The sequence below is a fragment of the Anguilla anguilla genome, chromosome 17 (assembly GCF_013347855.1).
Source record: "Anguilla anguilla isolate fAngAng1 chromosome 17, fAngAng1.pri, whole genome shotgun sequence".
Classification (NCBI taxonomy): Eukaryota; Metazoa; Chordata; class Actinopteri; order Anguilliformes; family Anguillidae; genus Anguilla; species Anguilla anguilla.
Genome location: NC_049217.1, coordinates 17,045,301 through 17,171,004, shown reverse-complemented (window position 1 = coordinate 17,171,004; position 125,704 = coordinate 17,045,301). Strand labels below are relative to the sequence as shown.

The 125,704-nt window shown below is 44.9% G+C and overlaps 2 protein-coding genes across 8 annotated transcripts in view; one reads left to right on the top strand and one right to left on the bottom strand.

Moving 5' to 3' along the window:
• The first annotated feature begins 4,262 nt into the window (after nt 1-4,262).
• LOC118216967 (rootletin-like) lies at nt 4,263-65,903 on the top strand. 6 transcript variants are annotated; one of them, XM_035398652.1, is made up of 25 exons: nt 4,263-4,975; nt 10,454-10,531; nt 12,138-12,203; nt 35,552-35,703; nt 38,489-38,555; nt 41,726-41,951; nt 42,974-43,124; nt 47,273-47,438; nt 48,705-48,821; nt 49,683-49,739; nt 50,292-50,360; nt 50,500-50,589; nt 51,492-51,601; nt 52,591-53,254; nt 54,040-54,156; nt 55,344-59,111; nt 60,170-60,317; nt 60,455-60,560; nt 61,382-61,541; nt 61,976-62,080; nt 62,226-62,312; nt 62,434-62,599; nt 63,376-63,461; nt 63,864-63,943; nt 64,248-65,903. In XM_035398652.1, the coding sequence occupies exons 1-24, from the start codon at nt 4,853-4,855 to the stop codon at nt 63,897-63,899; spliced, it is 6,915 nt and encodes a 2,304-aa protein (XP_035254543.1). In that variant the 5' UTR covers nt 4,263-4,852; the 3' UTR covers nt 63,900-63,943; nt 64,248-65,903. The 6 variants fall into 6 exon arrangements, with proteins under 6 accessions (XP_035254543.1, XP_035254538.1, XP_035254539.1 ...); XM_035398647.1 differs by having other exon boundaries at nt 42,974-43,529; XM_035398648.1 differs by having other exon boundaries at nt 42,974-43,529; nt 64,221-65,903.
• Nucleotides 65,904-110,619: 44,716 nt separating this feature from the next.
• The window catches only part of LOC118216154 (ATP-sensitive inward rectifier potassium channel 12-like), a 64,672-nt gene continuing 49,587 nt past the window's right edge, over nt 110,620-125,704 (bottom strand). For both annotated transcript variants that reach the window (XM_035397192.1, XM_035397191.1), the window contains exon 2: nt 110,620-113,280. In XM_035397192.1, coding sequence (XP_035253083.1) covers nt 111,784-113,070 — 1,287 coding nt within the window. In that variant the 5' untranslated portion in view covers nt 113,071-113,280 and the 3' untranslated portion in view covers nt 110,620-111,783. The remainder of the gene's footprint in view (nt 113,281-125,704) is intronic.

Here is a 125,704-nt window from a genome sequence, read left to right as displayed (position 1 = left end):
CATTGAAAGCGTTAGCCGGCTGCATTTTTTTCCGGTCGGCGGCTTAAAGTCAGGGTTGGAAATATTCGTGTAAAATCGCGCGGGGTGGTAGCGCCCGAAAGCATAGGCTCTGCTTCTCGGGGCCGCTGTCTGTGAACACTCTAGCAGTGGTTTGATGGTCCTAGGCCCTATTGTCTGGGAGCTATTGAACTTTGAAAGCGTTAGCCGGCTGCATTTTTTTCCGGTCGGCGGCTTAAAGTCAGGGTTGGAAATATTCGTGTAAAATCGCGCGGGGTGGTAGCGCCCGAAGCATAGGCTCTGCTTCTCGGGGCCGCTGTCTGTGAACACTCTAGCAGTGGTTTGATGGTCCTAGGCCCTATTGTCTGGGAGCTATTGAACATTGAAAGCGTTAGCCGGCTGCATTTTTTTCCGGTCGGCGGCTTAAAGTCAGGGTTGGAAATATTCGTGTAAAATCGCGCGGGGTGGTAGCGCCCGAAGCATAGGCTCTGCTTATCGGGGCCGCTGTCTGTGAACACTCTAGCAGTGGTTTGATGGTCCTAGGCCCTATTGTCTGGGAGCTATTGAACATTGAAAGCGTTAGCCGGCTGCATTTTTTCCCGTCGGCGGCTCAAAGTCAGGGTTGGAAATATTCGTGTAAAATCGCGCGGGGTGGTAGCGCCCGAAACATAGGCTCTGCTTCTCGGGGCCGCTGTCTGTGAACACTCTAGCAGTGCTTTGATGGTCCTAGGCCCTATTATCTGGTCGCTATTGAACTTTGAAAGCGTTTAGCCGGCTGCATTTTTTTCCGATCTGTGGCTAAAAGTCAGGTTTGAAATATTCGTGTAAAATCGCACGGGATCGTAGCGCCCGAAACATAGGCTCTGCTTCTCGGGGCCGCTGTCTGTGAACACTCTAGCAGTGGTTTGATGGTCCTAGGCCCTATTGTCTGGGAGCTATTGAACATTGAAAGCGTTAGCCGGGCTGCATTTTTTCCGGTCGGGCGGCTTAAAGTCAGGGTGGGAAATATTCGTGTAAAATCGCGCGGCGTGGTAGCGCCCGAAGCATAGGCTCTGCTTAACGGGGCCGCTGTCTGTGAACACTCTAGCAGTGGTTTGATGGTCCTAGGCCCTATTGTCTGGGAGCTAATGAACATTGAAAGCGTTAGCCGGCTGCATTTTGTTCCAGTCGGCAGCTTAAAGTCACGGTTTGGAAATATTCGTGTAAAATCGCGCGGGGTGGTAGCGCCCGAAGCATAGGCTCTGCTTCTCGGGGCCGCTGTCTGTGAACACTCTAGCAGTGGTTTGATGGTCCTAGGCCCTATTGTCTGGGAGCTATTGATCCTTGAAAGTGTTAGCCGGCTGCATTTCTTTCCGATCCGCGGCTTAAATTCACGGTTAAAAATATTCGTGTAAAATCGCGCGGGGTGGTAGCGCCCGAAACATAGGCTCTGCTTCTCGGGGCCGCTGTCTGTGAACACTCTAGCAGTGGTTTGATGGTCATAGGCCCTATTGTCTGGGAGCTATTGGACCTTGAAAGCGTTAGCCGGCTGCCTTATTTTACGATCCGCGGCATAAAGTCACGGTTGGAAATATTCGTGTAATATTGCGCGAGGTGGTAGCGCCCGAAGCATAGGCTCTGCTTGTCGGGGCCGCTGTCTGTGAACACTCTAGCAGTGGTTTGATGGTCCTAGGCCCTATTGTCTGGGAGCTATTGAACGTTGAAAGCGTTAGCCAGCCTCATTTTTTTCCGATCGGCGGCTTAAAATCAGAGATGGAAATATTCGTGTAAAATCGCGCGGGGTGGTAGCGCCCGAAGCATAGGCTCTGCTTCTCCGGGCCGCTGTCTGTGAACACTCTAGCAGTGGTTTGATGGTCCTAGGCCCTATTGTCTGGGAGCTATTGAACCTTGAAAGCGTTTGCCGGCTGCATTTTTTTCCGATCGGCGGCTTAAAGTCACGGTTGGAAATATTAGTGTAAAATCGCGCGGGGTGGTAGCGCCCGCACCATAGGCTCTGCTTCTCGGGGCCGCTGTCTGTGAACACTCTAGCAGTGGTTTGATGGTCCTAGCCCCTATTGTCTGGGAGCTATTGAACTTTGAAAGCGTTAGCCGGCTGCATTTTTTTCCCGTCGGCGGCTCAAAGTCAGGGTTGGAAATATTCGTGTAAAATCGCGCGGGTGGTAGCGCCCGAAACATAGGCTCTGCTTCTCGGGGCCGCTGTCTGTGAACACTCTAGCAGTGCTTTGATGGTCCTAGGCCCTATTATCTGGTCGCTATTGAACTTTGAAAGCGTTAGCCGGCTGCATTTTTTTCCGATCGGCGGCTTAAAGTCAGGTTTGGAAATATTCGTGTAAAATCGCACGGGATCGTAGCGCCCGAAACATAGCTCTGCTTCTCGGGGCCGCTGTCTGTGAACACTCTAGCAGTGGTTTGATGGTCCTAGGCCTATTGTCTGGGAGCTATTGAACATTGAAAGCGTTAGCCGGCTGCATTTTTTTCCGGTCGGCGGCTTAAAGTCAGGGTGGGAAATATTCGTGTAAAATCGCGCGGCGTGGTAGCGCCCGAAGCATAGGCTCTGCTTAACGGGGCCGCTGTCTGTGAACACTCTAGCAGTGGTTTGATGGTCCTAGGCCCTATTGTCTGGGAGCTAATGAACATTGAAAGCGTTAGCCGGCTGCATTTTGTTCCAGTCGGCAGCTTAAAGTCACGGTTGGAAATATTCGTGTAAAATCGCGCGGGGTGGTAGCGCCCGAAGCATAGGCTCTGCTTCTCGGGGGCCGCTGTCTGTGAACACTCTAGCAGTGGTTTGATGGTCCTAGGCCCTATTGTCTGGGAGCTATTGATCCTTGAAAGTGTTAGCCGGCTGCATTTCTTTCCGATCCGCGGCTTAAATTCACGGTTAAAAATATTCGTGTAAAATCGCGCGGGGTGGTAGCGCCCGAAACATAGACTCTGCTTCTCGGGGCCGCTGTCTGTGAACACTCTAGCAGTGGTTTGATGGTCATAGGCCCTATTGTCTGGGAGCTATTGGACCTTGAAAGCGTTAGCCGGCTGCCTTATTTTACGATCCGCGGCATAAAGTCACGGTTGGAAATATTCGTGTAATATTGCGCGAGGTGGTAGCGCCCGAAGCATAGGCTCTGCTTATCGGGGCCGCTGTCTGTGACACTCTAGCAGTGGTTTGATGGTCCTAGGCCCTATTGTCTGGGAGCTATTGAACGTTGAAAGCGTTAGCCAGCCTCATTTTTTTCCGATCGGCGGCTTAAAATCAGAGATGGAAATATTCGTGTAAAATCGCGCGGGGTGGTAGCGCCCGAGCATAGGCTCTGCTTCTCCGGGCCGCTGTCTGTGAACACTCTAGCAGTGGTTTGATGGTCCTAGGCCCTATTGTCTGGGAGCTATTGAACCTTGAAAGCGTTTGCCGGCTGCATTTTTTTCCGATCGGCGGCTTAAAGTCACGGTTGGAAATATTAGTGTAAAATCGCGCGGGGTGGTAGCGCCCGCACCATAGGCTCTGCTTCTCGGGGCCGCTGTCTGTGAACACTCTAGCAGTGGTTTTATGGTCCTACGCCCTATTGTCTGGGAGCTATTGAACTTTGAAAGCGTTAGCCGGCTGCATTTTTTTTCCGATCGGCGGCTAAAGTCACGGTTGGAAATATTTGTGTAAAATCGCGCAGGGTGGTAGCGCCCGAAGCATAGGCTCTGCTTCTCGGGGCCCCTGTCTGTGAACACTCTAGCAGTGGTTTGATGGTCCTAGGCCCTATTGTCTGGGAGCTATTGAACCTTGAATGCTTTAGCCGGCTGCATTACTTTACGATCCGCGGCATAAAGTCACGGTTGGAAATATTCGTCTAAAATCGCGCGAGGTGGTAGCGCCCGATGCATAGGCTCTGCTTCTCCGGGCCGCTGTCTGTGAACACTCTAGCAGTGGTTTGATGGTCATAGGCCCTATTGTCTGGGAGCTATTGAACTTTGAAGCGTTAGAACGGCTGATTTTTTCCGATCGGCGGCTTAAAGTCAGGGTTGGAAATATTCGTGTAAAATCGTGCTGGGTGGTAGCACCCGAAGCATAGGCTCTGCTTCTCGGGGCCGCTGTCTGTGAACACTCTAGCAGTGGTTTGATGGTCCTAGGCGCTATTGTCTGGGGGCTATTGAACTTTGAAAGCGTTAGCCGGCTGCATTTTTTTCCGAATGGCGGCTTAAAGTCACGGTTGGAAATATTCGTGTAAAATCGCACGGGGTGGTAGCGCCCGAAGCATAGGCTCTGTTTATCGGGGCCGCTGTCTGTGAACACTCTAGCAGTGGTTTGATGGCGCTGTACGTATCTCCAGTGAAGGACGCTCACAGGACGTTTCGGTCGGGGATGAAAGCGTCACCTGTGCATTTCACGTGTTGTACTTCGCCTCAGTGAATACGGCGAGAGGAAAGTTTTGTCACGACATAATTTACAAAAAAAAAAAAAAAAAAAACACTTGCCAGGGAAAGGAGATTAAGTAAACAACTCAGTTTACGCGTTCGTTCATGGAGCTATGGGTGCAAGCAGAACGAATTCGGGCACGGTTATGGGCTACAATTGGACGAATTTTTAAATGGCATTGTTCGCTCCTTAATAGAAAGTCGCTCCCTTTTCTATCATGGACGGTCTCCGGAATGTGTAATACGTTCGTGTTATTTCCGTGCCAGCAGAATCCGCGCACCTGGGAACACGCATTGTAATATCCTTTCTAAACACATGGTTACATGACTGCAAGCTCCAAAATTTCACGTCACTGGAAGCATCTTAGCTGTTTGGAAACTACTTTTGTTAACTTTATTAACTATCTGAGAGAGATATCAACGGTCAAAATCGACGGGGTGGAATCACCAGAAAAGAGCAATGATGTCCTCCAAAGATAATGCTTGTCGGAAGTTTCAAGCGAATATTTTTAACAAAAGTAAATGTCAGAATTGTTTTAAACCCAGAGAGTCGCATTTATTGAACGCCGAAGATTTAAGCCAGGTAAGTGTTTTGTTTGTTCAAGTTTGTTTGTTTGCCAGTACGTATTATAAACATGAAGGAAGGGCAATCCCGGTCAAACGTACGTATCTTCTAAAGCGTTAAATGGACAGTGGCTAATGTTCTGTGCCTCGTTTACCGCTCGCGTAGTAGGCAAGCATGTGTTACAAATGACCTTTTGCTTGTTTCTCTCTGTGTGAATGAGTTGGTAATTCTGTCGCGTGGGAGCTGGCATGATTTTATTCATTGTTTCTTTATTGCATTGCGAACCTGCATTTTAATTAAAATGGATATTGTTGCAATGTAAACGAGTGAAACTAGTTGTGTAATTTAGTAGTTTTTGAGAGCAAGCTCAACAAACTACGCGTTACTCAGGTTAGGAGTTAATGCGATTGCGAGGAGTCGTGGTATTTTTGCGACTATGTTCTAGATTTTGAAACATTATGTATGTAGACTACAATGATACTGGTTAAACTCGTGGATGCAAAATGGAATATTTCCTTATACGGAATTAATGAATGTGTACGTTATACCAATTGTGATTGTTTTACTGAACGCGCACACGCTGTGTATGATTCTAGCTGGATATGTATGCCTTGCAGATAAAGCGCCTAAGCCATAATGTTAAACAAGCTCTCGACCTCACAGATTTTCACTTTTACCACTTTTGCAGAAATAGTTATTATTTATAATGAGCGTGTATCGTGCTGTTTTAACATTTTGTATAAAGAAGGCTTTATACTTGTAACTTCATGAAAACATCACGGGGTGGGGGGGGGGGGTTCGAAAGGTGTTAAGGATGCCAACAGTCTCAGCTGACTAGGTTCCTTTTTTGACTTGGTTCAAAGAAACCCCCCCCCCCCCCCCCCCCCCCTCCGAGTTTGCTTTTACCGCTCTGTTGATGATTATTTTCCGACATTGTTTTCCACATTTGATTTGTTGTAAATGAGATGAGGAATTTGGCAACCATGTCTTTAACTTGTGTCAGTGAAACGGTAATGCAGATTACGGCGATTTAACCTGTATTGAATGGACTGGATACATAATCAGACTCATGGCCTGGAGGATGACCAGGCAAATGGTTATCTCCAGTTTGCTTTGTTGACAAAGAATTAAAATTTGACAGTGTATTTGGGAAAAGTAAAGGTCTATGTCAGGGGTGTAGCCTACAAGTTTGGTCCTGGATGACTGGTTTGCGTAGTGATTTTGATTCCAGCCAATTACCTTAATTTTCTTTTTCTGACAGCTCTGTATTCTATGGTGGTTTACTCCTGTGATTAAAGTAAAATCTTTAGGACGCACTTGCAGTCTATAGGTCTAGCTGCGCTTAAAAAGAGGACAGATATGTATGGTTGAGCTGATGAAATAATTAAGAGCAGAAGTTTGCACAAAATCCTGAAACAAATTAGCTTTTTCTTCTTCCTAGTTTGGCTTGGCATGAGTTAGGTCAGAATGGTGTTCACTGTGTGAACTGAACTGTGTTCTTGGCTAGGAACAGCTGTACGAAATGAGTATCGTACCTTATTGAACCTGTGTTTTGTAGTTGTCCAATGACCATGATATACACTTTTGTATGTCGCTTTGGATAAAAGTGTCTGCTAAATAAATGTAATGTAATGTAATGCACCCGTGGTCTAAGTTAACCGTGTTTGTGGCAGCACTGTTTTTCCTCCATGTTGTTCACCATTGCAGCGAGCTGACCGGTCAGAAGCAGAACGATGAGTGGTTCGCACACGTGTGATAGGGTTGTAAAAATGACTTTCTTTAACTTGTGCTCACATTTCCAAAACCAAACTGGCCTGGAATGGTTATTTTATGATATCCGTTATGGGTGTGCCGCTCCTACCCAAGAACTGTGCAGCTAATGTAATTTTTGCAGGCTTTCATTGAGTTTAACGGAGGCAAATTAACGGATTCCTGTCAAGAATGGAAATTGGTCAAGGGTGGAATATGCCACTGGAACTGGGCACCTGTTCTGAAGGGGGAAAAAATTTGGTGGCAACATGTACAGTACAGATGACCCCATTGACTACAATGTGGAAGTCAATGTTGGATCGTTTATGTGGTGGGGTCTCATAATTTCAGATGAAGCCTGTTGGTAATTGGCCTCTTCCCTTTTTAATGTTCACGTGTTTGTTGTATTATGGAAAAAATAGTTTGAGTATACATTCTGGGCCCTGTTTCGCAAAGCAGGATTACTGAGTTAGCGTGAGTGAGCAGGTTTACAGGATCTCAGGGTTAGAGTGAGCAGGTTTACAGGAGCTCAGGGTTAGAGTGAGCAGGTTTTCTACAGGAGCTCAGGATTAGAGTGAGCAGGTTTTCTACAGGAGCTCAGGATTAGAGTGAGCAGGTTTACAGGAGCTCAGGGTTAGAGTGAGCAGGTTTTCTACAGGAGCTCAGGTTTAGAGTGAGCAGGTTTACAGGAGCTCAGGATTAGAGTGAGCAGGTTTACAGGAGCTCAGGGTTAGAGTGAGCAGGTTTACAGGAGCTCAGGGTCAGAGTGAGCAGGTTTACTACAGGAGCTCAGGGTTAGAGTGAGCAGGTTTACAGGAGCTCAGGGTCAGAGTGAGCAGGTTTACTACAGGAGCTCAGGGTTAGAGTGAGCAGGTTTACTACAGGAGCTCAGGATTAGAGTGAGCAGGTTTACTACAGGAGCTCAGGGTCAGAGTGAGCAGGTTTACAGGAGCTCAGGGTTAGAGTGAGCAGGTTTACAGGAGCTCACAGGAATTCTTGCCACTGGAACTGAAGGCTGATTTTGGGTGTCATTAGAAGCTCACGCACCTCAGGAGAGCTGCAGACAGTGTGCTGTGCTAGATCAGAAAGGCTTCCTGGAAGGGAAGGCTTCCTTGTGCTGCTGGGAAGCACTGTGTCCTCTTGCACAACGTTTCGCTTGTGAACTGGCGGGCAGTCGGGCGCGTGGTGACATCAGCTTTGGCGTTCGCTTGACCTTTGCGAGAGAGGCCCTCTCTCGCCTCCTCCCGTTTCCATGGCGAGCCTCGCCAGCTGCCATCAGACTGTGCAGCTCTCTGCATTCACAGACTGGGACTGTGGAGCTAACTGCATTCACAGACTGGGAATGCGCAGCTCTCTGCATTCACAGACTGGGACTGTGCAGCTCTCTGCATTCACAGACTGGGACTGTGCAGCTCTTTGTATTCACAGACTGGGACTGTGCAGCTCTCTGCATTCACAGACTGGGACTGTGCAGCTCTCTACATTCACAGACTGGGACTGTGCAGCTCTTTGTATTCACAGACTGGGACTGTGCAGCTCTCTGCATTCACAGACTGGGAATGTGCAGCTCTTTGTATTCACAGACTGGGAATGTGCAGCTCTTTGTATTCACAGACTGGGAATGTGCATCTCTCTGCATTCACAGACTGGGAATGTGCAGCTCTCTGCATTCACAGACTGGGACTGTGCAGCTCTCTGCATTCACAGACTGGGACTGTGCAGCTCTGTGCATTCACAGACTGGGACTGTGCAGCTCTGTGCATTCACAGACTGGGACTGTGCAGCTCTGTGCATTCACAGACTGGGACTGTGCAGCTCTGTGCATTCACAGACTGGGATTGTGCAGATCCCTGTATTCACAGACTGGGACTGTGCAGCTCTGTGCATTCACAGACTGGGACTGTGCGGCTCTGTGCATTCACAGACTGGGACTGTGCAGCTCTGTGCATTCACAGACTGGGACTGTGCAGCTCTGTGCATTCACAGACTGGGATTGTGCAGATCCCTGTATTCACAGACTGGGACTGTGCAGCTCTGTGCATTCACAGACAGGGACTGTGCAGCTCTCTGCATTCACAGACTGGGTCTGTGCAGCTCTCTGCATTCACAGACTGGGACTGTGCAGCTCTGTGCATTCACAGACTGGGACTGTGCAGCTCTGTGCATTCACAGACTGGGACTGTGCAGCTCTGTGCATTCACAGACTGGGATTGTGCAGATCGCTGTATTCACAGACTGGGACTGTGCAGCTCTGTGCATTCACAGACAGGGACTGTGCAGCTATATGCATTCACAGACTCTACAGCAGAGGTCTGTGACCTGTAGGGCAGTTCAATGACCACTCCACAAGAGTGGCATATACAGTTGGGTGTGTGTGTGTGTGTCGGTTTATATGTGTTTGTTGTTCTTGCATGTGTGTTTGTGTGTGTGCGTGCCTGTGTGTGCAAGCGAGCTTGCACGTGTATGTGTACGTGTGCGTGTTCCTGTTTGTGTGGATTTGCACGTGCGTGGTTGTGTGTGTCTGCGTTGTGCATGTTTGTGTGCGCGTGCATGTCTGTATGGAGGCTGGGTTATCGGCTTTTCAGTGCGATATTCTAATTCATCAGAAGTGTTTTATGGAGGTTTGCAGTTTCAGAATAGTGGACAGCAGGTCAGATTTCTTTTTTGTACCCTAATAAAAATAAAATTGGACGCTCCTTTTCTGATGATGTTTTCCACGGTCGGTGCTGAGCTTCTCAGTGCAAACTGTTCAAACTGAAATGGCCGTGGGGATATTATCATGTAAACTCTTTGACCGTGCGACGTTCCTTCCCCTGTATATCTTTCCACTTTTGCTCCAGACCTGACTGAAAGGATTGATGGAGGAGAACGTTTCCTCACAGCACTCTTGTTCTTGCTGTCAAATTGCTATGGTCTCATGCAGCCAGGTTTCACTTTCCAGTGACTTGCTTGGTTTAATGGACAAACTTGTGTGGATACATCAAGCAAATTTTTAGCAAGAAGCATCATGGAGGCACTGCAGCCATAGTGTTTTATGAGCTGGTCTTTTTATTGTAAATTTGAATGTACGGTTAAGAAAGATGCCTAACTTGAATTGCTTAAGTTAATTTGTGCGGCTGTGTTAAATGGTAGCGTTTAAGCCCCTCCTCCAAATCTATGTGGAATTTAGCGATTGGGTTGAAGGGTGGGGCTTATGAGATAAACATGCGCACAGACTGCTTTACCCGCAGAAGGCGAAAATCTGACCCAAATGTATCTAACCCAGCCCACACCCCCCCCCCCCCCAAAAGGATGGGGTCATGTAGACAAAAAGAGTGAATTTTTAAGAGCAGCAGGGCCGGATGACCGTCACCGTTGTCCCGGATTATCAGACGTAGTCCACAATGTCCCTGTATCTTTTTATAATCGGGTCGCAAACAAACATCCTGCCATGTTATTGCGACATAGTTCAGATGGCATCCTACAGTAAGTGTCTTGGTGTCTGAACGGGTTGCGTAAAAGATAAAAAGGTGTTAACCCCACATGTCTGGGCCAAATTCCCCAAAATCTACATCTGGCCTACCCCATAATCTCCCTATGCATGATTCTCTACCTGGTCTTTTTTTGAATTTCCACCTGCTTTTATTGATTGAGTTCTCTGTTAAATAAAGGTATAGAGATTATAGTCACTGGTAGAGTTACAAGTAATGATGCACAGAAAATAAAATTATCTTGATGTGGCTCATTCTCTCCTGCCATTACCCGTAGGCTAAACCCATATATGGAGGCTGGCTGCTTCTGGCTCCAGAGGGAACCAACTTTGACAATCCAGGACACAGATCTCGGGTGAGTTGAGTATCTTGCAGTCTGTTTCCACCGACAGCTAGCTTGGCACTGTAACAGTGATGACGTTCAGATTCACACTGGACTGATAGTTTGTGCTTCAACACAGGGAAGGGATGATGACATTGTGTTTCTTTAGGGGGTGGGAAAGATTCCAGGCCTTTCATCTGACCTGGTTTCTTAAGGGTTTATTCCATAGAGGCCTGGGATTAGTCTTTTAAGGAATTCCCCTTCTCAGTGCTCCTGTGTGTTAGTGTCTGATTTGAAAAAAACAATTCACATGATCACGAGCCGTACGACCTTGCTCCTGATTGGCTGTCTTCTCAACACCCAATAGATATCAGTGATGATATCTTTTTCCCGTAAGCACTTCACATGGCCTTTGATATTTGGTAGATCACTACTGCATCAGGTATGATTTAAAGATAAAAAGACTAAAGATTGCCTATAAGGGCATCCTTATATATTGTGATTCATGCCCTATGGGGGCGGGCTTCCTTATATATTGTAATTCGATATTTGGTTCAGCCCTAGTTGGGTGGTCTTCACACCGGATGAGAACATGGTGATTCAGGTGCATCCTGGGTCCACTCTATCGCCCCCCCGCCCCTCTATTTATTTAAACTGGAACCTGGATACGGCCGACAAAACTCCTTTTTTCTTCTCCACCCCTCTAAGTTCAGTTATAATTGTCCTCTAATCCAGCCGCTGGGAACGCGCTCTAAATGTTTAATGGGCCTCCAGTTAGAGTAGATAGAGTTTCCCTGGGCCTAGTGGAGGAGCCTCCATTCAGGCTCCTCTGGTGCCTGCTGGAGCACAAAGCACACATCCTCATATATTATTGAAGGCCTCCCCGGGTAACTGGGGTTAGAAACGTAACACCGCCACGCATCGCTGCATTAAACTGGGAAAGGATGCTAACGGAGCACTGAACAAGGAGAGGGAAGGAAAATCTGTGTCGTGCGGAATCGTACGAATAGCCTCCACAGTTTTGAAATGAAAACACACATTTGCGATCCAGGTCCTTTTCTGGTGCTGCATGTACATAGTGGCAGCTCTGAGATTCCTTGTTCAGTTGTGAGTGGTGTAATGCTCAGGCTTGAACTGTTCTGTACTCAGTAGTACTGTTCTGTACACAGTACTGTTCTGCTCACAGTGTAACAATTGTGTACACAGTAGTACCTTTCTGTTCCCAGTAGTACTGTACAGATATTGGACTGTGGATTCTGGAATAGACGCTCAGGAACTCCCATTGGCCTTTGAGGGGCCACCAGGTTATTTAATAAATAAATAAAAAGAAATCAAACTTAAACAGTGTTTTATTAGAATATGATGTATGTTTATGATTTCCACTCTATGGAAATTGTGTGGTGCGTGTGCAACCCAGCCACAGCATTAGTCGGTGTCCTGTCCTTGAGTTGTGAGGGAGATTGCAGATTTCAGTGACCTTGTTGATCGGATTGATAAACAAGGGGATCTGATTGGCCTTGTTGTTGAGATGTGAAGGGGATCTGATTGGCCTTGTTCTTGAGATGTAAAGGGGATCTATTGGCCTTGTTGTTGAGATGTAAATGGGTATTCATTGGTCTTGTTTTTGTTTCCCATGCAGAAGTGGCAGAGACGGTTCTTCATCCTGTATGAGCATGGGTTACTGCGCTATGCCCTGGACGAGATGGTGAGTGCCCATTTCATGCTGAAACCTGTTTATTGCAGCCGTCTTTTGAGAGAGAGAGAGAGAGAGAGAGAGAGAGAGAGAGAGGGAGAGGGAGAGAGGGAGAGAGGGAGAGAGGGAGAGAGGGAGGGAGAGAGGGAGAGAGGGAGAGAGGGAGGGAGAGAGGGAGAGAGGGAGAGAGGGAGAGAGGGAGAGAGGGAGGGAGGGAGGGAGGGAGGGAGGGAGGGAGGTTCCTTGCTCTGATCTGGAGGAGGTTTGCCCCTGCTTTGGGGGTGGGGGTAAACTCCTGCTTTTGCGGGGTTGGGGGGTGGGGTGGTAGGGGCAGACTCCTGTTGGGGGTGGGGCCAGACTCCTGTTTTGGTGTTTAGAGGGTAGGGGCTGTCTCCTGCTTTAGGGGTAGGAGGGGGGCAGACTCCTGTTTTTGGGGTGGGGGCAGTCTCCTGTATTTGGGCGGGGAAGGGGGGGGGGGGGGGGCAGAGACTCTTGTTTAGGGGTAGGGCAGACTCCTGTACTTCAGGCTGGGCAATTAAGCCAAACAAAGCGCTCCTGTGAAAGAGAAAGGGGAAAATCTGCAGGAAATTAACGGAAAGCAAAACGTTAGCGGTTAAAGGCGCCGATAAGCTCCTGCTGCACTCTTTCAGGCTCCGGTCTTGGCCGCGATTCTGTTCACTTCCGTTGTAAAAGGTGCTCGTTATGGCTTTTCGTTTCCCTGTAATTTACGGAAACATTTCAGACATCTACGCGGGTTTGCGGGGCTTGATGCCGATGATCGACACAGACATGAACGCGTAGCCTGAGCGGGGAAACGGGGTCCCCCGAGTTTCGTTTGAAGTCCTCTTACACTTAAACCGCGTCTTTCCAATGTAAGCAGATAACAGAATGTGTTGCAAAGCCACACACACAAATTTAGCGGTCGTATGTGCAGAAGAGGTCTCCTGTCTGTCTGCTTCTGACTGAGGAACGCTGGAAAGCCCTTGCTACTGCATGTGCGAGTAAACAGGAGGTGCCCCGCTACCGTGTGCGTTGATGGTTCTTCCATCACACCCTGCTGTTTACACACCTGACTCTGACCGTGAAAGCATGCGCGTAATGTCCCTGGAGACGGCAAACCTGGCAACCTCCCGTCTGAGAGGGGAACATAAATTAAAACACAACTGCAGGCCTCTCTGTGGTGCGTTGTTTTTTTCCCTCTCTGTGGTGCGTTGTTTTTCCCTCTCTCTGTGGTGTGTTGTTTTTTTCCCTCTCTCTGGTTTCCCAATGCATTTTGCATTCCATATCAACAGTAAATTGAAATGGTGCAGACTTTGGAGGAGATTACTGTACAAGTTCTCTTCTTACCATGCTTGGCGTGTGCACGGTGCGTGCATGGTTTCTGCATGGTGTGTGCAGTGTTGTGTGCATGGCGTGTGCATTGTTGTGTGCATCTTGTGTGCATGGTATCTGCATGGTGTGTGCACGGTGTCTGCATGGTTTCTGCATGGTGTGTGCAGTGTTGTGTGCATGGGGTGTATGCATGGCTTGTGCATTGTTGTGTGCACCTTGTGTGCACGGTGTCTGCATGGTGTGTGCACGGTGTGTGCATGGGGTGTGCATAGCGTATGCGTTAAGTTATTGCGTAAGAGGGACAGTAAGAGGGTGCTGTTACAGACAACATGAACGTACTGTGAAACAAGGGTATGAAAGGTGTCTGTGTGTGTGTGGGAAACCGTGTATGTGTGTCTGTGTGTGTGGGCAACTGTGTGTGTGTGTCTGTGTGTTGGGCAACTGTGTGTCTGTGTGTGTGTGTGGGCAACCATGTGTGTGTGCCTGTGGGTGTACGTGTGTGAGTGACGTGTCGGCACACCAATTTTACAAAAATGTCGACAGCCATTTTGTCCCCTGAGCCTGTTCTCTTTGTCATAATGCCCTTGTGTAATACTAAAACATCAATCAGTTGCGGCGTTTTCAGTCGCGCTGTCTTTGTTTATAAAGGACATTGCGTCAACACTAGAGACGGTGGCAGAATGTAAATCTGTAAATTTGTGTGTAGAATCATTGGTCCCCTGAGCACTTCTGCAACCATGCTGCCATCCTGCGTGTTGCATTCTGGGTATTTTGAGGCGAAGAGAATCCTATTGGAATCCCTTGACTCCGTAATGCCTCAAATCAAAGCTTCGACCCACATTTGCTGTCGCTTTGGGAAACCAGATTAATGAGTTACCGGGTTATTATCAACGGTTTTCCTCATGGAATCCTGTCACTTGAGGTTTTTCCTTCTTCTTTTTTTTTTTTTTTTACAGTATGAAACAGAATGCTGGCTTCTCACAAATAGTGCATAAATTTATACAGAAGTCTTAGTATGAGCTGTTATCGCATCAGTAAGAACTGTTCCGGTGAGGTTCTATACCTGAGTGTGATATCTTTATGAGGGGAGGTGTTGAGTTGGAGATGGCGTAGTTACTCGATTGTAAGTGGCAAATCTAGCCTAGTTACCACAGTGGCAATAATGTGTTGAGTTTGCGGTGTGTTGGACTCCAGAGTGAAGTTTTAGTTGCAGCCGAAGAGAAAATGTTAAATTACGCATTGTGTTGTTTTGCGTGAAGTGTCGGGCAGAAGTGTTGACATTTATGAGAGGTGGAGAGTAAACGATGCGTTTGAGGAGTATAATCCTCAGAACTGTCTGCCACTTTAAACACTACGTTCGTAATGTCCCTACTGCGCCTACTATGGCACTTAAAGTTCCTAATGGACCGTTCATGATGAACCTGTGTGCTGATGCCCTAGATCTGGGGTGTCAAACTGAGTCCCAAAGGGGGCTGTGGTTTCTGTGGTTTCCCTTCAATCAGCTGCCAATGAAGGCCTTCAGAACAAGACCCTCCCCCCGTCTGCAATTTGTCCATCAAAATATCACATTGTTGGTCGAACGGTCGGGGTCAGAGTTCAACTCCACTTTCCATTTCATCTAATCACTGCGCTGTCCTGTGGTAGCAGGCCGTGTCGGGGTGGGATACAGGAGAATTCTGAAATGGTGTCCATTACTAGTTTCCCCTTTCATTCATCTTTCTGTCCAAACGATTTAGCCTTAGTTTGCCTAACAAATTTGGTCAAACTTTGCTTGATTGAATGAAATTGAATTTCATTCTTGTATCATGGCAAACCTATTGGGATAGGGCTCCACGTACTGAAATCTTGTGTATTCCATCTGGACACGACTGTCATCATGGTCGTGACTGGAGTGCTTTTGAGAAACTTTTCAACTTTTGAACGGAAGAGTTTCTGGAAGGATATCATCGTCTTTATAATTGATCATGCGCAGATTTTAAAGGCCAATGAAATGTGCTCATATTCCTGGTACAGAATTTCCGTGAAGTTGGGTGTCAGTGAGCTCAAGTTGTGCAAAGCAATTAGTAAAACTCGTTTGTACGCCCCCCAGTGGCGTGGAGTGGCATAAAACAAAGAGCAAGGAGCTTGTATTGAGTATACAACCTACGGGAGACCATTGGCGCTGACAAGGGTGTTCGGTGTCATGCTCTCCATGTTCTTTTTTCAAAACGTCTGTATGTTGTAAGGAAAATACGGCCTTCTTAACTGTATGTGTGTGTGCGTGTGCGTTTGTGTGTGTGTGTCTGTGTGTGTGTGTGTATTTGTGTGTGCGTGTTTGTGTGTGTGTGTGCATGTGTGTGTGTTACAGGAGTAATCCTTGTTCTCTTGGTAAGTGCACATCTCTGTAGGGTTAACAGCGCTCTGAAGGACATAGACTGCAACGTGCTTTAGCTCAGTCCGTCGGGGCCGTCTGCCCTGATGATGCCAATGTAGGCCTGCCGTTCCTTTCGGAATTGCTGACACAAGTTAATAGCCTTACTGAAAATAGAGAGGGCTCTCTGATTAACTCGTGTGTCCGTGGGGACATTTTAGAGTCGAGTATAAAGATTGCCATAATTCATTGGAAAGGCTGTTGGCTGAAACCACTGAATCTAAACGGCACAGATTTTCAGTAATTTTCTCACTGTGTGCAGTAATTCTAACACTGTGTGGAGTAATTATCACACTGTGTGCCGTTATTCTAACACTGTGTGGGGTTTCTGCCTCCTGAAGGAGGAGCACTGAGGTCAGGGCAGGGGGGTCGTTGAGGGTCAGAGTCAGTGGAACCTTGCGGCTGGACAGGGAGTGGAGTCGGTACCTGAGTCGCTACTGAGCATTGGACTTCTCGTATGACAAAGCACCCTTCCCTACCCGAGTGACCCCTGGCCTAGGGACCCCCAGCCCTGGGACCCCCACCCTAGCTACCCCCGGCCTAGCAACCCCTGTCCGAGGTACCCCCAGCGTAGGTAACTCCGGCCCCAGACCTGCAGAGCCACAGGGTCTGCTGCTTTTCACTGCTTCCCAGCGACTCACTGATAAGTTTAACATTTTTCATACACATCAGTTCGCCTCACCTGGTTTACTGGGGCTGAAATTGGTTATCGATTTTTAAAGTGAAAAAAGGGTGGGGGAACGCTACACTAGACTGTATTGTGATGTTCATTTAAAAATTAAAATGAAAATATTTTCAGCTTTATTGGACACGACAGTGTAGAACAGGGAAGAGAGAGGGAGAGACGTGCGACAAAGGATCACGCGGTCGGACTCGAACCGCCGACGTCGCGGCTCGTAACGAGCGTGTGGACAGTGCTCTACAGGCTACGCCAGGAGACGCCCCTCATTTTCAGTTTTTGACTTGTTGGTGCCGTGGCCCTCCTGCTCCGGGTGAACGAGGGAGGACTGAAGCCACTGGAAAAATGGGTTTCGATTGCGTCGTTAATGATTGGCAGCTCGTGGAGCCAGAGGTCGATGCGGTCCTGCGACAGACGGGTTCCACACCCTCCTCCGCGTGCTCCGTGTTTCACAGACGGGGATTTTCATTGGACGGTAACTGTGGAATCTTCTGCAGCCTTTGACCTTTGAACTGAACACCGGCTCGCCATCGTTCTCCCGGTGATTACGTCCCGTCTAAGCGCATCCACATCCTCATTTTCACTGCTTTGTTTGGCAACTCTTTCATGACGTGTTTAGCTCGTCACGCTGGAACCGTTTTCTTTGCGTGAATACGTGTCCTTTGTTTATAAGTGTCCCGCTTTATTTATTAATCTGCTTTTGATTGGTTAAGAGGAAACTAAAGAAGGATTTTTAAAGGTTGCCTATTTAGCTATTTCATTTTCACAGGCTACCAAACATGTTGATGAGGCTTTTTAAGCCTGTGCCCCCTGCTGTGTGTGTGGAAGGGGCACTGCTCTATGTCTGAGGACCCCGGTGCCCCCCTGCTGTGTGTGTGGAAGGGGCACTGCTCTATGTCTGAGGACCCCGGTGCCCCCCTGCTGTGTGTGTGGAAGGGGCACTGCTCTATGTCTGAGGACCCCGGTGCCCCCCTGCTGTGTGTGTGGAAGGGGCAGTGCCCTATGTCTGAGGACCCCGGTGCCCCCAGTGCCAGTCTCAGAGTTAACCCCTCTGGCTTGGTCACTCTACTCTTCATTCTGCTTTTGTATTTTTTTTTTGTGTGTGTGTGCTGGGTTTGTGTGAAGGTGAAAGAGTTGGATGGAAGTGGGAAAATCTGAAAATGGTATTTGTTAAGTGGGAATGAGAGTGGGGTGTGGGTGTGGGATGTGTGTTGTGGATGTGGGCTGTGGGCTATGGGGTGTGGGTGTGGGCTGTGGGCTATGGGGTGTGGGTGTGGGCATGGGCGTGGGATGTGGTCTGGATGTGGGTGTGGGATATGGTGTGTGTGGTTTGGGTGGGGGGGTGTGGGATATGGTGTGTGTGGTGTGGGTGTGGGTCTGGATGTGGTTGTGGGGTGTGGGCGTTGGGCCACAGTGCACTACCATGGCCCAGATTCAGGCACTTTTAAGTCTGATCTTTCCTGTCAAGTCCATAAGGTCCTGAGTATTAAATCCATCAGCAGCAGCTGTGCCTAGAGCCTCCTGCTGGAAGCTAAAGAGAGACAGACGGAGCACTGAGCTGACTGACTCTCAGACAGTGGCGGTCAGTGTGTGGGATTAAAGGATGTGTTGATGACTGCTGATTCTGCTTTGGTAGCCCCAGACTTGCACACTGTTACTGAGAGTCATTGTCCCTGAATACTCAACACTGACCTGTTCTGAAGACCTGCACACAGTGGGGAACAGAGCGGTCATGGGAATTGGGCCTAATCCAGTCAACGCATTAGCCTGACACACTGTACTGTAAGACATGGTGGGCTGTTGAATCTGAATGCTGCCAGACCCCTGCAGCGGGTTCTTCTGCTTTACAGGATGTGATGTAAGCACGTGTGACAGGCAAGGACTACGATACCCAGAGCCACTCTGTCTGTGTGTGTGACAGGCAAGGACTACTATACCCAGACCCACTCTGTCTGTGTGTGTGACAGGCAAGGACTACTATACCCAGAGCCACTCTGTCTGTGTGTGTGACAGGCAAGGACAACTATACCCAGAGCCACTCTGTCTGTGTGTGTGACAGGCAAGGACTACTATACCCAGAGCCTCTCTGTCTGTGTGTGTGACAGGCAAGGACTACTGTACCCAGAGCCACTCTGTCTGTGTGTGCGACAGGCAAGGACTACTGTACCCAGAGCCACTCTGTCTGTGTGTGTGACAGGCAAGGACTACTGTACCCAGAGCCACTCTGTCTGTGTGTGTGACAGGCAAGGACTACTGTACCCAGAGCCACTCTGTCTGTGTGTGTGACAGGCAAGGACTACTGTACCCAGAGCCACTCTGTCTGTGTGTGTGACAGGCAAGGACTACTGTACCCAGAGCCTCTCTGCCTGTGTGTGTGGGTGACTGACGAACAGACAGACTGACTGTCTGTCTGTGTCTGTTTGTATGGCTTTGTCTGCTTGTCTCTGTCTGTATGTCTGTATGTTTGTCTGTCTGTCTGTATACTTTTGTCTGTTTGTCTCTGTCTGTCTGTATGTCTGTATGCCTTATTCTGTTTGTCTCTGTATGTCTGTGTGTTTGTCTGTCTGTCGCTCTCTGTCTGTTAGCTGCTTGCTGTTGGTGTGGGGTTGGCAAATGACCGTGTCTCAGTATGGACGCTGAAAGCAGTGATAAACGATCAGTGCTGTTTGGTAGAGGAGTAGGCTGCCCAGATCCTTGTTGGCTGCCCACTGTCTGTTTGCTTATCCTTAAGGAAGTAGTCTTGACCACGGGCTGCGACGTGTCACAAGATGAGGTTTTATGTGACTGACGCCCTTCTCTTAAATCCCATCTGGAGGTTTTATTTTTTTTGTGTTTTTATGAAGGGGACAAAGCTCCGCCCCTCTGCCTGCCACTCAGACTGTTCCATACAAGGATTAGTAAGGTACAACTTGGTCACAGTACTGGCAAACCTTTACAGGGTGTGTGTGTGTGTGTGTGTGTGTGTGTGTCTGTATGCACATACTGTGTATGGGTGTGGGTGTGTGTGTGTGTGTACGCTTATCCATATCAGTTCACTGATATTCTAAAAGCAGCCATTGGCACAGTAATAAGACACTACAGCGCCAAGCGAGTGTGAATGTGTTCCCTGCTTTACAAATCTCTGCATTCTGCGGTATCTACCCAGAGTACAGAGACATCCTGATTATTTTTATCCCAGAGAGGTGCTCATTCTGCCGAAAGAGGTGGGCGCTCATCCTGGAAGTTAGCGTAGCGCCGCACAGGTACCGCTCTTACCGGTTAGTGTGCCGTTTACACCTGGGGCCAGGTGTAGTCTGCTGCAGTTCCGATAGCCGCCTCCTCACTCCGTGGAGGTGCTGCACTTTGGAATGTAAACAGCAGCTGATTACGGCTGACCACCCACCCCCCCCCCCACCCCCATTCCTGTTCCAGTTCTGAAACAGCTCAGCACCCCCCCCCCCACTCACTCAGTTCTGAAGCAGTTCTGTCCACATTCACTGGATTTTGACACTGCACTCTGATTGCCGCCCTCTACTCCAACATGCAGAGTTCTGCATTGCTTTCTCTGTGTCTCACTGTGCGGAACAGACACCACGTTCAGCAAGTTGTGCGACAGAGGCGCGTCCAAAACCGAACGCCACACTCATAAATGCAAATGCGATGCATTACAGTACAGATATTATTTTCTTCCAAAGATTAACCAATCATGTTCAAAAATGCGATCAGTGGCAAAAGCGAGCATCGAAGGGGGAACGAAGCCACAGTCGTTTGTCCAACGGTCCAACTGTATGGCGGTTTATTTAAGGAAGCAGCGCAACCACGAATGTCCTGCCTGTCTTACTAGCCTGGTTCCCGAGCCCTATTCGCTCCCTGGGTGTGTTTCACAGGCCACGGCAGCGTAGCACAGTGGGTAAGGAGCTGGTCTCGTAACCTGAAGGTCACAGGTTCGATTCCCAGGTAGGACACTGCTGTTGTACCCTTGAGCAAGGTACTTAACCTGCATTGCTTCAGTAAATATCCAGCTGTGTAAATGGATGCAATTTAAGTGCTGTGTAAAAAAAAAAAAAACATTATGTTAGTTGCTCTGGATAAGAGCGGCTGCTGTAATGTAATGTAGGTTATCAGCCCCAAACCGTCAGCTCAGCAAAACCGTGCTGGCAGACACGACTGTACCATTCTGTTGCCGTGACATCATCAGAGGCGGAGCAAGCGTGTGCCTGATTGATACGGTTTACCCTGTGATCTTTGCGCCACGGTCCTATCAATCGTGCCATCCCCAGTGTGTGTGTGTGTGTGTGTGTGTGTGTGTGTGTGAGACAGTGACAGTGACACAGTTCTTGTTGTTTTGGCTCTGTACTCCAACACATACAGGGGAACCGTGTGTAAACAGGACAGCAGTTCCTACACGATTCACTCGATATGGACGTGAATACCCGCAGATCAAAGCTGGCGGTCTGTGCTCTAGCTTCATTTAAAATCCAACGTCCTGGAGTACGGGGCCAGAACAACGAGAGCTGTGTCACTGTCCAAACACCGCAACACTCAGCGTGTCTGTTTACTCAGTATATCAGGAAACAGCAGTGAGGTCTCTCTCTCCTTTTAAAAAGATGAATGAAGGAAAAATGTTGTTTCTTTTTCCCTAGAGAGCAGCACTGATAATCACACCTCTGCACTGATGTAAGGGCCCTCCTGTCCTCTACAGAGGGTGAGGAGGTGCTGTTAGCTGCCTGTCTGGGCTTCTACAGAGGCTGAGGAGGTGCTGTTAGCTGCCTGCCTGGGCTTCTACAGAGGCTGAGGACGTGCTGTTAGCTGCCTGTCTGGGCTTCTACAGAGGGTGAGGAGGTGCTGTTAGCCGCCTGTCTGGGGCTGTAAGGAGCTCTGATACGCTGCCCAGCTTTGCTCGAAAGAGCGCGCCGCTATCAGAACCGCTGGAAGAAACTGGGCGTCCCCGATTCAAGCTGGTTTATAGCTGTCCATTGGCTGCGGACGCGAGAATAAATTTAGAGCAAAAAAAAAAATTGAGAAATGTTCCGTTTCATTACCGGGAAGCGACTTTTCCCCATTACGTTGGACGTGTTTTAGACGGGACTGAACTGCACCTGCGTTTTCAGCAAAGCCCCGCAGGTTCATCGGTCTCGTTTAATGGCTGCTGCCGCGCTGACTCGGTCGGCTTAGCGCTTAGGGCGCCGCCTGAGAGGGTTCCGTAAATCTTTTGGCTTTGGTCTGGTCACCGCCCTCCCTACACGTGCTGATAGCGGTGTGGACTCGGGGACCGAACGTAAAGGAATTATAACGCTCTTATTTTGAAAGCTGCGCGGTTCTGTGACCTTCGACCTATAGCTGTGGTCTTCCCACCAATGAAACATGTTTCCTTTGGCTTGAAAATGGCTGCTGTCTGGAGCTATTTAAATAAAGCCTCGCGCTGTGTTAAAAATGGGCTTTTTTTTTTTTTTACTGAGGCCTTGTGTCAACATGACTGTCGGCTGCGCTGAAGTCTTAGTATTTCCTGTCACGTTTGACAAGATCTTTGTATTTTTGGTTTAAAAAGGCAAAACTTTAACCCCCCTCTGTCATCACATCTATTATGGCGGAATGGAGACATTTTGAGGTTCTCTTTTGCATGCACCGCATCAGTGTCTGGTGGGATGCTGTTTATGAGGTGAACTTAAAGAAGTGAGTTCCTTCCTTGCTCAGTGAAAATAAAGACTGCAAGCGGTTCTGTTGTACCGTACCACATGCTTCTCTGGGCCTTTCTCTTTTTCTGTGTTTCTGGGGTCTCTCTCTCTCTTTGTCTGACCGGCTGTCTGTCTCTCGCTCTCGCACATAAACAATGTGTTGTGAACCAATCAGCAATGAGACTGACCTCGTCAATGTTTAGTTGATATTTGTATATGGTGCTGTCAGAAAGGTCTAAATATCCAGAAAACCAAATGTCCAGTAGGGCTCCGAATCAGTGGGCACCAAATCAAACCGTATTAAGTCTGGGTTGAAGTGTAGCCATATTCAACAGTTTACATGCATAAAAATGTTTCGCTAACATTTAACTAATATTTAGCTATCGCAAACTATCAAGTAGATGGCTAACTTTAAGACTGGTGAACTTGGCAAAACCGTCAATTCATCAGCTGCGGAACTCGGTAATTAAGTGGAGGATGGTTTATTGTGTTATCGGTAAGCTCTGTAACAATGAGAAGGATTTAGTTGTTTTACCTGGACTTTTGGAGCTAACGTTTTTGGTGTAGCTATGCTAGCCTGCAATCCTTGAATTCTGCTTGCCGAGGAGTCATAGCTGGAAATGTTGTGACGCGCCGTTCAAGACTTTGGAGAACCGGGGTTGGTGGTGGTGTGTCCCTTTCTCCGTGAGTGGGGCTGACGGTGTTACGCTTTTCAAAATGGTTTCTCAATATTGTGACCATTGAGACAGTTGTATACTGCAGATTTAAGGGGTTTACCTACATATATATATATATATATATATTTCCTGATAATTCTTCAAATAATTCTATTTCATATGATTCTTGGCTGGAGCTGTTTCCTGTGATGCGTGCAACCTAAGACCACTGTGTTCAAGGAAAAAAGCCCCATCAAAATTTAAATACCGATATTTCTGTTTTAATTGTGAACAAACCCTACGAAATGAATCTGTTCATGTGTACAACCTCTGAAGGCATACCATTGCTTTACCGGCTGTTTTGGAGTCACCTTGAAGTGTATTTTCTTGCTTTGGAACTGAAACCATCCGTTGTCTGATATAAGTGGTCATGTTTCACTTTTCTGAGCCTCTAAGGATATCTGCGGATCAAGGGATCAGTTTTATTAAAGCAATATGGGACTCAAACCCACGCCATATGAATATCCGGACAGGTTGAGGCCTAGCAGCACTTCACTCAACATTCCTAATAACGCCGTTGCTACTCGCCCCTATTTGCTGGATATTATACAGGCTCTTGTTCAAAGTTGCTTAAATTTGAAAAATATTGAAACCAATATTGTCATATAACAAGTTATTCAGATAGTTGACTAGTTTCTGCCTTGTGCTGTGGGTTTTGAGAAGTGTAAGGAATTTTGGTTGATTCAGTCTACCTCAGCATGCCTGGGTGTTGACTGTAACTGGGGTGGACTTGCTGAAGATGATGATACGATCAAAGGAGTGCGGTTGATGGCCTACCTAAACCAAATGGGAGGGGTACCCGGTATGCTTCATACTGTAAAGAAGACTGTTTTTGCTTCGATAATAAATAGTTGTTGACCTAAACTTTGGAACTAGGACCAGATTCCTACAGAAGGCAGTGGTTGAGTTGAACTTTTATTGCACCAGAAAATCTCTGGGGCAGGGCTGAGACATACTTGGCCAGCACTGAGGGAGATTCAGCAAAAATACAGACTACTGGACTGTTTATACCAAAGTAATAATGTCAGTGTTTCTATGAGGGAGTATAGGGAGTCATTGGTTTTTAATTTTTACTTTTAAGAAATTGTTTGCTTGTTTCTCCAGTGGTCAGATGTCTTTTCCTGACGGCGCTATTATTTTTATTTTATTATTTATTTTATTAACAGCTCTTACCTGAGTGACTTACAAGGCTTATATTTATAGACACTGTCCATTTATACACCTGGATATTAACTGAAGCATTTTAATGCACTTTGCTCTGGGGACCTACGGCAGTGCCCCACCTGGGAATGAAACCCGCAGCCCTTGAGTTACAAACCCAGCCCCGTAACGGTTACGCACCGCTGCATCCCAGCAGCGCAGTAACTGTCCTGGGCAGTGTGGCACAGCGGGGGGAGATGCGGCTGTTCGCAGCAGGAGGGCTGAGCGGTACCCTGAACGGGGAGGAGCTGTGAGGGAGGTGAGGGGAGGGGAGGGGAGAGCAGGGAAGGGGAGGTGAACGGAGGGTAGGGTAGAGCGGGACAGGTGACACTAGCCAGCTTCAGCTCACGGGTCCTTACGCGCAGCATGGTGCAGATCAGCCTCTGTTCCGGAAACGTCTGCCTGCCTGTCGCCACGGCGACGGAGCCAGGTGCGGCTCGGTCCCTCGGCTGGTGTCAGCGCAGAGGAGGATCTGCTGTGGGCGGGACGAGGACGCGGAGTCCCGCCAATCACAGGCCACTCGCTCGCCACTCGCACCACAATTCCCGCCGCTCCGTTTCCACTCCCGACCTTTGGCTTCTGACCTCCTGACCTGTCACTCAAACTCCTGCACCTTCTGAACAGAGGGTCTACTGCCTTTAAGAGGATTCCTACTCTCCTCGGGCTCCCCTGCGATGCTACTGTACTCTCTCTCTACCTGTGCTGCAGCTGGTCTTTCTCTTTCATTTTACCTGTGAGACAGTGCGTGGATTTGGATACAAAGTTCCATCAATGTGTCAGATTTTCCTGTGTGGCAGTGTGTGGTGGGAGTGGCCTGTGGCATGTCTCAGGGCTGCTGCAGGCTGCAGGCTGGACTCCCAGAGTTCCCTCATGGGGGCGTTACGGGGACTTTGTTCCTGACAAGGAGAGGTCACTGACTGGGAGGCCAGCACTGTCTGTCTTATTTACTGTCTACAAATACACACACACGCACGGACACACACACACACACACTTACCCACCCACACACACGTGTTCCTTGTGTACACACACATGCACATACACAGACATGCATTCACCCACCTTCAAACATTTTCATGCAACGGCACACGCACGCACGCTCGCGCGCACACACACACACACACACACACACACACACACAGATCCACACCTAAACTACTTACCACCATTTGTAAAGTGGCATTTAGTAGTTCCGCTCTGCCACTATTCCTAATTGTCCGGTCTTTGGCTGCCTGGTCTGAATGCTCACTACAGAGCCAGTGGCACCAGATCATTCTTGTAGGCGTGGCAGTTCCCTGAGCAGTGAGAGAGTGCTGCAGGAAGAGCATGAGCGCTGTGTCCAGATGGTAAAGGCTGCTGTTTTCCCACTTAGCAAACACACCAGATCTGACTGTCTGATCTTACCTTTCTCTTCATTGCCAGCTTGGCTAAGTAACCATGTTTTTTTTTGTTTTTTGTTTTGCTTTAAATTGCTAGTGTCCGTTTTCTCGCAATGGTTTTGGGTTCTGGGGACGGTCTGGCCGAGGTCCGCTTTGGCCTGGTTCTGCTGGACGCCGGAGCCGCATGCGAGGCGGTGCCAGCGTACCGGGCGCTGGTGGGCGTGGCAGACTCCCCGTCACGTGACACAGACGCTGGCGTGACACAGACGCTGGCGTCACTCTGCTTTTCAACATTTCTCTTCAGCTGGATTCAAACACTTCCACATTTCAGAGCGTTGGAACTCAGACATCCAAGGCGTCCAAACTGGTTCCAGAACCTTTGTTATGGAATGCCTTTTTATTTTGAAGTACTGTAAGCCTGTTGTACACATTAGTCGCAGCTCTGCCCGCTCATGCTCACGAGAGTAGTACCAGTGGCCCTGTCAGCTTGGCTTAAAGGTCCAGGAAACTGGATTCAATTTGTGGTTATATTCCCCAGAAGTGACAATTTATCGCCTTCTTAATATAAAAAGTTTTTGACCCAATTGTAACAATGAAATTGTAATAAACGCTATTAGATTGTCGTGACCTGGTCAGCAGATAAGGACATGGTGGGCATGTATCCTGTGTCATAAATGTCGGATTGAGACATTTATAAAAACAATTAGTTGATCTAAAATGGGGGAATTAGGAAGGAAAGTGAACAAGTCTTTGAGCCAGCAGTCGTCACTCCTGGACATGGAGAGCCACAGGGTCACTCCTGGTCCTGGAGAGCCACAGAGCCACTCCTGGTCCTGGAGAACCACAGAGTCACTCCTGGTCCTGGAGAACCACAGAGTCACTCCTGGTCCTGGAGAACCACAGAGTCACTCCTGGTCCTGGAGAACCACAGGGTCACTCCTGGTCCTGGAGAGCCACAGAGCCACTCCTGGTCCTGGAGAGCCACGGGGTCTGCTTGATTTTGTTGTTACTCAGCACTGGAGCAGCACAGCAATGGATCAGTTGAAGCAGTTATGTACAAGTCTAACTCAGGTCGCCTGGTTTCTTGGCTCCAGTCTCATCTGAAAAAGGGCCGGTTTGGCTGCAGGTTTTTAGTTTTAGCCCAGCACCCAGACACCTGATACTTAAAGTCTTGTGAAGTTTAGTTAGATTAGTTTAATCATTAATTAATCATTTTTTATTTAGTGGGTAGAAATAGAAAGTAAAAGTCCTCTGCAGTGTTTTGTTCCAGTCGCCTGGATTTGTTAATTAGCCAGGAGGTGTAACTGATTAGTGAAATCAGCTGGATGTTCAAGGGTGAATGTAGTACATACTGTAGTAGGACTTTTACTTTTTGAACCCTGTACTCTCCAGCTCTGTTTAATAGGCCTGTGTAAAGAAAGGTTCAAGGTTTTTCTGCAATGCTGCGACCGTTCACACACTGCTAGCAGCGAAATGGGACTTGGTGAAAAGATGAACCCCTGCCCTCTCTCCCTAATCGGACCCGCTCTCCTCTTTGATTGCGTTTTAGGCGGGTCGTTTGTGCTCGCTGAAGCTCAGTTACGGCCAATCCGCTACAAGCTCAGAATAGCCCCTCCCCTAAGGGTAATGTGATGCTAAACCATGGAAATTCCAGGCCTTAAACAAGGAAACGGTACCATCCTAAAAGTCAAGAAGGGGGATTTGTAGTGACTGTGTGCGTTTGTCTTGTGGATCTCACTGTCTCATTTCAGAGCAACGTGTAATCAGGAGAGTCTCTTGAATTGCAGTGTTTCTTTAGCCAAGGAGGCGTCTCATTGAGTTCTCCCTGTAGTGTATGAAACACGGGAATAGGCACACCCTGGCCTAAGCGATGTCCTTTCTCTTTGAAAAACGTGCTTTATAAACCTCATCACCCTTATCCAGAGCAATTTACATAAGTGCTTACTGGAAGGTTTAGGCAGCATAGGGCTGGTGCAAAAGTCACTAGGGTCACAACTGACAATGCGTGTTAATATATAACCTGTTTACAACTGGTACATGCACAACCCTGCGACATAATTTCAAACGCCATAATAAATGGTAGGAGTGTTTACACTGTGCTATATGCACTCAGTGGCCATTTTATTAGGTACACCTACTCATTAACGCAGGTAGCCTTTTTGTCCTCAGTGAATCACGTGGCAGCAACTCTATATATAAAGCATGCAGAAATGGTTATGAGGTTTATTTTTTTTGTTCGACCAAACATTAGAATGGGCAAGAGGCCTAATCTAAGAGACTTTGACTGGGGTGTGATATCTGGTGCCGGATTGAATCGTGCTGGAAAAATCTACGGGAACTGCACGATGCTATCGAGTCAGCATGGACAAATACCCTTAAGGAATGTTTCCAGAACCTTGTTGACTCCATGTTGAGAAGAATTCATCAGGCTGCTCTGGAGGCAAAAGGGGGTCCTACATGTACTAGGTACATTAGATACATGTACCTAATAAAGTGGTCACTGAGTGTATACTGTGTGCATAAATGTAATCTAACGCTATGCCCTTAGCTGAATTTCATCCTCTTCCTCCCTCTTGTTGGATGCTGTAGATATTTCTCTCGGATCCTCCCTCTCTACCTCACGTAGAGGATAGGCATGACCCTTGGACGAATAGCCTGACCTAGCTACTACGCATTCGTATGGTTTTATATTCATCGAGTGTGTGTAGTCTCTTCCATGCCCATAGTTGGTGACAGGGCTTTTCAGACCTGGACCTAGGGACCTGCTGTGCATGCTGGTTTTCATTCCGACCGTCATCAAAACCTCAGAATCGTAACAATCTGTTTATTGTTTTTGATTATACATGCTGGAAAGAATGTTGAGGGATGTTTTGCCCTCTTGGAGGATTTAGTGTTTGTATTTGATTAGCCCAGACATATATTTGTGACGGTTTTCTGAAGGCTATTTTAGATATTTCGTTTTTTTTTTTCTACCTGAGAGCTTTGAAATGGCTGATATAGAGTCACTCAAGGGTTTTTGGTCTAAAGCAAGAAAATACACTTTAAGTAACTCCAAAGCAGCTCTGTTCAGCTCCAGCAAGGCCTCACCATATGGCTGTCCAGTTTTTACTCCTCTGCACTGTCTCTCTATTTGTAAAATGCATTTACACAGTCAAATTCGGTGTGCTTAACCGCAGCGTGGACAGTAGAAATATTCAGGATTACGAGGTCTAGGTTTGCTTTTGTAGTTGCCTACACAAAGGACAGCCACTTGCATGAGCCTTTCCACTGACCCCGGCTCCCGGCTGTAGCTCTGTGTTTGGCTGACGGTGTGGGGAGAGGGTGTGGTGAGGATAGGCAGGTGGATGGACGGAGAACATTCCTGTACTTGGCTGTTACTGTACGGCAGGAAGTCGCCGCGCTATCGGACGGGTCCACGTCCAACATCGGCGGGAGTTCCGCTTGAGGTCAGGGAATACGGTCTCCCCACTTTTACCGCATTTTAGACACAGACAGACAGACAGACAGACAGACAGACAGACAGTTTCATAATGCGTGCATATTTTTAAGTGGAGAGACAGACAGGCTCCTAATAATTGTGTGATTTTAAATGTAAAGACAGACGGGCTCCTAATGCATGTGTGTTTTTAAATGGAAAGACAGACAAGCTTGTAATAATGTGTGTTTCTAAGTGGAGAGACAGACAGGCTCCTAATGCATGTGTGTTTTTAAGTGGAAAAACAGACAGGCTCATAAATGCAAGTGTCTGTGCAGGTGATATGACGAACAGGTATGTGTGTGGGTATTTGAAACAAATGTCTGTGTCTGTGCATGCCTATATGTTTGTGTATGTCCATATTTTGTGTGTGTGTGTCTTTCTGTCCATAACTGTGTGCACCATCAACACTGGACCAAAGAGATTGAAAAACAGCAGATGCACATCTTTTTAAACCAACAGATCATAGTTGCCACTGTAAATTGTCACTGAGCTTAGACATGTGGAATCAAAGACTTTCTTTGTTTGGGTGTAATGACCAGATTTTGAGACTGCTATAGAGTCTAATGTTAGTGTACAGTAGATCAGTGTTACAATATTACTACACATTTAATGATTTTCAGCTTTAACTATACGAAGGTAAAGCCAAGTTTATGTTGCTTGTGTTCGTTTTGTCTGGTAGTGTAAGGTTACTGCATGGGACAATTTGCTCTAACCTAGCTAGCAATGAAGAATGGTTTGCATATGACACGTCTTACAGATATGAATGTTAATGAGCGCAGGATACACACACGATTGTGTTTTAAAAACTTGAAATAAATACAAAGAAGACTATCCATTGTCACTTCTGGGGGATATAAACACAATTTGAATCCAGTTTCCTGGAACTTTAAACAAATTATTAGAAGTCTATCCAGTCACTTTGCAAATGGAGGATGGGAGGGAGGTGGAGGGGTAGTTAAATTGACCAAATCCTATCTTTTTTTTAAACCACAGGTAGCCTAATACCATTGGCCAGTAGTATAAATCAAATAGGCACTAAATCTGCAAAAAGTATTGCAGGGAAGGTATGATGTGTGGAGCCAAGAAAACATACTGTGGCAAGGTTATTACCAGTGAGAAATTCCATAAAAAAGCTTAAGATTCCCAGGCGCAGTGTTCAGTACAAACACAGAAGGGACTGGCTGATGAACAGTAATGTTAACAGAAGAACAGGAAGACCAAGACTAACGGTCAATAAATATTTTAAGATGATTCTTGCAATATGTATATATATATATATATATATATATACATATTGCAAGAATCATCTTAAAATATTTCTTGACCGTTAGTGAATGGGAAACGGCACATCAGCAAAGAATGAACTGATTTAAGTTTCCTGGGCCTTTATTTGTAATTAATGCCAAAGGAGGCCATTTTGTGCATGTGTGCATGTGTGTATATTTTTCTAAGTATGTTTTTGTGTTTGCTTGTGTGTGCTTGTTAGAGTTTGTGTGTATGTGTGTGTGTGTGTTTGTCTCCTGATGAGAGTGTGGTTTGTACTGATCTCCTTACTTCTGCTCCTCTGTCCTGTCTGTCTGTTGTGATCAGGGAGTCGTTCTTCTGAACACAAATAAGAGGGAACAGGGACTGTTTCTGTCCATGTCTCTTATTATCTTGCTGCTGATAAACTCTGACTCTCGTAGCCAAGTGAAAACAACCTGCTCCCAGTGCCAATGGGAAAACTGGATTATGAATGTACAACTGCCTCACAGATCATTGAGTAAACTGCTCTGTGAGCTTCTGTGTCACAGTAGCTGCCATTGTTTGGCTTGTGCGGTTTCTTCGTTTGAACTCTTCTTTTGAAATTTCTTTTCATTTTAGGCGATGTCGCAGGTGCTCATTCTGGCTAACAAAATGCAGTTGCCTTGACAGAAATACTCTAACATATTGATTTTGAAGGGGAATGCTTTTATGAATGGTGTATATCTTTATTGTTGGCATTTTCATATTTTTTAAACGGCGTCCAGATCGAAGCCTTGTTGTTGAGGTGTCAGTCAATGACAGACTGCTGAGTGTAAATACATTTATATTGACATCTAAAAAGTGGGTGACATTCCTGTGTGATGTTCTGGGGGGCGTGGTATACTGTCGAGAGCCTGGCCAATGGCGAGCCGGTACAGGCCCGCCGCCCGAGTCGCGGTCTCGGGAATATCGTTTGCGTGTTCGTCCCTGGACATGAGAAATCATCCTCTCGCAGGGGAACCAAGCCCAACCCGCCGTCTGCTCTGTACTGCAGCCACAAATAAGATCACCGTCCACAATAAAATCAGAAGATTAACGGTGCAGGTATTGCGTAAGAGGAGAAAAAACAGCAGGAATGTCAGTTTAATCCCGTTCTCTCTGACAAATTCTGTTTCAGTGTGTTGGTTTCTCTTGTGGAAGACTTCCACGGTCACATAAGAAACAGTGGAGCCTTTTGTATTTGAGAAGCTTTACTTCCAGGGATGATTACTGTTTTGTGCCGCTAAAAATGCCTTTTTTCGGAAAGGCCTCTTTAAGCCATTACAGGTAGTGTTGTGTTTCCTTGTGGAGGACTGTTCTAATCGACAGCACAGAAAGGAGTGTAGTTCTTTGCATTCCGAAGAAGCGGCTACTTCAAATACCTGCATCTGGTTGCATTTAAAGGCTAACTGACACCAGAGTTTCCCTCACCTGTCTCTCCCCCCTCCCCCAGCCACCTGCTAGGGAAATGGGACAGAACCTGTGATTAAATATTTAAAGCTTCTGAATTATTGCTGCTTGTGTTTGTGTAGTGTGCGTTCCTGACCAGAGGGGGGCGACAGGTGAGCCAGACTGTGTGGAAAACCTGCAGGGAAGTTGGGGAGTAGAATTGAGTGGAATACAATGGGTGCGGAGCACGCTCATATGTCTGTGTGTGTGTGTGCGTGTGTGTGTGTGTGTGTGTGTGTGTGTGTGTGTGCATGCACGTGCAGGATGCACATCATTTCTCTATGGTTTACAGTCTGACCAGGAAGCATGAATTTTATCTTTAGAGCTTTTCTTGCATGGTACACAGGAGAGTTTACACAGTAAAGATACAGATACAGCACATAGGTAAACAGAGTAAGGACGGAACTCCAAATAATGGGCCTGTTTAAAAGAAGAAAGGAATCATTGGGCAAAGCTGAGATTATCCAATCAAATCAGAGCCTTTGACGAGACCGCCTCATTCGCTCTTATGACTGGGGCTGAGAGGCGGGGTACCGTGGAGATCTGAGGAACCCTGGTGGGGTTTCTGCTTTTAAGAGATCCGCAATGTGCTCCACAGCTAAATTACTACAGTCTGAAGCTTCGGCTTGGATTCAATCAACAGTTACCCTCAACTTTGATTTACAATTAAATGCAGGTTTTGGTTTTTTCTTTTCTTCGCAAACGCAGTTTAGCAAGTTTGTGTTTGTTTGCTGTGTGTGTGAAGAAGGAAAAGAGCACACAGTTTTAATTGCAAGTAAAAGTTGAGGGCGAATATTGATTGAGTCCGGGGATGGTTTGCTGCGTTTCTGATGATGATGATAATGATGCAGTGAGTTTTAGATGATGTACAGCGAATGTGATACAGAGTCTCTGTGAATGGCCTGTTTCCCTCCTTTAGGAAAGGAAATTCTCTCATGAGTGTTGTGTAAATGACAAAGCGACACAACTGCTGTGTGTTACTCTCTATGGTGGTGCTTGTGTTATTCTCTGTGGTGGTGCTTGTGTTATTCTCTATGGTGGTGATTGTATTATCCTCTGTCTTGGTGCTTGTGTTATTCTCTATGGTGGTGCTTGTGTTATTCTCTATGGTGGTGCTTGTGTTATTCTCTGTGGTGGTGATTGTATTATCCTCTATCTTGGTGCTTGTGTTATTCTCTGGTGGTGATTGTGTTATTCTTTATGGTGGTGATTGTGTTATTCTCTATGGTGGTGCTTGTGTTATTCTCTATGGTGGTGCTTGTGTTATTCTCTGTGGTGGTGATTATATTATCCTCTATCTTGGTGCTTGTGTTATTCTCTATGGTGGTGATTGTGTTATTCTTTATGGTGGTGATTGTGTTATTCTCTATGGTGGTGATTGTGTTATTCTTTATGGTGGTGATTGTGTTATTTTCTATGGTGGTGATTGTGTTATTCTCTGTGGTGGTGATTGTGTTATTCTCTATGGTGGTGATTGTGTTATTCTCTATGGTAGTGATTGTGTTATTCTTTATGGTGGTGCTTGTGTTATTCTCTATGGTGGTGCTTGTGTTATTCTCTATGGTGGTGCTTGTGTTATTCTCTATGGTGGTGATTGTATTTGTATCTGCTTGAACTAATGCACAGTAACGGCCTGTACCACATGGCTGAACACTAAGTGCTGAGCACCAGCTGGCAGTGTAATGAGGTTCCCACACTATAGACACAATTCAGTTACATTTTTAACCCCTTTATAGCAGCAGGCCCTGGCTTTAATCTGACCCTCTACACACCTCACCACTGAGGACTATTGGCCCCCCCCCCCCAGTCCCCAACCCCCAAGCCTCTGACAAACTGATCTAAACCAAACCCAGCCCAGATCAGCGAGCAGCACAATGCTGATCTGAACCCAACCCAACCCAGATCAGCGAGCAGCACGGCTGATCTGAACCCATCCTAGCCCAGATCAGCGAGCAGCACGGCTGATCTGAACCAAGCCCAGCCCAATCTACATGCACAATACTGAAGGGTGATTGGTTGAACCTGACCCAAGTGTGATACATGGCACATCGGTAGTGCCAGTGGGATGTATGTTAGATAAGAATATATAAATATATATTACAGAAGTTTGGGAGGTCAGTGTTTAGGAGTGAAAACATGCCACATTACCTTTACTAAGGATTCGCTTTGATTTGTTTAACTCCTTTCTTTGTCAAAAAATGTTGAATGATGGAAGGATATATGGAGAGAGAGCGGGATGGAAAGAGCACAAGAGCGATAGAGAGAGATAATCGAACAGAAGTGCCAAGGCCAGTGTTTGCCTAGAGATGATGGACGGTAATTATATCTCTTGGTCTTTGTCTCATACTCTTGTCTGTTAGTGAAACAGCAGGATAACCTTTTTTTTTTCACTACAAATCTGGAAAGTAAATGATGTTGTTCTCACACAGAGACAGTAAGAGGACCAGTTGGGTCTGTGTGGGCGGACGTATGTCCAGAATGATATTAAGGGGTTTGCTGGTTTTATCCCAGAGACTAACCCATCAGTGTTGTGGGGAGTCGCTGGCTCAGTTTGCCCCAGACCCTACAGACGGCTGTGCTTCTCTACAAGGGCTTTCACTGTGTGTGTTCACTGAAGAGTGCTGGCGGCCATTTTGTTAAACCCACTGCAGACAGGACCAGCTTCACCCCGTGAGATTGTCCGCCCAGAAATTCCCGCCTGTTTGACATGGATGTGAATACTATGAGCAGCATGCTCATTTCAAAGACAATCGGATGTCAAAATGGAGACCGGTGTAGATCATTTTACTGATCGTGTTTTAAAGCAGCAGTTCGACGCACAAATATTTTGGACCAGGTCACTGGGCAAAACTTTGTCCTTCACAGTAGTACCATAGAGATCCTGGACTCGAGCGTACAGTTTTTGAAATGTTGGCAGGAGAAGATTTGTGTCCAGACCAGCTGCAGCCCACATATATTTTATAGATTAATCTCATCTGCAAATTGTTTAAAAAAGGAATGCATGAAGGGAGAAAAAAAAATCAAAGCTGTCAAACATGACTGTGGTCAGTAAGCATCTCACTGTGGGTACAGTTTGTGGGAGTTATGCGCTTATAATAGCCTAGCGGTTGAGAGTTCTGCTGTGAAAAGTTGTTATAGTGTGTGCGTGCGTGTGTGTGTGTGTGTTCATGCACATCAGAGTGAGGGAGTGTGTCTGACTGAGTGTCTGTGTATTCGTTCAATGAGCGGCAGTGTGTGCATGTGGGTCTATGTGTCTGTGTGCGTGTGAATTCATGCCCGGCAGTGTGTGTGCGTGCGTGTATGTGTATTGATGTGCAGAAGTGTGTGTGTGTGTATTGATACGCAGTAGTGTGTGTGTGTGTGTGTGTGTGTGTGTGTGTGGTGGGGCTTTTCTGCTGTGGTTCTGCATCTGGAGCTCACAGCTGTGCACAAAAAGATCATAGCACAGTCATAGCATAGTCATAGTACAGTCATAGCGCACAGTCATAGTGCGTAGAGCATAGTTCTAGCTGTTTTTCAGTCAGCTCAAAGCTGACCTTTTTCCCCATGGCTCATTACTAGTGTGTTTGCTTTTCTGTGTAAAAGTAATGCATGTTTTTCTCTTTTTTTCTCTTTATTTTATATATGCGTTTTGTGTAACGCGTCTTGGATTTCTGTGTGTATGAAATGTGTAATATAAATAAACCTAATCTTGAACGTGATTACGATTGCAGAGCTGCCCCTGATGCCCCTGATGCCCCTGTTGCCCCTGTTGCCCCTGTTGCCCCTGTTGCCCCTGATGCCCCTCTGTCTCCCGGCAGCCCAGCACTCTGCCCCAGGGCACCATCAACATGAGCCGCTGCTCGGCCGTGCTGGACGCCGAGCCTCAGACCGGCCACAGCCACGCCCTGTGCATCCGCACCCCCGACACACAGCACTTCATTCGCGCAGAGAGCAAGGAGGCCATCCACGGGTGAGTGTGTGTGCGTGTGATTGTGTGTGTGTGTGTGTGAGAGAGAGTGTGTATGTGTGCGTGTGTATGTGTGAGTGTGCATGTGTGGCTGTGTGTGTGTGATTGTATGTGTGTGTGTGTGCATGTTTGTATATGTATATACAGATACTGATTTATTGAATCATTTTGGAGGTACTCTTTTTGCCCTAATGTTCAATACCACACTGGCTTAAAAGCTGCAGTGTAATGTGACCGTAGAGCGCAGGCTGAGTTCAGGTGGAAGACGTTCTTTCACCTGTTCCTGTTTTGCATTTCAGTGCTTCAAAAGCTCATCTTGGACCAATTACAGCTTAAATCCAGGAAGTTGAAATGACGTTGCTCTCCCTTGTCCCGTGTGCCTGAGTTTATCTCTAAGCTCCCGCCGTCTCCCCAGGACTTGTCTCCTTGCTCCAGTCCCCCCTCTTTAACACCTCTTTAACCCCCTGCCTTACCCCCGTGCCCATGCGCAATATGCCTAATACTGTACGGACCTGGGCCAAAACTGTCTGCGCACCGCTTTGAGACATCAGTCCATTCTGAAAAGCACTTTGCATGCAACACGAGCTGAACTGGATTCAGTATTGCAGGAAGCATCCAGCTTTCTGTACTGGCTCTGTGTGAATGAGTTCCACACAGTGAGCAGGGTTAGGCTGCCGGATGGTTAAAATACAGGCAGAGAGAAAGGAAATCAGAGAGAAAAATGGGGGAGACTTTCCCAGTCCAATCATGAATCACCCTGTCCCATCACGGCTTGGCCTGTCCAATCATGGTTCACCCTGTCCAATCACAGCTCGCCATGTCCAATCACGGATCACCCTGTCCAATCACGGCTCGCCCAGTCTAATCATGGACCACGCTGTCCCATCACGGCTTGGCCTGTCCAATCACGGATCATGCTGTCCAATCACGGCTCGCCCTGTCCAATCACGGATCACGCTGTCCCATCACGGCTCGCCCTGTCCCAGAAACTCCACACATGTTTCCCTGTTGAAGCGGGTCCATGGTGGCGCTACCCCATGCAGAGAGGTCCCGCCCCCTTCCCTGCCTCGCCGTCCTGGCAGCCCGCCAAACCGACGACATGCCGGCTCCCCCAAGATAATACCTTCAGACCAAACCGCACCGGCACAGAAGGTTTAACCAGAACGGATCAGTCTGTTACATCACACCGGAGGGGGTGGGGCCCTCTGTCAGCACACCCAGAAATATCCACAAAACCTCCAAAAACCTCCTCCCCTCCCCCCCAGGTCACATGCTCCTGGTTCCCGTCTCCCTTTGGGGATTGTAGTTCTCCCTCTGAGATCATGGGGAGCATCCTCAATATCCTCTACTACAGTTAGACATTGAACACTCACAGGATGTCTTTGAACACTCACAGAATGTCTTTCCCAACTCTGCTGAACTGGAGGTCCATCAGTGCGACTCCTAAACTCCTCCGCCTTTTAAATGGAGATCGGGACCGCACCCTAGGGTGGAACTCCTTAACCTGAACGAACTCCCAGAGTTCGTCATCTCCCTGGAGATAAGCGAGCTCTTGACATCCCCTTTTAACGATGTGCTCTCCGACCCTTGTTCCTGTTCCCGTCTTCTTGGATAAATATGTGTCGTGTAGCACTGCTTTTTGAAGACACATGTTCAGCAAATATCGAATGTTTTCCTTTCAGGAGTGTAACGCAAGTGTAGGAGTGGTAGTGATGTGCATTCCCGTCTGGATATGGTCTGGTCTGATAACGTGACCTTGTGACACTGCACCTTGCAGGTGCAGCGGCTTTTAACCGGAAGGTTCCAGGATAAATTCTGCTACCGCAGACTGGGCTACCTCTTTCGAGCCTCCTGTGCTAATCTCAGCATTACCTGCTATGATCCAGGCAAATTATCTAGGCTATGATCACAGCAAAACTGATCCTATATCAGTATTCAGTACTTATTTGTGAATATGGGCCCAGTTCCTTATTTTTCTGTTCAGCTGAAAAGTCCTGTTTTGTCATCATTATCTCTACATTATAGTGTATAGCTGCCTGTTCTGAAATATCTGTTCACTTCTATGGTACATTACTTCATGGCTATGTTGCTCCATTGGCGCAAACTCATTACCCGCCCTGGTTTTCTCTGACAGATATGGGCAAGGGTGTTCCCTGCAACTGATGGTAGGTAATATGTATAACAGTCATAACTGCAGAGGGAAACTGGAAATCTGTACTGCAATAATGCATCTGTGGAGAAACTTGAAGCATTTAAAAATGTATATGTTTATGTTTCTACAATATTTTACACATGGAAAGAATTCAAATACAACTTATTTTATACAGTCGTTTTTTTAAGTTATTCAACTTGAAATGATGAAAGATTTTATTCAAGATACTCCACTTGCAGCTGGTAATTGCCTCCAGCTTCTGCTTTGGCCAGTGTGTTTTACACTAGAAGAGTTTGAGTCAGTGACTCATCCCTCTTCCTGTACAGTGTAATAAACCTCTCCTATAGAGGCAGCTTTGATCTTATCTGGTAAGACTTTAACTCAATCTCCCTTCAGAAGAGGGCAAAGCCCTGTCACATCAACAGCCCTGCATGTCTACTGTCATTAGTGGGACAGAAGGCATGTCTGTGTGTGTGTGTCTGTGTGTGTGTGTGTGCGTGTGAGCACATATGCACATGTGTGTTTGTGTGTGTGTGTGTGTGTAGGCGCACGCCTGTGTCCGCCTTGCGTGTGTAAATGTGTCCGTCCAGGTGAAATATGTGGGTTTAGTGAGAGTGTGACTCCCCCTACCTGCAGGTGGCAGGAGAGTCTGGAGGGGTTCATCAGGACCAACAAGCACAACCAGAAGAAGAAGAAACGCAAGGTACATCAGCACATAACTATCTCGCACTGCACACACCTGAGACACACCTCAATCACACCCAACAGGCACACCTCAGATACACATTGCAATCACACACCGCAGACTCACACCTCAAACACACACACCTCAAACACACACCTCAATCACACCCAACAGGCACACCCCTCATTCACTCACGTTCAGTCGCTTTAACAGAGAGGGACAAAAAAAAAAGAAAAAGAAATAAGCGGGTGAATGTAATTCGCTCGACTGAGAGGATCATTTTGAGCGTGCCTTGCTCGTTGTGTGATGGACAGCTGGCGGTCCAGCCGGTCTCATCGTCCTGGGGGGGGATTACTGCGGCATGTCTGAGGGGCCACCGTGCCGCTGCCAGATATGCAGGAGATACTACAAGCATGGCTTCTCCTGAATATTTTTCCCATTGAGTTCAACAGGAAAATGAATCAGGAGAAACCATGCTTGTAGTGTCTACTGCATATCTGGCAGCAGCGTGGTGGTTTGAGGCTCATTTGATACCTGGGACCCTTGATGACTTAAAGCCATTTAGCCAACAAATGTGTTCCATACTGTATCAGCATAATTTACAGCTGAATCTAGTCCCACCCCCCAATTCCCATATCCATTGAGATCCATTCAAATGCAAAGAGTTTTTTGTATTGCTTGTACAGTAGGACAACCTGACAATAAGATATCCAGACTTGGATGGTGTTGATAGGTCACAGACATCAGGAAGTCTTGGCATGCAAAGGATATGCAACCAAATACAAAACATAACTCTTTTATTTGACATTGTTAATTTGTCTAAAACACTGAAATGGGGGACTACGTATAAAAAGTGCTGTAATTGCTACATGGTGAAACCAAAATGTATAAGAATACCCTTTAATAAAAGCTCTGAGTCTGCGCTTTGACCACGTGTGAATTGTTTGATTACAAACAGAGAAAATAAAATATTAAATCAGAAAAATGCAGGTGGTTTAAATGTTATAGCCCTGACTGCCTGCACCTGGCTGGCTGACAGACACCGACAGAGGCTCGCAGGTATGAAAAAACAACAAAGAGCTCAATCAAAGAAGTGAATGTGAGAGGAATGATGGAGAATACTACAAAAATTAGACCCAGGTTGAAATAAAAACAGAATTATCCTTCAAAATGTACCAATCCCCCCCTGCACCAACCCCCACCCCCCCATGTACCAATCCCTTCCATGTACCAATCTGTATCATTCTGCTATGTTTGAATTTCTGCTACGGCACTTTCTGTACTGTGATTCCATCTTGATCTGTGATGGGCATATAATACTGATAATGAACAGTTTTGACTTTTCGCGGTATTAAAACGCGTCCCAATGGAGCCGGAAAGCTCACCTCAGTCACCAGCAACGTGCAGCTCCCACCTGGAGAACAGGTGAACGGATGAATGAATGAATGAACGGATGAATGAATGGATGGCGGTTGGGCTATTAACCGATAGCGTCTGTTTTCCCAGTCTGATCTCTAACAGCACAGATGTCATTGTGGACAGACCAAAGAGCCCTTTGTGTTGGCTGGTCTGGCACCTGGCTCCCCAACCCCCACCCCCCCCCCCCCCCCCCCCCCCCACTTACCACCACCCTGCCCCTAATCTGTCCGCGCTGCCTAGAGGCAGAGGCCTCGCTGCAGAACGCAGGCGTCTCTCTCTCCTCGCTAACGGGCTGTTTGTCTGGGTGAATCCATGGCTGCTTTGCTGAGGACAGGACAAAACGGTGGTGGCGAGGCGGAGATTAACTCCGAAAAACGCTGTAGGCCAGGCGGGAGAACTTTAGTTTCCACAGCAGTGATTTGTCACCCCTTCCTGTCAGCTTGTTAATCCCAAGGTCTTTACTCTATTAGCTTCCTGTTTCTCAGTTCCTGTCTCTACTCCCTAGCGCTGAAGCTGAAGGATGGGGTCACGCTCGGCAAGGTTTACGGCTGTTTTTAATGGGAGCCTTATCTGGTGGGGTGTGATAGCAGATCTTTGTACGGTACTGATGGTGAATTTGCCAGCTGTGTGAGCGTAAGCTTGTTTCACAGGTTGGCTGCTGAAAGATCAACACCACCATTGTTCAACACGAGGTCAAAGCAAATAAAGTCTAGTCAGGACATTTCCCATAATCCTGTGTTTTTCAAATACTGGTGTGACATTTAGTTTTAATACAGTCATTAGCACTGACCCTCACTGCTTGATATGACTGGTACTCCCGTCCTGGTTTCTCATGTGGACTGTTTGTTAAAAAAATATATATATCTGACTGGAAAGATGACATCATTGAGCGAAGGGTGCTTCCTCTACCCCCTCCCTGAAAGTGCCCTGTTGCATGTGGATGAGCTCCTGGCAGTGACAGGCTATTTATGTTTGCAGCAAAAAGAACTTCATTACATAAAGAGGTGATCTGCCCATGCTGCTAACTGGAAAACAGGAATGACCAATACAAATATGCCCCCTTTAATTCTACAAATGCTGATGAGTTACGTGTGGCGATATGTGAAGATGGATTTATGAGCTAGTTGAGTGATTTGTGTTAATGGATTAGAGACCACTCTTTATTTAACCGTTAATTTATTTAATGTGAGATTAATGTGAGACAAATCTCTGAATTATGAAGAGGTCTGGTGAAATTTGATTAAGCACATATCTGATGGCATATTACTGGAATTTGAAGCAGCAGTGAAATTAAGGGGCCAGCCCCAGAGGATCATGGGTGTGGGAATGACAGGGAATGTGATGGGGCCATTTGTGTGACCGTGTCCTCAGAAATGGGCTGTTCATTTTCGGGTAGCTGCCAGTGACTCTGCTCTGACTCCCATCTCCTGGCTGTGACTCTGCTCTGACTCCAGCCTCCTGGCTGTGACTCTGCTCTGACTCCAGCCTCCTGGCTGTGACTCTGCTCTGACTCCAGTCTCCTGGCTGTGACTCTGCTCTGACTCCAGTCTCCTGGGTATGACTCTGCTCTGACTCCAGTCTCCTGGGTATGACTCTGCTCTGACTCCAGTCTCCTGGCTGTGACTCTGCTCTGATTCCAGTCTCCTGGGTGTGACTCTGCTCTGACTCCAGTCTCCTGGGTGTGACTCTGCTCTGACTCCAGTCTCCTGGGTGTGACTCTACTGTGATTCGGTCTCCTGGGTGTGACTCTACTGTGATTCGGTCTCCAGGACGTCCCGCAGGAGACCGGTCGGGCCAAAGGGACGGTGATGATCAGTAACGGCGGTGAGGCCGGCGGAACCCAGCCCAGAGACGCCCCCTGCAGTCGCCCGGCGGGATGGCAGGAGCAGCGCGGCCGGACAGCTGTCCCCTGCAGCCACAGCGCCCCCTCTCTGCACCAGCCAGAGTGCGGCCCGCTGCTCCAAAGCTCCTCCTCTTCAGGGTCACTCAGAGACCGTAAGAGCAGGCCTGTGTGTGTGTGTGTGTGTGTGTGTGTGTGTGTGTGTTCTAGTACAGATCTAGTACACATTCTTCATTGAGGATGTCTGTCACACTGAGCACATTGTATTGACTGATTACAGTTATGTTATCAGGTCAGGCTGATTATACATTACTGGCCCTGGAAAGTAATGATTCTGGCCAAAGCACTAATTTGATATTGATTTATCAATACTCTGGTACTGAGACTCACATATGACAGTGTGGTTGAACAGCTCTGATTGCATCTGTTTACTGATACTGTGTCACTTGGGATTATTGTCCTTTTAGCACGATCTGCTGTGTCTATTCAAAGATGTATAGAGAGCGTGTGGTCTGTGTATGAGCAACTTGGCTTTTTATGTTGAAAACTTTTTTGTTGAGACACCATAAAATGGTTGATGCTGTGCAATGCCATTGGTTTAAAGGAGACTTTAGAAGGGATTATTATGCTGACTAGCGCTAAACCACCACCTGCAGTGGACCAGTAGGTGGCAGTGAAGACCATAGAGGGTGTGTGGGGTTCTATGAGGATGCTCCCCTGTGTCAGGGGAGTGTTCTCACCTGGTCTCCAGCCCCCAGCTCCCATCCCTATGATGTGTGATTATGATGATATTATATTATTACATACTGTAATTTATATTTTGCCCATAAATGATAATCATAGGGAGTGTATACTCAGTGGTGTGGTTATGGGATGTGGAACAGCAGACCTGTACACTCTCTCTCAGGAGTGAGACTGGGCGTCTGGGGCAGTGAGACTGGGGGTCTAGGGTAGTGTGACTGGGGGTCTGGGGCAGTGAGTCTGGGGCAACGGGACTGGGAGTCTGGGGCAGTGCAGGTGTTTCTCAGGTACCCGGCCTGTGGCGATGTGAAAGCTTTAGGATTTCACTTGCCCACGGTGCCCTCTGCAGGTAGGAATGGGTATTGCTCAGGGTCAGGTCAGAGGAGGAGTGTTGTTGAGTAAGTGTGTTTATGTGCGCTGTCCTTCTCTCCCGTAGACTCTAAACAGGGCTCCCTGAATGGAAGCAGAAAGGAGCGTGCTGAAAGCGGGTACTTCTCCCTGGAGAAGCCCAAACCGGACTCTCAACCTCCCCAGCGCCCCCGCCACCTACCCCTGTCCTCCCCCAGCGGCCCCGAGGGGCCCCACAGGTACCCCTCCTCTGACCCGGACCCCCTCACTTCCCCTCTCCCCCCGGACTCCCTCCGCTCCAACGGCACCTCCACCTTCAGCGCCTCCCTCACCTCCCTGGACTCCGACCTCAGCCCCGCCACGCCCAAAAGCCCGACCGCGCCCACCATCGTGACCACGCCCCCCAGCTGCGAAGACGAGGAGGAGGAGGACGAGGGCAGGGTCTGGGGCGGCGGCTGCGGCGGGGAGCGGGCGGGGCGGGGCGGCCGCCGCCCCCCCGTGAGCTACGCCTCGCTGGCGGACGTGCCCAAAGCCAAGCGCCTGACCCAGCGGCTGGCACTCAGCGCCCACAGGAAGAGGCTGGAGCAGCGGGCACGCAGCCCGGGCAGGGAGGAGGTGGCACGTCTGTTCGGCCTGGAGCGCAGGTACGCACGCACACACACACGCACACACACACACACACACACACACACACACGCGCAGGCACACACACACACACGCACGCGCAGGCACACACACACACACGCACGCACACACACACACACACACGCAGGCACACACACACACAGGCACACACACACGAAAAGCACACATAATATGAATACAAATACACATAATATGAAGATAAAGTACGTGTTAAATATTCCTTAACTGGAAAAGATTTATTCACAAAATAATCTGCAAGCCAGCCCACGCACACACGCAGTGAAAGCTCACAATAATCTCAGCCAGATAAACTATTACAGATGTAGTTTTTAAAATATGCAATTTTATGTAAACTTTTTTATTTGGTATGCTAAGGTAAGAACTTAACGAGACCGGATCATACTGGGTCAATGCTGAGGTGAACCGGTTAAACTCGGTTCGTGCTACGAGTGGTACAGACTGTGTTTGCTGTCATGCACTTGTTGTACGTCGCTCTGGATAAGAGCGTCTGCTAAATGCCTATAATGTAATGTAATGTAATGTCAGCTGCAGCAGTGCCCCCTGCTCAGGGTGAGTGCTGATTGGCCCTGCTCAGGGTGAGTGCTGATTGGTCCTGCTCAGGGTGAGTGCTGATTGGCCCTGCTCAGGGTGACTGCTGATTGGCCCTGGAGGAGTTTGTGTTCTTATCAGAGCAAATATCACTCTCTTCTCCACTGTCCTGCTGGATGTGAATGATTCACCAGCTACCTGGCCTTACACACAGCAAGGTCTCCAACACTGTACTGCTCACTGAAGGATACGTGTTGAATCCCCTCAAGAAAGTAATAATAATAATTTAATCGCACCTTTCTTACATTGTACACAAAGCCCAAAGTAACTGTGGTTATTGGATACATTATTTTATCATTTTTAAATATTATTTACATTCAGTAGTATTTTTTCTGTATGAAATACTATTGCAAAATTTTGGTTTATTTTGTCTTTTGGTCTATCAGTGAATTAATACGACGTAATAAAAATCAAATCAAATTTAAAAAGAAACATGTTTCCACAGCACATGAAAGAAAATGAACGCTTTACTAACTGTTGGTCTGTCTGATTCAGAGACATTGTACTGTAAGCTCATTTGCTAATTGCTAATGTAACTGTGGAAGTAAGAAGGTGGATTTCCGTAGTGCATCGTTCACTGTCATGCAGGTCTCGGCTGTTAGATTGATGCAGTTACAGTGCAGAAAGTAGGATTCCTGTCAGAGATGCACAAGCTTGGACCTCAGTCCAGCTCTCTGTACATCTATTTACCGATACTTTGTCAGTGGAGAAGCCAGACTTGTCCCTTTAGCGCCATCTACTGTTTATTTTATTCCTTTTCACAGGTGGACGATTTGGTTTATAATCTAGCTGTCTGTGTATATGGCTGTTCTGCCTGTGAGTGAGATATAAATCCAGTAATGACCTCTGTCACTGTATTTGTTTTTGTCTGTCTCTGCAGAAGTTTTACTTTAGCTGTTATGGTAATGGTGGCACCCGGGACAGCGTAGAAGATGGAACGTTTTAGGGATAGTTTTGCTCTTCAGCAAAAGCAGGCAATTGTATTTAAAGCCATTTTCAGAAAGGGCAATTTAATTGGAAATGGACGGTGAGCTAGACCAGGGGTTCCTCATCCGGGTCCTAGAGTAATTTCTTGTATGCCAGTTATCATTCCGGTCTTGATTTTTTATGTTTGTTGAAAACTTGTAGTTGTTTTGGCTCATCGTGATTTGCTTTGCTTATTGAAATTTTCATTTCCATAAATTGAAATAAAGTTTTATTTCAATGGTCCGGTTTCCACACTTTCAGAATTTAGGACTTCACCGATTTTGGCTGTAGGTCTGTCAGTTAACCGATACGAAACAACCATTTTCAAATGGAATTTCTAACCTGTTGCCATAGCACATGACAGAAAATTAAAGCACTCATTGGCTGACAGTTTGTCCGACTGATTAAGACATTCAAAGCGTCTGAAAGCAAAGAGCAGCTCTTCGTACTTCAGGAATGGCATTTCAGGTTTGATTTAAAACCAGCATAGACAGGGATACTCCAAGACCTGGGCTGGGAGCCATTGAGCTAATCCATCTGCTGGGGGTATGCTTCTTACTGCTGTGTGGTGGTACTCAGAGTGGTTATTTTAGGGTGTTACATGCTTAAAACTGAAGTCAATGAGAACTCTACATGGAATGTTATCATAACTGTACTTGAAACATATTATCATAACTACATGAAAACACATTTTTATAACTCTATGTGAAATATACTGCATTATCAGAATACATCGAACACTTTGGTTTTAAACCACCAAGAACACCTCAGTGCTCTTGAAAGGCATTTTTTGTTGTATTCCTTTGTTTCCACTTAGAAGTTTTATTTGAAAAAAAAACCTATGCAAATCACATCATTTTATGTAATGTTTCTTTTTCTGGTTGATACTTTTTTAGTTCTGTTCTTTGTTGTCACCTCAGACCTTCCTCAGTTTGCTCTTTTGTTTTTCTGTTTATCTTTTTTCTTTTAGGAGTCTTGGGAATCCCCCCGCCCCCCAAAGCTTCTGCTCCTTCTGCTGTGCTGCCCCGCCCTGCTGACCTATCCCATTCCACCTCCAGCTCTGAGCAAGGAACACTCTCTCTCTCTTTCTCTATCTCTCTCTCTCACTTTCTCTCTCTCACTCTCTCTATCTATCTCTCTGACTTTCTCGCTCTGTTTCTCTCAAATTGTTTTTTTCAAATTCAAATGGCTTTATTGGCATGACGTAACAGTGTACATATTGCCAAAGCAAGCGTTTAAACATGGAAGAGCTAAACATTAATTTCTAGAGATAATTAATCTCTCTCTCGCTCTCTCTCTCTCTCTCTCTCTCTCTCTCTCTCTCTCTCTTTCTCTTTCTCTGTCTTTCTCACTCTCTCTGTCTCTCATGCTCTCGCTCTGACTCTGTCTCTCTCACCCTTGCTCTAACTCTCTGTCTTTCAGTCTCTGCCTCAGGCACACACACACACACACACACACACGCTTGCGTGCGGACGGGCACACACACACGCACACACATGCTTGTGTGCGGACGGGCACACATGTACACACACACACATGCTTGTGTGCGGACGGGCACACACACGCACGCACACACATGCTTGTGTGCGGACGGGCACACACACGCACGCACACACACACACACACTCACATGCATGTACAAGCACACAGACGCACAGAGCACTGCAGGTTTGGCGCATTGCTGCTCTTCAGAGCCTCATCACAGGGGTTGATGTGGGGGTCTGAGAGTCTTCTCCAGGGATCTCTTGGGACCGTAACACACACCTCTCCAGACCGCAGTGTCCCAGCACCCTCTTTCCCCCAGCATGCTTTGCAGCTTCCTTTTCCTGTTTCTCTGTGTATCCCACTGGAACTGATAGCCTTTTTTTCCCCCACCATCGTGAATGGTCGGCTCACGTAGCATGGGCTTGTGTCATTGGTGCGTTTCTGCACCTAGAAGAGCACGGCTGCTCACTCTCACAGGCGGTGTTGCACTTTCAGCAGTGGACACACATGAGTTGAAGCACTGGACCGGTTCACTCTGTATACATGGGAGACGTTTGGGCCTGGCCCATTGCTCCTCTGTGTTTTAAGGTTCAGGGGAAGTACACAGTCCCTCTCTGTATACCAGCTGCTTGCTGTGGTGTGAGTGTGTCATGCTGCCGGTGTGTTGGTTCCCCTTTGTCAGGAGGCCCCAGGTGATAGAGAAGTTTGAGATGCTGGAGGGAGACGGCGTGGAGCACGTGGAGACCAGCTGCGCCTCCTCCTCCTCAGGACCTCCCTCCTCCTCCTGCTCCTCCAACAGCGCCTCCCGCCAGGGCCGGATCGAGAGACGCCACGTCGCCAAGAACCAGGTGCGGTACCTCCACCCAAAACCAGCACTGTTACACTGAATTCTGTCTGTACTCTACTGTGCCTCCACCCAAAACCAGCACTGTTACTCTGAATTCTGTCTGTACTCTACTGTACCTTCACCCAAAACCAGCACTGTTACTCTGAATTCTGTCTGTACTCTACTGTGCCTCCACCCAAAACCAGCACTGTTATTCTGAATTCTGTCTGTACTCTACTGTACCTCCACCCAAAACCAGCACTGTTACTCTGAATTCTGTCTGTACTCCACTGTACCTCCACCCAAAACCAGCACTGTTACTCTGAATTCTGTGTACTCTACTGTACCTCCACCCAAAACCAGCACTGTTACTCTGAATACTGTCTGTACTCTACTGTGCCTCCACCCAAATTCAGCACTGTTACTCTGAATTCTGTCTGTACTCTACTGTGCCTCCACCCAAAACCAGCACTGTTACTCTGAATTCTGTCTGTACTCTACTGTACCTCCACCCAAAACCAGCACTGTTACTCTGAATTCTGTCTGTACTCTACTGTTCCTCCACCCAAAACCAGCACTGTTACTCTGAATTCTGTCTGTACTCTACTGTACCTCCACCCAAAACCAGCACTGTTACGCTGAATTCTGTTTGTACACTACCTCCACCCAAAACCAACACTGTCACACTGAATCCACTCAATCTATCTATGAACCAAATTTAGTTGATAGACTCACTCATATTTAACTGTACCTTCAGAGTGAAGTAGTCACCACATAGTTTCTACCAGCACACTGTGCCAAGATAAAAGGAAATTCAAGAAGAGATGAGAAAAAAGTTGTTGAAATATATTGGTCTGTAAAGGGTTACAAGCCATTTATAAGGCTCTGGGACTCCACTGAATCACAGGGAAGGCAATTATCTCCAAATAGAGAACACTTGGAAGAGTGGTGAATCTTCCCATGAGTGGCCAGCCTGCCAAAAGTTCTGATTGTCTTTCTTTCTCCTTGGCTGATGTTCTCTCTCTCACCATGGCTGATCTTCTCTTTCTCCCTATCTGATCTTATCTTCCTCCCTCTCTGGCTGATCTTCTCTCTCTCTCCCTGGCTGATCCCCCCTCTCTCTCCCTGGCTGATCTTCTCTCTCTGTGTCACCCTGGCTGATCATCTATCTCTGTCCCTGGCTGATCTCTTTATCTCTCCCTGGCTGATCATCTCTCTCTCTCTCACCCTGGCTGATCATCTCTCTCTCACCCTGGCTGATCTCTTTCTCTCTCCCTGGCTGTTGCAGATGATGTCATTAGATGCCTCTACGGAACGTTCCATGCCTGATGTCTCCAGGTCTTCTCTGTTCAGCAGCCGCCGCGCGAAATCCCTGGACCGGAAGGCCCCAGAATCCTCTGTGACGGTCGGTTGTTTTTCACAGGGCCTGGTTGCTGGCCTCTCCTGTCCGGCTCTCAACTGTACGGCGCTATAAGATTGACCAGGATGGCACTGACCGGAGAGATTGATTGCTTGATTTACTATCAATTTAGAATTTTGAAAACAGAAACTAAATGAGAGAGGTTTTTAAATTCCTAGTTTCTGTCATTTAGCGTTTCTTTTCCTGTGTAGATTCCCTTTAGGCTTTAACATCGTTCTGGTTAGAACTCGCTAGTGCCAGTCGGACTGCAGATAACGAATCGGACGACCTATAGAGAGCATGTGAGGTCAAGGCCATCGAGGATCTGAGTCCCTGATTTCGGGCTACTCGGGGGCTAGAGAATGGAAACTGGGCCTTTGTGTTTCTCTCCACTGAGGAGGTTACAGGCACTTCTACGGGCAGCTGCCCCTGTCAGAACAGCCCCTTGGTATAAATAGACGGGAGTGTGCCTTGTGTCTGCGCTGGGAGAGCGGGCTAGTCGGGGTGTATTTACTGTTCAGAGAAACAGGCTGGGTGTGTCTTCCCGATTCTTGCGTCCGATGAAGCTGAACAGGAACAAGGTAGGATATATAACGTAATGTACAGACAGGTCAAAGGATTAAAAAAATCTAACCGCAATTGCAAAGGTGTCATTTGCTAATTGAGTTGCGCACAAAATATGAAGACGTTCTGAGGCAATCCCTATTGCAAGCACTGAGATTTCAAACTGTGTAGTCTTTATCTGCTTACCAGCCAATAAGGATATAACCATGACAGTCTGTATTGTATGGTAGCTGGCCAATCAGAATGCGTGTTTGCACGTGCAGTGTTATTAATTCCTGTGTGTCGCATGCGGTCTCTTCTCAGCCCGACCTGTTGAATTTTAAGAAAGGATGGATGACCAAACCGCACGAAGATGGAACTGTGAGTAGGGGTCTGGACGAGTGTGTGTGTGTGTGCGTGTGTGTGTGTGCATTTGTGTGCATGCGTGTGTGCGTGTGCGTGCATGTGTGCGCGTGTGTGTGCGCGCATTTGTGTGCATGCATGTGTGCGTGCGTGTGTGTGTGTGTGTGTGTGTGTTTGTGTGTGTGTTTGTGCATGAATGTGTGTGTGCGTGCATGCGTACGTGTGTGTGTGCACATTTGTGTGCATGTGTGTGTGTCTGCATTTGTGTGTGTGCATGTGTGTGTGTGCGTGCATTTGTGTGCGCGTGTGTGTGTGCATTTGTGCGTGTGCGTGCATGTGTGTGTGCGTGTGTGTTTGTGTGTGCGTTTATGCATGCGTTTATCCATGCGTATGTGTGTGTGTGTGCATGCATGCATGTCTGTGTGTGTGTGTGTGTGTGCATGCATGTCTGTGTGTGTGTGTGTGTGTGCCCATGCATGTCTGTGTGTGTGTGTGTGTGCGTGCATGTGTGTCTGTGTGTGTGTGTACTGTTCTCTTCTAAGGCCTCTTGCCTTCCTCTTCCTCTCCCAGTGGAGGAAGCACTGGTTCGTTCTCACCGACCAGAGCCTGCGCTTCTTCAGGGACTCCATCGCCGAGGAGGTCAGTGAATAACGAGTCTCCCGCCCGCCTGCCGACTTCTTCCTGCCTGCGTGTGCCGCTGCAGCCTTCAGAATGCCCGCCCTCTGCTTCCTGCAAGGACCACTTCACTTCCTCTCTCATTCATTTGTACTGGTTTCAGGCTGCTGATTTGGACGGCGAGATAGACCTGTCCACTTGTTATGATGTCACCGAGTTCCCGGTGCCGAGGAATTATGGGTTCCAAGTCCACGTGAGTGGAATGAGGAGAGACTGACACGCATCTGCTGTGCTGTCTATCAGCAATATATAGAACCATGTATATCGACAAACCGATTAATCACTATAAATATCCACTTATTCCTTTCTGTGTAGCGCAGCACTAGGGACTCAGCCCTTAGGGGAGGCAGTGACACCACTTCCTTTTTTACACTTGATTCTGAACTTGTGAACGATGTGACCGGGGGGGGGGGGGGGGGGGGGGGGAAAGGGGGCGTGGTTCAGGAGCTTTCTTGGGGTCTCATCGCTCACTCCAGACAGGCCGACATGCCTCCCGCCCTAATGGAACCCGGTTTAAGCCTCCCTTGCTATGTGCGGGGTCAGAGGTCACCTGAAATAGTATAGTGCTTTGCCGCTTTCCAGAAATAGCGTCGCTATTTCTAACGCGCCCATGGCTCTGAGACCAGAAACTGCCGACTCATTGGGGAAATCGCCGGTGACATCACAGAAACCACAGAAAACTGAAATGCCTTATATTAAACTGAGTCGTTGTAACTGCTTCACGCTTCGCAACCTAATTACCCGGCAACCTCTCAAAAAAAGGCAGGGGGTGTACATTTGATAAGAGGCACATGTAAAAACTCCACAGCCTGACACCCCAAGGCCCCCCCCCCCCCCCCCCCCCCCCCCAAGAGAGAGGCTACCACTCCATTCGGCTGTGTGCTGGTCTGTCTTCATGTGAAAAGTTATGACTCATTACACATTTAAACTGTGCGTTACTGTGTTTTCCCTATGCGCTGGTGTCGGTACTGGAACGTGCTCCCTGACAGTTAGTTGTATTCCGCCATAGAGAGATAAGCTGCGTGCAGGTTTACTGTTGTGATTTATGTGCCGGCGTCGTCCCGCCTCACGCCGTGTCGTCCCTCCCGTGTCCAGACGAAGGAGGGCCCGTTCACCCTCTGCGCCATGACCTCCGGGATCCGCCGCAGCTGGATGCAGGCCCTCCGGCAGAGCGCGCGCCCCGCGGCCGCCCCCGACGTCACCCGGTGAGGTCACGCCCGCCGTTGAGCTCGGTCGCTAAGCCCCAATCACGCCCGCGGGCAGCCGAAGTTGCCGAAGTCTCCACCACTCTTTTTCCCTTCTGTGAATATTTTTTGGATAACTGTAGTTGTTTAACACTCTTCCTAAGGTTGTCTGCTTGCATGCCAGTCATTTTTTAAAGCATCTATAGTAGGGACTTAGGCAACTTTAGTTGCCCGCGGGCTTGAATGGGTTAAATCGTGCTAAACTTTCTCTCTGCCTTTTTGGGGCCGTTTGAGACGTGCTTCCTGTTTCTGTTCTCCGCTTCCTTCTCCCCAGTCCTTCGCCTTTCTTCCGCGTGGCTCGCGGGAGGAGCGCCTCTTTGAAACTGTCCGTTCTGAAACCCAGGTGGGGAACGGCTGCTATCCCTTTTCCCTCCTTTCCCTCCTTCTCTTTCTGTGTCCCTTCACCTGTCTTTGTTGTGTCTTCCATTGGCTGGTCTGCCATTTTGCTCAGAAGGGCAGAGACAGACCAAACACAGACCAAACACAGATAACACACTCAGCCTCACTGCCCTTTACAGCACACTAATGCTTTGAGTGTGCTCAGCTTGAAGGCCCAATGGAAAGATTGTGTCTGTACATAGATAGACATAGTATGCTTTTAAATTCTTCATCTAGTCTTTATAGTGTGTCTAGAATAACCCACTAGTATAACCCAGAGCAGGGGTGGCCAACCGTGGTCCTGGGGAGCCGCAGGGTCTTCTGGTTTTTATTTTCACCTTGAATACAACAGTCACTCAGACCAAAGAAGCCAGGTGAGGTGAGTTAACTGTGTAATGAACTGCTTTAATTGATCAATTAAGTGCTGAGTAAAGACAAAAAGCAGACCCTGTGGCTCTCCATGACCAGGGTTGGCCAGCCCTGACCCAGAGGATGTCTAGTATAACCCAGGGGATGTCTAGTATGCACATTAACGTGGGCGGATTAACGTGCAAGTTGCTTGTTTCTGACAGCACCCTCCCCGGGGAAAAGGCCGATGTCGGGGCCGCGTTGGGATTCTGCCCCCCGCCCCTCCCGGAGGTCCGTCCCGGCGCGGAGAGCCCTGCGACTGGGGGAACCGTCCCGTCAGGGAGCGGCTGTGGCTCGGAACCGCGGAAGAGAATCTGGAACCGGCGGCACGGAGGGTGCCGTAACGCCTTAGACTGGGCGGAAATATACCCCGGGCTGGCCCAGGAGAACTGCACAGCGCCACCCGGTGGACATCCGAAGGGAAGCACTGACGCTGTGGATGGCGGCTCCACAGCCTCCCCTGACTCCTCCTCCTCCTGTCCGGCATTCCCGGGCTCCTCTTTGCCCGTGGCGGAGGAGGCGCGGGAGGGGGAGCGGGGACGGCGACGCAGTGAGGGAAGACCTTGCTTCCAGGTGGCGTCAGCACCCACGACTCCCGCTTTCACCCGGCCAATCGCGGCACCCGCTTCCCGGGTGGGCGGGGACGGGCAGGAGGTGGGGCAGTTGCCGGGCGACGTTCCCGACGTGCGGGTGGAGATCGAGCAGCAGTGGCTGCAGGTGGAGACCACGCCCCTCCGCGAGGAGAAGCAGATCCCCATCTCCGGCGCCCTCCCCTCGGACCCTCCCCCTGAGAGACCCCCCCTTCAGACAGCTCCACTGGGCAGCCAGGTACCCCCCCTCCCGCCCCCTTACAGCTGAGCTCAGCACAGACTCACACGTACAGGCTGATTACACTGCATATAGTGTACACTCAACCAGCAGGATCACACAACCAGCAGGCCCTGTATACCGTCCCTGTAGCGTTCCCTATCCAGCACAGGGACGTCAGGCTCAGCCTCTGTTTCACAAAAGATGTCACTGTAATAATGTGATGAATGCACTGCTGCTCTGTTTAATGAATTCATCAGTAAGGAGGAAGATAAATCACCATTTAACACGCGGAATAATGGTGTGCTTCAGTTCCCTCCAGTGCATCCTAGACTTTAAATAATTTAAGCCAGCGTTTCCTTTGTTCATTATTTAGACAACATTTATCATGGATCCTAATGGCCACCAAAGTCAGCGTTCCCAGAGTAATGGGACTTGCCGAAAGACAGGACAGCATTCAGGACCAATCACAGAGCAGCTGGGTTGAACCGGCTCCTGAGAAACGCACAGGACAGCCTGTTGCAATGCCTAGAGTGTCTGTACAGACAGGCTGCATCTCAACAGCCATAAATGATCTGTGTGGGCGTGCACGTGTGACAGTGCATGTGTGAGCGTGTACGTGTGAGTTTGCTCGTGTGTGAGTGTGCTCATGTGAGCGCGCTCGTGTCAGAGTGCACGTGCATGCATTGAGCGTGTGAGCCCATGCCTGCTGCGTGGGGCGTCTGTGGAAATGGCCTCGCTGATGTATGAAAGCGTTTGTGATGCGGCGTTGCCCGTGCTTATCAGAAGCGTGTTTGTTTGCGCAGCTGGAGCAGGTGCAGCTGGAGCTGTCCAGACTGCAGGAGCACAACGGCCTCCTGCAAGAGCAGCTGCGGGAGGGCCAGTCACGTGGGCGGAGCGACAGGGAGGGCTATGTGCTGCAGGTACGAGGGGGAGCGGTCTCTCTCACCGTTATCTATACCAAGCTCCTTCATCAACATGCGATTTTGTGTTTCTAGTTGTGCAGTCTATACGTTAAAACATTTGTTTCGTTATGTAAATGCTTATTTGTGCCATGTGCTAATGAGGAGCTGTATAATATATGTGTAATATTGTGGCAAAATTAAGTTAAACAAAAGTAAAACGAAACTGAAGAGTCAGGAGTTCCATCTTTAGAAAAGCATGATGGAGGTGTGATGCATGGTGGGATATGAATTTGATGCTGGAAACTTAATCAAATGTCATGCATGGCTATGTGTTCCTTTTGATTCACTAATTTTGTTCAAATTTTCAGTTTGATCATGACTGTGAAGTTTTATCCATGGCCAATTTTTTTCTATTTTATTCCAATGGGGAAAGCAGAGAGGGTTACAGATAGAGATGGGATCACAGTACAGAGAAGGTTACAGATAGAGATGAGATCATAGTACAGAGAGGGTTACAGATAGAGATGGGATCACAGTGCAGAGAGGGTCACAGATAGAGATGGGATCACAGTACAGAGAGAGTTACATATAGAGATGGGATCACAGTACAGAGAGGGTCACAGATAGAGATGGGATCACAGTACAGAGAGGGTTACAGATAGAGATGGGATCACAGTGTAGAGAGGGTCACAGATAGAGATGGGATCACAGTGTAGAGAGGGTTGAAACACCACAGGGCTGAGATTTGACTTCCCTTCATACTGCACCACACAGTCTGCCCTCATTTTACACATTTACATATTTCTGCATAATTATTTTCCTTCATTTTGCCATACTGCATTTGGGCTTTATGGGTTTTGAAACCTACAGCCAGTGGTGCTAATAACCCTGGTTGAAGTGGCAATGTTTTTCCAAAGTTGCGGTTTGTGGTTACTCTTGGTAGGACTTCATTTCCATTCTTTTATGTTTTTATTTATTTATTGTTTTCTATTGCTTCTATTTCTATTTTCATGTGTGAAAGCATCAAGAAAAGCACAACACAAAGCTTTCGAAGCTCACCTTTAGAGTAAGTTAAGCTGTGGCATATTGAGTAAGAAAAGGGCAATTTAACCCGGTGAGCTTTGATCCCCAAAGATGGGCCATTCAACACTGCATAGCATAGCCACAAACCCCACTAACTGAATTTCTAACTGATTTCCTTAAAGAGCGGCTTTCCACTGTGTTCCTCGGGGTGTGCGGACTCCTGCCGGCAGCTGAACCGGCTGAAGCAGGACCAGCAGCTGCAGCCGGAGGGGCGGCAACAGGACCCCTCTGCCCAGCAGGCGCAGGTCCTGGAGCCCACCGTCAGCGAGGCGGAGATCCAGGCCCTGCGGGCCCAGCTGACCGACACGGCCGCTGAGCTCCTCGCTAGGGAGAGAGCAGTGTCCGAGGCACTCGGGGAGACGGCGCTGGAGCGCGAGCGGTTCCAGGACCAGAGGGAGGAGTGGGCGCACAGCGAGCGAACCCTTCGGGTCCAGCTCCGGGACACCGAGGACCGGCTGAGGGACGTGGAGGCCTGCCTTCTGGAGAAGAGCCAGGCCCTGCGGGACCTGGAGCGGCAGCAGGCCCTGCAGCAGGACTACGGGAAGGAGGTGCAGAACCTCCAGGAGAGCCTGTCGGAGGTCACAGCTAGACTGGTCGCCGCACAGGAGACCCAGGCCCTGAAGGAGGAGAGTCTCGAGACGAGCCGGGACCTCCCACACGAGAGCTGGGATAAGGAGAGGCAGTGCCTGATGGAGCGGCTTGCGGAGGTTGAGGCGAGGAGACACGAGCTGGAGGACCAGCTGCGGACGGCAGAGCTGCAGGGAGAGCGCGGTGACCTGGTGCATCGGCTGGAGGAGCAGCTCGCCACTAAGACGGATGCCATACAGGACCTGACGGAAATGACCAGGCGGCTGACGGACGAGAAGGACCAGCTGACCTGCCGCTGCCAGGAGCTTCTCAACCAGATCACCGAGGCGGACAACGAGGTGAGTAAACTTCAGTCCCGCCTCGCGGTGGAAGAGACTGACTACTGCAGCCTGGACCGCTCTTACCACAAGCTCTACGAGGAGTTCCAGAGGATCAGCCAGGTCCTCTGGGAGAAGGAAGAGGAGATACAGGAGGTCAAGGAGATTTATGAGAGGCAGGCGGAGATGAAAGAGAAGGACCTCAACGAGGCCCTGGTGAAATTGGCTGCCTTGGAATGCCGTCTGGAGGAGACCCAGCTCAAGCTGCAGGCGAAAGAAGAAGCCGTCTGCAGGGTTAGTCAGGGGAGCATGGAGCCGTGCGCTGCGGAGAGGGACCTGGGGGGTGAACTAACGGCTGCGGAGAACCGCATCGCTGAGCTGGAGCAGGAGCTGAGCAGCATGCGGCTGGCTTACACCGCCCTTCAGAGGGACTGTAGTACAGTACAGGGAGACCCTTATGTCCAGGAGAGCTCAAGCAAACAGGATAAGTTGACTGATGCCATCCACCCAGAAGACATCGGAAAAATCAACAACCCCTCACTGATAGACCACGATCCTTCAGAAGAGAATGGTTCCTCAGACACATTGCTGGAGTCTGTTGCCTCTGCTGGTGGTGCCATGGACACGGAGAAGTTCATCGGCATTATCAACACACTGGAGAACAAACTGTACTCCTCAGAGGAGAAGCTAAAGGACATCACTCTGAAGCTGGAGGAGCAGGAGGGCCTCAAAACGGAGGCCGTGAAGGAGCAGCGCACCCAGTGGGCCGAGCTCGAGGCAGAGCTGTGCTTGACACTCAGCGAGTGCATGTCCAGAGAGTGCCGGCTCTACGCCCAGCTCCAGGACGATTTGGACGAGAGGCGCACTTTCGGCAAGGAAGCCGACTGCCGTGTTAGTGCGGAAAATGGTGCATGTGCAAAGGCTTTAGCCTGCCTGGAGCTCAGTAGGGAGAAGGTCCAGTCCATACTGAGAGGTCGCCAGGAAGGTTGTGCCGAAACGCAGAGTCACACGCTGTCAGAGATCGAGGCCGAGTTATGCAACGCCACTCTTCACATTAGGCGAGGAGGGAACGGTCTGGAGGAACAGAAGCTGGATCATCAAGGAACTCGGAATCTGGGAATGAAGGAAAACAAGGTATCAGGACTGGACAGAATAGAACTGTCTGCCCATATGCTAGAATTTGAGGCTCTTGTTTTGAAAAAGATGGCTTTATCAGTGCGGAATCCGATCAGCGACCTTTTGCAGAGCCTCAGAGAGATCCACCAAGAAGCAGAGAACTTGAAAAGAGGTAATGAGAGTTATGTGGCTATCATATATGCAGATGTTGTGGCTAGGAAGTTGATGGTAGAATGTGAGTTTTGGGCCGAGGTGGATAAGCTGGAGGTTCAGACTGAAGAGCCTGAAGATTGGCTCCAGAGTGTAAGAGACTCCGCTGAAGAAAATTCTGATGTCACAAGCAGCAACTGTGTCCAAACTGACTTGGCAAACTCAATACAGAATCTTAAGTCCTTTTACGACGAGAAGTTTCGAAAGCTACAGAGCGAGCTGCTGGAAGCGCATGCAAATTTAAAGCGCAGGGAAGTCGCACTGAAAGAGGTGGTCAGCGCCTCGAAACGGGCAGGCTTTGGCAGGCTAGGTCAGGGGCTCAGTGACGAGATTGACCGTAGTCAGGGAACAACGCTGGCTTACATCAGTCCTCCCGAACTCGCCCCCTATTTAGAGCAGATCACGATGGAGGAGGCCCGTGACTTGGCAGAGGAGATTGTCAGTCAGCATCTTCAGAGAGATGTGCTCATCTGCCACGTCGAAGCCGTAGATTCCCCACGCGTTGGTCAAGAGAGACTAGCCACTGAGCTGCAGTTACAAGCAGAGGTCCTCCAGCGTCTCTCTCGTGAGTTAGAGGCCACCTACGAGACTGAAATGGGTAGTGTCCGTCCCTGTTTGATCAATGTTTTACACAATAAGCACTACAAGCCTGCTGGTAATGTCGCTAGCAGCACTCTGTCCATGCAAGAGACCACAATTCCCTTTGTAGCATGCAAACCAAGTATGGGACAGGAGAGGGACATGAAGCAGTGTAACGGAGCCCGTCAGAGCACGGGTGGACCATGTCAGGAGTACGACCCCAGCATAGGCGCCGCCCATGAGGGGTGCATCACCTCTCTTCAGGAGGAGTGCCAGAGCCTCACCCAGGCATTGGCCGGCCTCCGAGAGGAGAACCACGCCCTGAGGCAGGAGGTGTCCCACTACGCCGGCGAGCTCTCCCAGCGGCGGGAGCAGACGGAGCGGATGGAGGAGCGTTTCCAGGCGGAGGCGGAGGAGCTGAAAGCTCTGTACGAGATGGAGATTGGCGAGGCCGAGCAGAGGATGACGGCCAACGAGCTGAGCCTGATGGAGAAGATGGCCGACTGCCAGCAGAAGCTGGAGGTGCTCCTCCTGGACATCGAGGGAATGGAGGACCGCCATGAGGAGCACGTGCGGAAGCTGGAGGCCCAGTCCCAGGGGAGGATGGAGGAGCTGCACTGGGCCCACCGGGAGGAAGTGGAACGGATGCAGTCCCAGCACACGCAGAGCCTCCGTACCTTGCTGGACGCACTGGACAGGCTGCAGGCCAAGCACCCCGAGGACTCGCCCCTCCCCGAGCTGGCCGTGCCCCCTCTTGACCAGGCCATGCTCCCTCATGACCAGGCCCCATCCCACCATGACCAGGCCCCATCCCCCCATGACCAGGTCCCGTCCCCCCATGACCAGGCCCCGTCCCCCCATGACCAGGCCCCGCCCCTCCACGACCAGGCCCCGCCCACAGAGGGCCAGGCTGGGGAAACTGGCACGGTGGAGCTGGACTCCACGACAGTGCTGAGGCAGAGGATCCAGGAGCTGGAGATGCAGGTGAACTCCATGCAGGACCAGCTGGGGAATAAGACCCCGGGGGAGGACGTGTCCAGCCTGAAGGAGAAATACCAGAAAGACCTGGAAAATTTGAAGGTTATTTTATTAATTATTCATATTCTCCCCTTTTTTTTCCATCAGAAGGTTTCAGTTAGACCAAGCAGTTTTTTTCCGGATTTTGGAGTTGCAGAGGTCAGTAGATTATACTCATAATGTGTATGACTGGCTGGCCGACTGTGTGAATATTTTTAAAAGTGAAAAAGCGAAAATAACGTGGTGTTAAATCAGACAATTCGAGAGAAGATTGTTTTATCTTTGCATAAAGCAATGAAAGGATATTAGGAAAATGAAACCCCTTTATTTAGTGATTTTTGGTACAAAACATGCTAAATTAATTATTCTGCAAAGAGTATTTCCTCTCCCCACAAAAATGGAGAAATTTGACTTCCAGACTGAACAGTGACCACTTAATGTCCATTTTGAAAATATTAAGTATCGTTCTTACATTACCCGACACAAGATCCAGATTACAGGCTCCTTCTCAGATATCAGATGCTTTGCAATTCAGTGTCTGGTCTCAGTGCGCTGTGTCTAACCCTAACCCTGCATGGCTGCTCATACAGTAACCTCTGTGTGGCTTTTCACCGTCAGATTCAATTTTTAGTGAGAAGCACAGTGGACACTGTCTGCGTCTGGGTAAAGCCTCAATTCAGTGCAAAATTAAAAATGAAAACCCAAAAACATTAATACAACTTCTCAGATTTAATGGGCCAGAATCGCTTGTGACAAAATAAGACTTTATAGCAGTAATGAAGATTATCTTGGGTTAACACACATTTGTTTTTTGTTGTTACAAATTTCACTTTTGGTTTTTGAATCACTAGCCGTTCTGAGATATTGCAGACCATTTTTAGACAGTGAAAATGTTTTAACTATGTGACTGACCTGCTGACAAAACAAAGTAATCAGTCAACATCTGATAAATGATTGAATTTATCTGAAAGGAAGTTAATTCCACTGTGACTTTCACTAAGCTGAATGATTCAATACAATTACAGACCAAGAATAATTTCAGAACAAAAAAACAACTGACGGACCTGAATCTGATTGGCCCTGTCCCATCCCACCTTGCCCCGTACCCTCCCCTCCCTCAGGCTACCTGTGAGCGAGGGTTCGCAGAGATGGAGGAGACGCACCTGAAAGTGATTGAGGAGATCCAGCGACAGCACCAGAGGGAGGTGGCCCACCTCCGGGAAGAGCGGGAGCGGCTGCTGGCTGAGGAGACGGCCGCCACCATCTCCGGTAAAACTGGCCGTAGAGCACCACCCTGCTCTGTGTGATGTAGAGCACCACCCTACTCTCTCAGAGCACCACCCTGCTCCCTGCAGACTATGCTCATAACAGGCAATCCTCCCCCCCCCCCCCCCTCCCTGTTGCAGCACTGGAATCCATGAAGAATGCCCATCGGAAAGAGCTGGAGAAAACGCAGCGCTCCCAGCTCAACGGAGCCAATGCCGACGTCCAGGCACTGACGCAGCAGTACCGGTGCGTGGCCCAAAAACCGAGACGTCGCAACGTCCCCCATGCCGTTTAATCACATCCTGACCCGCGTGTCTTACAAACTACACCAGTGCCAAAAACAGGAGGGGGCTAACAAATATATATTAATCTGAGTTAGTTTAGGCACACTCGTGGAGTGTAGAACAAATTATATGAATTAAATGTAATTACAGGGCAAGTGTCCAAGAAACACAGGAAAGTACATATGGTAGTAGTAATGACCTTGTAATTACTATTGTAATAGGAGCAAATGGTATGTTTCATGTTTCCGCACTGCCTGTGTTTTTCCATGCACAGGATATTGATTAAACCGATATTAAATATTTATATGAAGCAGATCTGTTACTCACTGCAGTTCCTCAGATGGGATTTGACCATGCAACCATCTGGTTGTGTAACTTCACCTGAATGCTGTAATAAATGCTGAAACTGTATTATAGTATGTCTGAAAGCGTGTGGTGCGTGTGAGTGTGTATTATGCGTGTGTATTATAAGCTTGTATCCTAAAAGTCATAGGTTCGATTCCTGGGTAGCACATTGCCATTGTACCCTTGAGCAAGGTACTTAAATGGACTGCATTTATATAGCGCTTTTATCCAACGCGCTTTACAAATGATGCCTCTCATTCGCCAGAGCAGTTAGGGGTTAGGGGTTAGGTGTCTTGCTACTTAACCTGCATTGCTTCAGTGTATATCCAGCTGTATAAATGGATACAATGTAAATGCTATGTAAAAGTTGGTGAGTAAGTCGCTCTGGATAAGAGCGTCTGCTAAATACCTGTAATAATAATAATAATAATGCTGTAGGGAGGAGCTGCAGTCCGTTCAGCGGGAGCTGGAGGTCCTGTCGGAGCAGTACTCCCAGAAGTGCCTGGAGAACGTGCACCTGGCCCAGGCGCTGGAGTCTGAGAGGCAGGCGCTGTCCCAGTGCCAGCGGGAGAACCAGGAGCTCAGCGTGCACATTCAGGCAAGCCGGGGGCCCCGTCCACTGCCCCAACGTTATAGGGGCCCCGTGCTCTACACCCACATTACAGAGGCCCTGTCCTCTACACTCACGTTACAGAGGCCCTGTCCTCTACACTCACGTTACAGAGGCCCTGTCCTCTACACCCACATTACAGAGGCCCTGTCCTCTACACCCACATTACAGAGGCCCTGTCCTCTACACCCACATTACAGAGGCCCTGTCCTCTACACCCACATTACAGAGGCCCTGTCCTCTACACCCACATTACAGAGGCCCTGTCCTCTACACTCACATTACAGTATATTTGTATGTGTGTGGGTGTGTGAGTATGTGGGTAAGTGTGTGTGTGGTTGTGTGTGTGTGTGTCTGTGTGTCCGTGTGTCCATGTACGTGCATGTATATTTATAGGTGTGTGTGTCTGTGCGTGTTCCCAGGAGCTGAATGAGCGCCTGACAGTGGAGATCACTCGTATGCGGTCCTGCCTCAGTGGGGAGGGGTCCCCAGCCCAAGCGCAGGGCAAGGACCTGTATGAACTTGAGGTACTGCAGCCGAAACACACACACACAATATACATACACACACGCGCGCACACACAGACACACACAGACACACACACACACACACACACACACACACACACATACACATTTGCTCATATATTTATTTATTTTTGCGATTCTGCAGGTCCTCCTGAGGGTGAAGGACTCAGAAATCCAGTATCTCAAGCAGGAAGTCCACTCGCTGAAAGATGAGCTGCAGTCTGTGCTGAAGGTTAGATGACCACTGACCTTTGCGAGTACAGACCCTTTTGGTTCCTCACTGACCATGGCAACCACATGACCTTTAACCACCTCTGTGTTTGAGCTGTCTGTGCTGTGGGTGCTCTTACCAGGATAAGAAGTACGTATCGGACAAGTACAAGGACATCTACACCGAGCTGAGTGTCGTCAAGGCCAAGGCGGACTGTGACGTCAGCAAGCTGAAGCAGCAACTGAGGGTGGCCGCAGAGGCCCTGGGAGAGAGGGTGGCTGAGGCTCCGCCCACTGCGCCAGCGTACGGTGAGATCACATCCCTCTTCTGCCACTGTATTGTTCCTGTAGTAGTGAGGGACAGCAGCACTTCCTGTAGCAGTGAGGGACAGCAGCACTTCCTGTGTCAGTGAGGGACAGCAGCACTTCCTGTAGCAGTGAGGGGCAGCAGCATGTCCTGTAGCAGTGAAGGACAGCAGCACTTCCTGTAGCAGTGAGGGACAAAATCACTTCCTGTAGTGGTGAGGGGCTAGCAGCACTTCTTGTAGCAGTGAGGGACATCAGCACTTCCTGTATCAGTGAGGGACAGCAGCACTTCCTCTAGCATTTGACGCAAGCCTCATTCAGTCTCTATACTGCTACTTGTCCGGCACTTGAGTCGCCATTTTGGATTGGCTTCTTCCCTTACTATGAGTTGATGTGATTGGTTTCCCCGTGAAAAGCAGCCTGATTTATTGCTCTGAACTGCACAGCTGCCACAGGCTAATGGCAGAGAGGTGTAACGCTGGCACGCAGGGGTACTCTTCACCTAAGCCACAGCATGGGCAAGGCCAATGGGACACACAGGGCGTTCGGTCCTATCCCGCTAACGTAGCATGTATCTTCAGCTAGCGTTCTGGTCATTGGGTGGTCATTGGGTGTTATGCCAATGACTGGAGTATCGTGTGGCAGCATTGACTTTTAAAGTCTTTTGAAGGCTTCTTTCAAGCTTCACTACCCTGCTTGACAGATATGTTATAGGTGACAGGCATGTTTATATTGGCAGGTTCATGTTGTTGATTCTGTGTTCTCTCTGGTCTCTCCAGACATCCTGAAATCTAAAAGCAGTCCAGACTTTCTGAAGAAGGAATATTCAGGCTTCAGCAGACAGATCGGAGGGGTCAGGTCAAAGGTCAGCAGCCTGATTGCTTTTAAACAAAGGTGGTCATGTGCATATAGGTTACAGGGAGTCTCGCTCACTGTACGTTGATTCATTATTTGTCGCTTTGTTAGAAATCGTTTTTGGTTGAAAGGAAAGACGGGAGCCCGCATTCTTAGCGAATGAAATATAAATTATAAATGTCTACGCAACAAAATCATTTTCATTGTATTTTATTCCTGTTTGGACAAAGAGACAGACATGTTTCGGCCTAAGCCGTCCTCAGTGTCTTGGAAGTTCTTCGTTTTTGGTTTACATCAAATCAGTCCTTGTACTTGCATTGTGTTCAGGAAGTTTGTCCCTGTTGTGTTCCTGTAGACCCACTGATACTGTGGAATGGGCGTGTCTGAGCCTTCTCTCTCTCTCTGCCCCCAGGGGTCAGACGTTGAGCGGGTATCATTGGACAGCTGACTGGCCCCCCAGGGTGTGGGGACGTGAGTCTCCCTGAGGTGCAGGTACGGTATCGGGGTACCTCCCATTCTGCGTGTGCCAGTCACCCCAGTGTGTGTGTGTGTGTGCGCGTGCGTGTGTGTGTGTGTGTGTGTGCGTGCGTGTGTGTGCGTGCATGCGTGCGTGTGTTTGTGTCTCTGTGTGCGTGTGTGTGTGTGTGTGTGTGTGTGTGTGCGTGTGGATGTTGCTGGCTGTGCATCTCCAGGCCCTGTTCCCCAGAAGGGGATTGAGATAATTATGTGTGGTGTGTGGGGGGTCAGGGCTTTCCTTTTCCATCCGTAGATACTGACCCATCTCTCTGTGTCCCAGAGACTGAAGGGGAGAAGCCCGTAGGTGCAGGAACGCACCGAGCTGTTTGACTCACTCCACCCCCTCCAGGATGATGTGTGCGCCTCTTCATCTCCCCAGCGTGAGGCGCTGTTGGTGACTCAGTAACGCGCAGACCCTCCTGCGGCGGGTGTCTGTAATCGCTGTGGGTAACGTGTGCACAGCAGTAGAGTGGCTCGTGGGGGGGGGGGGGGGCTACCCTTGTGTGCCAGACCGCTAGCCCCTTCCAGACTGAGAGGGGTGACTCGAATCCTGTCGAATCCTGAGCTCGAGGGACCTGGGGGGACCACAGAAGCCAAAGCGAAAGCTCTGTCTTCATGCTGACCCCGCTGTCCGTGGAAAGATAAGAACACCGCGTCGTCTCCTCCTTCTACGTTTTCAAATGTATGCTTTCTGTTTATCAAACCTTCTCAAACTGGAACAAACGAGGGAAGAAGACTGCTGACAAATGACACTGGCGCCAATTTACAGTTAAAGCCAATCATCGCCCGGCAGGACAGCTTTTGTGTTCGTGGAAGACCGTGCACAGGAAGCGTTTCTGCGTTTTGGCTGCCTACTGGTGAAGGTTTACAGCGTGTCACTGCGTAGTCTTTGGCTGTGTCACCATGGGCACTTTTATATTGTTATTCACTGTTTCACCTTGATTAGTCTGTGCTAGTAGATACCCTTAAAAACACGAGAGGATCCTTTTGTTGCTTCTGTCCAGGAGACAAAGCAGCATCAGATAGAATAATAAATATTTAAATAATATACTCTGAGCTCAGTTGGAGTGTAAGCACAAGCAAAACACAACTATTGCTGGTGTATTGTAGTAATATAGATGTAGCTAGCATCAGACTCGATCCTTTTTCTTTCACCAAAACGTAACCAAAATGTAAATATTTAACCAAGGAGATCCTCATAGATCAGTTTTTTTTCCAACTGAAATCCTATCTGAGCTATTTTTTAAAGATGTGTAACATGGCTTTTGTATTTAAGGCTTCAGTTTTGCTTCTTGTGTACACAACAAATACTGTGAATTGTTAGAAGGGAAGAATCCAATTAGCATCGATAGCGGTGTTTTGATCTTCCCCTTTTTTTAGATGAACACTAATGTTGCTCATCTTCATGATTGCCAAACGTGGATCTGTTAGGACACCGTAATCTAGAAGCACATATGACAGCACATGCTCAACTAAAGAAATGAGTGCAAATCTAGTTTGCAGTCGATTGAAAATGGCTTTGACCAACTGCCCCTCCCACGTATGACATCATACTGTGCCCCTCCCACATATGACATCACACTGTGCTCCAGTTTCTCCTCGTGTGCTTCTTCCAGTGTCCGTCAGAAAGGAGTTTGAGTGGCAGTGCCATTCCTTGCCAGGCTGACCTCATTGTTTTCTCGTCCTCAGCCCTTCTCACTTGACTCACTTGTTGCTTCCAGACTATTCCGTCTCTTCCTCATTGGAAAAAAAAAAAATCAAACTCTAAGTTAAGTCTTGCATCAAAGTACACTGTTCAGTATTCAGAGCATAACTTGTACATAATTGTTTGCCAGAATTTATTTGTGTTTTTTTAATTTCAGTTTTCGCACTGTACATATGAATGGTGGTTTGAATGTAAAACCTTATAAATAAATGTGGCTTTTTTTGAACATAACACAATCCCTGTGATTGTCGTCTTTTCGTGCTGGGTCTTGAGGTTGGCAGCAGACAGTCGGCCCTCCTTCTGTATTTTTCACTTTGTTCAAACGAAGGGAAAAACACAGAGGGTTACACAGGGACATGGGATCAAAGCAGAAACTTCTATGGCGGGGAATCAAACCCTTGGCTGCACCAGGGGTGGAGCGGGGGGGGGGGGTGAGGGGGATTCTTATGAGTTAGGCCAGGCCACCATATCGACCGCATCACATGGCCTCCCCTTTGTAAGGTTCTTATAAAAGTCAACAGAGTTACAGTTTTTACGGAAGCATCATCCTCCACTGAATCTTTGTCTATATCTCAGTAACTGTTGAAGTAAGTGCAGACTGGAGGTATAGTCGTCGTATATGTAGTATTATATATCTACATCCAGTGTGAGCCTGTGCCCCTCCTAAAGTCTGTGTGTGACCCTGTAGCTCACTGCAGGCTGAAGAAACCCTCAGCCAGCTGCTGCTGTGCAGAGACGCACAATAATCCATTGCCAAAAACAAACAGAGAACTCTATGGTGCTTCTTCAGGCTATATAGCTTCAAAGCTAAATAAGATACAAAGCAGACCCTGCCCAGCTGTGTTTGTTTTTGGGTGCGTTTGCCAGGTGTCTGAGAAGTTTCACCATATTGACCTGAAACCGAATGAGTCGCATGATTTTTATTTTATTCTTAATTGATGGAAAATCCCCTCAAAGTTTCCAAGGGGCAGCAAATCTTCTGCTCGGAAAATTCATTGTATTTTGGCTCTGAATGTCGGGAGGGTGAAGTGGAGATTAATGCAGCGGACGTCCTCATCTTCTGCTTGCTTGCTGACTGGGCACTTAGTTTTAGATCGCAGCTGAGTTTGTGCCAACAAGAACACGGCAGTGCTGCATTTTAAAAGGCAAGTTGCGTTTGTGATGCTGCTCTGAGCTCCGTGGACCTCATCGTTTTGCTCTGCAACTGAGCTGCTTTTTTCCTGTGAGATGTGATTTATTTGTGTGTGCAGGGCTGGGGACCAAATTATTTCCATAGAATTATTCCAGAAGAATATTTTGGAAGACTTGCAGCAGGCGGCTGGGATGTTTCTTCATCATTTTATTTCCAATTGGTATTTTCCAATAAAAATGTATATTTTAACATTTGTAGAAAACTCTTTATTATGGTGCTGTAGTTAACATGAATAATTTCCCTCACATAATGTGTGTGTGTGTGTGTGTGTGTGTGTGTGTGTGTTAACTATGGTGCATCTATTTTTTAGTAAAGGAGGCTGCAGGAGTCCTTGACTTGCATGTCTCAGGTTGGCCTGCAAGTGTCGCTGCTTCCTTAGAAAATGAAGAAGTTGTTTTTGTTGTTGCTCACTGGCTTGTGATTGTGTACTGTAATGAACACATACGGATATAGAGGATTATAGAGATCATGTTTTGTGTGAGCTCTGTGACCAGATCTATACCTGTATGTTGCTGGGGGAAAGAAAAAAAAAGTCATGGTGTAAACATGAATATCAAGCCAGGAAAACAGATTGACTCATCAGCACAGTTTTAACTCTCTAGGTCATGTTTAGTTTTCGTTCTCCTTCCATCCAATCTTATTTATCACAATTGTTAGCAGCTTTTGAGATGACAGCTGTAAGCCCCCCTCCCCTTCTAGGCTCTAGAGTCTAATAACACTGGCAAAGGTTAAAGAAAGAGATCTACCATTGGCAATTTCCAAAACCGGTTATCTCTGGTACAGTGTAAGTCGTCAGGCTAAAATTAAATTTAGTACTTACTTCAGCCAGGCCAGACCGGTCAGTAGTCTATAAAAACATGAGATGAGCTAAATGTAATTCCGGAGACTACCTCTGGAATATCTGAATATTCCCACGCTGTGAAAGTGTCAGGTAGAGTATCATCTAAATATTCCTCCTCTTTGGTACGTGATACTCTCGTACCCCGAAAAGACTCAGATTCTTGGGAATTGTAATCTGAATGCGGGAATATTCAGATTACGACTCGGACAAGCATCAGTGGCCAGCAAAACGCTGTTAAATACAACAGGTTGTAAAATTACACTGTAAAATTCCAGTGGGTTCAGTCGCCCCTGCTGAGGGCACAGGCAGCAGTGTACCACATGACCCGCAACTAGAACTCACTGTAACCACTGAGGTCGGGCCTGTGAAGCTTCCAAACAGCGGTATTTGCAGTACCTTACCGCTAATGTGACTGCCATTGCACCCTGGAACCGGCTCAGAAGAGTCCGTTCCCTGGCGATTCCCTCCAAAATGGGGCAGTGGGCGGAGCCAGCTTCTCTGCTGGGGTAAAGTCTGGTGCTGCTGGTCCTCCTCCACCAGTCTTTATCTCTCTGTGTTTGATCGATTAGGAATTTTGGAAACCGGAGTACCCAGAGGAAACCCACGCAGACGCGGGGAGAACATGCAAAAGTCCACACGGAAAGAGGATTCGAATCCAGGACCTTCTTGCTGTGAGGTGACCGTGCTCAGTGCACCACCATGTTGCCCAAAATCACGTGAGCCGGGTCAAATAACCTTGTGAATAAACATCCTTAACCCTGTTGAATGCAAGCAACTGATTGATTCGGTAATCCTGGATGTAATTGCCGATGAATTTCATTTGCCCTCATTCTACTGTTCAATTGACCCTTAAGCTGAAAACTGAAAACCTCTGAAACATTTGATTTAACAAAATCACTGAGACAAAATAAATGATTTCCTTTGAAAGAAGTTTGCAACGGCAGAAACATAAAATGTTATAAACCATAACTCCATCACGCACAAGCTCTTACTTTTCAGCCTGCACTCGAGTGAAATATCTACTCACTTCAGAAGTAGTAAAGTGCAAAAACCTACTTGGAAAAACACTGCGGTTATTACTTTGTTTTCTTTTGTAGATAATTAATTCACAACTCGGTGATCGATCATAGTACGATCCTAGGTGAGAATTCAATAAACAGACCTGTTTTGTCACCTGCAATCAACCAAATGATCTAGTAAGAGTAGACTGATTATGTAACTCTATTATCCCAGTGAAACCTGTTGCAGCTCTCTCATACCGAATTGAGCAGATTTAATCCGCAGTATAACTACTACACCACCACAAAAGGATAAATTTAGACGTGACAGTCATCCCTCTGAAGTGCCTGAGAGCAGAATTATGGCGGCTACAGTAGTGCGCTTCTCTGGGGTGAACGTGGGTACACAAGAAGAGAAGAGGATGGTTCCACAGGAGAGCGCCCTACAAACACCAAAGCCTGTCCTTTTACAATCACCGCACAGTTAAATATTCAGTGTTGGCACTAATTCAGGTTCACTAACAATGGTTGTGGGAGTCCGTGCAGGATGAAAGGTACGCTGTCAGTGTAAAATGCTTTTTCAGTGCGCATTTCCTATGAAATACCATTAAATTATCACTAGATGTCACACTGCTATTAGCGGACACACGTGGCACAACAAGTAATAGACGTTTAATCATAAAACAATAATAATAAAAAACAATAATTATGAAAGTATTTTCATAATGACTTATTATTGATATTTATATAGGATCACAGCTAAACAAGTACTACTGGCGGCTATGATCGCACCTCAATAAAATGCGTACAGCCCAGCTTCCAAACTAAATAAACATTAAAATGTTATTGTTACCGCATTGTACTTTAGCTTCTGATATTAGCTCCGACAGCCATTTTAGTTGCAACCGTGATTAGGCTAGTTTTTATGAACATACATTAGGCAGCTGACCAGTCATCTGAATGTAAGCTAGCAGCTTTCAGTCTCACAAACCCAAACCCTAACCCTAACCCTAACCAGCCACCCCCCCCCCCCCACAACAACCCTAACCCACAACCCTAACCCTAACCCACAACCCTAACAACCCTAACCCTAACCCTAACAACCCTAACCCTAACCCACAACCCTAACAACCCTAACCCTAACCCTAACAACCCTAACCCTAACCCTAACAACCCTAACCCTAACCCTAACAACCCTAACAACCAACGACCAACAACTGCTCCCCGTCAACCGCCCCAGGGGTTCAGCAAAGCAGAATTTATGGATGTATGGTTTTTGAAATTAAGACCACAGAATCATGTCCTCTACAGGAGACAAAAATGAACGGCTGGGTCTTAGCAGGCCATAGAGCCAGTAAAAGAAAGGGGGACTTACTGGACATGCCTGCACACATTAATATTAACAGGCCGAGGATGAAGCATCACTTTTTAATGTGCTGTGTGACATTCCCCATAAATCAAAAACCCTGTCCTTATGCAAACCCCTTCGGTCAGCTGTTCCAGAGGGGGGAAACTTAGCAGGTTATGTATAAATGAGGGAACGCACGCGAGTCCTCAGCCTCTGAGCACAGTACCTCCTCTCTCTACCCACTCTCTGCGAAACCAGGCAGGCTTAATCTGGAGGAGGTGCGTGTGATATTGAGTGTGCAATCCTACAGGCAGCTAAATAAGACTGAATTTTTTTGTTGTTGTTTGGTGTACCACCACTAATTCACACCACTATCTGGTCTGGACTGTTTTACTAGTTCTGCATGAGCAAAAGGCTCACCATAAACTTTTAAACCCAAAAAACATCATGTTCATTTGAAGAAAACCTCAAAACTAAGAATTAAGGTCAAGGGCAGTTATGAAATGTGCAAATTCAGTAGAATGAAGCGTTTATGTATTTACATAAGCTTATGGTACATTACTTGGGAGCTTCATATTTCTATTTTGTTATTATAATTCACTGTTCTTAATCAGTTAAACTCAGTAAAAGGGGCTGATATCACATCTTACTCATGCGTGAATCATAATCAAATGTCTGTATTCTCTGCTGGCTTCCAGGCACATATTTAATGAATCACAGATAAAGAGATGCATGCATATGCATCCCCATATTAGCGTGCTACAAATCACTCAAGCAGAACGAGAGAGTCCACTGAGACTCCACTGCTGGCAGTCCACTGAGACTCCACTGAGACTCCACTGCTGGCAGTCCACTGAGACTCCACTGCTGGCAGTCCACTGAGACTCCACTGAGACTCCACTGCTGGCAGTCCACTGAGACTCCACTGCTGGCAGTCCACTGAGACTCCACTGAGACTCCACTGCTGGCAGTCCACTGAGACTCCACTGCTGGCAGTCCACTGAGACTCCACTGCTGGGAGTCCACTGAGACTCCACTGAGACTCCACTGCTGGGAGTCCACTGCTGGCAGTCCACTGAGACTCCACTGCTGGGAGTCCACTGAGACTCCACTCAGACTCCACTGCTGGGAGTCCACTGAGACTCCACTGAGACTCCACTGCTGGGAGTCCACTGAGACTCCACTGCTGGGAGTCCACTGAGACTCCACTGAGACTCCACTGCTGGGAGATCGCCTGTGTTGGTTCTCTGTTGCAGTGCGGTTGCTGTGCAGAGAACGGTACTGGGTCAAAGCCAGATCGCTTTCTGATATTGTAGACATGTCTACATGTCTCACACTCAGTAGTTGTGGTGAGTTGTGCAGGACTGAGGAGAGCTATGCTGTGTCTCACACAGTGATAAAAAATTTGTCGTTAAGATAATGCAATATGTGGCTAGGTAACTATATAGGCCTATGTACCTTATCATTGAGTTTCCTAAGCTGTTTGGTGTTTATATATATATATATATATATATATATACCAAACAGCTTAGGAAACTTAGGAATCATTGTTCTCATGATATAACCAACTATATATACACTCTTCACCGGCCACTTCATTAGGTACACCTGTTCAACTGCAAACTGAACCCGTTAACGCAAATATCTAATCAGCCAATCACGTGGCAGCAACTCAATGCATTTAGGCATGTAGGCATGGTCAAGACGATCTGCTGAAGTTCAAACCAAGCATGAGAATGGGGAAGAAAGGTGATTTAAGTGACTTCGAACGTGGCATGGTTGTTGGTGCCAGACCAACAACCAGTTCAGAAACTGCTGATCTACTGGGATTTTCACGCACAACCATCTCTTGGGTTTACAGAGAATGGTCCGAAAAAGAGAACATATCCAGTGAGCAGCAGTTCTCTGGGCGAAAATACCTTGTTGATGGCAGAGGTAAGAGGAGAATGGCCAGACTGGTTTGAGCTGATAGAAAGGCAACAGTAACTCAAATAACCACTCGTTACAACCGAGGTATGCAGAAGAGCATCTCTGAACGCACACCATGTCAAACCTTGAAGCAGATGAGCTATAGCAGCAGAAGACCACACCGGGTGCCACTCCTGCCACTTAATGAAGTATTTGATTATATCATGAGAACAGCAGCCAAAAATGGTAAAAAAAATAATTGAATCCTTTATTCTTCAGACTAGCTAGCCACATACTGTATTACCTTTATAACAATGACAAAATGTTATATATAAAAACAAAAAGTTTAAATTTTGAGAGCAAATTGCCCTAAAATATTAATGACCCTTTCTTATGTTTTAATCTTTAGCAAATGTCCTTGGTGTAAACAGAATAATCCACTCCGAGGTATGCGTTAAAAGGTTTGAACACACACTGTGTTGTGTTATAAAACTCTTTAATAAACAGCTTGTTGTGTATTATTCCTCATTTATATGTAATTATTCCTCATTTTATATGTACCACAAATGCAGGACACAAGCAGATAACTTGACTGATTTTTGCTCGAAATAAATGCACCCGTTACCACAGCAAGCAACCTACAGTGAACACACCCCAAGACACCAACACACCTTTTCTTTATTTTGCAATCTGGATAACCATAATCCACATGCACTGTTTTTTTACAGAAGCTCATCATTTTCAAATTTAACGGCTCCAAAAATACAAAAGAGGTGGGATGAGGATGCGTTGAGTGACCTCAGCTTGAAAACAGGACATGATTGAATCTTTTTTTATCTCAAAAATTGCATATTATGAATAGAAATGGGTTGTATGGTGATTCTTTTGTTAGGATCCCCACATAACAACATAATGCAGTAACATAATCATGAGTGATTATGCATTTTTGGTCATCTTGGCGTTGTAGATTTGGGGAATATTGTCCCCCTGTAACTTTTGAGAGTTTGAAGAGAGTGACTGACAAGGCAGTAACAGGTGGATTTTATTGTAATGTGAATATTAACTAGGTATCATGCTTAATCATTGTACATTTTTTGGCTGTTGCAATACTCGCTACCTAGCTAGGTGGCTAGGGAACTCCTAGCTAAGTGATCAAGTTGGAAATCTGTAAATTAATAGAATAGCCCATGTATTGTTTTCATAGCTTGTTAGCCAACTACAATGTGAGCCCCCATGCCAAACCACGCCTCTTTTCTGGGCTTTTTGGCCTGATGTGTTGCGTAGGCCAAAATAATAAGCAAGCTATACTGCCGTCCAAAGGCTAACCGCAGTAACTACATTTTGGTCGAAATTGAGTTATAACTAAAAATGAACTTCTTGATATCTGTTTTATCTTGTGACAAAGTTTCAGAGTTAAATTTTGCTTTGTTTTAGAGAAAAAACGGTATAAAAATTGCAGTAACTACAAAACCCGACTCAAAACCATGGCAGACCGCAGTAAGTGAAGTTACTGCGGACTGCTTTGGGATTCTACCGGCCGATTTTGCGATCTACCCATCTAAGTTACCTCACGCGACTGCTTTGGGATTCTACCACCAGCCGATTTCACCCATCTAACCTCACACAACAAAGCTGTTTAAGATGGCACTATCCAGCGGAAAGAGGATAGTGGAACTGGTGTTGAAAAGAAAATACCCAGGTAGGCTAAGTAACGATGACATTAAGCGTTGAGAAACTAGCAATCACATTATAAAACACCTGTCAGCCTCGCTATATATGCTGACTGACAGGCGATGTTTAGTTAGCTAGCGTTATCTTACCTGCTCCCTGTAGCTGTAACATTATCATCTGTAACTTCACATCATCGCCGATGCCATGTCATGCACTTAAAGATTGTTTACAATCTAGCCTACGCATTGTAGGAATACGAGTGCGGAGAAAGAAGCGCATGTATCCGCAAATAATATAGATTAAAAATGTGCACAATTTCGACTGCAAATGAAAATAAATGTAGGCTATAAGGCCTAGGCTACTCGCTAAAACTGCCTATTTGGGGAGAGCTGGCTATATATGATAGTATTGAGTAGCCTATTTTGTGGATTAATTGTATTGATACTCAAGGAAAATCAGGGAAGTTTCTGCCACTGCTTAGTGATTAAAACGGATTTTTCTAAATCGCATTTATCATTTAATCTCCCTAACACAATGCGAAGAAGCTGTCTGTCACTTTCCAATTGATTAGTCAGATCGTTTGCATGCTTGTTAATCACTGAAAATTAATTAAAACAGTTTGAGATCAATTAGTTTAAAGGAAAGTTTTGCGCTCCACCAAAACACGCCGCTGTTTAAAACATGTAATATAATGAACACATTGTACTGTGATTCAGTGTAGCCTTGTATTTATTCATTGTGTTAAATAGTAAAGACAAGGATAATGAAAATTATTAATGTGATTGTCATCAAGGCAACAACAGTGGTGGTGATGACAACGATGATGAAATTGAAGATGATGATGCAAAGTTTAATTGATAGGAAAATAATTATCTAGATAGGTGAATAAGTAAAAAAGTGAAATGAAATGATATTAAGACTAAACGTCTAAAATTCTCAATTTGTCCAGACTTAATTAAACATGCACAAATCCATAAGTAGAGTTGTTAAATAGCCTACTGTTAAATACAATTATAACAAAATCAGTGTCAAAATAGTTTTTGTTCACTGACAACACAATATAAAAGCTGAGAACATTGTAGTTACTGCACTTTGCTTTTGCATTGCTCTTAGAACCATTTAAGGCAATGCAAAGGCAAAGTGCAGTAACTACATTTTTGGGGTTAAAGGTCAAATCAGCCATCATGGTTTTTGGGCATAAAATTTACCTCATGAATACATGTACAATTAGTGCAATATCACTGATATACCTATAACACATTTGGCTGGCCAGTTAAAATACTTTAAAGCCATTTTTCTCAGTTTTACCCTTTGCGTAGTTACTGCAGTTAGGCTTTATAGGGGAATATAGCCTTATGTATTTTTCTGATTTTCCACTGACATATTTCTTCCAAAAAAGTCTTCAAACACATTGTTGCTCATTTATTTCACCGGGGTTGTTCAATAAAGATGATTTCCTATTGATCCAAATCAATTAATTGCATTTTTAAAGATATAGCATTATTTTCACATTTTGGACATAAGCCTATAGCCTTATGTATTTTTCTGATTTTCCACTGACATATATTTCTTCCAAAAAAGTCTTCAAACACATTGTTGCTCATTTATTTCACCGGGGTTGTTCAATAAAGATGATTTCCTATTGATCCAAATCAATTAATTGCATTTTTACATTTATTGCATTATTTTCACATTTTGGACATAAGCCTATAGCCTTATGTATTTTTCTGATTTTCCACTGACATATATTTCTTCCAAAAAGTCTTCAAACACATTGTTGCTCATTTATTTCACCGTGGTTGTTCAATAAAGATGATTTCCCATGCATTGGAATTAATGAATTGCATTTTTAAAATTTAGCATTATTTTCACATTTTGGACATAAGCCTATAGCCTTATGTATTTTTCTGATTTTCCACTGACATATATTTCTTCCAAAAAAGTCTTCAAACACATTGTTACTCATTTATTTCACCGGGGTTGTTCAATAAAGATGATTTCCTATTGATCCAAATCAATTAATTGCATTTTTACATTTATTGCATTATTTTCACATTTTGGACATAAGCCTATAGCCTTATGTATTTTTCTGATTTTCCACTGACATATATTTCTTCCAAAAAAGTCTTCAAACACATTGTTGCTCATTAATTTCACTGTGGTTGTTCAATAAAGGTGATTTCTCATGCGTTGGAATCAATTAATTGCATTTTTTTATTTATTGTATTATTTTCACATTTTGGACATAAGCCTATAGCCTTATGTATTTTTCTGATTTTCCACTGACATATATTTCTTCCAAAAAAGTCTTCAAACACATTGTTACTCATTTATTTCACCGGGGTTGTTCAATAAAGATGATTTCCCATGCATTGGAATTAATGAATTGCATTTATAAAAATTTAGCATTATTTTCACATTTTGGACATAAGCCTATATATAGCCTTATGTATTTTTCTGAATTTCCACTGACATATATTTCTTCCAAAAAAGTCTTCAAACACATTGTTGCTCATTTATTTCACCGTGGTTGTTCAATAAAGATGATTTTCCATTGATCCAAATCAATTAATTGCATTTTTTAATTTATTGCATTATTTTCACATTTTGGACATAAGCCTATGTATTTTTCTGATTTTCCACTGACATATATTTCTTCCAAAAAAGTCTTCAAACACATTGTTGCTCATTTATTTCACCGGGGTTGTTCAATAAAGATGATTTCCCATGCATTGGAATTAATGAATTGCATTTTTTAATTTATTGCATTATTTTCACATTTTGGACATAAGCCTATAGCCTTATGTATTTTTCTGATTTTCCACTGACATATATTTCTTCCAAAAAAGTCTTCAAACACATTGTTACTCATTTATTTCACCGGGGTTGTTCAATAAAGATGATTTCCTATTGCATTGCAATCAATTAATTGCATTTTTAAATTTTTGCATTATTTTCACATTTTGGACATAAGCCTATATGGCCTTATGTATTTTTCTGATTTTCCACTGACATATATTTCGTCCAAAAAGTCTTCAAACACATTGTTGCTCATTTATTTCACCGGGGTTGTTCAATAAAGATGATTTCCCATGCATTGGAATTAATGAATTCCATTTTTAAAAATTTAGCATTATTTTCACATTTTGGACATAAGCCTATAGCCTTATGTATTTTTCTGATTTTCCACTGACATATATTTCTTCCAAAAAAGTCTTCAAACACATTGTTACTCATTGATTTCACCAGGGTTGTTCAATAAAGATTATTTCCTATTGATCCAAATCAATTAATTGCATTTTTGAATTTATTGCATTATTTTCACATTTTGGACATAAGCCTATATCCTTATGTATTTTTCTGATTTTCCACTGACATATATTTCGTCCAAAAAAGTCTTCAAACACATTGTTGCTCATTTATTTCACCGGGGTTGTTCAATAAAGATTATTTCCCATGCATTGGAATTAATTAATTGCATTTTTTAATTTATTGTATTATTTTCACATTTTGGACATAAGCCTATAGCCTTATGTATTTTTCTGATTTTCCACTGACACTGATTTTTCTCCAGAAAAGTCTTCAAACACATTGTTGCTCATTTATTTCACTGTGGTTGTTCAATAAAGGTGATTTCCCATGCATTGGAATTAATGAATTGCATTTTTCAAGATTTAGCATTATTTTCACATTTTGGACATAAGCCTATAGCCTTATGTATTTTTCTGATTTTCCACTGACATATATTTCTTCCAAAAAAGTCTTCAAACACATTGTTGCTCATTTATTTCACCGGGGTTGTTCAATAAAGATGATTTCCCATGCATTGGAATTAATGAATTGCATTTTATAATTTATTGTATTATTTTCACATGTTGGACATAAGCCTATAGCCTTATGTATTTTTCTGATTTTCCACTGACATATATTTCTTCCAAAAAAGTCTTCAAACACATTGTTGCTCATTTATTTCACCGGGGTTGTTCAATAAAGATGATTTCCTATTGATCCAAATCAATTAATTGCATTTTTACATTTTTTGCATTATTTTCACATTTTGGACATAAGCCTATAGCCTTATGTATTTTTCTGATTTTCCACTGACATATTTCTTCCAAAAAAGTCTTCAAACACATTGTTGCTCATTTATTTCACCGGGGTTGTTCAATAAAGATGATATCCCATGCATTGGAATTAATGAATTGCATTTTTAAAAATTTAGCATTATTTTCACATTTTGGACATAAGCCTATAGCCTTATGTATTTTTCTGAGTTTTCACTGACATATATTTCTTCCAAAAAAGTCTTCAAACACATTGTTACTAATTTATTTCACCGGGGTTGTTCAATAAAGGTGATTTCTCATGCGTTGGAATCAATTAATTGCATTTTTTAATTTATTGCATTATTTTCACATTTTGGACACAAGCCTATAGCCTTATGTATTGTTCTGATTTTCCACTGACATATATTTCTTCCAAAAAAGTCTTCAAACACATTGTTGCTCATTTATTTCAATGGGGTTGTTCAATAAAGATGATTTCCCATACATTGGAATTAATGAATTGCATTTTTAAATTATTAGCATTATTTTCACATTTTGGACATAAGCCTATAGCCTTATGTATTTTTCTGATTTTCCACTGACATATATTTCTTCCAAAAAAGTCTTCAAACACATTGTTACTCATTTATTTCACCGGGGTTGTTCAATAAAGATGATTTCCTATTGATCCAAATCAATTAATTGCATTTTTACATTATTTGCATTATTTTCACATTTTGGACATAAGCCTATAGCCTTACGTATTTTTCTGATTTTCCACTGACATATATTTCTTCCAAAAAAGTCTTCAAACACATTGTTGCTCATTTATTTCACCGGGGTTGTTCAATAAAGATGATTTCCCATGCATTGGAATTAATGAATTGCATTTTTAAAAATTTAGCATTATTTTCACATTTTGGAGATAAGCCTATAGCCTTATGTATTTTTCTGATTTTCCACTGACATATATTTCTTCCAAAAAAGTCTTCAAACACATTGTTGCTCATTTATTTCACTGTGGTTGTTCAATAAAGGTGATTTCTCATGCGTTGGAATCAATTAATTGCATTTTTTAATTTATTGCATTATTTTTACATTTTGGACATAAGCCTATAGCCTTATGTATTTTTCTGATTTTCCACTGACATATATCTTCCAAAAAAGTCTTCAAACACATTGTTGCTCATTTATTTCACCGGGGTTGTTCAATAAAGATGATTTCCCATGCATTGGAATTAATGAATTGCATTTTTAAAGATTTAGCATTATTTTCACATTTTGGACATAAGCCTATAGCCTTATGTATTTTTCTGATTTTCCACTGACATATATTTCTTCCAAAAAAGTCTTCAAACACATTGTTGCTCATTTATTTCACCGGGGTTGTTCAATAAAGATGATTTCCTATTGATCCAAATCAATTAATTGCATTTTTACATTTATTGCATTATTTTCACATTTTGGACATAAGCCTATAGCCTTATGTATTTTTCTCATTTTCCACTGACACTGATTTTTCTCCAGAAAAGTCTTCAAACACATTGTTGCTCATTTATTTCACTGTGGTTGTTCAATAAAGGTGATTTCCCATGCATTGGAATTAATGAATTGCATTTTTAAAGATTTAGCATTATTTTCACATTTTGGACATAAGCCTATAGCCTTATGTATTTTTCTGATTTTCCACTGATATATATTTATTCCAAAAAAGTCTTCAAACACATTGTTGCTCATTTATTTCACCGGGGTTGTTCAATAAAGATGATATCCCATGCATTGGAATTAATGAATTGCATTTTTTAATTTATTGTATTATTTTCACATTTTGGACATAAGCCTCTAGCCTTATGTATTTTTCTGATTTTCCACTGACATATATTTCTTCCAAAAAAGTCTTCAAACACATTGTTGCTCATTTATTTCACCGTGGTTGTTCAATAAAGATGATTTTCCATTGATCCAAATCAATTAATTGCATTATTACATTTATTGCATTATTTTCACATTTTGGACATAAGCCTATAGCCTTATGTATTTTTCTGATTTTCCACTGACATATATTTCTTCCAAAAAAGTCTTCAAACACATTGTTGCTCATTTATTTCAACGGGGTTGTTCAATAAAGACGATTTTCCATTGATCCAAATCAATTAATTGCATTTTTTAATTTATTGCATTATTTTCACATTTTGGACATAAGCCTATAGCCTTATGTATTTTTCTGATTTTCCACTGACATATATTTCTTCCAAAAAAGTCTTCAAACACATTGTTGCTCATTTATTTCAACGGGGTTGTTCAATAAAGATGATTTCCCATGCATTGGAATTAATGAATTGCATTTTTTAATTTATTGCATTATTTTCACATTTTGGACATAAGCCTATATGGCCTTATGTATTTTTCTGATTTTCCACTGACATATATTTCTTCCAAAAAAGTCTTCAAACACATTGTTGCTCATTTATTTCACCGGGGTTGTTCAATAAAGATGATTTCCCATGCATTGGAACTAATGAATTGCATTTTTAAAGATTTAGCATTATTTTCACATTTTGGACAGTGGCCTATCGCCTTATGTATTTTTCTGATTTTCCACTGACATATATTTCTTCCAAAAAAGTCTTCAAACACATTGTTGCTCATTTATTTCACAGTGGTTGTTCAATAAAGATGATTTTCCATTGATCCAAATCAATTAATTGCATTTTTTAATTTATTGCATTATTTTCACATTTTGGACATAAGCCTTTAGCCTTATGTATTTTTCTGATTTTCCACTGACATATATTTCTTCCAAAAAAGTCTTCAAACACATTGTTGCTCATTTCTTTCACCGGGGTTGTTCAATAAAGATGATTTCCTATTGATCCAAATCAATTAATTGCATTTTTACATTTTTTGCATTATTTTCACATTTTGGACATAAGCCTTTAGCCTTATGTATTTTTCTGATTTTCCACTGACATATTTCTTCCAAAAAAGTCTTCAAACACATTCTTGCTCATTTATTTCACCGGGGTTGTTCAATAAAGATGATTTCCTATTGATCCAAATCAATTAATTGCATTTTTTAATTTATTGTATTATTTTCACATTTTGGACATAAGCCTATAGCCTTATGTGTTTTTCTGGTTTTCCACTGACATATATTTCTTCCAAAAAAGTCTTCAAACACAATGTTACTCATTTATTTCACCGGGGTTGTTCAATAAAGATGATTTCCTATTGATCCAAATCAATTAATTGCATTTTTACATTTTTTGCATTATTTTCACATTTTGGACATAAGCCTATATCCTTATGTGTTTTTCTGATTTTCCACTGACATATATTTCTTCCAAAAAAGTCTTCAAACACATTGTTGCTCATTTATTTCACTGTGGTTGTTCAATAAAGGTGATTTCCCATGCATTGGAATTAATGAATTGTATTTTTCAAGATTTAGCATTATTTTCACATGTTGGACATAAGCCTATAGCCTTATGTATTTTTCTGATTTTCCACTGACTTATATTTCTTCCAAAAAAGTCTTCAAACACATTGTTGGTCATTTATTTCACCGGGGTTGTTCAATAAAGATGATTTCCCATGCATTGGAATTAATGAATTGCATTTTTTAATTCATTGTATTATTTTCAGATTTTGGACATAAACCTATAGCCTTATGTATTTTTCTGATTTTCCACTGACATATATTTCTTCCAAAAAAGTCTTCAAACACATTGTTGCTCATTTATTTCACCGGGGTTGTTCAATAAAGATGATTTCCTATTGATCCAAATCAATTAATTGCATTTTTACATTTTTTGCATTATTTTCACATTTTGGACATAAGCCTATAGCCTTATGTATTTTTCTGATTTTCCACTGACATATATTTCTTCCAAAAAAGTCTTCAAACACATTGTTGCTCATTTATTTCACTGTGGTTGTTCAATACAGATGATTTCCCATGCATTGGAATTAATGAATTGCATTTTTAAAGATTTAGCCTTATTTTCACATTTTGGACATAAGCCTATAGCCTTATGTATTTTTCTGATTTTCCACTGACATATATTTCTTCCAAAAAAGTCTTCAAACACATTGTTACTCATTTCTTTCACCGGGGTTGTTCAATAAAGATGATTTCCTATTGATCCAAATCAATTAATTGCATTTTTACATTTATTGCATTATTTTCACATTTTGGACATAAGCCTATAGCCTTATGTATTTTTCTGATTTTCCACTGACACTGATTTTTCTCCAGAAAAGTCTTCAAACACATTGTTGCTCATTTATTTCACTGTGGTTGTTCAATAAAGGTGATATCCCATGCATTGGAATTAATGATTTGCATTTTTCAAGATTTAGCATTATTTTCACATTTTGGACATAAGCCTATAGCCTTATGTATTTTTCTGATTTTCCACTGACATATATTTCTTCCAAAAAAGTCTTCAAACACATTGTTGCTCATTTATTTCACGGGGGTTGTTCAATAAAGGTGATTTCTCATGCGTTGGAATCCATTAATTGCATTTTTTAATTTATTGCATTATTTTCACATTTTGGACATAAGCCTATCATAAGCCTATAGCCTTATGTATTTTTCTGATTTTCCACTGACATATATTTATTCCAAAAAAGTCTTCAAACATATTGTTGCTCATTTATTTCACCGGGGTTGTTCAATAAAGATGATTTCCCATGCATTGGAATTAATGAATTGCATTTATAAAAATTTAGCATTATTTTCACATTTTGGACATAAGCCTATAGCCTTATGTATTTTTCTGATTTTCCACTGACATATATTTATTCCAAAAAAGTCTTCAAACACATTGTTGCTCATTTATTTCACCGGGGTTGTTCAATAAAGATGATTTCCCATGCATTGGAATTAATGAATTGCATTTATAAAAATTTAGCATTATTTTCACATTTTGGACATAAGCCTATAGCCTTATGTATTTTTCTGATTTTCCACTGACATATATTTCTTCCAAAAAAGTCTTCAAACACATTGTTGCTCATTTATTTCACCGGGGTTGTTCAATAAAGATGATTTCCCATGCATTGGAATTAATGAATTGCATTTATAAAAATTTAGCATTATTTTCACATTTTGGACATAAGCCTATAGCCTTATGTATTTTTCTGATTTTCCACTGACATATATTTATTCTAAAAAAGTCTTCAAACACATTGTTGCTCATTTATTTCACCGGGGTTGTTCAATAAAGATGATTTCCCATGCATTGGAATTAATGAATTGCATTTATAAAATTTAGCATTATTTTCACATTTTGGACATAAGCCTATAGCCTTATGTATTTTTCTGATTTTCCACTGACATATTTCTTCCAAAAAAGTCTTCAAACACATTGTTGCTCATTTATTTCACCGGGGTTTTTCAATAAATATGATGTCCTACTGATCCAAATCAATTAATTGCATTTTTACATTTATTGCATTATTTTCACATTATGGACATAAGCCTTTAGCCTCATGTATTTTTTTGATTTTCCACTGACACTGATTTTTCTCCAGAAAAGTCTTCAAACACATTGTTGCTCATTTATTTCACTGTGGTTGTTCAATAAAGATGATTTCCCATGCATTGGAATTAATGAATTGCATTTTTAAAATTTAGCATTATTTTCACATTTTGGACATAAGCCTCTAGCCTTATGTATTTTTCTGATTTTCCACTGACATATATTTTTCCAAAAAAGTCTTCAAACACATTGTTACTCATTTATTTCACAGGGGTTGTTCAATAAAGATGATTTCCTATTGATCCAAATCAATTAATTGCATTTTTACATTTATTGCATTATTTTCACATTTTGGACATAAGCCTATAGCCTTATGTGTTTTTCTGATTTTCCACTGACATATATTTCTTCCAAAAAAGTCTTCAAACACATTGTTGCTCATTTATTTCACTGTGGTTGTTCAATAAAGATGATTTCCTATTGATCCAAATAAATTAATTGCATTTTTACATTTTTTGCATTATTTTCACATTTTGGACATAAGCCTTTAGCCTTATGTATTTTTCTCATTTTCCACTGACATATATTTATTCCAAAAAAGTCTTCAAACACATTGTTGCTCATTTATTTCACCGGGGTTGTTCAATAAAGATGATATCCCATGCATTGGAATTAATGAATTGCATTTTTTAATTTATTGTATTTTTTTCACATTTTGGACATAAGCCTCTAGCCTTATGTATTTTTCTGATTTTCCACTGACATATATTTCTTCCAAAAAAGTCTTCAAACACATTGTTACTCATTTATTTCACCGGGGTTTTTCAATAAAGATGATTTCCCATGCATTGGAATTAATGAATTGCATTTATAAAAATTTAGCATTATTTTCACATTTTGGACATAAGCCTATAGCCTTATGTATTTTTCTGATTTTCCACTGACATATATTTCTTCCAAAAAAGTCTTCAAACACATTGTTGCTCATTTATTTCACCGGGGTTGTTCAATAAAGATGATTTCCTATTGATCCAAATCAATTAATTGCATTTTTACTTTTTTTGCATTATTTTCACATTTTGGACATGAGCCTATAGCCTTGTGTATTTTTCTAATTTTCCACTGACACAGATTTTTATCCAGAAAAGTCTTCAAACACATTGTTGCTCATTTATTTCATTGTGGTTGTTCAATAAAGGTGATTTCCCATGAATTGGAATTAATGAATTGCATTTTTACAAATTTAGCATTATTTTCACATTTTGGACATAAGCCTATAGCCTTATGTATTTTTCTGATTTTCCACTGACATATATTTCTTCCAAAAAAGTCTTCAAACACATTGTTGCTCATTTATTTCACCGGGGTTGTTCAATAAAGATGATTTCCCATGCATTGGAATTAATGAATTGCATTTATAAAAATTTAGCATTATTTTCACATTTTGGACATAAGCCTATAGCCTTATGTATTTTTCTGATTTTCCACTGACATATTTCTTCCAAAAAAGTCTTCAAACACATTGTTGCTCATTTATTTCACCGGGGTTTTTCAATAAATATGATGTCCTATTGATCCAAATCAATTAATTGCATTTTTACATTTATTGCATTATTTTCACATTATGGACATAAGCCTTTAGCCTTATGTATTTTTCTGATTTTCCACTGACACTGATTTTTCTCCAGAAAAGTCTTCAAACACATTGTTGCTCATTTATTTCACTGTGGTTGTTCAATAAAGATGATTTCCCATGCATTGGAATTAATGAATTGCATTTTTAAAAATTTAGCATTATTTTCACATTTTGGACATAAGCCTCTAGCCTTATGTATTTTTCTGATTTTCCACTGACATATATTTCTTCCAAAAAAGTCTTCAAACACATTGTTACTCATTTATTTCACAGGGGTTGTTCAATAAAGATGATTTCCTATTGATCCAAATCAATTAATTGCATTTTTTAATTTATTGCATTATTTTCACATTTTGGACATAAGCCTATATGGCCTTATGTATTTTTCTGATTTTCCACTGACATATATTTCGTCCAAAAAAGTCTTCATACACATTGTTGCTCATTTATTTCACCCTGGTTGATCAATAAAGATGATTTCCCATGCATTGGAATTAATGAATTGCATTTTTAAAAATTTAGCATTATTTTCACATTTTGGACATAAGCCTATAGCCCTATGTATTTTTCTAATTTTCCACTGACACTGATTTTTCTCCAGAAAAGTCTTCAAACACATTGTTGCTCATTTATTTCACCGGGGTTGTTCAATAAAGGTGATTTCCCATGCATTGGTACTAATGAATTGCATTTTTAAAGATTTAGCATTATTTTCACATTTTGGACAGTGGCCTATCGCCTTATGTATTTTTCTGATTTTCCACTGACATATATTTCTTCCAAAAAAGTCTTCAAACACATTGTTGCTCATTTATTTCACCGTGGTTGTTCAATAAAGATGATTTTCCATTGATCCAAATCAATTAATTGCATTTTTTAATTTATTGCATTATTTTCACATTTTGGACATAAGCCTTTAGCCTTATGTATTTTTCTGATTTTCCACTGACATATATTTCTTCCAAAAAAGTCTTCAAACACATTGTTGCTCATTTATTTCACCGGGGTTGTTCAATAAAGATGATTTCCTATTGATCCAAATAAATTAATTGCATTTTTACATTTTTTGCATTATTTTCACATTTTGGACATAAGCCTTTAGCCTTATGTATTTTTCTGATTTTCCACTGACATATTTCTTCCAAAAAAGTCTTCAAACACATTCTTGCTCATTTATTTCACCGGGGTTGTTAAATAAAGATGATTTCCCATGCATTGGAATTAATGAATTGCATTTTTTAATTTATTGTATTATTTTCACATTTTGGACATAAGCCTTTAGCCTTATGTATTTTTCTGATTTTCCACTGACACAGATTTTTATGCAGAAAAGTCTTCAAACACATTGTTGCTCATTTATTTCATTGTGGTTGTTCAATAAAGGTGATTTCCCATGAATTGGAATTAATTAATTGCATTTTTAAAAATTTAGCATTATTTTCACATTTTGGACATGAGCCTATAGCCTTATGTATTTTTCTGATTTTCCACTGACATATATTTCTTCCAAAAAAGTCTTCAAACATATTGTTACTCATTTATTTCACCGGGGTTGTTCAATAAAGATGATTTCCTATTGATCCAAATCAATTAATTGCATTTTTACATTTTTTGCATTATTTTCACATTTTGGACAAAAGCCTATAGCCTTATGTGTTTTTCTGATTTTCCACTGACATATATTTCTTCCAAAAAAGTCTTCAAACACATTGTTGCTCATTTATTTCACTGTGGTTGTTCAATAAAGGTGATTTCCCATGCATTGGAATTAATGAATTGCATTTTTCAAGATTTAGCATTATTTTCACATTTTGGACATAAGCCTTTAGCCTTATGTATTTTTCTGATTTTCCACTGACATATATTTCTTCCAAAAAAGTCTTCAAACACATTGTTGCTCATTTATTTCACCGGGGTTGTTCAATAAAGATGATTTCCTATTGATCCAAATAAATTAATTGCATTTTTACATTTTTTGCATTATTTTCACATTTTGGACATAAGCCTTTAGCCTTATGTATTTTTCTGATTTTCCACTGACATATTTCTTCCAAAAAAGTCTTCAAACACATTCTTGCTCATTTATTTCACCGGGGTTGTTCAATAAAGATGATTTCCCATGCATTGGAATTAATGAATTGCATTTTTTAATTTATTGTATTATTTTCACATTTTGGACATAAGCCTTTAGCCTTATGTATTTTTCTGATTTTCCACTGACACAGATTTTTATGCAGAAAAGTCTTCAAACACATTGTTGCTCATTTATTTCATTGTGGTTGTTCAATAAAGGTGATTTCCCATGAATTGGAATTAATTAATTGCATTTTTAAAAATTTAGCATTATTTTCACATTTTGGACATGAGCCTATAGCCTTATGTATTTTTCTGATTTTCCACTGACATATATTTCTTCCAAAAAAGTCTTCAAACATATTGTTACTCATTTATTTCACCGGGGTTGTTCAATAAAGATGATTTCCTATTGATCCAAATCAATTAATTGCATTTTTACATTTTTTGCATTATTTTCACATTTTGGACAAAAGCCTATAGCCTTATGTGTTTTTCTGATTTTCCACTGACATATATTTCTTCCAAAAAAGTCTTCAAACACATTGTTGCTCATTTATTTCACTGTGGTTGTTCAATAAAGGTGATTTCCCATGCATTGGAATTAATGAATTGCATTTTTCAAGATTTAGCATTATTTTCACATTTTGGACATAAGCCTATAGCCTTATGTATTTTTCTGATTTTCCACTGACATATATTTCTTCCAAAAAAGTCTTCAAACACATTGTTGCACATTTATTTCACCGTGGTTGTTCAATAAAGATGATTTTCCATTGATCCAAATCAATTAATTGCATTTTTTAATTTATTGCATTATTTTCACATTTTGGACATAAGCCTATATGGCCTTATGTATTTTTCTGATTTTCCACTGACATATATTTCGTCCAAAAAGTCTTCAAACACATTGTTGCTCATTTATTTCACCGGGGTTGTTCAATAAAGATGATTTCCCATGCATTGGAATTAATGAATTGCATTTTTAAAAATTTAGCATTATTTTCACATATTGGACATAAGCCTATTGCCATATGTATTTTTCTAATTTTCCACTGACACTGATTTTTCTCCAGAAAAGTCTTCAAACACATTGTTGCTCATTTATTTCACCGGGGTTGTTCAATAAAGATGATTTCCCATGCATTGGAATTAATGAATTGCATTTTTAAAAATTTAGCATTATTTTCACATAGTGGACATAAGCCTATAGCCATATGTATTTTTCTAATTTTCCACTGACACTGATTTTTCTCCAGAAAAGTCTTCAAACACATTGTTGCTCATTTATTTCACCGGGGTTGTTCAATAAAGGTGATTTCTCATGCGTTGGAATCAATTAATTGCATTTTTTAATTTATTGCATTATTTTCACATTTTGGACATAAGCCTATAGCCTTATGTATTTTTCTGATTTTCCACTGACATATATTTATTCCAAAAAAGTCTTCAAACACATTGTTGCTCATTTATTTCACCGGGGTTGTTCAATAAAGATGATTTCCCATGCATTGGAATTAATGAATTGCATTTATAAAAATTTAGCATTATTTTCACATTTTGGACATAAGCCTATAGCCTTATGTATTTTTCTGATTTTCCACTGACATATTTCTTCCAAAAAAGTCTTCAAACACATTGTTGCTCATTTATTTCACCGGGGTTTTTCAATAAAGATGATGTCCTATTGATCCAAATCAATTAATTGCATTTTTACATTTATTGCATTATTTTCACATTATGGACATAAGCCTTTAGCCTTATGTATTTTTCTGATTATCCACTGACACTGATTTTTCTCCAGAAAAGTCTTCAAACACATTGTTGCTCATTTATTTCACTGTGGTTGTTCAATAAAGATGATTTCCCATGCATTGGAATTAATGAATTGCATTTTTCAAGATTTAGCATTATTTTCACATTTTGGACATAAGCCTATAGCCTTATGTATTCTTCTGATTTTCCACTGACATATATTTCTTCCAAAAAAGTCTTCAAACACATTGTTACTCATTTATTTCACTGGGGTTGTTCAATAAAGATGATTTCCTATTGATCCAAATCAATTAATTGCATTTTTACATTTATTGCATTATTTTCACATTTTGGACATAAGCCTATAGCCTTATGTATTTTTCTGATTTTCCACTGACATATATTTATTCCAAAAAAGTCTTCAAACACATTGTTGCTCATTTTTTCACCGGGGTTGTTCAATAAAGATGATATCCCATGCATTGGAATTAATGAATTGCATTTTTTAATTTATTGTATTTTTTTCACATTTTGGACATAAGCCTCTAGCCTTATGTATTTTTCTGATTTTCCACTGACATATATTTCTTCCAAAAAAGTCTTCAAACACATTGTTACTCATTTATTTCACCGGGGTTGTTCAATAAAGATGATTTCCTATTGATCCAAATCAATTAATTGCATTTTTACATTTATTGCATTATTTTCACATTTTGGACATAAGCCTATAGCCTTATGTGTTTTTCTGATTTTCCACTGACATATATTTCTTCCAAAAAAGTCTTCAAACACATTGTTGCTCATTTATTTCACCGGGGTTGTTCAATAAAGGTGATTTCTCATGCGTTGGAATCAATTAATTGCATTTTTTAATTTATTGCATTATTTTCACATTTTGGACATAAGCCTATAGCCTTATGTATTTTTCTGATTGTCCACTGACATATTTCTTCCAAAAAAGTCTTCAAACACATTGTTGCTCATTTATTTCACCGGGGTTTTTCAATAAAGATGATTTCCTATTGATCCAAATCAATTAATTGCATTTTTACATTTATTGCATTATTTTCACATTTTGGACATAAGCCTATAGCCTTATGTATTTTTCTGATTTTCCACGGACATATATTTCTTCCAAAAAAGTCTTCAAACATATTGTTACTCATTTATTTCACCGGGGTTGTTCAATAAAGATGATTTCCTATTGATCCAAATCAATTAATTGCATTTTTACATTTGTTGCATTATTTTCACATTTTGGACATAAGTCTATAGCCTTATGTATTTTTCTGATTTTCCACTGACATATATTTCTTCCAAAAAAGTCTTCAAACGCATTGTTGCTCATTTATTTCACCGGGGTTGTTCAATAAAGATGATTTCCCATGCATTGGAATTAATGAATTGCATTTTTAAAGATTTAGCCTTATTTTCACATTTTGGACATAAGCCTATAGCCTTATGTATTTTTCTGATTTTCCACTGACATATATTTCTTCCAAAAAAGTCTTCAAACACATTGTTACTCATTTCTTTAACCTGGGTTGTTCAATAAAGATGATTTCCTATTGATCCAAATCAATTAATTGCATTTTTACATTTATTGCATTATTTTCACATTTTGGACATAAGCCTATAGCCTTATGTATTTTTCTGATTTTCCACTGACATATATTTCTTCCAAAAAAGTCTTCAAACACATTGTTGCTCATTTATTTCACTGTGGTTGTTCAATAAAGGTGATTTCCTATTGATCCAAATCAATTAATTGCATTTTTACTTTTTTTGCATTATTTTCACATTTTGGACATAAGCCTATACTGCCGTCCAAAGGCTAACCGCAGTAACTACATTTTGGTCGAAATTGAGTTATAACTAAAAATGAACTTCTTGATATATGTTTTATCTTGTGACAAAGTTTTAGAGAAAAAACGGTATAAAAATTGCAGTAACTACAAAACCCATCTCAAAACCATGGCAGACCGCAGTAAGTGAAGTTACTGCGGTCTGCTTTGGGATTCTACCGGCCGATTTTACGATCTACCCATCTAAGTTACCTCACGCGACTGCTTTGGGATTCTACCACCAGCCGATTTCACCCATCTAACCTCACACAACAAAGCTGTTTAAGATGGCACTATCCAGGGGAAAGAGGATAGTGGAACTGGTGTTGAAAAGAAAATACCCAGGTAGGCTAAGTAACGATGACATTAAGCGTTGAGAAACTAGCAATCACATTATAAAACACCTGTCAGCCTCGCTATATATGCTGACTGACAGGCGATGTTTAGTTAGCTAGCGTTATCTTACCTGCTCCCTGTAGCTGTAACATTATCATCTGTAACTTCACATCATCGCCGATGCCATGTCATGCACTTAAAGATTGTTTACAATCTAGCCTACGCATTGTAGGAATACGAGTGCGGAGAAAGAAGCGCATGTATCCGCAAATAATATAGATTAAAAATGTGCACAATTTCGTACTGCAAATGAAAATAAATGTAGGCTATAAGGCCTAGGCTACTCGCTAAAACTGCCTATTTGGGGAGAGCTGGCTATATATGATAGTATTGAGTAGCCTATTTTGTGGATTAATTGTATTGATACTCAAGGAAAATCAGGGAAGTTTCTGCCACTGCTTAGTGATTAAAACGGATTTTTCTAAATCGCATTTATCATTTAATCTCCCTAACACAATGCGAAGAAGCTGTCTGTCACTTTCCAATTGATTAGTCAGATCGTTTGCATGCTTGTTAATCACTGAAAATTAATTAAAACAGTTTGAGATCAATTAGTTTAAAGGAAAGTTTTGCGCTCCACCAAAACACGCCGCTGTTTAAAACATGTAATATAATGAACACATTGTACTGTGATTCAGTGTAGCCTTGTATTTATTCATTGTGTTAAATAGTAAAGACAAGGATAATGAAAATTATTAATGTGATTGTCATCAAGGCAACAACAGTGGTGGTGATGACAACGATGATGAAATTGAAGATGATGATGCAAAGTTTAATTGATAGGAAAATAATTATCTAGATAGGTGAATAAGTAAAAAAGTGAAATGAAATGATATTAAGACTAAACGTCTAAAATTCTCAATTTGTCCAGACTTAATTAAACATGCACAAATCCATAAGTAGAGTTGTTAAATAGCCTACTGTTAAATACAATTATAACAAAATCAGTGTCAAAATAGTTTTTGTTCACTGACAACACAATATAAAAGCTGAGAACATTGTAGTTACTGCACTTTGCTTTTGCATTGCTCTTAGAACCATTTAAGGCAATGCAAAGGCAAAGTGCAGTAACTACATTTTTGGGGTTAAAGGTCAAATCAGCCATCATGGTTTTTGGGCATAAAATTTACCTCATGAATACATGTACAATTAGTGCAATATCACTGATATACCTATAACACATTTGGCTGGCCAGTTAAAATACTTTAAAGCCATTTTTCTCAGTTTTACCCTTTGCGTAGTTACTGCAGTTAGGCTTTGTAGGGCAGTGTAGGCCTGGCTGTTTGCGATGTTGTTTGCTTGGCGACCGTCTGTTTACATCTGTTTATCTCAACCTACTCTACCAATAGCATTACTATACAAGAAACCCCTTGCTCAATACCACCCCCCCCCCCCCCGCCAGTCTGTGATGAAATCTGTGCCCCCCCCCCCCCATGCTTACGATGTAATGTACATGCCTATGCTGCTACGTACATAAACAGCCGTCGCCTGGACCAGTCAGAGAGTATCACGGATGACATCATTTGACCTCAGAACAAGGCGAAGAAAGCCGAAGAGACGTCCAAGGTCACGGGACGCAGGAACAGGCGCGCCGTCGCTCGTAATCGAATCTCGCCTGCGCGTAATTCAGTTCCGAGCCTCCTTTCATCTGTTTCAGCTTTATCACGCCGTGAATGATGAACACGAGCATCGGCAGCTTGGGGGATCGTCGATTTTTTTTTTTGCCAGAGAATTCCTTGGCTTAAACGGGCGTGTACTTGAGCAGTCGCCCGGGCTGCGGCTTCTGAAACTCAGCCTCCGCTTCACACCATCTGGCACATCACTTTGCGGCCGTGATTGAAGAGGACGATCAGCGTTACTGACATTAATATAATCCTTTATATAGCGAAGGGACGGAAATTCTATCCCTTATGTTGAACCTGTCCCTTATTTTTAATCATAGCCTATCGCTAATGTTTAACCATAGCTCTGCGCGACTCGATTTCTATATAACGTATCACTGTTTCTGAGTGTAAGTTCATGCTTTCCTTATTCCACTGTTTCAGCTGAAGGCCTTGCAGACGGGTTACAATCAGCCCGGCCCTTGCTTTCTAATAAACAGCGAAACGCTACTCATGGTCTGAAAGGGAGGAAATCTGTCAGTGAGTCCAGAGATTGCCTCATGGCTATGGCTGTATTGAGCAGAAGGAGGCGCTGTGACTTACATGCGCCTTATATTACATCAAACAAACTGAAGCCTTGTCAGAATTAAATCATGTAAGAAATGGTGTAAGAACGATGCTGAGGAAGTTCTGCTCTTCGCCCGTGAGGCGACCCTGTGGTTTTTGTTGTTTTTTTGCACTTAAGTTTTATGTCTTTTATGTTGTAAAAAAAAAAAAAACCCTACCAAACGTAAAACAAAGAAAGAGGCGAAACGAAGAGGCATATAATTGATTTCTTGACCATGTTCTTTGTCTGAGTCTTATTCAGCTTTCACTTGTTGTCTCTGAGAATCACCATATAAACATTTTTATGGTGATTCTCAGAGAATCCAATAGACCCCAGCTGAGAGTTCCTCCTTTAATGGCATCAACCAAACAACGTGCAATATTCTGTTGATCCTTTCTCTTGCAGGGGTATTGCATATTTCACTGATGTCATGAGCGGCTATGTTACTTTTTTGTGAGGACACAGTTATCCCTGAAATTACTATGAAGTTCTACCCCAACAGTTAGCCCTGGGTTACAAAATCAAGACCCTAATAAATAGGAGAAATAGGTCTTTTCCTGCAAGAAATTTGATTGAGTGGCATAAAATGCAGGAAGTGAAAAAGGAAAGTGTTATAAAGGAAAATTGGAGAGGGGACTCAGCAGAAATGAGCTGGGCTCTGTTTGAGAGAGCATGAGTTGAGCTAGAAGGGCACAACCCTGACAAACAGGACCTGAACACATTTTAACTGAACACAGCTAAAAACAAACACCTCAAAACCCTAAATGATTTTAGGCCAATTACCCTCGTATAATTCGTCATCAAATCCTTTGAGAATTTGGTGAAAAAAGAATAATTGAAAAACCCTGACACCTGTTTTATTCACAACAGTTTGCTGGTGGGACTAAATAGGGTGTAGAGGATGTAGCTGGCACACTGTTAAACGTGGTATTAAACATCTAGAAGGTTTTAAGACATGTGCTAAGCTGCTGTCCCTCGATTTCTCATCTGCTTTTAACACTATTCAACCAGATATTGTAGCAAAGAAACTTATTACCGTAACGTATTGCAGTTACACTAAAGGGGAGACTTTGAGCCAGATGGACCAGTTGGAAGGGGACTGTGATGCTTCAACACGGAAGTGCTGTTTATAGCAACGTGGACAAGGCCAGCGTTCATTAATAGTGTTATATATATATATATATATATATATATATATATATATATATGCTGCTGAGTGAAAGGGGCTTTTAAAACAGCCGCAATTAAAGCACGTCAGCTTTCAGCAAAGGCTCTTCTGCATGCAGGGCATCATACATTCTGGCAATTCTTCAAAGGTTAATAAGGAATTAAATATCCCCAAAAAAGTTTTGTGTTGTTCGTGCGTGTGTGTGCATTCGTGCGTGTGTGTGTGTGCATCAGTGTGTATTCGAGGCGTGAATGCAGTTTTGGAGAGCAGGAGGAGGTTCCCCTGGGTGTAATTTCCGCTTCACTTAATTTGAAGCTTGTTAAAATTTAAAGGTGTTCACACAGGAGAGTGGCACTGCAGTAGAAAATAGCCCTTAATTAAAAAATAAAAATAAACAGCAATAGAAAAGCTGTGTGCTGTACCACCGGCATTATGTGCTACACCAACTTCATTGGTGCTATACCAGTTGCATAATGTGTTATACCAACTGCATTATGTGCTATACCAACTGCATTATGTGCTATATCAACTGCATTATGTGCTATACCAACTGCATTATGTGCTGTACCACCTGCATTATGTGCTACACCAAATGCATTATGTGTTATACAACTGCATTATGTGCTATACCAACTTCATGATATGCTATCTCAACTGCACATGTGTTATACAACTGCATTATGTGCTATACCAACTTCATGATATGCTATCTCAACTGCACTATGTGCTATACCAACTGCATTATGCGCTATACCAACTGCATTATGTGCTATATCAACTGCACTATGTGCTATACCAACTTCATTATATGCTATCTCAACTGCATTAATTGCTATCTCAACTGCATTATGTGCTATGCCAACTGCATTATGGGCTATACCAACATGATTGTGTGCTATCTCAACTGCATCATGTGCTATACCAACTGCATGATGTGCTATCCTGTAAAGAGGTCTTCAGCCAGCCAAGTGATGTGTGTAGTTACATTTCTAAAAAAAAATCACAGTCAGGTTTGCAACAGTGAACAGCAAGCTTCGTAGTAACGGCCTTAGAGTTCAGTGATGAAGTCTTCAAACTGTGTTTGTGAAAAAACTGACTGAAAACTTTATTTTTTATTAAGACTTCAGAAGGTACAAATCCACACAAAGGCATTGTAAGTTTATGTAACATTTACTGTAGGCATTGAAGTAACAGTGAGGAATGGGTACATTTCCAGATAATTTAAACCCCCCCCCTCACCAAAAAAAACTGAATTTAAAGGAGGGAAGGAGAGGAGGAGAGCAGGGAAGAGGGATGCTGTATTGATAGACCCTTCAACAGATTTCTAATTGTCAGATAAGTCTAAATGCCCTTTAAATTTAACCAGAAAGAGAACATTTGTGTGTGTGTGTGTGTGCGTGTGTGTGCGTGCGTGTGTGCCTGTGTGTGTGAAATTGAATGACCACATTAATAAAGAATGGAAATTATTCCTAGTGCAAAGATAATGCAGACCTCTCCTCTCTCCAATCAGACAGGGGGGGTAGAACAGTGCTCAGAGGACACATTATAGCAGTTTCTGCTCACATACAAAATAGAAACACGGAAGAATAGGCATTAGAAGTTCCATTAAAGGAGAGTGAGAACCTATTCAACAGAGAGCCCTGTAACATAAATTAGAAGAGCTTATTACAAGAGATATAGTTTAAGTAAACATGCCTCCGAGCAAAACCCAGGGTCTAATAACCAAATATAAGAAAGCACATAGGGAAAACAATAGGACCCATATTAGCTAAAGAAGTGGAAAACAACAAGCAAAAACAGAAATAAACAGCTAATGCTGCAATTCAGGATGACAGAGACCATGCCACCTGTAACCCACAAGAAATAAGTATTCTCTGGACATTTTATTCCTTTACTGACCAGAACACACTAGTAACACAGTGGACATCAATACATATCTGGAAAGAAATCAGCCTCTCCACTCTATTTGAGGATGACTCTTTTATTTTAGTCCACTCTGTCCAACAACTCTAGGACTATCCTCATATCCAATGGAAAGTCACCAGTGTAGACACATAATATCCTCAAATCTGTTATCCTTCCACGGTGATCCCATGTTGTAGCTTATTGTCATGCCTCCTAGTTTGACTTAACATTACTCTCTGACCTAGCCTATGCTTGCTGTGTGAACTGGACTTAATGTGTACATGGCTATGAATAACTGTCACATAATGAGGTATTGTACCTTGTCTGACCTGTCTTTTGTAGTTGCTGACATTCGGTATGCACTTATTGTACGTCACTTTGGATACTAGTGTCTGCCAAATAAATGTAATGTATAGAATGTCATCAGTGTTTTACACACGACAATTCAGTATATAAACAGAGTTATCTGGAAACAAAATCCCTTTCTGGGGACTCGGGGTCAGAGGTCACAGGGGTGGACTTTTGAAACAGCTGCACTCTCGTGCTTGTCAGAGCGTTTCTATGGAGACAGAGGCAGGATAGAGAACCCGCTTATTAATTAGTCCTCCTCTGCTTCTCCTTCCCTCTGGCTGTGAGGCACAAGGTGTCCCTCAGTCTTCCTCAGGAGTTGGGGGGTGTTATGGGGGAGGTGTGGAGGGGGTGGGGGTGTCAGCTGCGTCTGTCCCGCTCCGGCTCCAGGAACGACCTGGCGTCTCGCGGCTCTTCGGCGGACGCATTCGCCTCCTCTCCCGGGCCCTATGGGCGACGAGCGCGGAACAGCAGAGGCGCGGTGACTCAAGCGGTCTCCACGGTAACGAGTTGCCACCCCGCCGTCAGCTCACAACTCGTCTGCGGGAAGCCTTGTGCATCGCCATCGGTTCTGGGGGCGTGGCTTCGTACCTCCCGATGTCTCAATGACAAATAAATCCAAGTTTTCATTCTATCTCTTCACAAATACACTTTGGCAACTTCCTTTTGATGATCACTGAACTCGAAGGCCACAGGTCACCACAAAGCTTGCTGTTCAGAGTTGCAAACCTGACTGTGATTTCTCCTCAGTCAGTGGCACGTGACCCATGATCACTGACCATTAACCCCCACAGTCATGAAGCCACACACATCACCTCTCTGGCTTTCCAAGTGGCTGAAGACCACTTTACAAGATAACTCGTAATGCAGCTGGTGTAGCACATGATGCAGTTGGTATAACACATAATGCAGTCAGTATAGCATTCAATGCAGTTGGTATAGCACACAATGCCGTTGGTATAGCACATAGTGCAGTTGGTATAGCACCTAATGGAGTTGATATAGCACCTAATGCAATTGGTATGGCACCTAATGCAGCTGGTATAGCACATAATGCAGTTGGTATAGCACCTAATGCAGCTGGTATAGCACATAATGCTGTTGGTATAGCACCTAATGCAGCTGGTATAGCACATAATGCTGTTGGTATAGCACCTAATGCAGCTGGTACAGCACATAATGCAGTTGGTGTAGCACCTAATGCAGCTGGTATAGCACATAATGCAGTTCGTGTAGCACATAATGCAGTTGGTATAGCACATAATGCAGCTGGTTTAGCACATAATGCAGTTGGTATAGCACATAATGCAGTTGGTATAGCACATAATGCAGCTGGTATAGCACATAATGCAGTTGGTGTAGCACTTAATGCAGTTGGTGTAGCACCTAATGCAGTTGCAGTTGCTTTTTAATTAAGGGCCGTTTTCTACAGCTGTGCCACTTTCCTGTGTGAACACCTTTAAATTTTTAACAAGCTTCAAATTAATGAATTGGATTATGTACCTATGGGAACCTCCTCCTGCTCTCCAAAACATTATTCACGCATCGCGCATGCTCAGATACACACACACAGAGACACACACACACACACGCACACATACAGGCATGTAAACAAACACTTACACTGGTATGGAAACATGCAGCCTCACATATGAAAATATACATGCAGTCTCACACATACACACACATTTAACTATACGTAACATATATTATGACCTCTCTGGCTTTCCAAGCAGCTGAAGACCTCTTTACAGGACAGCACAAAATGCAGTTTGTATAGCACATAATGCTGCCTTATTACAATACCCTACAATAAGATTTTCAGGATTATTTATTGGTGCAGTGGGTAGCATGGTTGCTTCACAGCAAGAAGGTCCTGGGTTCGAATCCTGGGCCCTTTCTGTATGGAGTTTGCATGTTCTCATCATGTCCTCGTGGGTTTCCTCCAGGTACTCCGGTTTCCTCCAACAGTCAAAAGACCTGTCCAGGGTGCATTCCTGCCTTTCTCTAAGTGCATACTGAGATAGGTACCAGCACCTCTGTGACCCTGACTAGCAATGAGCGGGTTATAAAATGGATGAATGGACATCACCCCAAATGTCAGACACATTTTATGCACACGTGGAGATATCGGCAAGCTCGGTCCCAGCTTCCTGGCAGTCATTTTGTGTTCTCTGGTGGGGACGAAGAAGGTCAAACCTGATGAACTCACACCTGTTCCTCCAGCCATGTTGTTCGTTGAACAACTTTACATACGTAATTTTTTCCCTCATTTTTGTCACCTTAACCTCTGTTTGGCCCCAGAGACCGAATGTCATTTGAAGAGAACTTAGTGTGTGAGTGATAGTGGTATTGTTGCCACCATCTTGCTACAGTGGAGCAGAATGACGCTTCTAATAAATCAATCAATCAATCAATCAATCGAGGCACTTTACTTACCCAGTGATCATTACTGGCCTCCGCATATACTGTATGTGACATCATCATGTGACTGCCCTGAAATGAACAAAAAAATATGCAACGTGCAATTGACAAAAACGTGACATTAAAATAGCTTCTGAAACTTAGGGATCGCCGCGGTGTTCAGAGAGCGAAGATGAATAATTGCATTTCTTTTCCAGGTGGCTTAAAGCAAAGTTCCCCGTTTGATTCCTCAGGTGTTCCTCGGTCATAAAAGATTTAACGCTTCGTGCTCATCCTCATTCGTTCTGATTAGGCGCGCTAATTGCTCACACTAAGCAATTAGTGCTTCGGTTTAATATCAGCCTGCTGCACAGACTTCAGTTTAACGCATGAATTGCCAAAAGAGCGTAGGATTTTTCAGTAAAGTGGCAGGTTAAAAAAAATAAAAATCCATGAGTAAATGAAACAGAAGTATCCCCTGAGAGTTTATATAGCAGCAGAAGCAGAAGCACTGAATGCTATTATTGTTACAAAAAAATGTGACTGCGGCATCACTGTAGTGGTCTACATCCTGTCCCGAACCAATCAGGGCTGAGGGTTTTCTGCGATCAGGCCGGCTATTGTGCCTAGTGCACATTGATCACTGCATTCAGGAGTGACACTGGGCTGTAAGTGGGGCTACTTTAACTGAAACAGGTCAGGGGCATCATTCCTAAAAATGTTCTCGGATTTAAACTAAAAAGCGCAATCTTAAGATTGTTTCCCAATTTCTGCTCATGTTTGATTTCTAAAAACCATGGGGTGGGGGGTCTAAAACAGGTGTCAAACTCCAGGTGTAGCCTTCAAATCATGTTATTGCTGCACGAACATTATTTCCTTCCCTGCGGCCTGACCACTCAAAATTGGCTCCATTTTTTGTACCGGCCCTGAAAAAAAAACGGATTGCTTTCTGGACAAAGAGATTCAAAGAAAATGGGGTTCAGGGTGACAGGGCCTCGCACAGTCACAATCATTGTGCTGTTTTCCACACAATAATTTAAACTGAAGCCCTGACTCACCGGTAATTAAAGGTCCCATGGCACTTACTTCAAAGGGTCTGGAGTTCTCCAGGGGGCTAGACAGATCCCTAACCTGGCTTGCAAGCTGGCCCTATAATCATCCCCAGGCTAACTGCTTTAATATTACCTCCCTCTCTGCCCCAGCTGATGCTTGTTGAGCCCTCAGCCACAAAATGGCTGCCATTCCTCTTCCAGGAGGGTGCTGCTCACTGTGGTTTGAGGTGAGTTCCCCCTACGCTGTAATGTGCTTTTACACTGTGAGATGAAAGACACTGTTTAAATGTGGTACGGTATAATTATTATTTTTTCCATTTGCCGAAAGCTGAAATGCGTTCTTTATCCACGTTTCGTTAACTGGTGCTTGCAGCCAAGTTTAAATGGTATCCAAAGGTGGGGTGGGGGTGGGGTGGGGGTGGTGGGGCTTTCTGTGCCTAAACCCCTTTGATAACAGCGAGGCTCATGTCATGAAGGCTGCTTTAGGTATGAAGAGCTGATTGGTTGATCTGGGCCAATGAGAGGAGATTAGGAAGGCGGGCGAACCCCAGGCATTTCCCCGATGAATGATGTGCTGCTCAAATATCCTGATTGCCTGTTCGTTTCTTTGTGCTGAAGCCCATTGTCACCCCACAGCACACGCCCCTTTGTTGCATCATGAGGGTGAGGGCGATGCGTCTCACAGCCCAACCCTCCATACAGTGCTGGTCGTTTGTGAGCACCCCTCTTTACAAAATTTAATGTTTACCTTCATTATGAGGACCACATTGATTTTGAATGGCAGCATGCGTTTGCTGATCAGGTATTCTGCGTATGCATTGTTGAGTGGCATCAGCCTGTATAGCAGGGCTGCCCAACCCAGTTCCTGAGCATCTATCCACCTCCAGGTTTTCACTCCTACCACAACAAAGCACACCTCATTCAACAGCTAGGGATCTCATTGAGCTGCTGATTAGTAGAATCGGGTGTCCCAAATTAGGGTTGAAATGAAAACCTACAGGATGGTAAACTTCCAGGGACAAGGCTGGGTGGTCCTGCTATTGATGCAATACAACTTGGTAATCATTTTTTATGAATGAATATCGATGTGCTGTGGAAAGTTTTGATGTTGTTGTAAAAAATGGTAGGCTTACTAAGAGTATTCATATCATTTTTAGTATCATTTTTCATAGATACGAGTGTGGGATTTATGGTTATAAATGATCATAATGTATAGTTAAAATCCAACGGGCTTTGCAATGAGGTAATATTTCAATCCAGTTGTCTCAACAGTAGTTACTTTCTGTTCTATATTCTCCTACCAGCTGCAGAAACTTGATATGTTGCCAGACTGATTGCTTAAAGGCAAATTTAAAAAATGAAAGAATAAAAGCAGATTGGTGTTGTAGATGTGTTGGGGGTTGCTCTCCAGTTTATTTAAGTACGGCCCATTAAGCGTTTAACGAGGCTTAAACTGTTCAGGAGTCAGGAAAGCATTATTATTTAGACCTGTGCTTAATAGTCCCATTCCATGCTAATTCAGTGCCTCTTAGCCATTGTAAAATCCCAGCCTTCTCCCTCCCTCCTTCGTAGGCTGTGCTCAATCATATGGCCAGTGTAGACCTGGCCCCTCCCCCAGTTCCAGCTGCTCAGCCTGACCAAATCCTTGCACATCTTCCCCAAGCCTTCCCAACCTCTCAGTCACGACTGCGGTAAAATCCATTGCCACACCTCTTTAACAGGGTTATGTTTAGTAGTTATTTTATATAATTAAGTAATTTGGGAAAAAAACAGCATCATTGTTACCTGTCCCTCTGTTTTACCTGAATGTCCCTCCTGTGTGGTTCTGCTGGTATACGTCCTGCTCTTTTATGTTTTTGCCCTGTTATGGATGAACACTGGAGGCTGGAAGCCCTGACACAGGAGCCAGTCGCTGTGCGCTGGAGCAGAGTTTCACACTGGCAGAGAAACCAATCGCAACAGTGTCAGACAGGATAAAAATTGTTCCGACGCGTTTGTCGGGCTCTGTGTGATCCTGGAAGCCTCTCTGTCTCTCCGAGGCAGGAGCCGGTCCATTACCCCTGCAGAGCGTCACCCCAATCCCCCTGCGATTAACCGCCTCAGTGGGCTCGTGCTGAGGGAGGCTGCCCTCACCCCGGCGGGCAGGAGCTTGGTCCCGCTCCGGTCTTCCAGTTGGGTTTGGATTGATGGCGGCTCACCGTTGGGCGTTTGTCTTTTGAGTGACAGGCAGGGGTAATGCAGCTAAGATTGAATGGTATCCAAAGGTGGGGTGGGGGTGGGGGGGGGGGCTTTCTGTGCCTGAAACGGTTTAATAACAGCGAGTCATGTCATGAAGGATTTAGGTATGAAGAGCTGATTGGTTCAATCTGGGCCAATGAGAGGAGATTATGAAGGCGGGCGAACCCCGGTCCTTCAGTTGGGTTTGGATTGATGGCGGATCACTGCTGGGCATTTGTCTTTTGAGTGACATGCGGGGGGTAATGGCTCTGAGAGTAATGGCTCTGAGAGTAATGGCTCTGGGAGTAATGGCTCTGAGAGTAATGGCTCTGGGAGTAATGGCTCTGAGAGTAATGGCTCTGGGAGTAATGGCTCTGGGAGTAATGGCTCTGAGAGTAATGGCTGTGAGAGTAATGGCTCTGGGAGTAATGGCTCTGGGAGTAATGGCGGTGTTTGTAGCTGTGTGCCAGGCCGCCATTACACCGTGGGAATTAGACGCTGCCTTCCCTCTCCCAGCGAGGCTACCGGCTTTGCACTCCATTTAAGGGCGATTAGCCTCCCAGCAGGCTGGGAACAAAGGACTGCCTGTGGTCTTACCGCTACACAGGCATGCTACACACACACACACACAAACACACACACATATATTTAACGCATTACTTTTGGAAACCATAGATTGCCGGCCTGTCCAGGGTGTATTCCTGCCCCCCCCCCAATGCATGCTGGGATGGGCTCCAGTAACGCCCAATACCCTGACCAGGAAAAGCGGGTATAGATGATGGATTGATGTATGGACTTTCGGAAACCGTATCGAGTAACAAGATGACCGTCTCCATGCTTGTGCAAACTTTGTGTCTGTAACGGCTAAAATACTACAAATCTGGCAGCTTGTGACCAGCATGCAAACGATGGTGCGGAGTTTGCAAGGTGGGAACATGCCCCTGATAGGCTAAAACATCAATCAGTCAAAACACAGTGATTAGGCATTTAAACATGGATGCATGTTGAACCATGTCCCTGTCCGAACCGGTTCTCAAGAGGAAGAAGAGAAGGGGCATGTAGACATACTTTAAGGCCTGTTATGTAAAAGCCTCCTAATCAATGTGCGGATGACTGTGCTTACTTTATTCACATGGCTGCATGGGTGTCTCTTGGCTGCAGAGTATTGGTTATAATCAAAAGCAGATTACTTCAGTGTAAGGATTAAACAGTGTGGGTGTGGTGGAAAATCAAATTAAAGATGCTGTAAGTCTGCTTGCGACAAAGAAATTACTGCACTTTCCACATTTGCCTGGCAGCTTCTTCTGAATTTTATTTCTGGATAAGAGGTCGAAAGACAAGCAGAATATAGAAATGAACACTGCTAATCTGTTTCTCAGTTCTTGGAAAGGCAAGTTCCATACTTAGACCAGGACAGCATTGCTGATAGCTGCAGGAAAATAAATATGCAGATTTCAACAGATGGTCATACATAACAATCTGCGCCAGTCTGGGGCCACGCCCACTAGCTGAGTGGGCTCATATACCTGGGCCGTGTTGGCGAATCAGCCCGGAGCTTAAAGGTGCGCTCACTTTCCACATTGGAGGGGGGGGGGAGGGGGAGACCGGGATCCCCAAACTGAGAGAGCGCGAGAGAGAGTGAGCGTGTGAGAGTGGGAATGGAGCGAAAGCACGCTGGCTGAAAAGCTGAAGGGGAGGAGCCAGACAGCTGAAGAGGAGCGAGGCTGAAAAGCTGAAGGGGAGGAGCCAGACAGCTGAAGAGCAGCGAGGCTGAAAAGCTGAAGGGGAGGAAACAGAGAGCTGAAGAGGAGCGAGGCTGAAAAGCTGAAGGGGAGGAGCCAGACAGCTGAAGAGCAGCGAGGCTGAAAAGCTGAAGGGGAGGAGCCAGAGAGCTAAAGAGGAGCGAGGCTGAAAAGCTGAAGGGGAGGAGCCAGACCAATCGTTATTCATGAGCCATGCTCATTGCTGCGACCACCACCGTCAGTCCATGCCCTCTTTCGAAACTGGCGATGCCAAGCACTCTACTAGTTTAGCATGTGCAGACGTTAGTCGGAGGAGGGAGCTTATCATGTGCAGCTCGAGCAAGCAGTGCTGTGTGCACCTGGCTGAACAGGAGGAGGCGCTGCTGCGCACTGAGACAAGGCCAGAATTGAGATGAGACCCCGGGCCCATCCGCGCCCTGGGACGGTCCCGTAACAGGACGAGCCGCCCGAGGCGCCACCCAACCCCGCCTCCCAGCACCCATAGTCTACTGAACACGCCAGTCTGAGGTACCCTGATATTCCGGATTCTTTCGGTGACCGTAAATGGACCCCCCCCCGGTCCTCGTAAGAGAAGCCCCCGGAGGGTCTATTCATAGACGGACTCCGCCGGCGCAGTTTGAAACGTGAGCTGCAGGGGGCGTGTCTCTCCCTGGCGGGGCCCGGGCGGAGGAATCCCGGCGCCGGGGCCAGCGGAACATTCCCACGGGGAACGCTATCCGCGGCCTTCCCAGGTGATCACCTGCTTCGCCCGGGCACCTTTGCGGGGATTGGCTGGCAGAGGTATAAACACATTCGACGGGGGAGGGGACAGGAAGAGGTCAATGGGCACAAGCAGACTCCTGGCATAATGCGGTAAAATACCCCCCCCCCCCCAGCTTCTCGTGCTTTCCTAAAACACAGGTCCTCTTCCAAGCGGGTGGCGCTTCTTCAACCCCTCCCTTTCCATGCACACACATTTTTCTAATTTAATTCTGCCCATTTAACCCTGTCCGCGTTTCTCTGTTTTGGTACATACTCACCATTGTGTTTATGTCGCTTAATGAAGTTCTTCGTGACCAAATTTGAATGATATTGGTCAAAATCAGAGGAGTGGCGGGCGAATTCAAAGTCGTTGGTCTGACTATGAAACGATAGACAGCTGTCTGTCAGGATACCTCATTGACATGGCTGTGGCTGAAGTTTGTGACATGAAAATGAAACACTGACTCCTAAAGTTTGGGAACTACAGGCCGCATACTTTATGATGTCATAGGATTGATCCTAGCCTCTGTTGTATATGGTTGGTTGGCTGTTAAACCTTTCATGATGAGAGCAATGCAAAGTCAGCTATGGGTAATATTAAAGGGTTCCAATGGGCAACACTCTTCATCGTGTTGGTTAAATATGATGATTCCACTATGTGGTCAATGCAAGCAGACGTCAAACATGACTGTGAAATAAAGATAATGAAACATTGATGTGTTTTATCGGTATATTTTAATGTCACAATGTAATAAAGATTCCATCATCCATTAAAATTAAAACAAACAAAAACAACCCAGTATAAGCTTTTTTATTTTTAATCTGGGCATGGAGGAAGACTTCTACAGAGGTCAAGGCCATCCCTTTAAGAGAAGTACCGGTTTTAATGACAAGGCCATCCCTTTAAGAGAAATACCAGTTTTAATGATGAGCTTCTGTACTGAAACAAAGTACAGTACAACTCCTAACTGAGACAAAAGACACATCTTGATCAGTTTTTTTATTAAATAGTTTCGCTTTCTGTTTCTGTCATTTTAATACAATACCTCAGAAAGTCTGTCATTTCACAACTATGATAGAAGCCACTAGGCTTACTCAACTTCACTACAACCTGAAAAATTCAGGGTTTCCAAGCTTCTTTTTTTTTTTTTAGGTCTACAGATAATGTTCTCCTACCTTATCCAAAACAAATACTTAAACATTTACAGGTAAATTCAGCTAGTTACAAAAATAGATGTATATTTCAGTAAATCAATAGCAGGTGTCTTTATATTCCATATGCTTTCCATATACTCATATTTGATGCACATCCTTTGAACTAGCGGGAGCCTCGGAGGTGAAATGTAATTCTGTTCTAGAACATTCAGTGGAAAGCGCAACAGTGCTTAACAGTCCCAGGAACACAGCAGAGGCTGACGACACTCCCATGTTCACTCCTTGGGGTGAGCCAGAGGTCTCATCAGTAGGAACATCACCTTCACACGACATGGATACCGGAGCCTTCCCAGAAGGCAATGCGAAGCTCAGATAGCTCAGCAGGAAAAGGTCCCTTCGCCGTGAACAAAGACACCTTTTACCATCCCCCACGTTTCTCAAGGGGGATGTGAATTGCAGTTGATGTTCGTGGCCAAAACGCATTCGGCCAGCATCGTCTATATATGGAGTCTACCTTAAGAGGGACAGTATTTCCTCAGTATTTACCTCTCAGAATACAATTTTTTCCTTCATTTAATTTTATCCATGTCTTATATGAATAATAATCCATGCATATGTGGCAGACCGTCAGTGGTTGCTCCTCAGTCTTTGGAACTGTGAACCTGATGAATATGAATGTGGACGATTAAATGAACTTGGATCTGGTGGTGACTTACGCTTTGTTGTCTACCGGCTGGGGACACGTGACCTGCGCAAACAGGAGGTATAAATAGCGCTTATCCCTCTGTAGCAAAGCGTTGAAGCCTCTTGGCTTTCCCAAAAGGTTTCCCACCATGTGCGAATGCCTGTTTACCCGCACGGCAGATTCGGATGACAACACGGTCATGGCATAAGCAGTGGACTGCTTTCAAAACAAGGGCAAATAAAGGAGTGTCCAGCTAAAGGGTACTAAAGAGAGGGAACTCCAGAGAGACAATGTATTCCACTTTGATAGAATGGCCAAAGAAATTACATTCTTACATTCTACCTTTTGCAGACTCTTATGAGTTAAAACTCACTTTTACGAGTCAAACCTTATGTTTATTCTGGAATTTCTTGCTGAGCTTGAGTGACACACAAATTATATAGTAAAAAGAGATGACAAATTAATTCAGACATGCCTGGAAGCTGCTGATCTATAGGAGAGTTTACTGGCATGTGCTGTTCTATAAGAGAGTAAACTGACGTGCTGTTCTATAGGGGAGTAAACTAGCATGTACTGTTCTATAGGGGAGTAAACTGACATGTGCTGTTCTATAGGGGAGTAAACTGACATGTGCTGTTCTATAGGGGAGTAAACTAGCATGTGCTGTTCTATAGGAGCGTAAACTGACATGTGCTGTTCTATAGGAGCGTAAACCTGCATGGGCTGTTCTATAGGGGAGTATACTGACATGTGCTGTTCTATAGGAGAGTATATTGATGTGTGCTGTTCTATAGTAGAGTAAACCTGCATGTGCTGTTCTATAGGAGAGTAAACCTGCATGTGCTGTTCTATAGTAGACTATACTGATATGTGCTGTTCTATAGGGGAGTAAACTAGCATGTGTTGTTCTATAGTAGAGTAAACCTGCAAGTGCTGTTCTCTAGGGGAGTATACTGACATGTGCTGTTCTATAGGAGAGTATATTGATGTGTGCTGTTCTATAGTAGAGTAAACTTGCATGTGCTGTTCTATAGGAACGTAAACCTGAATGTGCTGTTCTATAGGGGAGTAAACTGACATGTGTGAGATGGCCTCTTGGCACTTGCCTGCTGGACTATTGTCTTTAAATGTTAAACAAAACGTCCCCTTTTTATAATGGAGGACGCGACATAAGGTATTGAAACCATCCTGCCAAGGATGACATTTGTTATGTCCCAGAAGCAAAATGGCAAAATGAGAATTCAACGACTGCATTGCGCTGCTTTCTTACATTCTCAAGCTGTTTTTTGTGCGTGCATAAAAACGAAAATGAAGTTTAATGAAGCAGTAAGAGGTTAGTCTGTGACCCTGTGCAGGTCATGTGGGTACTACGTCTCTGCTAAATCCATCCAGTACTCAGCGACAGGAATGTGTCACAGGTTGGACCGTCCTGTCTGGCCCAGAATGCACTTCGTTCGTGCGACTAATGGTGTAAAGAGCTCGGCAATGTGCTGCCAGAACACCCTCTTTGCCTACATGACCTCTCCATCCACTTTCACGGACCAGGAGGGGCTCGTCCAAACAATCGGAGAGATTCAGAGGTGTCGGTTACTTCAGCCAGTGGTACATAAACACTATTCACAACAGAACTATTCACTATTCACAACAGAACTATTCACTGTTCACAACATTTCAGCCAGATGGTACGGGACTTTGATTCTTTCACGTGACGGATTAAAAGTCCAGCGCTTATTGCTAACTGTATCTCAGCATCGGTGTGCATTCTGTACGGTCTCTCACACACACTGCAGGGGCTGACAACACTGGGGCAGCGTGGATTCGTGGGATTCACCAGCAGAGTCGTTTCGCTCGTGGGCCTGTCGCTAACCCTTCGTGTCGCAACGACGACCTTTTCTAATGCAGTTCCGCCATTTTGTATCCGGGTGTTGCTAATGTGCCTTATGGGGCTTCTTTTCTTTGCCTCACGCCTTAATTAAAGGAACATGAAAGCGTCCGTAACGATATTATTCCTAATTATGAGGGTGGAGCCGCGGACCGAACGGGAACGCGGCGTTCCGGTTGCCCCCCCCCCCCCACCCTCCGCGAGCCGCTAATCGAACGTTACGAAGGCGTGAATCCGAAAGACGAAAAAACCCCGCCCCGCTGCTTCCTACACGAGATCACAGCTGAAGGCTGCCCCAGAAGAGCCAGAGAAGTACATTACAGTAATGACTGCTGGATTTAATTTAAACGTACTCTGGGTCCTCTGGGTGTGCACGCGCACTTCAGACTAATTGTACGTGCGGTCGGAGGGTGTTCCAGAACAAGATCTGCGGGAACAGCCTGTCACATCCTACAGCACATGCTTGGCTGTGTTTTCCATAATTAGACCAAGCTGACTGTACTGAGCCACAGATTAACAGTGTAATAGTTAAGTATCTTGAATTACTGTATGATCTTTCGAGCCACATACATACACCTTAAAGGTTGGTACAGTCAGTGTAAATACGTAGCCCGGAAGCAATGGCTTGATTTGTGATCTTTTTTTTTTTTTGCAAAACATAACTGGAAGTGAGGACAGAAAGGTATTACTTCATCATCATCATCATAATAATAATAATAATCACCTTCCAAAAGAAGAACTTAGAGAAACAGACACAATTAAAAAGGCAGAAACAGGTCCAGAATGTGGACTTTGTCCTACTTAGGGATATTTCTTTGCACTTGTCCAACCCTTGACGGCAAAGCCTTTTTTTTTTTTAAATTGATGGAACGGTGGAATAACATTGTCAAGAATATTGCTAAATACATGCGTTCATTCCGGTCAGTCATTTAAATCTGCAACTTTGGTTTTATATCACCAAGCATGTAAGGAGGAAACATCACTTTTGGGTGTTTGGATCTCATGTATGTGATTGTAAGGGAAGTCTTGGCTATGAGGCCCTCGATCCAGATCTTCCACTGCATGTTAACAATTTTCTCCTATCATTTAACAATTAGCACTCTTTCTTCCAGTTAATTTAGATCTGTAGTCTTTTTTTTACTTTGTCTACTTTATGTTTAAAGAGATCAAAGTCAGCGTATCCCTATATTACTGACACTACATTATTCGCTGCAGATTTCATTGCATTAATTTAGTTTAGATATGCATTAATTTGATGGCTATTATATTATGGCTGTGGAACATTAAAAATAATTACCACAACATGTCCGTTGCCAATGAAGTGATTTCAGGCTATTTCAAACTGACCTCTTTCACTGTAAGACGCTATATAAATCCTGCCACTGGGGTGATCTTCTGTGTTTCATGAACAAACAAGCCATAGAAGCTTTTCTACATTACAACACATAGTAGGTTTCCTGATCACATAGTGATTGTGCATAGGCAAGTCATGAATGTAGGTACTTGTAATCAGTGTCATCACTGGACTGTCTTCTTCTTGTGTTCTTGCCACTTTAGCAGCTGAACAATGAAGTACTCTTTCATATGTGACTCATACATACTTAAAAGGAGTATATTCCCGTATAAAAGTGAATTCAGCGTAAAGGGGTCGAGCAAAAAACATCTTTTCATTTTGTTTGAGGTATATGTTTATTTAAAGGGCTAATACGTTAAGCAAATTTGAAATCCTTTTACAGTTTCAAATTTGGCATGCTTATCTGACTCAAATGTTTCAGTGCGCTGAAGTTAAAACAGAAATAGAATAAAGAAAAGCCAGCAGTCACAAAAAAAATACATTGGCTGTGAGCGCTGGCTTTACATCACTCACTGAAATCTTTTTACAGTACCTTTCTGTCTGGAGCCAGCAGTATTTCATTGTGTTGTTTTTCCAGTTCAAGTAAAAAGTGTGAAAAATTAATGAATTTTTTAAATCCCACAAAGAAAGAAATCAGGTGGGCATGTATGAGAATGTCTGCATTGTTTGCTGTCAGCAGATGGGCGCTGGTTTAGGATTATGATCAACGATTCTTCCAGTCTGTTTCATGTTCCTTTGAACTGATCGCACCTTAAAAAGATGGGATAAGATATCTCGCATTCTCACACCAGTCTCCTACTGTGCACTTTCAGCTAGACCCCCTGTCCCCCTGACCCCAGTCCCCCCCGTCCCCGTCCCCGTCCCACTCGTCCCACCCAATGCCTCACTGCCACCTGCTCTGTGAGTACTTAATTTCTATCAGTTGTATTTGTGTTTAAAAATTCACCATGGTCAGACGCTTTGGATGATGTTGAGGGACAGTGATTTAAGGGAACAACGTTTCACTCTGAGGACCGAAGAAGGATCGACCGGCGAAGGGGGGAAACGCTCCTGCGACCACACAGCGAGCTCGCCGCTCGGTCTGTAACCGTAGTTACAACAGTTACCAGTTTGCACATCCCAGTAGCAGTTTAAAACGCATTGCTTTTATTTCCAACCCACACTTCAGGGACATGTTCCACAGCAGGGGTGTCCAGTCTGATCCGAAAAGGGCCAGTGCAGGTGTTTGTCTTAGCCCAGCACTATGACACCTGATTCAAGTAACTAACTAAGAATGGTCTTCAATCAAGACCTTGATAAGTAGAATCAGGTGTGTTTGTGCTGGGCTATAACAAAAGCCTGCACCCACACTGGCCCTTTTTGGATAAGATTGGACACCCCTGTTCTACAGTGTCGTGCTCTGTGACTTGTGGCTACGGCTCGCTAACCACTTCCTGCTGCGGTAGCCTAAATGCGAAAGGCCCTGCCCCAGTGCTTCATACACCATGTTCAGCACTTCCGGAGGGGCGGACCAGTGCACCTTTCCACCACCAATACTACAGTCATGTGTGCCTAAGAGCTAAAGAGCGGTGTGTATAAATAACAAACTGTTAAATCTCTTTAAAATAATACTCCACACGAAACATAGCTTATCTAAGCAAATCTATTTACACTTTAAATATATAAGATAACCTTCTCCCTTTTTAAAAATATCCCAAATCATCGTTCATTGTATTATGTAAAGCTTTCAGCTCGACTTATGAAAAAAAGAAAAATTTCAAGTTTTGATAAAGAAAAAGGGTCGTTCTCTGACCGTTTTCTTTATCTTGGACATTCTTGATAACTCCCAGAGGAAGCTGAGTATTCTAGTCTTACCATAATTTCTCCCTCCCGCCTCAGCAGATATTGCCTGTCTCTTGACTCTGCAAAGCTTTCGCAATAGTCATAATTCTCATATGGCACTTGCATTGTTCGACATGTGTTCATGAACAGAACAACGAAACAAACCAAGAAAAGAATAATAGTGATGCCGACATCGGGTCAAAAGTCAGGGGTCATATTTCCGATTCTCTCCGGTATGGCCGCTGGTCTAGGGGTAGAGTAACCTGCAGTCTCTCCAGCTCGTGTCGGCCGGTGCCGCCTTCATCTAGAACCCCTTCCGCATTTCCCTCGTCCTCCTCGTCCCTGTTGATGAAGGCGAGCTCGTTCTCGTAGCAGAAGGTGTTGGCGCTGGGGACCAGGAACTTGTTCTCTACCATGTCCTTGGCACTGCAGCGAGGGGTGGAGGGCACCTCGAAGGTCTTGTGGAAGTTGGCGTAGTCCACTTTGTACTGGTTCTTCTCCTCGAAGATGACCGGCTCGAAGCGGCGCCCCCACAGGACCTCGCTGGACAGGTAGGAGCTCCGTGCCTGGGTGGTCATGGCCGTGGCCTCCACCATCCCCTCCAGGATCACCACGATCTCGAAGTCGGACGTCTCCAGGTCCTGCTTGCTGATGCCGAACAGGGGGCTCTCCTCGTCGATCTCGTGGAGGATGGTGATGGGCGAGACCAGGAAGATGCGGTCCACGCCCTTGTCGTAGCCCACGTTGATGTCTATCTGGTCGAAGGGGATGTACTCCCCTTCCTCGGTGACCCGCGACTTGATCAGCTGCGCGCGGACGTGCGCCTCCACGATGTGGCTCTTCCGGAGGTTGCCCACCCGCCACATCAGGCACAGCTTCCCGTCCCGCATGGCGATGACGGCGTTGTGGCTGAAGAGCAGCGTCTGCGCCCGCTTTTTGGGCCGTGCCATCTTGGCCATGATGGCACCGATCATGAAGGAGTCGATGACGCAGCCCACGATGGACTGGAAGACCACCATGAAGACGGCCAGCGGGCACTCCTCGGTCACGCAGCGGAAGCCGTAGCCGATGGTGGTCTGCGTCTCGATGGAGAAGAGGAAGGCCGCCACGAAGCCGTTGACCTGGAGCACGCAGGGCGTGAAGTTCTCGTCCCCGCCGGGGTTGTCCAGGTCGCCGTGGACCAGCGCGATGAGCCAAAAGCCCAGCCCGAAGGCCAGCCAGGACACGATGAAGGCCAGCGTGAAGATGATGAACATGTAACGCCAGCGGATGTCCACGCAGGTGGTGAACATGTCCGACAGGTAGCGCTGGGACTTGTCGTCCATGTGGGAGAAGTGGACGTTGCACTGGCCGTTCTTCCGCACGAAGCGGTTGCGGCACTTCTGCCGCGTGTGGATCTTGCCGTTGCCGAAGCCGTTGACCCCGGGCATGGTGGCGGCGCGCGGGCCCTCTTCCTCCGACGAGACGATGCTGTAGCGGCCGGCCCCGCCCGCGCTCATCACTCGCGGGGCCCCAGGCGCTGAGGGGCCGGAACGCTGTGCAGTCTTGAGCTGGCGGGGGGCGCTGATGAGTCCATTGGTGGTGATGGTAAGAACCGCTCCCTGTCCTCAGGAACCACTCCTTGTGCTCAGGAACAGCTCACTGTGCTCAGGAACCTCTCGGCGTCAGGAGCTTTGTGCAAGGATATATCTGTAAACCCTTCCAACAGCCTGTAGAAAGAGAAAATTTTTATTAAACTCGATCATCAAGTTCTGATTCAGCCAAAATCACAGCAACAGAGCCGACTGTTTTGGCTTTGCCCGTGTGGGACATTATAATCTTTGAGTTTTGATGGTTTTGAAAGAAAGCTTTAGTTCTATGTATTCCCTGCTTGTTGATTGGTATGAAAGCACAGCTGCTCCTTTTGCACGAGTGCAAGACAGGATATCATGTACATCGCTGCGTGTCTCTGGTGCCTGTTAGTCCAAAAATATTCCGTAAAAAAGGTTGGAACAGTCAGTGTCTGCTGATCAACAAGTTTCTGAAAACCCCATCTGGTATCATTTCATGTGGGTATTTTTGGTCTGCGATGAATGGCTTTAGAAATGAACAACACGGACGTAAAAATTTCAGGAATAATTATGCCAGAAGCAGACTCTCTTTGTCTTTGATTTTTTCAGGCATTTCAACCCAAACCCAAAACCCACAACATTACCCAGGTGGACCATGTCTGGATATTATCTGGAACTTGGTGGATGGATGGTCTGTTCTACCAAACTGCCCCACCAGCTGGACATGGGCCATGTCTGAAACAGCCTACTGTACTTGCCTACTATTGAGTATACAAGCTGCATACTCAAAATGCTGTAGGCAGATGAGCTGATTTAGACATAGGTAAGGTCTTGCCAGCATGGTCACTGTCTCAACGACCTTGTTGCCAGCTTGGCCATCTCCAAACCAACTGAATCGGCTTTGAACCAGACTGGAATCAAGCAGAAATTTCCACTGGGGCACATGGGGAAGAGTTGTTGTGCTCGATATCGTTTGCAAACGTGACTGCAAAATGAGTTGATGGGGTGTAAAATGCAAAACAAACAGCTAGCGGCTGGACAGTCTGTACGGGAAAGAGTAAGTGATCCTTATGTAATCTGAGACTACAGTACCCTCGGTGTCTGCTGCGGGCTAAAACACAGCAACTCGATAACCTCCCCTTTGTAGGCTCCAGGCGGTGGTGGTGGGGGTGGGGAGGGGGGGTATATAAGCACCGGTTCCTGTACTGATCAAGCTGGGTTTCCTGGTGCTAAAAATGTGAACTGATTAAAATTGGCATAGCAGGCCGCTTAAATATAATATACAGGCCTACTATTGGTGTGTGTGTGTGTGTGTATGGGTGTGAGTGTGCGTGTGCGTGTGCGTGTGCGTGTGTATGTGTGTGTATGTGTGTGTGTGTGCATGTGTGCGTGCGTGCGTGCGTGCATGTGTGTGTTTGCTTGTTGGCCCAGCTTTGGGACATGATATAAGAGCATCACAGTTTGTAAAATTCTCAGTAATAATGCCTAAATCATATTAGCATCTTGCTTTACTAATCAAAATAATCAATCAATACTTTATTGCCATGCCAACAGAAGTTGATAGTAATACCCTCAACCAGTGAATGTCCAACTGCGGAGAGAAGCAGAAGACAGGCTGAATGAAGGGCACACAGGCCCAATCACGGGCACGGGGGCACACAGGCCCAATCACGGGCACACAGGCTGAATGGCGGGCACACAGGCTGAATGGTGGGCATGCAGGCTCCATGGCGGGCACACAGGCCCAATGGTGGGCACACAGGCTGAATGGTGGGCACACAGGCTGAATGCTGGGCACACAGGCTGAATGCTGGGCACACAGGCTCAATGGCCGGCACACAGGCTCAATGGCGGGCACACAGGCCCAATGGTGGGCACACAGGCTCAATGGCGAGCACACAAGCCCAATGGCAGGCACACAGGCCCAATGGCAGGCACACAGGCTCAATGGCGGGCATACAGGCTCAATGGCGGGCACACAGGCCCAATGACGGGCACACAGGCCCAATGACAGGCACACAGGCTCAATGACGGGCACACAGGCCCAATGACGGGCACACAGGCCCAATGGCAGGCACACAGGCCCAATGGCAGGCACACAGGCTCAATGGCGGGCACACAGGCCCAGTGGCAGGCAGGTTCAAAGGTGTTGGGCGACACAGAGCACAGACAGACACAGTTACGCGATGTGGGCACACAGACTGCGAGGGAAAGCTCGCTGTTGCCAACAGAACAAACGCTCTTTCAATCACCATGACGACTTCAATTTTCCCACTCCTGCCAGGCTCGTCAAACGAAGCCGTTCGCTCCGAGGAGGAAGGCAGGCTGCTGAGTCACCTGAGCCTCAGGCAGGAACTTCACCTGCTTCAGTTTCACAGGGGCCCCGTTCCCCCGACACATCGCGCTGCACAGAGCTCTGCACTTATAGGAGGAAGCGCTCCGCCATTTTCTGCACTACCAGAGTTTAAGGAACGAGCAGAAACAATTAAAGGTTCGGAACAACGCATAACTGAAGACTCACATTTATTTTATATTGCATTTCCGATCTAATGTTAAGTTCCATTTGAGTTTCTGTGCCTTTTGGTTTAGAAGGACGGAAAGGGTATCATAGTGTATTGCACTGTATGGAATTGTGTCTTATTATTGGGGCATGTTGCCCATTACTGTGATAGTGTGACACTATATGACCAAAAGTATATGGACACCCTTTGGTCAGGGGCTGTTTTAATGGTTTGGGCTAGGCTCCTTAATTCCAGTGAAGGTAGATCTTAATGCTACAACATCCAATAAGGTTCTATACAATTCTGTGCTTCCTCAACAGTTTGGGGAAGGCCCTTTCCTGTTTCAGCATGACAATGCCCAAGGGCACACGGCGAGGTCTATATAGAAATGGTTTTGCCTGGAACAGTGTGGAAGAACTTTACGGGCTTGCACAGAGCCCTGAATTCAACCCCATCCAACACCTTTGGGGTCAATTGGAAAGCCAACTGCAAGCCAGGCCTAATTGCCCAAACAGTGCCCGATCTCACTAATGCTCATCTGGCTGAATGGAAGCAAATCCCTGCAGCAATGATCCAACATCTAGTATAAAGTCTTCCCAGAAGAGTGGAGGCTGTTATAGCAGCAAAGAGTGGACCAACTCCATGTTAATGCCCATAATTTTGAATGAGGTGTTGAATGTCAGGTGTCTACAAACTTTAGGTCATATAGTGTATTTTGTGCTTTGTGCAGGATTCCTATTTATTTTTTTACTTTTTAGTACTTATATAACAAATTCTTGAGATCTGTTCAATGTGTCAGAATTACTAAATGGATTCTTAAGTGTTATGGACTCTGAACTTCAGAAGAGGGAACTGTACCTCATAGGCAGGACATTTCTTGCAGTTTTTCTAAGCATTTTAGATTGGTGCACACTTGTATGTTTTCAGTGATATTGCAAAGAAAAATCATAACTAGTCTAGCACATTGCACAGAAAGGTGCCGTTTGGTCTCTAAATTTGTCCACGGAGTCGCAGCGTTTCCCAGAGCTGGGGCAGCCTCCAGCTGTGTGGTGGTGCCCGTCTGACTGCCTGCCCAGAAAAGCAGCAAGCTGAGTGTGTCGCCATGGCAGCCGCGCTTCTGCAGCTCCGTTAGCCGCTCTGACATCACAGCTAAACGCATTTGCTGCATCACCGCAGGCCACGCCTCCTCCGCTCGAACGCACAACCGTTCCTGAAATGCCAATAACACGCTGCCCGCCCGCCACCTCTGCTCGAACGCAACACTGCCTCTAAACTCCAATGCAATTCCCCCCTGACATTTTGCCCATGAACACCAGCCTGCTGCTCTGTTTCAGACCAGCTTTCAGCAGGCTCTCTACGGCTAGACTGTTTCAGCAGAGACAGTCTGCACTGCAGACATGAACAGCAAAAGGTGAACTTCGCGCCACACTCCTCCATTTTGGCTCGCATTGCAGTTTAGGGAAGCTGTCTGTAGAAGCATTACAATTCTGCCCTTGATTGGCCAGTTCTAACAAACTGCTTTCACTTGCCACCCATTAAAGCCTAAAACACCAAGCTTAAGATTTGCTTGTGTTGAATAGTGTCCATTTTCCCTGCACCACTCACATTTGGCCATTCAGGACTGAAGTTAGTTATTTGCACGGTCAGTCTCTCTGGAATTGAACTTCCCCTGATTGTTGGGAATGAAAGCATTTACTATCCTGCAAAGGGGAACGCGGTGATCGGAAACACTTCTGCTCGAAAGCAGCGAGCGCCATGCACATATAGACACCCAGTGCATTTCTGAGGATGAGTTTGTTTTGGTGAGTCGAGTTTGACCCTGGAAAACAATCCCTTGCTCAGCAGATTTATCAGGGGCATGGCTGACCGAACACTTCACCTGCGTTGTGTTTTCTCCCAACGCCACCGCGTCGGCAGACGAGCCGCGATCACGCGGGCCCTTCCCTCCTCGGCTTTTAATGGACGCATTATTCGGTTTGTCATAGCGGCTCGCTCGATCGCCGCTGTAGAACGTACATTATTAATGGAAAAAACCAACTCCACGTCATTCCCTTTGCCCTGCTGATAAAGAAGCAGACTTCTACTAATCGCGGGGAAAAAAACGTGAAGTGTTCTTTTTTTTTCATCCCTCCCTCCACTTTTTAATTATCATTTTTCTCTTTAAGCTAAACCGCTGGCTGCCGGCCCTGGTGGGCACACAGAGCTAATCCTCAGTCCATTAGGGTCGGTCTAATTGCCATTTTCTCAGACCGTTTAGCCAGAGATCACTCAGCCGTGCGCTGCATTAGCGCTTTCGCCGCGCGCCCGAGAGCGGGCCTCGCGGAAGGCCTGATCGATGCTGGCGGGTGTTTAATGCGGATCTCTTGCTCCCGGTTGCATCAAGCGCCGTTACCGCAGCAACACGCTTCGCTGTTTCGCGCCCCTCTTCCCGTCCTCTGCGGGAACAAGTGCGGGTAACAGAAGCCTGTTAAACCGTGAGGAACCCCCGCCGTTGACCCCTTTAGCACATACAGGCAGGCCGTGTGTTAGCTTAGCATCTGCTAACACACGGCTGGTGCTCCCTGCTAACACACGGCTAGCGCTACCTGCTAACACACGGCTAGCGCTACCTGCTAACACACGGCTAGCGCTACCTGCTAACACACGGCTGGCGCTACCTGCTAACACACGGCTGGCACTACCTGCTAACACACGGCTGGCACTACCTGCTTACACACAGCTAGTGCTACCTGCTTACACACAGCTAGTGCTACGCTGCAAAATCATAGCTAAGGGGTAAACAAGTTTAGCATTCCCTGCTATACACAGTGAACTTCGACACAAGAACACAAGAACAACAGAAGAATGTGTTACTTGCGGCCTACTTGGACTGGTTTTTGATTATGTGTATACTTCCCACATGATGAGAGGAACAATTTTTTTTTACAAAGAATTGTCCAGCATGACAAAGAACACTCAAACGTATGCTACATATTGCCTGCACAATTCAAATTTGAAAAGTTATTATGCCCTATGTCACGGATCAAAGGACACCACTGTCATTATGTACGTTCTCATATGACCAGCCGAGAAGAAACAGTACGAATCATTTTGGAGAAATTTGCAGTGGCACTTTGAAAATCTAGTGACTATGATTTCTACTTTACACATATCATAATACATCATTCATCACCCAGTGTCTAGTTATTTGTACTGTGAAAGTATACACTGTGTATATCAATAGAGCACAGACAATTATTTGAAGCCAAAACAAACGCATAGTAATCAGACCTGGATCAAATACGTAAGTGGTATCAGGAACACTTAAGCATGTCAGTTGAATATCTTTTATTTATTTTACAAAGCCTGCAGGTAATATAATTATAATGGCAATGAGTTTGTTGAGCTTGTTCGCACCAGCGTTTTTGTTTTGCTAATTACGTTTGATGCTTGCAGTGCAGAGATACACATCGGCCCACATTCATGCTGAAGTGTGCGATTGCTGCTGTCTAATTTGGCTTTATTTGATTCAAACAGCCAATGCCATTACCCAAAAAAGTGATTAACTTTCCACCCTGTGAGAACTGCATAGACATGGGAAGCAGGGTTTTGAGGAGGCTTAATAATAAGAGTTAAATACCGGTCACTGCACGCTTGTTACCCAAACAATTAGATAGTAGAGTGTTGAAATGGCTTTTAATCATTTATATTTTGAGAAATAGTGTTGTTGAGGGGTGTCTCCTGGCATAGCCTGTAGAGCACTGTCCACAAGCTCATTACGAGCCGTGACGTCGGCGGTTCGAGTCCGACCGCGCGACCTTTGTCGCACGCCTCTCCCTCTCTCTTCCCCTTTCTTCCTGTCTCTCTACACTGTCCTGTCCAATAAAGCTGAAAAGCTCATAAAAATATATGTTTTTTAAATAATAAACTGTCGTTGCGTGCGTAAACGCATCCCACTCAAAAAAGATTCTATAAAATTCAGAGAAGCTGTACCGCTAACCGCCGCCTGTGGCAACACAGCTACTGGTGACTTTCTGGGGATCAATAAAGGCCGCTATGTGTAAAATAACTTTTCCTGCTTTCTGTTTTTCAGTAAAGCAACTTTGCGACGGTGCGTCTGTAAAAGGCGTCCCACAAATAAAACTGAACTGAAAATCAGCAGCAGGTTTGTTCCGCGTGAGCGCTTGATCTTGCAGCCGGGTGGCTAACGTGGCAATGAAAACACAGGGGGCTCGCGACTGGATGACAGCCTTCCAGCTCGGTGACCCTGAGATGCAACCAACGTCTGCAGCTCTCCAGCTGTGATCTTTGGAGCGTTCTTTGGCTCTCAAACCACCCTCCTCGCTGCGCGTGGGGGGGGGGGGGGGGGGGGGGGGGGGGGGCAAAATACACTTTCATCTCCACCAGGCAGGTTCACCAGAGCTCCAGTTGTAAAATGCTTAATTATAGCGGGTATGTGCACATCCAGGCATTTGGCTTTTTATAGGCATTGTCTGATTTCCGAAGGTCAACATGGTTTTAGACTCATTTCATTTGTGTTCACTAACCTTCCGCATGATAATGGATGACTACGGGAGCTTGGCGTGTGCGTCACTCCATATTTATACCCCAGTGAAACAGGAAGTAATGCACTGTGCGGCCAAGTTATTTCTTCATAGCTTTTCTTTGAACATTACCTCAGTTAAAGGTTAAATTTCGGTCATGTGCAAGATCAAGCTGATTCAGGAGAGCAGAGACAGAAACGTTCACGACTGAATGCTGTGAGGGAGTGCTGAGGAGCCGAGGGTAGTCACGTGACATTGAAGTCCTTTGTGACGTCATTTCCCTTGCTGCTGATGCAGGGTGTCGGTGGGAATGCACAGTAGCCAGCCCAGAGCCCCCCTTGGGAAGAGGAAGTCCGAAAGCCCTCTAATGCTCTCTAATACTTTCCAAACCCCCAGCTTTATTTCCCCCCTCTGAAGCAGGAAGTGCACCTGGCTCCTCCACCCCTGCGAATCTGACCCAGGTCACATGTTTGACCCCTCCGGGTTTTCGCTTTGTGTTTTCTTTACTGAACCGTAAGCCGTGTCAAACGTTAGCAAGGGAACAGGGTGGGCAATGCTCGTTTCGCGGGGCGAAAGAGAGGCAGGAGGCGAGCGCTTTTTGAAATTGAATCTGAGCGGCGGCCTCTTTTGTGCAACAGGGCGCAGCGCTTAATTTGTTTTTTTTTATTGTCGTTCGCACCTGTTTGAAACGGGCCGGTTGCGCCCGCTGGGTCCCAGGCGTGCCAGCCACACCGGCACAGGAAACACCGCGGCCGAAACGATTGGTTTAACGCTTCCACCTGCTGCGTCGTTTGGGGTGGGGTGGAGGGGGGTGGGGGTATGCGTAGAGACGTTCTTTAAAGGGAGGTTACCGCGTGCGCGGTTGGCTCATGGGTGCTATTGATTTTTAGCCATTGAGTTTGCTAAGAATTCTCCTGTTTATGTATTATATCATTACAGAACATTAGGTTGTATAGCTTCCTAGCAGGCAAGACAGGGAAACCATGTTTAGATTAATGGCCGCCTCTAATTGCAGCCCCTACACAAGATCATGATCTACTGTAAAGAAGGGCTAGTGCCTAGCTGTGTCAGTCATTTAATCATACAGCCCAGGCTTAAACGAGTGATTTTGTGATACGCCACAGAGAATAGACTTTTCTCACGGGCAGTACTTTATTGAATAAGGTCTTTATTGCTATAATTCAGACTGTTATTACGAACGCCTCTCTTAGCTAAGCAGCGTGGTTCTTGTCTTCTTTCCACTACAGTATATTAGTTCAGAAGTTCTCACCCCAAAAGGGAGTGAGGAGCAACTGAAGAAAGAAAATGGGGCTCTTGCGAGCCAGAAAACTGGCAAATGGCACCTGCCGCACCTGCGCCGTTTGCCTGATGTAGAGCGAGCGAAAAAAGGCTAATTAGCACATAAAAGCCCAGGGCTGTCTGGAAGTTCCTCTCTCACCGCTCCGAGCTTCGCCCGGAGTCCAGCACGGCCGGGATTAGTTCGCCGAGCCACGTAATGACCCGTCCCCATGGCAACCCCACACCTCCCACACACCAGCGCCCGCTCCCGAGGACACCTGATGAGCCCCCCAGAGGAAGGGGCCCATCTGCACTCCCGGGCCAGAGCTGCCGAATTAGCAGCTATGGTCCTAGGCCACAGAGCTGTGCACACTTGCCCCCGATGTTTTGCCACCAGCCATTTCTCTTAAGGGGGGGGGGGGAGGGAACAAAGGGCAAGAGAAAAATCCAAAAGATGTGTTTAACCAGCTTTCCTGAACAAACTCCATTCTGTTTAACCAGCTTTCCTGAACAAACTCCATTCTGCCTAACCAGCTTTCCTGAACAAACTCCATTCTGTTTAACCAGGTTTCCTGAACAAACTCCATTTTGTGTGTGATAATGTGTGTGATAATGTGGGATTGTTCTCTCCCCAGCGCGAGCGTGTGTGTGTTATAACGTGGGATTATACAGTGCCTAGCATCAGTATGAGCATTCATGTGTGATAAGGTGGGATTGATCTGTCCCCAGCGGGAGCGTGCGTGTGTAATAATGTGGGATTGATCTCTCCTCAGCGCGAGCGTGCGTGTGTGATTGATCTCTCCCCAGCATGAGTGTGCTTGTGTGATAATGTGTGATTGATCTCTTCCCTGCATGACCGTGCGTGTGTGATTTTGTGAAATGTTGTGAAATAATGTGTTGTGCTATGAAGTGTGAATAGCTGATGATAGGTGGTGGGGTAGCAGTTAACCCCAACCCTTCCCAACGTTCAACTGAAGCCTGAGCTCCAGCACACAAGCTTTGTGCAGCTACCTCCCTCTCGCTAACCTTTTAGCATTTCTGCGCTAACAGCGGGTAAATCCAGCACATAAATCTTAGGCGTATTGGGCTCGTAGCGTATATTCAGCTCATAGCATAGCATTTGGACTAGAGAATGTGGTGCCTGATATTAAAGACTTGTAACTTGACTTGACCTGAGCTCTCCTAACTTAGTACTTACTTGAGACGTGCACATTATTACTTACTGACTTACCCTAACTGAATTGGACGTTAAAGTTAAGACGTATTTGCGACCTGCACAACTGTGACTAGGTTATTTTGGCTATTATTAGCTAGCTCAGATTCACTGAGAAGAAAAATAATGGTTGTTCAGTTTTTTTTTCTTCAATGTTTCCTTCTGGCTCAAATAGTACCACAAAACATCCTGATTGCAAAATTGAGCAGAATAGATTGACTATTTAAATGGTCAAATTGGTCGATTTATTTCGTTCTGAGGTAATGTTTAAAGAAGAAATTGGTGAGTTGTATTCTTTTTAATTGACAAATTTTTCCTTATTAATTGTTAATAATGTATTAGAATGTTATTGATTCTTTTATCACTAGTAATACATTTCAAATATAAAACACTATAGAAGGCACCAGTTATTTTGTATGGTCAACATAAACACAATTAAAGACAATAATATTATTAAAAAGACAATAATATCGAGACAAAAGATCCTAAGAAAGAACATGGAAAGTAATATCATAACAGCAGACATCAATCAAACTCTTATAACCGGAGACATCGATCAAACTCTTATAACCGGAGACATCGATCAAACCCCCCCCCCCCCCCCCCCCCCAGCCGTAATAAAGCCAGTAGCCTAAAGCGACTGGCCAGGCTTAATAAAGTTTTGCCCGTTCATATTTTTAGCATGCCAGTGAAAGGGGAGAGGGTTGTTTTCGGTGGGTGCCTGGAGGTATTTGATGAGCTGTTGAACAAGTGAGAGGGAACATCCAGCACCAGCTGGCACCCATCTGAGGAGCGGTGCATGATGGGAGCCAAAGAGGGTCCCTGCTCAACATTCATTTCACCCCCCCCCCCCCACCCCACCCCACCCCACTCCCTCTCCACCGAATATTTTCAAAAATAGATGCATCACCTGTGGGACACAGAGAGAGCTTCTTGGCCCTGAGCACCAGAGGTGGGTTTGGTAATGGGAAGAAACCTACGTACTGTACCCACATTTAAACACCGTGATGAATCTCTGACGCTACGGGGGTTGTTTTCTAAAATAGACGCGCGCGCGTGCGCACCCATCCAGGGCGAGAAAATGGCAGAAGCCGTTCGTCTCAGCTCAGATCGTTTTCAAATAGTCTGTTACGAACGCAGCGGAGCTACAGAGGGACGAGGCAGCGGGCCGTGTGAGGACCCTGAGAACGCAGCGGTGTGAGGACCCTGAGAACGCAGCGGTGTGAGGACCCTGAGAACGCCGCGCTGGAGGACCCTGAGAACGCCGCGCTGGAGGACCCTGAGAACGCCGCGGTGTGAGGACCCTGAGAACGCAGTGGTGTGAGGACCCTGAGAACGCCGCGGTGTGAGGACCCTGAGAACGCCGCGCTGGAGGACCCTGAGAACGCTGCCGTGTGAGGACCCTGAGAACGCCGCGGTGTGAGGACCCTGAGAACGCAGCGGTGTGAGGACCCTGAGAACGCCGCGGTGTGAGGACCCTGAGAACGCAGCGGTGTGAGGACCCTGAGAACGCCGCGGTGCGAGGACCCTGAGAACGCAGCGGTGTGAGGACCCTGAGAACGCAGCGGTGTGAGGACCCTGAGAACGCCGCGCTGGAGGACCCTCAGAACGCTGCGCTGGAGGACCCTGAGAACGCCGCGCTGGAGGACCCTGAGAACGCCGCGGCACGCTGCCGCTCCTGACTCCACCCTTCTCCTTTAACCTGCTCCGGTGCTATCTGCACCCCGCACTGGAAACAGCAGGGAAAAGTAATAGTTTCGCAAGCTAGCGATGTCTAGCGTGACAAATTTAAGCCCAAGATCCAGAGCTTGTTTTCCAGGGCCGGATCTAGAGTGGGGGTGGGGGGGGGGTAGTTGCAGGTGGGTGGCAGTGCCACCCCTCCCCCAAAACTTTGCTCTGCCCCCAAACTTTCAATATTGTTCTGGAATAATCAATCATTTTGATCCACCACTACGGTCAACAGACACCTATTTAAGTACATATTTATCGCCGTATTTTCGATTCTTTCTCTGCTCAGGAGCCTAAGCCAATTACAAAGACGCTCTGTTCAAAATAACAAATAAAATTATTTAACTAAGTGACGTAAGTTCGGATTGGTTGGTTGGGAACACAAAGCTTGGAGACTAACCAGGAGTGATGGTGTCACGCTATTTTACTGTTGCATTTTACTGTTGTTAGTGTATAGTGGGGCTTTGTTGGATTTGGTTTTATGCGACGTTACTAGCTATCTTCATACAGATGCTGCTTCTGATCCAATCACGTGTGTGCAGTCTTCCACAGTGCAAGAGTATCTGGCAAAGACACAAATTACTTAGGAAGCAAAAATGCAAGTTACTTTGAGGCAAAATTGACTGTGTTTTTGCATGCAGACTACTACTCAACAATTTTGGTTTCTCACGTTATTGCAACATTGCTGAGAAACCAGCAATGCTGGTTTCAAAAAACCACATGAAGTGAACTGTACCTATAAAACAGCAACTAGACCTGAAACACTAGGTAATGCAAGCTTACTTCGCAATAAACTGATTTCATCGATCAATTAACTGTTGATTAACAATAAAAACCAGCACAAGTGTGCCTTTCCAGGGCCAGAGGACCAGGGATGGGGATGACCACTACCTTAGAGAAATGGGAACATCGTTTTTTTGTTTTTGCGAAAATGCAGTGTCAGGAGCTCCCTTCCTCCCATCTGTTTGGGACGGGACCAGAGATGTCCACTCATTCTGTTTGTGAGATTTAGGCCCTGTTCCACTAGACTGACTAATGGCATTGAGCACTATCCCTGTATCAGTCAAGCAGAATAAAACATCTGTCCAACTCTCCCATCTATTCATTTCTATCCGATTAATGATTTTGAAGTAAAATGCACATTTAGATGTGACACAGTGAAACATTCAGCATTTTGCATGTCACCCAGTGAAGAAATGTGTTGACCCCCAGGATATCTCCTGATCGATGTGGTCACTTCTGGCACTACGATCCTTACTTCACTCTAGTGTTTCTTTTGCGCCTCTACATCATGAAACCTATGCACTTGTTGTACGTCGCTCTGGGTAAGAGCGTCTGCT

Bases quoted from the DNA above. Each gene is read 5' to 3' on its own strand.
- LOC118216967 (XM_035398647.1), top strand. From the start codon at position 4,853: ATGATGTCCTCCAAAGATAATGCTTGTCGGAAGTTTCAAGCGAATATT. The intron at 60,318-60,454 runs GTAAAACTGGCC...TCCCTGTTGCAG, and splicing joins GACGGCCGCCACCATCTCCG to CACTGGAATCCATGAAGAAT. The intron at 63,462-63,863 runs GTCAGCAGCCTG...CTCTGCCCCCAG, and splicing joins TCGGAGGGGTCAGGTCAAAG to GGGTCAGACGTTGAGCGGGT.